Below are 109,892 nucleotides of genomic sequence, written 5' to 3'. Positions count from 1 at the left end.
TTTGTCATAGAAGCTGGTTTTAATTAATACGGGTATTTTAGGAGACATCCTGCAGAATGCACTCTGGGTTTAAGCTTAACAGGCTCTAACTAGTATATCAATAAATGATGATGCTTTTTTAAGGAGCTATTGCTTAGTTGATGCAGCTGTTAACGATTTTCTTTAATCATTTACACGAATTCTACTCGTGCTTTGCTTTTTATGTATATATATGATGATATGATTTTTATTTTTATTTTTTGCACAGCCTCGTCTCATCCACGACGTACGTGTACGCAGCATGCAGGCCTCACTCTGTGAACACTCAACTTACTGCTTTCTACTATTTGCCAAACACAGTCGATACATCGATGCTTCTAGTCGATATTTGCCATTTAAAACAAACAGCCTTGATTAGATCTTCGACAAAGTGTAAATACCAATCGGGCCAACCACAACAGCACAACCCCGAAAAACACATTACACGAGGCAGAATAAGGTTTCCTCCACTTTATTGGCCCATGCAGTTCCGCGTCTTTTTCCTCCGTATCATGCGAATTGTGATTTGTATCTTACCTGAAATGAGACAGTTACAACACTAAACGACATTAAAGGCCTTCCTGGTGCCTGCTTTGTGGGTTTTCTTTTTTAGACGGGAGGGGGGGGGTACCATTCTTGATGTGGCGCTTGGCCAAAGACAGCAGTGATGAATGTGAGTCTGCAGCAACAGATGTCCATACACAATTCTTGGGGGTGAATTTGAGTTTACTCAAGAATTGCGTTTGGACAATCAGTCGCTAAAGACTCTATATATCCTCTGCCAAAATGAAAAGACGAAATTAAGCATTTGATTATGTGAATCACAAACGTGCACGGGTAGTTTATTATATGTAGGCCCCTGGATGCACCTGCTGCCTAAATGCCCTCTGACAGGCTGCAACTGACACCATAAACTGTTTGCCTCTCTCTCTCTTCTCTCTCTCTCTCTTGAAGATAAAGAGTTGCACGACTGTGCATTATTTTTGACACTTTCTCTGCTCAGCACTGCCTCTTGGATTTGCGTTTGAAAATTCAGCTTACACATTTCCAGCACTGGGCTGTTGCAGGAACAAACTAAACCTTAAGATATTTATTTTTTTGTGTGATGACAAACCTGTAGCCTATACTGCAACTTCAATCTCCAAAAAATAATAAAACATAAATAAACTGACAGCTACAAACTGATTCCCATCACCGCATTAAAAAGACAGTCTGTCCTTTCTGGAGATGCTAAGGACGCCACAGTTTGAGACTTCATGTTTAAAAGCCTCCTCTTCCCTACTTTGTTTTACTGCGTCCGTCTTTACACTGGTTGCTAGTTGTAAAGTTAGTGTGTCCATGTCTCTAGGCCCTTAAGATGGCTGAATGGCCATTGCAGTTAGTTCAGTAAAATGTCATCTCTTTGGATCACCACAGAGTCTTTAAGTGTCTCAAAAGGAGCATAAAGGGCAGAAATAAAACTCCTCATCTGGACTTTATTTCATCTTAAAAGTCCAAGATGAGGACGGCAGGAAAACGCCATTTCTGCACCTGTTTAGTGACATCGATTCAGGGTAAGACTCTTCAGTTCTGCCTCAAGATGTACAATGGCTTTCCACGGATGTTAAATAAAAAAATCCCCCTCCTATTAGAACAGAGGCACGTTGAGCGATTGCGTTCTTCCCTCTGGTGTGTTACAGCTGAAGATGAAACCGAAAAAATTAAAAAAAAAGAGAAAAAAAGGAAACCCCTTAGTTCCCGTTGGTGCGTCCTTGGTTCAGTTCCCACGACGCGCGTTCTCTCGGATCTCTCTGCTCCGTCCAAATGCCCCCCAGCGAGCAGCGTCGGATGGTGACAAAAAAAAGAAGAAGCTGCGGAGTAGGAAAGCAGCGAGCTTCGTACACTCCGGACAGACGCTCCTGCCTTCCTTCCATCCTTCTCTCATTGGTCTCTCGGACTGACTGACTGACTGGATGCAGGTCTCTCTGCCTTCCTGCTTTTTCTTTACGCTCCTCCAACAATAAACGCTGCTGCCGCGACGCAAGGCGGAGAGAGGAGTGGAGAAGGTCCTCGCTTGGTACTGAATTTGAATAACACCACGGGGTGATAAATGTCCATTGTACTGCTTAAGTAATGAATCTCCGCTGTCCTCTATGTCACACACACACTCACACACACAGGCACGCACGCACACACACACACGCCAGCAGCTGCGATGAGGGACCAGCAGCCCCTCTTAAAGACACAACAGCCCTATTTTCTACCCAAAAAGAGATTACAATCCCAACACTGTTTACTCTCTGACCGCACTGCATGACGTTTAGTGTTTCTCTTGTGCCCCCTCTCTTGTGTGAGCAAACTAGTGCAACGCTGTAACCAGGCACTTGGACATAAAGCGGTGCCTTCAGCGCCATGTGCAGCCATTCTGCTCCAGAAAGGACAGTTTACTGTAGGCCTCTGTGGAAAAGTGACAGAAAATGAGTGGATTATATGATGCTCATGTGACAGACGATTGATGGGGCGACAGAGGGCATGTTGTCTTATACATGAAGTGCTAATAAACGGCACATTTTGTACAAAAACAAGATGCAACAAAAAGTCATGTGCATTTTGCGTAGGTGAGACATGTGATGGCACATGTTATTGTAGTGTAAAAACTCATGGTGTTCTCCTTTTAGCTATATATTTTTTAAACCTTATGGTTAAATAATTGCCTCCAGACGCACATTAAATTACGCACACTGTGACAAATGAGATCATGGCTAGATTTATGAACCAAACTACAAAGACTCATTTTGATCATTTTATGCTTATTTGCCTCTAAGATTATGTTTTAGACTCATGGAACGGGCTTATCACCAGAGCTGGTCTGCTGATATGTAAAACGGCTGTGTCATATGTGGTGACTGGAAGCCTGCGGGTCCCCCTTTCACTGGATTCTGTATCCATCCTTATGTTGTACATATCAGCACTTTTGAATGCTGCGTTTGCGCAGCAGCTTTTTGATGCTTACAAACGCCATCCTCTCTCTCTCTCTCTCTCTCTCTTTATCTCTACCTCTCTTTCCCTCTCTCTCTCTCTAATAAATCATCCTGACTGATCCCGCCCCGGGCGCAGGGGGTCCTCCTCTTTAAAGCTCAATCCGTTTTTTCCCTTTTCATCCCTCTGAAGAAGCCGAGTTAACCTTTGCTGAGCCACACAGCCAGAGCCCCTCTCAGCTCCAGCCCGCCTCTCATTCATTCAACCAGTCACTCATTCATTGCTCTTTTTTTTGAGTGGTGAAAAGCAAACCCCTCCATCTCCACTCCTCTCTCACTTTCACTCTCTCTCTCTCTCTCTCTCTCTCTCTCTCTCTCTCTGCCTTTTCATGCCTTGACTCTTCCAGAGGCGGGAAGAAGTCAAGAGGGTCCACTTTCTTTCTCACCCAGACCTAGCCCTCACTTATGTGCTCACACAGGCGTATGGATCAGAAGAGGTTCAATGCTTCAAAGTTTGTGACATTTCACTGGGAATTCACATGTTTTTATTGATCTGTAGAACTGTGGAACTATTGCAGGTCTACAAAAAAAATCTGGATAAATTCTTTTTGTGATATGAAATAGCAACACAAAATGAAACAGCACCGACCATCATCAGTTGTTGAATCAAGGCCTTTCAGCTCAACAGCTTTCATCTTGGCTGTTAGTCTTGGTGGCGTATAGTAGGGGTGTGTGTGTGTACACACAGAAACAGTAGGGGACTGCTACACTGCATGCAGGGGCCACTGTGCTTCCCTCCATTCACAAATCAATGTTTAACCCGCTGACTAAAAGGCCTGGCAGGGGAGACTGAGCCCCAGTCGCTAAGGTGGGCTATGAAACCATCCCGTTGAGAGATGTTAAAAAAGGAGAGAGAGACAGAGAGGACAAAGGGAACAGGGGAATCCTTAAAATAAACCTCCTCTGGTGAAGGCATCTCTTCCCTGCTGCTATAGGGCACAGCTAGAGTGGAGAGAGGCAGAGCTGTGGCAGGGAATGTCAGGGAAATTTATAGTGGGAAGGCCGTTTAGGCGAGCCAGGATGTAGAGTCAAGTGGACAAAGAGGTAAATTGGGGGGAGAGTTTGTGAAAAGGCTCAGTGGGCAAACACAAATTCTCCCTCCATATATCTACCTGCTGATGCATTGTATTGCCATATAGAGGATCCTTGTGAAGGAGCAGCCTGCACTAATTTCAGTCAGCAGCAAGAATTTGTTCATCTTTACCAGATGCTAAAATGTAAAAGAAAGGCAGGAGATGTGATAACACAACCAGAGACATGGGAACCAATTACTGTACAATTCTTATGGCTGACACACAAGAGAGGCAGTTATAATTGTAAATCTGTGTCCCAAAATCTCACATGAACATGATGTTTCTTTCTTTTTAATTTGCTCCCTGCATCTGTTTGTCAAGCTTCTGCATTGCTTACAGGGGTGAGCTGATTAATACATGTGAGTGTGTGTGGAGAGTTCTCCTTGCTGTGAGTAAAGTTGACTCATCAGGTGTGACACTGATAAAAGGTTGCATCGTGAAATAAATCCTGAAGAATCACCAAGCAGTGTGATGGCTAAGATTAAAAGATTAAAAAGAAAATGCTCATATAAATGCAGAACTGTGTGTGTCCTGGTACTCTCCACTCAGATGAATACACACCCCTACTCCTCTTCTGCCACCATCACACACACACACACACTCCTTCCCCCCAAGCATGCCACAGCCTAAACATCCCCCAGAATTCTTTGACAGTGGCTGCGCTGTTGCTTGGCAACAAGGAGACGGACAGCGTCATCCAGGGAGTAACAGGGAAGATGGGAAGCAGAGAGGTCTACACTAATCTCACCATTAGTTTGTACAGATCAGGGGGAAACAATAGTGCTCACAGTAATCCTCTAATTTGTTATTATCATTTTTGCATAAAAAAGCAAAATATTTATAGAGGGTCTTTTTCAGTTTTTTAAAGTTATGCAAGATTCATTTGATTTTTTTTTACATTAAATCTAAAAAGTGTATATGTGTGTGCGTGTGTGTATACACATACCATGAACATTTAAATGTTTTGTATTCATCAGATGCAATCACACCTGTGTCACTCACTGACCTCCTAATCTCATTACTTTCAGCCCTGCATTCAGCATCCAGTCAGAGCATCATTGCCTGATTGTGCTGACTGGTGTGTAAAGACTACACTTGATGTACACGGGTCATTTTTTTTTTAACTCAAGCAATTCTCTTTAAGTGCTTGAGTCAAACAGCAATATTGGCCACCTGGGGAAGAAAAAAACACCCAGTCCACTGACACTGGCAGTCAATTTATCTATACTGCTGCCAGCTCCACTGCATCCCCTCTTCACACTGTCAGTTGTGAGCAGGAACATTTGGAATAAGTCAAAATATCAGTTTTATACAACCTTATACCTTATTATATTGTGTGTTTTGTGTTTTGGTACAAAAAATTACAGCAGTAGCCTACTTATTACAAACAATTGTAATAAGAGAAAACATGCCAAAAAGAAAAAAAAATCTAATTGTATTTGTTTCACAGCAGGTGGGGATCAGTGTTACAGTATTAGCGAACGTGTATTTTGCACTCAATATCAAGTAATAATTTAATTCAACATTTTTTACATTTGTTATTAAACTTGGGGATTAATTTAAAGGCATGTTGATCACTTGAAACTATACAATTTCAGTCCACACAAGGTGCTGCAGGTGGTTCAGGTATCCTCTGAATCAACAGTTTACAGCTAAAGAAATAACCCAAACAGGTGTTTAGTGCCAAAAAGTGAAATTAAGTAGAAAAATAACTCATAACAATGTTGTGAAGGACTGATGGTTAGAGACTTATTAAAATTCAAAAACAAACTTTTATTTCACATTAGTGTAAAGTGAAAAAAAGGTTGATTGTGATAATATTATACTCCTGAGATCATGCAGGATGACGTGGGATGTTGAGAGCACACAAAGCGATCCCGCCCCTGTGTAGCTGCTGAGTAAGAGGGTACATGTGCCACGACTCAGACCCTGAGTGACAGGTATTGACCTGCCCAGCCAAACGACATCTCTGTGGGAACGCTATTGATTATCACCACAGCAATAAAGGTCCCAGAAGCTTGTGAGAATGTCACGACTCTCTGCTGCCCAACAGTCCCGCTCCCAATGCACAAACAAAGACACGAACAATTTGACTCTGTCACATCCTAACCTACAGCCACTTACTCTCTGACGCTAACCAAAGTGTTCTGACTGAGCCAAGAAGAGATGAAAGAAAATCTGAAGGCTGCCTGACTGACAAGGATGTCTATTTGTGTGTAAAGTTATGGACGACCCTACAATGCTTTCAGACCATCTAAAATTTCAAACTAACCACAGAGTTGCACGGCTAAAGATAAATCAGAATATATGTGGAAATATGTTTATTATATAGGAAATCTCTTTCAGTCCCTCTCTTGCAATCTGGCCAAAACAATGAAGCTTTTCCTTTTTGTCTTCCTCTCTCTTTCCATGTCCCTCTGTCCCTCGTTCACACACCCCTACACACAAACGCCATCTCCACCCTTGACCTCGCAGTGAAAAGTTAGTGCAACCGAGGTTGAACTCTCCCAGCTCAGCTGCAGCCCCGGACGCTGGGAAAGTGCCCCTGACATATGTGTGAATGTGAGCGTGTGTGAGTGTGGCAACACTTGGGGTGTCATGAATAGGAGAGATTTTGACCCTCAAACCCCGGTGACCTGTCCACACAACACATCCCCTTTAACCTCAAGTCCACCATTGTCAGCCTTGACTGCCTTCGTTTATTCACACAGCCCGCCAAAATTCATTATATACCACTTTGCTTATTATTTTCCACCCATATTTATGCGTCTTTTTGTTTCCTCTTTCTCCAGCGCTCTTTCCATCATTTCTATTGTCTTCACTTATTCCCATCACTCCCCTTTTTCACAACCTTGGCCTCCATGAATTTTCACTTGAGCATCACCACTAGCATATTTGTATCATTTCAATTTATATTTAAGACTTAGCTCATAATGTACCACACAACATTTTTTAAACAGTGCCTTAAGATCCACTATATTATTCGCCATTTTCCTGTAGAAGCAGTGACTAGAACATACCGGTACTTTTTATATTCAGTATATGTTGTAAATGTGCACAGTGAATACAGAGAGTATGAACTGCTGATGAGGGATGACTTGATATTGTTTTTCAAACACTTCCTAAAAACAACACTTATGCTTCACTATTAATAACATGATCATGTTATATATATATATATATATATAAATATGTCAGAGAAACCAAAACAATATTTTTGTTTTGCTATTTTTTTTAATTTAATGCAAATATTCATATATGTTTACTGACTTGTCATGTGTTTTTTGAATTCAAGTGACTTAAAGTTGAACATCTACTGTCCAATATTTACCACTGAAGATGAACTGATGGTTCTCAGCAGACTAATGGCCCTTCTGTTGGATCAAACCCTCCCCCTGCTGGCGAGTCTCTGAAACTGCAGCCAGAATAAATACACAAAAAACCACATTTGGATACAATGTTAACCGTTAAAAGCACAAAGTGTGGCATAAATAGTTGGTCAGTTGCACATGTTGGTTGTATTTTATTATAGGAAATGTTTGATATTGAACATCGTGGCTTCCCTACTTTATTTACCACTAGGGAAGTAGTTTGTCATCATTGCCCGTAGAGATTTGTGAACAATTACAATCAGGCCAAATCACGCCTCCATTTTTGGATGAAACTCTTCTGATGGCGGAAGTTGTAATCTAACCCCCTCTCTCTGTCTCTCCTACTCTTGGCCTGGCTTTGCATTTCTTGTACATGAAGTAGGGGGGTGGTGAAAATTTTGGGAAAGCCCTTTTTTCCTGGATTGCTGACGCGTACAGCGGCTACGTGCTGCTCAGAGGCACCGTGGATGATTTCTTTTACAGCCTCCACCATGATCTTTCACTTTTTAGTCTTAGGGGCCTTAGTTTTCCAGGCTGAGTGTTACTTTTCGGAGGAAAAGTATCCAGAAGAGTCGAAGATGCAGCCTCCGACCGTGGTGATCGCTATCATAGCCAGAAACGCAGCTCACTCGCTGCCGTACTACCTCGGATCCCTGGAGAGACTCAACTACCCCAAAGATCGCATCTCGGTGTGGTGGGTTTCCTCCTGCATGCTCTGCCAGCCTGTTTGTACAGAGCCCTCTCTTTTTTTTTATCCGACTAGCAGCCGTTCAAAAGGTCAATGGCATTTAAATTAGTTTGTGAAAGCAGCAGCAGCAGCAGCAGCGTCCTCCCCCTCCCCTGTTCCCCCTGCGCCTTTCAGCCCAGGCTGCTTTTCACTCCGCGGCATTCATTTCCTACTGTGGACTGCTTAGCATGTTGTCCTGTGTGGAGTTAGAGGTCGATTTAAGTGACTCATAGCTGTCTCTGAAACACTGAAACCTGAAGAGAAATTCAGATCTATCTGTACTTTGGTTATTTGTCAAAAACTGTAATGTTATCCTAAGATTAACTTGATTATTCCCATAGGGAAATTAGGTTGTTGGATGAGACATATAATAAAAATATCTTCAAAAAAAAAGAGATATTAAAGAAGACACCGCCTGAACAGAAAAGGCTTCTCCACCTTTAATGACAAACCATCAGCACCCCAGGCAGTGATCAGGCTCATGCATACTTAGTAAATTGTAGTAAGGTTTTTGAATTAAGCACAGACTTTGGATGTGTCACCTGCAGATGTAGTGCATTATAACAGACAACACATGAACGTCCTGTAGTTACTTTAAATGTACACCGTCTCAGGCTTTGACCACTCTGCCTTATCCAAAATACACTTTAAGCGGTGCTTCATGTAAACTTAATTGGAGTACATTGTGCAGTAACTGCTGGCTGTTCTGCCCTGTGTCTCTCTCCAGAGGTGTTGGATTAGTGGAACTGAGGCTCAATCACACAAATAAGAATATAATTATTGTGACTATTTCAGAGCCTGGATTCAAATAATAATGTCAGCTCTTCAGACAAATCTGATGTGAAGACACTTCACTCTCTTTCTCTGTGCTCCTCAGGGCAGCCACAGATCACAACTCAGACAACACCACAGCCATTCTGAAAGAGTGGCTTACTGTCATGCAGAAATTTTACCACTATGTGGAGTGGAGACCGATGGAACAACCCACGTAAGTCCAAACACATGAATACAGTTGTGTTCTCAGTATATTTAAACATCAATGTCTTGATCCTGCAGATCATTTAAACAGAGCTGGACACTTCAGAGTTGTTATATCAAGGCAGAGACAGAAGAAATATTTCTCCCTCACCTCATCTACTGTCATACTTGTAACTGGTAGTTCATGGTACAGCCTAAACAAAGAATAAGGGAGGGCTGATGCAGCTTGCCTCTGCTTGTCCTTACATGTCACTCAATGGGAAGTCTGACTGAGCCCTGCTCATCTCTTTAGGTCCTATGCAGGGGAGCTGGGCCCTAAACACTGGCCCAATGGCAGATATGAGTATGTGATGAAGCTGAAGCAGGCAGCCCTCAACTTTGCCAGACGACGCTGGGCTGACTATATTCTGGTACGGTTTGAACTAATCCCTCTTGTGACGATAGCATAAGATTCACATCTGTGCCTTTATAAAATGAAATCTGTTCCTACTTTACTGCAGGGAAAAAACTGGCACAGAAGAAGAGAAACTCTTGTCATTTTTTTTCTGTTTTTTTTGTGTATCTGTTTTAGTATGCTGACACAGACAACATCCTCACCAACCCCAACACCCTCAACCTGCTGATAGCAGAGAACAAGTCAGTCATTGCTCCCATGTTAGACTCTGTGGGCGCGTACTCCAACTTCTGGTGTGGTATCACTCCACAGGTGAGCAGCACTTTGTTGGAACAGAAATTACTAGTATCCTGAGAATGAAGGCTTCTTCAAAGTGTTTGTGTCGTCACCTTTTTTAGGGATATTACCGTCGAACAGCAGAGTACTTCCCCACCCGCCACCGTCAAAGACTGGGCTGCTTTCCGGTGCCAATGGTCCACAGCACCGTACTTCTGGATCTTAGGAAGGAGGACATGAAGAAACTGGCTTTCTACCCTCCTCATGATGACTACTCATGGCCTTATGATGACATCATTGTCTTCGCCTTCTCCTGCCGGGCTGCCCGTATGTTAGCAGCACTCGATTTATAGGTAATCACTGCTACATTCTTGTATTCACTGCTTGATCTCTGTTACCCCTCAGAGATACAGATGTATGTGTCTAACAAGGTGCGCTACGGCTGCCTGAATGTCCCAGGCAAACCTCACCACACCATCGAAGACGACCTCCTCAACTTTGTCCACGTCCACCTGGAGTCCATGAGTAAGAACACACACTGATAAACACACAGTGATATCTTCCTGATAAGTCCTTTTATGAACTTATAACTCCCCTTCTTGTTGAAGTTGATGGCCCCTCCATGCATCCTTCTCGTTACGTCCACATGTTCCCAAAACAGAGAGACCTCATGGGATTTGATGAAGTAGGTGTCATGCCTGTTTAGTGGGCTGTTGCAAAAACTGGAAATTGCAACTTTTTCTGCATCATCCAGACTACATTTAAAGCATTACGGTACACCCAGCTCAGTTAAATACGTTTTTGTCCTTCTGTTTTCAGATATATCTGATCAATCTGCGGCGCCGTTCTGACCGCAGAGACAGGATGTTGTTGTCTCTGAATGAGCTGGAGGTTGACGTCAAGGTGGTAGATGCTATAGATGGAAAGTGAGTACCCTTCTGGCACCACACCAAAACTGCAGAGTAGATGTGAATCCACAGACCCAAACCAAGGGTGAGAGAGATTTCTACAGGTTAACCTGATTTCTAACAAGCTTTATTTGTTGCTTTACTGCAGCGCTTTGAACAGCAGCGACATTAAGATCCTGGGTGTCGACCTGCTTCCCAACTACTATGACCCGTTCTCTGGACGCACACTCACCAAAGGAGAAGTGGGCTGCTTCCTCAGCCACTATTACATCTGGAAGGAGGTGAGAGGACACCTATACACACTTGCAAATGTAGCATGAACCGTGTTGATAAGATTATGTGTATTTAGTGTGTATTCATGCTCTCTGCCTCTTCCTCAGATTGTGGACTTGCAGATGGATAAAGCGCTGATCTTTGAAGATGATGTTCGTTTCCAGGCCAACTTCAAACGACGAGCGCTCAGGCTGATGGAGCAGGTGGAGGAGGTGGAGCTGGACTGGGACATCATGTGAGACAAATGTTTTATTCTCATGCATCATGTTTTAGTTTAAATCAGACAGGAGAGATTTGTTTGTGTGTTGAGGAATGGAGATGATGTCAGCTTGTAAATGTTTATTTCTGTGTGTGTCAGTCAAATGTGTATCTGTGTGTCTTATTAGTTTTGCACGAAGGAAAGTTTCTTATTATGCCGTTAAAGACACATGCAGAACATGTGCTGAACATGTCTTTCTTTCCTTTTCACCTTGTTCTTTCCTCACACCGCAGATACTTTGGCAGGAAGCAGGTGAATCCAGCAAAGGAAGAGGCAGTGGATAGCGTTCGGAATTTGGTTGTGGTAGACTACTCGTACTGGACTCTGTCCTACGCCATCTCTCAGCAGGGAGCCCAAAAACTGCTCAACGCTGAACCTCTTTCCAAGATGCTGCCGGTTGATGAATTTCTGCCCATCATGTATGACAAACATCCCAAGTACGTATCACAAGGCAGAAACACACACACACGTGCTGATGAATGTTTTGTTGAAATTACATAGCTGCTTCTTATAGGCCATAGTCACATTTAGTGACTTCTATAATAAACATTCAACCCTGTAACTCTGTAATCTACTGCGAGACATAAAGCTAAAACAGACCTCTTAATTATAAAAACATTCCTTCCTATAGCTGCCTGAACTTGTATAGAGGCTTTATATTTAGCTTTGTTTTGTGAGTAATTTGTAGATGAAAGAACTTTAGTAAAGATGTGGTTTAACTTCAGAAAAGAAGTCTCTTCAAAGTGTAGTGGTAGTGAGGCTGAATTAGAATAAAACATGTTCAAGATTTCTGTGTCTGTCTTTGGATTACCACCTCTTTAAGACACTGTGATGCTTGAACTGTCAGAGGGGCTCAGTTGTGCACTTGTGGTAAACCTAAAGTAAGAATTCCTTTAGACATTTTTAGCCATGTTTGTTGCCTGGTTAAGTGGATGTCAGTGTTTTTTGGTCAAGCGGAGCCAAAGCAAATGAAAATCAGACTCATCTGGATCCCAGGCCATTAGATAATGCTCCCTGAAATGAGGATACATTTGTCTTTTGATTCAGTACTTTGAAGTCAGACTTTGAATTTATTCTTTCTTTTATGATCAAACTACAAAACTATCTTCACATCAACTGGAGCCAGAGCTTCAGTAGTATAGTCCTTAGCATAAAACCGTTATCTTTGCGGTGCAGTGCAGCGCGCTCGCGTGGCTGTCATGTTTTGGTCTTGTTTCTTTTGTCATTTTGGCTCGCTCAGCAAACAAACCAAAGTGGTCAAACAAGCCAAAAATGTCTATCTTGATTCTCCTTTCTTTTCTTCCAGTCACACCTCCTCTATCATTTGACCTCTTTAGCTCAGGCAAGATGGCTGCACGTGTAATTTGTGGTCTCTTGTGTTGTATAAACACTGTGATGCTCAAAGCTGAGGCTGATTTTTTTTTTAAAAAAAGCTACACCTTCTTTTTTTAAGACCCTGACACCACTTTTGGCCCTATTATCCCCAACATTAGCCCAACAAACTGATCTCATCGTCAGGCACTAAGAAATGAAATGCACCTTGTGCTGAAGGATCTGCAGACCAGAAGGCTTGGCAGTGTCTGTGTGCTCCATCATGTGTGGAAAACTGGCTTATAGCCAGCCCACTTTCTCTATTCGCTCTCTCTCTCTCTCTCTCTGTGTCTCTCTCTCACCTCTGTGATTCTAATTTGATATGCTTGACTACCCTGCTAAGAATGCACAACGACTGCACCCCATGCATTGGTCCTTCTGTCGCCCTTCATGCTAAGAGTAACTGAAATGTCTTTGAAATCAGACTTTGTCTCCACCTTTTTTCAAATCACTCCAGACTAAATCACAAAATGTTGCTGATATTATTGATTAACACGTCAAGTAGTACTTTACATATTGTAGTTTGGATGATCTGTTATCATTGTGACATACTACATGTTGAACCCATTATAATCTCTTTCTCTGTTCTCCCTCTGCAGTGAGGAGTACAAGTCCCATTTCCCCAACAGAAACCTACAAGCCTACAGTACGCGCCCCCTCCTGGTCGAGCCCTGTCACTACGCCGGTGAGCCCCAATGGGTGAGCGACACAGAGACGTCAACTTTGTGGGACGATGACTCGGTGAGGACCGATTGGAGGGGTTCCCATAAGACCCTGAAAGGGGCGGCGCAGGCGCCTGAGATGCTGTCAGCTGCTTACAGAGATGAACTTTAGTGCCGCGCAGACTGAGCTGTGCGGAACCTGCAGGTCAAAAGGCCACAAGGTCAGAGAGACAGATGCTGAGAGGAGAAAGTGTTCTCAGACTCTATGTCGACATGCCTGGGACATGCTCAGTGTCTTTTTTTTACTGAACTTTGATGTTTCAAAGCATGTTTTTTTTTAAAATAGGAAAGCTGAATTTTGGAGGAAGCAGCACAAGACAGTTTTGATTCAGGCTTTTTATACAGGTGGCTTAGAATTTCAAATGCGTGAACTTGCACAAGAGATATTTTTTGTGAGAACAATCCAACCTTTAGAATGTTTTACTGTTGCTCAGACATTTTAGTTCATTTGCTTGATACACAGGTTGTGTGGCTGATGTCAGTTTACTTTTTGTTTAGGTCAGTTACAATTGTATTCCTTTGACCGTGTGTGTGTGTGTCATCTCAGAACTTTTTAAGATGAGGTGTTTTTTTTAAGAATTATTTGTTGATCATAGATGGAGGATCCAATAGCTGCACTGTTCATAACTCCTGGAAAGTCTGAATAGGATTCTGAGTATTTCAGACTATATATATTAGCTATTTTTTCAGTTTTCCCCATGTTGATATCTTTATGTCTATTTTGTCAGAATGTCTTTTCAGATATACATCTGTATGAAACACAAAGCTAGACTGATCAGTATAAATGTCTTACATTGACAGTAGTATGGATCGGTTTCAGTGTTACTCAGTTACATTCCATAAATAATTTGTTAGTGACTCACAACACTTTGAATGTTTGCATTTGAGCAATTTAAGCTTCTTCAAAAATATTTTACATAAAGTCATTAATGGGTTAACGTGGACTGCTTTCTGCTTGGCAGTGTTTGAAGTGGCCACTTTCTGCTCATTTACGGGTTCAGATTTGTTTACATGCTGCAGCAGTTCATTGCTGCAGAACCTCTTTTCACCCTGGCACCTACGTTTTCTTCTTCTTCTAAGTCTGCTTGGATTGGACAGCTGCCCACACATTTACCCACACTAATTATGTCAGTTAGTAGTTACCCCTTTTGATGTCCATTGTCAGTTTAATTCCATTTTTAAAAACAACACCAATGTTATCCTTCCTTTTTTATTATGCATTAATGATTGTTTGTTTATGTATTTTTATTTTTTTCTTCTTCTCTGCATAAGTCTTAATTTATTTGTTAATTCGGTTAACAGACGAGTCACGACATAACATGCATTCAATGTGCAATGGCTTTTCTGCTTTACCTGTGTGTCTTTGAGCGATGCATTTTTATTCATGTTATAGGAATGTTTGAACAACAGGATAGCACACATTTGTTTAAAATGTAATAAAAGATTGTCTAAATGTGTTTATGGACCGTCTGTGGACAGAAGTATAGATGCACATATTCCTCCTAGATTTTGTACTGACAGAAATTCGCCACAAGAGGGCGCCATTTTCAATAGATTGACCATGTGGATCATATGAAAAGAGCTTCTTGTATTATATTAATATTTCATGTTTTGCTACTTCTGTATCACAAGTCAAGATCAAACCAGATGAAACCACCACAGAAGAAAATATAGGATCAATTGCTTTGTAGCTGATCAAATGTTGTATTGTTTTGTGTGTTGCAGTTGCTTTAGTCTTGTTTCATCTATCATTGTTCTTCTGTACTTACAGGACTTGCACTGTGTTTAGATGTGGCTTTGGTCTTTTTTGTGAAATTTTCTGATCATAGTTCAGTTTCAGGTTGGTGCAGATAAATACACTAAAATTAAGGTGAGACAAACGCCAGCTTATTACAGCCTGTGTTCTCATACTCATGCTGAAGCCACATGTGTCAGTGCTGTGTTTAAGGAGGTGTGAGGAGACAAGTTCAAAGGTTATTTAAGAGAAACAGGCAGCAGCTCCTGTATTCAGCTCCTGTCCTGCTCTGGGCTGTATGAACTAGTAGGAACCTCCTTTCACAGGAGGGAACCTCAACTCAGCACCTCATTGGATTCTGGGTAGGAGGAGGTCAACCAGGACCACAAACCTACTATCTGCTGCTGTACATGGCTCAGGACTGAAGAGACACATTGAGGAGGAGTTACTTAAAGTAGTAGATGCTGAATTTTCACCTCTCTCTCTCTCTCTCTCTCTGTCTCTCTCTCACACACACACACACACACACACACACACACACACACACACACAACATTCTGTGTTCATCTGGTGTTCTACTTCTGCTTGGTTTGATTTCTGGGCTTCCAAGAGTTTCAACAGCAGCTGCTACCCTGACATCCCCCAACACACCCTTAACCTCATTATTATTTTATTTATGTATTTGCTGACTATCATTTAAGTAACCATTTTCATTACTACTATTATGCCCATACTTGTGTGAGGGGAGGCCCAACCAGCCAAATATGCCATAATCCTTGTTGGCTGCAGCTGCTTCGGTGCAACAGAGTTTGGATTTTTGTAGTTTAATCAATCAAAAAATATTTTCATTAAACATCTGTTGCAAATATAATAGTTGTGGATTGATTACATTCATAATGTTCTATATGCCTTACAGTTCTGGCAAAGGTCTATTTGTAGCCGCAGAGAGGGAGGGGTGAAAGCAGGAACTACAACTGCAGCTCGCTCTGACAGCTGAGCTGTAGTTTCTGGGCCACACGAGCATCGCCGTCTCACTTTGGGATTATTCGGCCATATTTCTCCCTCATTTCTCGGACTTTTCGTTTTGCAAGAGGACTTTTTAGGCCTTGCATCGAGTGTGTGCTGCGGGACGGTCTGCAACAAGCGGATTTGAGCGTAAGTGTACACGTGGAGCCAGCCGCTGCCATGCATGCATCAAAGTTGCTGTGTGCAGCTTGCAGGTTTGGTAATGTTGCTGTGAGAGATCACACGTGACTATCATTGACTGTATGTGTCCATGGAGAGCTCTTTGTATTGTTCCGCTTGTGTTGAAGTGTGCTTCATGTGCAGTGTGTGTAAATGCACTTTAAAGTAAACATGCAGAATCAAGCAGTGAGTGGCAAGTGGTCGTGTTGTTCAAGTTTATAAACGCTTTAGAAGTTTGTCTTCTGTTGTTAGAACTTATGTAAGTCGGACATGTCACATGAACTTCATGTTTGTTTTTGTTGTTCTCTGTGATTGTGTGAATGAGTAACCGAGGCTCACCCGGTCATGGTCTGCAGTCTGCAAACAAAAACAGCTATTAATGATTTATTTATTTTAACTTTGACCAACAACAGAAATACTGAATGTCCTGCTTGATCACTTTTCTGTGTTAATAATCTGATATTTCTCTGATATTCAGTTCAGTTAGTTCAGTTTTTGCAGCTTGTCATTGTTCTTCAGGGTTCAGATTGCAGTCAGCTCTGTAATCCTTTTTACTTGGTGCAGGCATTAGGTAAACCTCTATCAGGTTTGGCCCTCAGGACGACAGCATTCAGCACCATTTGGTGTATTGGTGTGCAAACAGGAATACGTTTTCTGCAGTCACTGTAACATACAGGATTCAATGTGTACCAGTATTAAATCAGATTATTCTGAAGCCTTGCATATGATCCACACATTGCTTCTGCTGCATCACTCTGCCTCTTTGTGTCCTCTTGGTGTCCTCAGGGACCATGGCCTTCCTTGGGAGTGCAGTTCGGCGAGTTGTGTCGACAGTCCGTCCTCCTTTGACTCCTTTGTGCCGGACAAGTGCTCGGTCCTACAGCTCAGAGCCCACCAAAGAGAAGAGTGTTCCCTATGAGAAGACGCTCAAACAGGACGATGGAGTGTCCTCTGGACCCACTAAACCTTTACCCAGGTAAGCTTAATGGATGAACGGATGGGTTTGTGTTTTTCGTCCTAATAACAGTTTGAAAGTCATTTCCTCAGCTCACCTGTGGATAACTGTCAACTGCCACAGGTCAGCCGACGTGGTGGTGATTGGAGGAGGCAGCCTGGGCTGTCAGACCATCTACCACCTGGCTAAAATGGGGATGACCAATGTCGTTCTGCTGGAGAGAGACAGACTGACTGCTGGCACCACCTGGCACACTGCAGGTAACAAACTGTGAGAGTATGGGCTGGTGGATGAAGCATATTTTAACCATGTGGTTAAATCTGTGTTAATTTGTACACAGTATCTCTGACAAGTGTTGTCTTATATCAGCACGTAGGTTCCTGATTATAGAGCTCAAAAGGAAGCTCTCATTTTCCTGTCAATGCAGTCAGACAATCAAGCAGATTTATTTTTACTATATTCCCCTAAAATGCATTTAGCCAAGCGCTGGGAGTTGGCGTCTTGGGCCTCCATCTTGACCTCTGGGTTGGAGATCAGTGTGGCTAATGCAGTTTTGAATCTTGCATGCAGCAGTACCTCTTACGCCATGTCTGTGTTTACCAGGCCTGCTGTGGCAGCTTCGTCCCAGTGACGTTGAGGTGGAGCTCCTGGCCCACACCAGGAATGTGATCAGCAAAGACCTGGAGGAGGAGACTGGTCTCCACACTGGCTGGATCCAGAATGGAGGACTCTTCATTGCTTCCAACAAGCAGAGACTGGATGAGTACAAGCGCCTGATGTCGGTAAGGACGTTGAGAAAAAGTTAGATGCTGAGTTAAATTAGAAAATGATGAAATAACATTTACCTACACTGTTGTAGTGGCAAAAAAATGACTAGTACAAATACGTCAGGTTCAATGGGGAGCTACGGTAATTTATTATTATATTATTATAGTTTTGTATTCCTAAATTCAACAGAAAACTGCCACAAAGCCTAAAGCTGCATTTAAGCAAATATTATTTAAATATGTAATTAAATGGCATAAGATGCTGTAGCCTCAAATGGTTTCCGTAGCAACAGGTGTCATTGAGTCCACTACAAAGTGGGTGGCAGCAAGAGGAAGGAGGCTTATTTTATTAAGTATACGAGAAGACTTCAGATGCCGTGACAGCAGCGAATAATTGTAACATTAACATAAGGAAATCTTTGATCACAAGTACAGAACAAAACCTGATAAGAACAAAAATATGCACACAGATGTTCAGCTCGTAGAGAACCAGGTCTCACTGTACTGCTGCTACTCCTCATGACTAGCACATAGGAGAATAGACTTTTTGTTTAATTTATTCTGTTTGCTCGAGATTCAGAATTCACTTCAAACCTCTACTTACTAATTTACATTGTGGAACTGAGAAAAACAGCAACAATATGCAAACAGATGTGAATAAAAATATATTTGTGTGGCCTGTGTTCTGTGTTCAATGATGAAAAGTCATGTCTCTTTTTTTTCCAGCTGGGTAAAGTTTATGGTATTGAGTCCCACGTGCTGTCACCTGCTGAGACTAAGGACCTGTATCCTCTGATGAACGTCGATGATCTGTATGGAACTCTGTATGTTCCGAAAGATGGCACCATGGACCCCGCAGGCACCTGCACCACACTGACCAGAGCAGCCTCTGCCAGGGGAGCCACGGTAATCCACTTCCAGTTAAGCCACATACATTGGTTCTCACATGAAGGTGGGATGTTCAGAAATGACAGCCTATTTTTTCCTGGGTATTTTCACTGTTTTCTGGTGTAACTTTCTCCAGTGATCTGCTTTTCTGATTGGCTTGTGCACAGCTGAATATTAACTGTATTATTGTATCTGCCCTGTATTTTGTTATGAAGTGCTTTCATGAAACAATGTAAGGACCCAGACTACTGCCTTTTTAGTCTTACTACTTTACTATTTTTTGGCTGGCTCACCATAGTAACTGACTACATAGCTGCTACAGGATAAGCAATGAGATCAAAAAATACAGTCCTAAAAATAGAGTCAAAGCAAAGTGCAAGCATTTGTTTGATAGTAAGAGATAATTGGAGAAATTTGTCAACATATAATTTGATTGCTGTGTCTTTGTAAAGTTAAAAACCAAATGTAACTTATGTTTATCGTGTATATACTGCTAGATGTGCATGTAAATAATTCCATGTGGTCTTCTATGGATCAGGTAATTGAGAACTGCCCTGTGACTGGCATTCAAGTACGAACAGATGACCTCGGTGTGAAGAAGGTGAAGGCCGTGGTGACCCCACATGGGACTATAGAGACACCCTGTGTGGTCAACTGTGCAGGTGAGCTTGAAGGCAGATGCGCTGGCCAACCATCCAGAAACCACATAGTTCTTTAGGAGAAGCATCTCTTTAATTATTTAAATATGCTGTGTAAAAGTAAGACGAGATGAGGTAAGATGAGGTAACTTCTTGTGTTTTTGTCTCACTGCAGGTGTGTGGGCCACCAAACTAGGGGAAATGGCTGGGGTCAATGTTCCTCTCATTGCAATGCATCATGCTTATGTAGTGACTGAGAGAATTGAAGGCATACAGGTAAGATCAACAGCTATATATTGATAGATATATGGAAAAACAGTCAATCTTTTTAGTCAAGAAAAAACGCCAGACTGGTTGGATTCATTTGATTTATATCAGTCATTCATGCACTATAGTAACAGAAATTTGCCTGTGCTACACTGACATGACCAAGAGGGGGCACTGTGACCAAACACATTTTAGCCTCTCATGGTTCAGACTGCTCTGTATGTGTGTGTGAGAGAGGATGACATGTCTGTGTCAGTCTAAATGAGAGATCGATGTGTTTGTATCCATTAGTGCTGATAATACATATTTGGATACCTCTGTAATGTTGTAAAAGATGTCATGTCTGGCTTGTGCACATGCTCCACTGTAACTCTGTCATTGTGAGTCTAGGGTGCACATGCATGACATGCTCATCCTTTGGAGGCTGGTGGCTGTCAGAGCCTCCCTGTTATGTAGTTTAAGAGGGGCTTAACCAGCATTATTGCTACATCATGCTCACAGACACCAGTCCGCGCACATAAACGACACACTTGCACACTCAGATGTCATCGGGAAATCTGTCCACACCAGAGTGTTCAACTTGTCAGGTCAAACATTTCATGCTGACCGTGTGTTTGTGTGCTGTTTTCATCATGAGAGGTTGTATTGGATTTAAAAAAAAAAAGATGAGGTTTGCTGATAGAAACTGGTGTATGTTTTGATTTGACAGAGTGCTTTGTTCAGTATTGATCACATGGCGTAAGCTGCCCGACTGTTCTCAAAACAGACAGGAGAGGAAAGAAGCTGTTTGCCTTTTTGTTATTCGTAGTGAGCCATTTTTAAAATGTCAGCTTGTTCACTGGTATTTTGGTTTTGTACCCGGAAAACCAATTGACTTCAGAGAAAAAGCCCTCATGACAGACAGAATACAGATGAGGCAGCATACTTGAAGTGTGACCATTCATTTACAATGTGTAGTGGGAAACAAGAGGAGGAATACATCTCTGCTGGGTGTTTTTTTAAAGAAAATTTCATGGTATGTCAGCAGCTGCGATGTGATACATAACGAAAAGTTATGCTTCATTAAGGGTTATCATAGTAAGTGACACTGGTGCTGTTAACATTTTTATGGTTGTTGTATATTATACATACTTACTTGTGTATATCACAAAAAGCCCTGAATACCGTGTAATAATATGTATGTGTTCAGCTCATTTATGATCATTTTTAAAATTGTGAGTAGGTTGGGTGTTGGCCAAGTTCATATCCACATTCCTGGGTTGCAGCTATTGCCACTGTGAGCTTGAGAAACCTCAAATCTTGAGTGATGAGCAGTGGGCAGTAACCTGGTGGAAGAAGAATTCCTCATTTGTCAGCTTCTCATGCTGGATTATAGGCAAATTTAAGCCATTACCAGATTAAAAAAAATACTAAATCAGGTTGCTAGAACTGTAAAATATTACTTTATAATGAAATATTTTCCAGATCTAACCGCCAGATTCATTTATTTTTTACATAAACATTGCAGTTGCCAATAGTGTTGACAGTTTAAGGCCAAACACTTAATGAAAAGATGCCACTGCAGATACAAAATATTCTGATGTGTTTGGACTAATTTACATTTAATCACACTTTACAGAACATGCCAAATGTCAGGGACCATGATGCATCGGTGTACCTGCGCCTCCAAGGTGACGCCCTGTCTGTGGGTGGTTATGAACAAAATCCCATCTTCTGGGAAGAGGTAGGCTTGAGCATTATGGACCAACTCTCTGTCTGTCAGTTGCTCTTACTGTACATTCTTCACTGTCTCATATTTGACAAAGCATCGAATGCATCAGCTCGGTAGCTAAATAAACCCTAACCCTGTTTTGACAGTAACCCAGACGGATTCAGTCACCTCTTGTTTTCACCTGTTCTACAAAAAACCGATAACATGTTTGTTTTTTTAATGGACTCAGGATTATTAACTTGGCATGAAGACGTGAGGCAGGAAGGCAGCTAGCCTTGGTCTGTCCAGTATGAATAGTAGAAATAGTTTTCCCATTCCCTGCAGAAGCATCATCTCTAAGATTCAGATGGATGAGCATCATCTATATTTACAAGGAGATAAACCTATTTCAGTTTAACGAGCCCTTTTTTTAGTACTGGCCACTGCAGAAAACCTTGAAGTTTGTGCTTTTCTCCTGGTGAAAATAATAACTTCAAATGAAAAGTTTTGTTTTTCTGACAGAGGCAGCAAAGACCAATTATTCAAACAATAATTTGGCACCTGTATAAAGTTACACAGACAGTGTTTCAATGCAAACACTGACTCTTTAAAGAGCTGCTTGACTTTGAAAATTGATCTTTTTAAAAGCCTTTGAACTGACAGGTGTTCTTGGTCTTAATGGATATGCGTTTTTCCTCAAGGACATGTTGTTAAATGTTGTTAAGCAAGCTGGCAGGTGGTGGCATTTCTCTCTTCCTCTCTTTTCTGATACAACTTTTCACTCTTCATCCTCACTTCCTGCTTGATTTATTCCTTTAAATGTACCTTCTTACAATGCAGTTTAATCCGAGACCAATACCATTCACATGTAAGTGAAAGGCATCAGACAGTTTTTATTGGAGGGCATTGATGATATCTTCCTGTCTGTCAAGCCTGACTTCATGACTTTCTGTCCCTCCATCTGGTTGCCTGACTGCAGACTCCTCAGTGCTTTTACATTTTAGAGGATTCCTTTGTGCAGAAGCAGCCTCTTTTGTTCTGTTTTTGCAGCCGAGTGTTGCTTTGATGTCTTGAGGCGGATGGTGAAAGAAAGAGAAGATACAGAAAGGAGAATTAGCTGGGAGACGGAGAGAATTGAAGATGCAGAGTGAGTGAAGATGAGTGGGATTGATGGCTTGGGAGGGACTGGGAGGGGAGAAGTGCGGTGTGTAGGACAAAGCGAGCTGCTCCTCAGATACACTTGCTGAGTGTCAGTGGCTGGGTAATAAGGCAGAACTCTTTCTTCTTATGTAAGCGGCTACCGTCGGCTTGAAGTCTTAATAAGAAAAGATAGAGATACTTCTTGTGGTAATTGTAAATCAACGGGAACTAAAGACTAATTTTAAATTTTTAGAAAGTAAGTTGGTGCTCTTATGTTGAATGTGCCTGCTATGAATCATAAAACAAACAACACAGAAAACTGCTGCTTTTTTATGAAGTGGTATTTATTCATTTCAAGTAGAGGAATGACAGGATTGCTGCCAGAATGTAGAGAGAAATACGTGACTGATAAAACTGCTACACAGAGAGACAGAGCGCACACTAGTGTGCTGGTCTTTTCAATTTTGAGTGCCCTGAGTCAGCCAGAGTAGTGTAGGAGGGGAGAATGTTAAGGCAAGGCGGTCTGCGCTGCTGGCCATGAACTGTTGGAGCTAAAGAGGGAGTTGCAGAAGTCCAGATGGGAGCAAATTAAAGCTTGGACAAAGAACTGAGAAGGAGCCGTCTGATTTGACAGATGTTTCCGTAGTGAGATAGACTCAACAGATAGCTACAGGATGTGCCATCAGTTGCTCTCAGAGTTGCCTGTCTGCAGTCACACATGGTAGACTGAAATCACAGCGTGCCTGTCAACAGTAATGAGGGAGAAAGAGCACAACGATGCTGGGTTTGAGGTGGTGCACCAGCATCAAACATTACTGTAGAGTCAAAGAAATTCCAAAATGCCTCTGTGTTGATTTTAAGTTAAAATATGATGTAAATCTCAAAGGGAAAATACTACATAAGGAGTCTGTTTTTCAGCTGCTAAAGTGCATTTTCCTCACCCTTTTTTTTCTCTGTGGATGAGCTCCTTGTTTTGATCAGTGTGTTCCTCAAACAGAATGCATAATTTACTTGAGAACACGAAATCAGTGTGGAAATGAGTCCTAAATTCTGCATATTATATTATTAAATATGCTTTTAAGAATTGCAGAGCCTTCACATACATTTCAGCTTTTAAAGTGACACTGAGTCCTTTATGTGTTTTATTCCCCAGGTGTCTGATAAGTTTGCCTTCAGCCTGTTTGACCTGGATTGGGATGTATTCATGCAACATATTGAGGGTGCAATGAATAGAGTTCCTGTTCTAGAGCAGACTGGCATCAAGTCCACTGTCTGTGGTCCAGGTACACAAACACACATGCACACAAGCAAACGGCTGATCCAGGTTTATAGAATGCTGCATTAATGCCAAAGGGATACATCCATAGGAGACAAGAAGAAAAAGGAAAAAATACACAAAATAATCTTAAGATGCTGCTGCAGTCATTTTAAAGTTAAACATTCAGCATCTGTGAGTATGCAAAGGACTTACTGATGTAAATCCTTTGATCTGGTGTTTGCACAGCTCTGTTCGGACCCAGTGTTCACTCTAAATTGTTTGTTACACAAAGGAAAAGGAAATATTAGGGAAGCTGCTTTCAAAAATACTAATATAGTATACTAATATAATGGTGATTGGTCAAACCACTTACCGGTACTTATCACGGTCTATCACTTGTAGATGTTATCAGCATAGACTTTCCACACACCTAAAACATTCCCATAGATGCTGGTGGTTCCTAACTAGCAGGTGCATTGTTTAAAGCCCACCAGGTGGAGAATCCAGGTGGGCTCACAAGACAAGGCCTCTATCACAAAGGCAGCAAAAGTGCATGCACTGTAAATACCCCTTGTATGTGGTTTGTAAAGTAGATTTGTGACATGTCTGCAGCTGCGTGTACACACCTAGCCCTTTTTCCTGAACCATAACCACGCCTATATACTGAAAATGATGCTGTGTGTTATGTGGTTTTGCTTCCTGGCAGGTCAATACAAGTCCACACATTTCATAGAAGTATCAATTTTTTGGAGAAAATTCTGTAAACCCTTCCTCTAACATTATGCATTACAGCAGGGAACAAGCAACTTTCATGACACTTGTTAAATTGGACACACTCTGATTTAAAAGTGAAATGTGTCCGTCTGTGAAATATCTCCCATACAGCACACGCTCATGAATACCTAAACGAGCGGGCTGGTGTCATGTTTGTTGAGGAGATGGTTTGATTAGCTCAAGCCTGACTTCCTGTGCAGGCAATATCACTCGGCATGCTGCCTGAGCTGAGCTGCGTGCTTGCAGTATCGAATTGGATTTTTCATCATGGTAGGGTGATGCGGCTGTTCGGAAAGTGAGGAGGATTTGGTGTGATGGGAAACGTACACAGAAAATGCACATGGACCTAAAAAAGACAGAAAGTGTAATGTGATGGGTTACATTTCTTTTGTTGCCAGATTAAGGTCCAAAGTTTCACTCTGTTTCTCTTTTCAGAATCCTTCACGGCAGACCATAAGCCTCTGATGGGTGAAGCCCCAGAGGTCAGAGGTTTCTTCCTGGGTTGTGGCTTCAACAGCGCTGGTATGTTCCGCATCAGTAGATTGTCCACTTCATAAACTTCACCCTAAAACTGTTTTTTTCTGTGAAATGATAAGAAAACTGATGGCCAAACAAACAAAATATATATTGATAGACTTTGACTTAGCCTTTACCAATCTCTGCAGACGCTCTCAAAGCACAAATAAATAATGGAGTGCTTTTCATATTTCAGAGTGCACGAAGGAACACCTACACACACAAATACATGTACAGACAACCCGAGTCACCCCATTACTTGACTCAAAGATGAGTTTACCTCTGACATTACAGAGGGAGGAATAAGATCTGTCTGTAAAACACACAGAGTGGGCTGTAAAGGGTAAAGTAATCACCATGAGCATTAATACACATTTGAGAGGTAAGCTGAAAGCAGAAGACCAAGAGGTCTACAGTAGCCCTGGAGTCTTTCTGAAAACCCCACTCACCTCCTGATGAGTGGGGGTATAGTGTTTTTATCACAATTACCACACATACACACAAACACACTCCTTCCTTCCCATTCTTTTCATCCCTTTCTTCAGAGGTGTAGTTGGATTCTTTGCATACTGATGACTCCTCACTCACTCTTTTATTCCCTGGCCACATATCCACAAAATATTCTGTCATATCACTGTGATGATCACAGTATCCAGTCATTCATTGCCAGGTTAACAGGAGCTTATTGACTGTTGTCCCTGAGCTGCAGAATCTCCTTCATGCTGACTCAGACCTGACACACACACATTGCTTATACATTATACAGTGTGTCTATATGGAGTAAAATTCACAGAAAAAATTACCATTAATCGTTATGTGATATTAGATATTTCTCATGGAAACATCCCATGATGTAAATATTGGACTGATTATTGTCATTTTCCAGCGGTATGCACAGTAGGGACACGCACACATAAAAGGAAAGATTGCTCGGTCAGGTCCACTTTTCCTCATGTCACCTTTTCTCTCACTGTGCCCCTCTGGTCAGGAAGCAGCCCTCTGTCAAGTTTACATTATCAGTCTGACAGCTTACTTGGCTTGAGGCAGGCCAGGAGAAAGGGGATCATTCAGACACCACAGGGTCAAAGGCGATACATTATTAAAAACAAAGAAAAAGCCTTTGTAAACCTTCTGACTTGTTAGTGTTCATTTTGGTTTCCAAGCAATCACTTAGCCTTTTCAATAGTAGAAGTTGTGTTTGTTGCCTAGCAACCTGAGGTTACTTATTCTTAGTGTTAAAGCCATCATGCCAAACACTTAAATTGCAGAACACTTATTTATTTGCTTTTAACTGCAGCACCTTTTGCACAGCTGCATCACCATTTAGCTTTTAATCACAATAATGGGCACATTATAGTATTGTGTAGCTTTGTGCTGAGCGGTGACTTTTCTTGACTTTTCATTATAAGGCACCAAACACTGGCTGTACTTTAGGAAGTATACAATTCTGTCTAAAATCAATAATCTCATCAGTTTCTATCTCCTGTACTTGTTAATGTTGTGCTTGGGTCGTTGGAGGTTTTGGAAGTGAAGATTTTAAGGAAAATACAGTTATAAGACTAGGGATTAGATGAGAATATTTACCACAGTAATGAGGCTACATATCAGCAAATCTGCAGCTAGTTCATAAGGTAAAATACAAGGTGCTCATACTGGTGCACAAACATAAGTGACTGAACCAAATTCCTGGAAAAACACATTTTTTTTATGTTATTCCTTTTGAGTGTAGACGTGTAGAATAGAATGGCTTTTGTCATTGTGTGGCCACATACAACGAAATGAGACATTTTTATGATTATAATAATAATTTATAAATATATGATATACATGTGTAGCCAGGGCAATATTCTATCCTATCCTATCCTATCCTATCTCACAAATGCAAGCTCTTTAACTGGCTAAAACGAATGAGATACATTAGATGTGTCTGTTCAGTTGCTGCATCTTTCAAATGAGCATCGTTAAAGAGAGATATTCTGGTATTTTGACCTACAGAGAATTTATTTTGCGTCACCAAATACCAGGAAGGACTATTCGTCCATCCATTAACCTTTAGAGCTTCAGCTGATATTTACATTTAAAAGTGAACTCCAAAATTCAGTTCTCAAAGTCCACCACCACTTTTTGTACCTACTCTAAAAAGTTTATTAATGGAAACTTTGAAAAAACAATAGTTCTTCCTGCCCTGTTGTAGTATAGAAGGACAAACACATAGGAGATTATCTCCTCCATTTTATTTCCTGTTTTGAATTGCTAGCAGCATCATTGTAAATGTCAGAGAATTAATCTGAGAGCAATGCTGAAGAGATGAGAGGTGGTAACACATAATGGCATAGAAAGGAGCAAATATTTGCACAGCATAAATGAACAACAATGGAGAAAGACGCGTATGGTGAGAGCAGCGGGGGATGAGGAGATGAGCGCAAGCGTGAGCATGAGGGTTTACACGCAGACACGCACTCACACATCAGCGTGGCTATCTCTGGTGACATTTGTCAGTGCCACCTCACCCTGCTGGTTGTCTCCACATTGTCTTGGGAGAACTCCATCATCCTCCTCTCACCCTTTATCTCTCTCCCCCTGCACCCACCCATCCATCCTTCTGTCCGTCCATCCATTCAGTCATTCAAATGTCCACCCAGGCTCGCAGTGACAGCGCCTGCAGATGTGATGAGAGATGGAGGGAAAGGGGACGCTCTGAGAAATGGAGGGATGAAGGAGGAATGCAAGGACACACTGGGCGTGCTGCTGCATTTTGATGTTGCACACGCAACACACATGTACACAGTGTGTGTATGCCAACACAAAACACACACACATGGGGTAATATGCAAATTACCAGCACAAGCAGGGGGTTGCTAAAAGGGCCCAGCTCATTAACCCAGCACTTTTGGGACTGGATGGATTAAAAATATGGAATTTCCTGGGTGTGTGTGTGTGTGTTTCTGCTGGTTTGGACCACACAAGAATGCTTCACGTGTTGGCTGCTGATGATTATGTCAGATTGCTCAGGGGCTGCTGTGAGCAAGGGTCAAATGATGGAACAAAGGTCAGAACAATCCTCTGTAGCTTATGTGACATATAAAGGATGAAAACTGCTCTGCTGCAGCGGTGAACATAAAGTAACCTCTAAAACTGCTGTCAGCTTATGAAATGAGTGTGATAAGCATTTTCTGGATTGTAAAGATTTAAAAGAATGAGAAGCAAAAGATTAAAAAAGGTTCAAACTGTTGTGTCCTGTTGATTTTTACCTTGATGGTGGATGCTTGCTCTTTCTGTTTTAGGCATGATGCTGGGAGGCGGCTGTGGTCGGGAGCTGGCTCATTGGATCATACACGGCCGCCCTGAGAAGGACATGTATGGATATGACATCAGGTACACACATACACATCAAAGGCCTTCAGGGGCCACAGCAGGGACAGAGTTTTAATGAAGTCTGAGTGATGGTGACTTTTAATGAGCGCTAATCTTTTGAATTTCTTTCCCCCTCCGTCACAGGCGCTTTCATAACTCGCTGACAGACAACAAACGCTGGATCAGAGAGAGGAGCCACGAGTCGTATGCTAAAAACTACTCTGTGGTGTTCCCCTTTGATGAGCCGCTGGCTAGCCGAAACATGAGGAAGGACCCTTTCCATCAGGTAGATGAGTGGATCAGTGCAGGCAGTGCGTTTCATGGGGAGTTCAAGGAAATAACCCTCACGCGCTTTTTCTTTTAACTTGGGTTTGTTGACTCATTTGGAAGTTATTTTGAGGGAAATATACAGATCAAAGAAGTGCGATAGGTCAAGATAATGTTGAAAATTGTCACAGTAAACACAAAGCTTAAATACATGACTCAGAGACACATATCCCAAGTTCAAACAGCTCATATTTATTAGAAGCAGGCTTGGTCATTGATCAGAGAAAAGTATAACCTTGGCTTTAGGTAAGCATTGCATGTATTCACTGTGGAAAAACTGTGTGCAGTGTTATGTATCTCTAATAATTTGGACAAACATTCAACTTTTTGCCTGTGCATAGCTGAAGGGGATCTTTCTGGACCCATGGGGCATCATTTCTCCCTTTTTAAGGTCGCTCTGTTGTTTGTGCTGCTGCAAAACCTGTGCTTGTCAGGCTTCTCTTTGTGTGAATGTCCCCAGAAGACACTGAGAAGAATAGAGAAGTGTTTGCAAAGAAAATCATTTGTCAAACACTGACCCCATCTCTCTCTCTCTCTCTCTCTCTCTCTCTCTCTCTCTCTCTCTCTCAGTATTGTTATCTCTCTGTCACCCTCTCTCTTGCCTTCTACTCTCTTTCTCAATCTGCCTCCTCTGGTCAAATCCACAGGCAAATAGCTGATTCAGATTGAGACGGAAGGCAGTTAGCTGTGTAATTTATCCCCGGCAGCTACATTTATTAATGCGATCCCTGCCAACGTGTCTATAAATGATACACTTAGCTTCGGTAGCTTGAGCTCGGATGTCTTTAGGATTGCTTTCTCTCTCAAACTCTTAATGGGTCTGGCCTCCATACTTTATGCATTAATGATCCTCTTTGACATGCTTCCCTGTTCTAGACTTCATTTACCTTTTAACTGTTTTTAACTCCTGCTCATGTAGGATATTTTTTTTCAGAACAGATTACTGTCACACAGATTTCATTAGCAGTGTTGTCAATGTGTTTTGTAGCTCATGTCTGTAGCTTGTTTTATTTAGCTTCCCTGACACCTTTCATACATAATTAACCAGGTTTCCTGAAGGGGCCTTTTGTACTGAATGATGAAACTTGGAGTTGTTACGCAAACCACAGAATCTGTATGCCAGTAAGAATATTGAAGATAATATTGGTTCCACACTAGAGCCAATATTCTGTTTTATACAATGCAGCTTTCAGCAGAAATCCAATATAAGCCAGAGCAAGTTGTTAAATAAAATCAAGAAGTAGAATAATATACAGCCTGTGAATTGAGTACAGCCTGCAGTAGACCTCTAGGTACCAGAAATACAAGTATAGATAGCAGACTGCTGTTTATTATAGCACCTGAATGCATCATGCAGTCTGGTTTCTTTAGCTCAGCCTGTCTTAACCTTTCTTTCTTCCAGTGTAAAACCACAAAATGGTGATATGTAACATGCCTCCGAGGTAATTATGTATTTGATCAGCCAAGGAAGCTGTCCCTCTTCAAGTAATCAGGCTGTCTACTTTTAGGAGGCAATACAGGATTATTTCAGAGCACAAGCAGACCATCTCTGACACTGCTGCTCCCACATTTTCTCCACCTCGGTAGCGCAGATGGTAAATATAGCTTGGTGTGGGAAGTTTTGGCAAGAGACAGCTAGCTGCCTGCTAGGAGGAGAACATACCTACCAACTGTGGGCGACTGTCAGTTTTTACAAGGAGGATAAGGAGCCCTAAAATATCTTCTTTAAATGCTGCTCAAGAATTAAGAATTATACTATTTATGTAGCTGTTTGTGCTCCTAATGGTGTATGATATCCCTTCTCATCAGTTTCTCTGTGGTTAGATGAGGCTTTTAAATATTTGTAGGATTGAAGTTGCACCAGTATTATTATCAAAGGATCATTTTTATTTTCCTTTGGTTCAACTGTCGTCACACATTTACATCACAGACAGCCATGTCCAGGGAGACAAACAAGTACAGTACTTTAAATTCTCTCAGTTTTTTTCCATTGAGGTCAAATCCTTTACCTCTGACATGTGTGTTCATGTTTCCAAAGACTGACAAGTCAACATCTGATTTTATTGTGCTGTGTTTGTGTTTCAGGTGCTGACACAGCAGGGTTGTGTGTTCCAGGAGCGACATGGCTGGGAGAGACCCGGTTGGTTCAACAAAGACGGACCTGCTCCTGTGAGAACACACACTGAATACACCAGAGATTTATGTATTTATTTATAAAGAGACATAAACAATTATAAGATATTTGTTTTCAATAAGCCTTGCGGATTATGTAATTTTTGGCCCAGTCTGACTGCTGATCATGGACAGCACTGAGAAGGCGCTGTCCTTGAGAAACTATTAATTAGCCTGTAATTGTTTGTTTGTTTATGTTATTCCAAAGGTTAAAGACTATGATTATTATGGAGCTTATGACACTATGAAGAATATGAACTACAAATACAACAACCTGCTGGGAAAAGAATACACATTTGACTTCCCTCCTCATCACAATGTGGTAAGATGCCAACATAGGATCTATAATGTTGCTTTGTTATATTGTTCACTCATTTTTACATCCATGTTTCTCTCAGCTTCATTCAGACAAATACGGGCTTAAGTTCCTCCTGCTGTAATACATGTTGCCTTCAGGGATCTGCTCTTATATATACAGTTATGTTTGTGAAAGACAGCATATTGATACTCTTTTAAATGCAGATAAAGAGCGAGTGCCTCTCATGCCGACACGGTGTGGCTGTGTTCAACATGTCCTACTTTGGAAAGTTCTACCTGACTGGACCAGATGCCAAGAAAGCAGCTGATTGGTTGTTCACGGCTGATGTCAACAAGAAGCCAGGTCAGTAAACAAATATATAGACAAATACAGAAATGCAGACAGATGGGAGAGAAGATTGACAGATTGAAGAGGGCAGATATGTGGAAAGACTGAAGAGATGCAAAAGTAATATTCAAAATACCATGATTTTCTAAGTGGGGACACTGCCCCATCGCATGATCAGCAAACCAGCAAGTGTGATTTGTGCAGGGGTAGGTGAATACAGATGTGAAATCACAATGCTTGAATACTTTCTCCACTTTGCAACTTCTTCAGGAGTTGACGGAGATGTCCTTTTAGAAATGTGAGATTAAATTCCTAAGAAATGCCAGAGTAGATATGCCTCTTAGCTTTAAGCCTCTTAGTTACTTAGCTGTGCCGGATTTGAAAAAAAAAATGTGTCTGATGTTGGCGACTCCTAGCAGTCCCATAAATGGACTGAAAGTAACACATGGACCACCTATGTACCCACAGGAAGGATGTTCAGCTGATACTTAACACACAACACAAAGCATGCTTAAATCATGACACAGGGCTCCATCACCCAGCCTTTTTTAGTCTCTGATTTTGAATATACAGTAATTGTAGGGATCATATTTAATGTCCCAGCAGGCTGACTTCTGCTTCAATGACACATTTACATATTGTTCTGTGTATTTAATACCAGTGACAAATGAAACTGTCACTCTTTCAAATGAGAGGTGACGGAGGGACAGCCAAGAATTAGAATGTCACTCCAGCCATCAGCTCAGATTTGGCAAATACATGATGGACGTGTCATGATTTTATGTCTCTCGTAATTAGTCAAAGACTTTATTTAGTAGTAGGGTATCTTGCCAACATCCTGATCTTGCCTAGCTTTGCTTAGGTATGTCCTCCTGACTTGGTTGGTAAATACTCCAAACAAGAGGTTTGCAATCAGAAGACTGATTAATAACAATATTCACACATAAGGGCCAAGAGAGCAACACACACTTTCAGGAAAAGAGTTATGACCAGGATTATTTACAACAAATCCTACACAAGACTGACTCAGATTTAGCTTCATTTTTCTTCTGAGTTTTCTGCCTGTGTGTTTTCATGAGACTGCACTCTCAAAAAGTCGGCCACAGGAATTAATTGTTCGTGTTTGTGTGTGTTTCAGGCTCCACTGTGTATACCTGCATGCTGAATAAAAGAGGAGGGGCGGAGGCTGACCTGACAGTGAGCAGACTGGAGCCTGGTGCTGCCAACCTGCCCCTGGCACCAGAATCCAATGGTGAGAAACATTCTGTGTGTGTGTCTGTGTGTGTGTTCTTTTTCCATTTGTTTGTTGTCTTATGTATCTGTTGTTCGATCATATCTGATGTATATTGTTTTGTTCTGTTGTCTTTATTTTCTCACATTATATTCTGATGTATTTATTGTTATTCTTATAGCTGTTCTTCTGTGTATATCATTTTCAGCTTTGATCATTACTGTCATTGTATTTATGAGTTTCAGTTTCACATTAGTCACATTATCTCTTCTTGTTTTGTTTGTTTGTTTACTTGCATTGACAAGTCAGACACAATATTAAAACCCAACAAAACAAAATGTGTCTTTTGAGATCATATACAGATTAATTGTATGTTGTATGTAGCCACATTAACATATAACCTATTTTGCTAAAATGTTTAAGAATGTGCTTAAACAAACAATGTTCATGATTTCCGTGTGTGAGTCTTGGCTCATCACATTCTGCCTGTTCTCCAGGTGATGCATACTACCTGGCCATTGGTGGTGGTGTAGCAGAACACAACTGGAACCACATTAGAACGGTTCTTCAGGATGTAGGCTTCCGCTGCCAGCTGACAGACCACTCGGAGGACATGGGCATGATCAGCATCCAGGGACCCAAGAGGTGGGCAAAAAAGAAGGCAGGAGAAATGCATGTTTAAGAAGGAATGCAGGCAGTGTTAATGTTTACATTCTGTGTGAAGAGTGTGGGCAAGAAGAGAGGAGAAAGTTAACTGAAGTGTTAGAATTCACACCTGGAAACAAGAGGACTAAAAAACAAACTTGGTATGTGACCAACAGTCCAAATGGCCATACAGTAGGCGTGGGTGCACAGAGATGACAGGGACGTTCAAGGTCAGGTCCTCAGTTTAATGTAGCCATCAGCTGTTTCATGGTGTTATAAAGCCTCCAGAGTAAATTAAAATCTGTTGTTCATCGGAGTGAGTGACAGGTCAGGCCTTGGACCAGGGTGCCATTATGGTGCCTCCCAGGGGAGGCATATAGGTGCTTTTGACAGTGAGGAGACTGCAGGATAGACCCAGATTACTTTGGTGGGATGTTTAATCCCCTGTGACCTGGAAATGCCTTGGATTTCCTATTAGGAGCTGCAATAAGAGGCAAACAAAGATGAGGACACCTGGTGCACCCTGTTTAGACCACTGACCCAAATCTGGTTAAGATAATAAAGAGACTATGAGTTTTAAAATGCACTGCTCTTCAAAAACTGTCACCAACTCTTGTGTTGTCATAGTGTTCATATTACCCTGATTAAAGAACATTGTTTACCAGGGATCTGTAGAGGCAGACTTATCTTGCCTGAGCAGTGGTGTCCAGGGATTAAGCTGTGACAGCAGTCTTTTATGATGTTTTTATGAATGGTTTTATTATAAGCATATAGACCAGGCTTGTTGTTTTTTTATCCTGTATCAAAAAGCTCCTGTTACTGTGTCTGATTTGATGTTTGGATGTGGTTCCATGCTGTGGTTGCTTCTGGGTAAAATCAATGGCTCCATTTTGCTGTGGTTAAATGGCACCTAAGGCTTTGAGGAGGAGAGATGCTCTTACTGCACACTCTTCCTCACCTTACCTAAACTAAAAAATGTCATTTTTAAACTCATCTATCACATCATCCATTGATTTCTTCATCTAAGATGAGAGTTTGTGCACTGTGCAGGTTAGAAGAACCTCACATTTGGACATGGGAGGTAGTACAAACTTGTCACTTTCTTCTTGCCTTCTACAGTTTTCTTTTTGTTCTTTGCTCAAAGAGCAACACAAGCCACCTCTACACCCCTCCACCCCCCATCTCATTCTATCTAGTCTTCCACTCTCACCTCCTCTCCTCCCCACCTTGATGCCCTCTGTCTTTGTTCCTACCTCTCACCACCAGCAGGGTCAGTCCACCCTGCGTGGGCTTTGTCGATTTTTCTTGTCTTTGAGGCTTTTGTCTTTTTCTCAATTTCTAAGTTTCTTTTCTCCCTCGGTCTCTTTAGATCATATCTACAAGTTTCTTTCTCAATCTTCTCTCTACCACTCCTCCCTTTTTTAGCCTCACTGTCCCCGTTTGGTTTTTCTCCCTCTCTTTTCCTTCGTTGCCTACGTCAAACTAGAATCCACTGCGTCACTACAGCAGTCCCGATATGTGCTGATTATAGCTCTCCTTCAGTTTTCCTGAGTGCACTCAGCTTGTGAGGGTTTTTGCATCTGTTGTTTCCTTCTGTGATTGGTGAGAGTGTTGCACAGCACTGTAAAGATGTTTAGCTCCTCCTTCTTGCTAAGCACAAGGAATAGCAGAAATGACTCCTCCTATGTTTTAGGTTTTGTTTCCGTACCAAGCAAATTGATCCATTTTTAAAGCTTGAGCAGAGAGAAGATTACAGCGTTTATGGAAATGCATTTGTCTGTGTTTTCCCTCCCTGAGACTTCTCATTCAAATTCTCTGTAGAGCGGGGGAGTCTTTAAACTTGCAGCTTTTCTCTCACACTGCACGGCGGCATGTTCCAAAGGGACAAACTGGTGCTCAACCATTTGCTTTGTAATTATGAGCCTCATGTATAATTGATGAAATTATGCGATATCTTTTAAGAGAGGCCTGTGTGTATGCATCCTCAGATCCAAAGCTGAAAGCCACAGTTAAATGGCATGTGAGAGAAACAAATTGGTGGTTGCAAGTGACCCACATGCTTAATACGCATGCACACACACACACACACACACAGAACAATTCACTGATTACATATAACCAATTTGCCCTTTTCTTTAGAGTTCAGTGAATTAAAGGGAGGGCAGCATAACACAAATGTACAATGGATGGATACACACCAGTGCACATACAATGATCAGCCACAAAATTAAACCTACTCACAGGTGTAGTGGAAAATATTATCTTGTTAGTATTGCACCCATAAATATAGAAATATAGAGTATTTGGCAGCAAGTGAACACTCAGTTCTTCAGTAAAATAAATCAAAACAAAGACTCATCAGGTACAGACTAGACAGAACAACCTCCTAAAGACTTACCCAGGTCTGTGCTACACTTGCGTGATAACCCTGCAGAGAAGAGGGTTCTTGGTCCACAGGGGTCATTGATGTGTTACATGAAGGCTCAGGCTGGCTTGTGTAGTCTGATCCCACTAAAGAGTTTCTTTAGCCATGATAGAAAGGTGTCAGAACACAGTGCATCACAGCTTGTAGGCAGAGTGCCCATGCTGACCTCTGTCCAACTGCAGAAAACGTCCAGTGTCAGAGCCGAACCACAGAGTAGTAGAAAAAGATGGCTTGCTGCTGATGGATCATGACAGCCGGGTGACAGCGTGTCATTTACCTGAGGAAGTAATGGCAGCAGACATTACTTGTGGATTTTACTTGGACACATAACACACAGCTACACTTGGCTGCAGTTCATGCATCTCCTTTCATGGCATCAGATGGTTTTAATTTTGTTATTGATCTATGTACACGACCCTCCCTGTGTCTCTGCATCTAACTATAACCACAGTGATTGCTGTTTAGAAAAAAAACAGAACACCCACACTGATGCACAAGCATGTACACACAAACCTGAACCCTTCCCCAAATATCCTGAAATCTGGCTTCCTGCCACATTATTGCAAAAATATCTTCTAGAAAAGGCCTCACACACCTGCCCACTCACAAAGATACAAGTAATACAAGTAAGCTAAACTTAGTCCTGTTCATTCTGTTGACTCATCTTTATGTAATATTGATTTGTGTGTGTGTGTGTGTGTGTGTGTGTGTGTGTGTGTGTGTTTACGGGTGAAGGAGATCTATTGCATTTTCTGGTAATTCAGTTGTTTTGAGAAACACACACAAAACTTGGAGATAAATTATGATGCACAAATACACGCACAAAACATAATGACCAACTGCCTGAAGTTCTGATCTCTTTGTGTTATTTCTCTGTATTTGCAGCCGAGAGGTGCTACAGGAGGTTTTGGACACAGACCTGAGTAATGAAGCGTTCCCTTTCTCTACACACAAAGTTGTCAACGCAGTAGGACATCAGGTGACAACACTCGAACGCATACACACACACACACAGACGCACCCGCTCAGTGCATGAACTCATTTCTTCAATAATTGGATGTGGTACATTTGTCGGCTTCAAAATAACCCTGTCAGCACTGGTTAGATAAAAAACCCACTGTTAATTAAAAACTACTCCCATGCAAATCACATGCTGTTGAGTGCAACTGGTTTATTATTTCAAAGGTACACAGTCATCAGAGATCATGTGTCTGTGCGTGGGGGGGACAGATGGCATGTCTCAAGGCGTCCTTATGACTTACTTACATGTCAAGTCTGTCAAAATGTAATGTTTTTCCTTCCACCTTCTTTGTCTTACTTCTCCTGCCCCTGAGGTCTAATAAGTCAAAACTACAAGTCTATAACATGGTTACCTACAAGCACAGGGGAAGTCACATATTTCCACCAAGCTGTATTTTTTTTTATTCTGTTTTCAAACTATAACAGTGTAAGGTTGTCCTCAGCAGTGCTTCTGGCCTTAGATGAAAAAAAGCATGTTGAACCGGCACATGCAGCGACACATATGTCCACACACACACTCTGTCTTAGTTGCTCTTGCATGAATTATGCAATGTGATTGCAGTCAGCATCTTCTCGCAGCTCTGCAGGAGTGTTTGTGTACGTGCGCGGGTGTGTTGCTGGTGCTATGTTCCAGCTGGTTGCTGGCCTTGTCTGGGTGACATTTTAATGGCTGCACTGCTGCGAGAGGAGTGCTCTCCCTGCCCTCTGCTCCCCTCATAGCTCATTAGACTCCCCTCACTCGTTGTGTGTGTGTGTGTTTGATTTCTTCCTGACAAATGTATGAGTGAGAGGCATGCATGTGTTTTCTATGTATCTGATGTGTGTTGTAAATAAGCACAGGCCTGTATGTACTATCCTAGCGCTTCATGGAGTCCATATGGGGCCCAGAGTGATCCCTGGCTGCTGGATGGCCAGATGGCCTGGCTGTCACTGTACCCACTGGGGAAACTGTTGGAGGAAGTTTTCCCTCCTCATTTTTCTCCCCCTACTCGCATAGAATCCTTTTTATTTCCTCCACTCTTATTTGATTCATGTTTTTGGGAATTCTCATTAATCTTGTGTTGATTATTAAAGCCCCTTTCACACAGGGCTGAAAACCTACTAAGACCTACTTGCTTGCTAGCTTTGATATGCTACTTGTAACACAATCCTCCAATGTGACTGGAAAATACTACACAGGCTACAAACTGGACTGTATCCCTTTCTTACTGATTTTGAATATTAATATAAAGATGTCATAAGTTATGGCATAACACACCCATCCATTTTGCTACCAGACGATGCTTTATTAATCTGCATGTAAAACAAGCAAGTAAAACCTTTATTTATATTGCAGTACCTTAAATAGGAAGCAGTTAACTGCAGCTTAAGATTTTCACAGCATTACTGTGCATGCTAAGGCACATTTTTTCAGACGTTATCTACTAAATTGAGGTGCCATATAAAGCTGTGGGAGTCTGTGCTCTTTGGCCCATTCAATGCTGTTATTTAGCATTTACCAAAACCTCCACAGTTGAGGTGGAGAATAAAATATGACTGATCAATATTTAAAAGAACACTGTTCTGGAGAAATATCCCTTTTTTTCCTTTTGATTCACAGCATCTTCTTTCCCTGTTTCTTTAACCCCTCAACCTCAGTAGATTTTATTTCTTTGAGGACGTTTGGACATTCATTTCGAAAAGGAGATTACAGTTTCTGTGTTCCTTGCTTTATGAATCTTATCTTATTCTATCATCTGTTCTGCTGCTTTCAGCCTCTTTTCTTTTGTCTCTTCAGCGTCTGCTGCTGTTAGTATTCAGATGCATTTCAAGTTGAATTTGATCCTTGAAGATGAAGTGTGTATGAGCGAGCTATGCAAGCTTGGCCCTCTACGTGCACCTCTCTCTAAGCTTCCCCTGTGCCTCCTTTCTCTCTCTTCCAGGTGCGAGCCATGCGTCTGTCATTCGTGGGGGAGCTCGGCTGGGAGCTGCACATTCCCAAAGCCTCTTGCCTTCCGGTCTACCAGGCTGTCATGGCTGCTGGTGCAAAGCATGGCATCATCAACTCAGGCTATAGAGCAATCGACTCACTCAGCATAGAGAAAGGTAACATTCAGGGGAAAGCCATAAAAGATCAACTGTGAAATCTAAATCTAGCTTAGATTTACTGTACTTTAGGCAGTAAATACAACAGTAAATGTTGTACAACAGTATGTTTTTACTCTAGTTTCTCCTGCATTATTCCCTACCAGGGTACAGACACTGGCATGCTGACCTACGCCCTGATGACACACCCTTAGAAGCAGGCCTCGCCTTCACCTGCAAACTGAAGAGTTCGATCCCGTTCCAGGGTCGCGATAGGCTAGAGAAGCAAAAGGAGGAGGGACTAAAGAGACGCATCATCTGCTTCACCATCGACGAGTCAGTAGAGCTTCTGTCGTGAGATTTTACAACATCTGTTTTTTTTGGTTGAGCCACTGAGATTGTTATTTTCCACAAATTGATTTTTCTCTTCCGTTTACCAGGAAAGTGCCGATGTTTGGACTGGAGGCCATTTTCCGCAATGGAGTTCCTGTTGGTCACCTACGGCGTTCCGACTATGGCTTTTTCATCGACAAAACTATTGGTTATGGATACATCCGGAACCCTGATGGAGGAGTGGTAAAGGCCTTAAAAACACACATGCACATGACATTACACTTCACTGATGTTCAGCATCTACTGCTATGCTTTGCCTCGCTCACTGTTAAACCCGTTAAACCTAAATTATCATGTTTTACCATAAGAAAATATTATCTAAAAATGAATTTCCTTTGGTGGAATCGGATAAAAGTGTTGATTTAACTGAGGTTTTGATATCAAATTGGAAGTGGATGAAATGATCACATTAGTGGGTTTCAGGACTTACTTACTGACAAATTATATTTGTAAAATTGCAATTTCTCCCAATGCTGCGCGATGTCGATGACCCACTTTAAGGTTCAGGTTACATGCTCGAGTACAACTCATTTTCAGATACTTGGAATGAGAAATATATACTTGAAATTGCATGTTGGGACTTTTATTTATATCCTCAAGCTGTTCCTCGGGTTTTATTGATCAGCACACTTTTTTTTAACCTCCTGATGATAACACACAGGGGGAATATTAGACAGAAAAATGGAAGCAGCAACAGGGACACAAAAAAAGTTATGTTGCAATGGTGTGCTGGAAGGCAAAGACTGTTTTATTTTTTAATTCTTAAAAATAGACAAGTCCCATGTGTGCCTGTTTGTGCGCTTGTTTTACTGATGCTGTAGGAACAATCTATTTTAAGGGAGGGAGGCTGAAGGTACAGGCTGAACATGAAGGTCAGGGCATTGTTGGTGTCTTTCACAACTGCTTGGATGTTGTGGAAGTTTAAAATCTGAAAGTCTGAAATCCCCCATTCATTCCCTTCTCCCCACAAACTATTGTATATGGGGAGTGTAGGGGATTATGGTGCTGCACTGCCGCCGGCTAAATAAGTGCAATGCAACACATAATATATTGCTAATGTAGTGACCATGTCTTGTACTTTTCATGATGCATTGTGAGATAAAGCGAGTTCACTATATGATTCTCACTACATACTCCAGCAGCACTACGACACAAAATGACAACCCACTATATATGACACTATATAGTGAGCTGATTTCACACAGTGCCCATGTCACAGTTGTGCTTTAGTGATTATTGCAACATGCACATTCAAAGTGAGATGAGATTACTTTTCCTGCTGGGTCTTTGCTGTAATATCAAAGGATTGTAGCTGTTTTAAACTGAAGGCAGCTTTGGCCCTGCATCAGTTTTGTTGGATCAATCTTTTGACTGCAGTGCTGATCTCTAACATCTCTAACATGGAAGTGGTACAAACATGTAATGTTGGATGCTTTGACAGTCACAAGATGCATTTCTGGCTACAGCTGGGAATACAGCTGTGTCTGTGTGTGTGTAAGAGAGAGAGAGAGTGTGAGTGAGTGTGATAATGAAAGAGAGACAGAGTGACAGATCAGTGGGAGAGCTGCAGGGAGGGAAAGGGGAAGTCAGTCAGTGAAAATTAGCTTTCTGTGTTACGAGGGAGCTGACAGTGACTCATGAGTGAATTAATTGCTTCCAGTGTTTTATAACTCCAGTGCTGTCCTCCTCTGTCAGATATGAACGCTGTGAAATTGTCCATTCTGGAGAGCTCCGCCAGCTGAGAAGACTACTTTTACCAATGAATCAGTCATCTCATCTTGGCTCTCTGCTTTTAGTCTCTATTGCTTTTTCTTATGTTTCTCTGGTTTTCATGCCTCTCATTTTCACTCACCATCTTCTTCCTTTCGTTATTAGGTGAGTGCCGATTTCATAAAAAGTGGCAAGTTTACCCTGGAAAGGATGGGAGTTGTATACAAGGCCAAGGCCCACCTCAAATCTCCATTTGACCCTGAGAATAAGCGCGTCAAGGGCATCTACGCTTGAGAAGGACCACATGTGTAAAAAAAAAACAAAAAAAAAAAAAAAAAAACTGAAGAAAACACGCTGGTTACAGATCAACATGTTCAAGTTAGAGACCTTTTTTTTCTACCTTAACATCTCCACAAACCCATCAAATGTTGATCAGTTTATTCATTTTATATCTGTCATTGGATGGGACTGAAGTGGATGTGATGAAAATAAAATTAAGCCTGTCATAGATGGTCTAACATCTGCATCAAAGTAAGAGTCTGGTATGTTTTGTTTTAAGGGTGCTTCACTTCTTCAGCTCCGCATTTTTAAACCCACTCAAAGCTCGAGATCAACAGTGAATATTCTCATGTGACAAGTATTACCATAAAAGCAAATTCAAGAGGTGTTATTATCTTAAGAACCAAATTATCTGTGCAGCTGTGTCTAATCACAACATTTCCTTAGTGGATCTTAACAACAACAATATGTTTAATTTTGGTATTTAAAGTCAACAGCCAAACAAACACACCTTTTCCCTCAGGGCTCCTTTTTTTCAATTTATACTTGGCTGACCTTTTCTTCTTCTGATGTTTCACGACCATCTGTCATTCTTGGAGATCAGCACACTAGCATTAGCCAAATTTGCTTCTGCTGCTGCAAACTAGAACCTGAATTATATTTTTCTGCCCTGGTCTGGACCAGGAGGACAGAACTGCAGTCTGTCTTCTTCTTTGTTTTTTTTCTTCTTCTTCTTACATCTAGCTGAGCGTGAGGTGATGGTGTAATGATTTCAAATGTCCTAGTCTACCTTTCAATCTGTAACTGACCAACTTGCAGTATAAAAGTTTTAAATGACTTGACATTGCATGTGTGATATATAGGATTCGCTGGTCCTTGCTATTAATTTTTGTGTGCTGTCCTGTGTCCTCATAGTGCAATATGTTGTTTAATGTTAGAGCTACAGTATTTCTAATTTTATCATTTTAGGGGCTTTAAAGTGTCCTTAAACTATACAGCAGCCCTGCAGGGATATGTGAGTCTTACCACAGTGCTTGTGCTGATAATGATGACTTAATGCTGAGTCTAACTCACTTATATATTGTCTAAATCTGAAGCAGTTTGGCAGCGTTGAGGAAAAGAAAGAAAAAAAACAACACACCACAAGGCTCAGACAAAATGCTGCTGAAGTAAAATGACAGAGGAAGACAAGTTATCAGAGAGCTGCTGTTACAGTTAGCACTGCTTTGTTTCCGGATCTGTCCCTGCTGCTCCTGCTCCTGCACTCTGCTGCGTGCCGTTTATCTTTTTAGGTTTTTACCAGAGACGTTGTTATTCGGTAAGGCCATCTATCCATATAAGCCTCAGTGAAAGTTCTTATTTTGTTGTATTAATCCACATTTTGTCTGCAGAAAAAGCTCACCAGCAAACTTTTTGCCACAGTGAACATTTGCAGAAAGCTTTAAAGAGAATAACCTCAGTCTGTTGAAAATATTGTCTTAGTGGAGCCGCATTATTGTCATATAATACATGAAAAATATACCGGTTAATGGTGCCTTTACCCGTTTACTAGCTAGAAAGTGCCAAACTGTGACAAAAATAACATGTTTGGCAGCCTAAAAACTGACTTCTGTTTCTATGGTAGGTAATTATTATCTGTGTTTACATGACTACTATGATCTACTATCTCTGATTTGACTTTAAAGAATTACATTTCTTATCTTTGTTTACACTGATACACTAAAGGCTAAAAGCAGAGGCCATCTCACACTATGTGAAGAGCAGCCAAAATATTCAAAGAAGGCATTTGTATGCTTTTTACGACTCTTGCTTGCCTCTCAGATGTTGGTGGCTGCATGTTCAGCACAAAATGTTTACTAATGTGGAATGATTCATTGATTCTGCCCAGAAGGCCATTAATCATTGAAATGGTTGTTCCCAGGGGTAGCTTAGGTTAATAACAAGATTTATACAGGAAATGTGAAATACACTGATAAAACACTGCTACTATAATGTTCCCAGAGGTTTTTTTTTCCAATATTTTGTATAATTTTCTTCCCTTTCTAGCAGAAAAGCAGGTAAAGATATTTAATTTCAAGTGCTGAACTTTCAATAAGAATGTGAAAATGGTGTGCTGTGATGTTTAGATTTGGTTCAAGAAAAAAAGTCATGTTCAATTTGAAGAAAAGCCAGTAATTTAATGTGAAGTAAATGTTCATCCAGGCGCTTTTATTCTGTCCAAGTCTTAACAAATGTGTGTGTAATAAATATCTATTTAGCTTCTAACATTTTTGTCATTTATTATTCAACACAACAGGTTGCAAGGAAACACTAACAAACCACTCAATTCATACACCATTTATTAATCACTAAAGATTGTTCAACACCGGTGTCTTGATGATGTCATCAGGCGATGTGAAACGAGGGAAAAATGCTTGCAGCACCGGCACTTTTGTTTCCATCACTGATTTGTTGTTGCACATACTTTCACTCCTTAACTGCCAATCCTATCTGTCAGTGTCGGGAGTAATGGCCACCTTTGAAACATTGCTGATGTATTTGACTGTTGTTAGCCTACTTTATGTGTATTAATAATAACAAAGACAGCAGGTGTTTATAGAAGCATGTAATTACAGCAGGTAGGGGGACGTCGTCAATCCCCAAACATAGAAATAGAGATCAAAATTCAGCCCAACCACAGGAGCAGGGGAGTAGTGACGGGGGGTCAGTCAGTTGGAGGTGCACCTCCCTCACAGGGGTAGCGGGGTTTTTCAAGGATGGAGGTCACCACTGGTAGAGGCTGTTTGTCCCACATGCCCTGCAGAAACAGAAATATATGTCTGATGTGGCTTTAAAATCTTCAAGTACTGTGTGCTGTCCTTGATGTTTGAACAGTATGTTTTATTGAAGTAATTATGTAGTTGTCACTGAACAGTCTATCACTGAAGGTGTGTGTCTTTGTGTGTGTGTGTGTGTTTTAGGATTAGGACGGAGCTTTGAAACAGAGTTTTCTTGGCTGCGAGAATGGGACGCACTGTGTACACTACATTTTGCAGGATGTGCTGCAAAACTAAAACTGCAAAATGACGGCAAACAGTGTGACAGGAGCTGTGCTGCATTTCCTAAAGAGCAGCTTAGTGCAGCCATCCAAGACCCTGACTGCTACTAGTGTAAAAATTTAGTCTGGAGTCCTACCAGAGTACAAACATAGTGCTGATTCAAGTCAACATTATTGAACCCAGTAATCACTGAAAGGGACAGTCCAGCCCGAAATAAGAAGTAAATAAATAAAAATCATGTCCTGTGGACTCAGTGCTGTTTGTTTAGATGTGAGCTGCAGTTTGAAAGATGGTCAGTCTAAACAGATAACAGAAGTGAGCTTGTTGCATTGTGTAATTTTATATTCTACAAATGATTTATGCCATTTACTTCTGATGCATTTTTTTGTGCTCTTGGTGTTGATACTGTATGAGTGCTATTGAGCTGCTGTGGTGTTTTGTTGTTGTGTGCAAAGCTTTGTACCTCTGTGTTAGATGGCTGCCTGCTGTGGGGCTGTTTCCCTTGTTTATTTCGGCTTTGTCTTTGTTGAGCCTCGCATGTCGCCTCTTATCATTTTTGTCAATACAACTCAAATGTTTGGCAGCTGCTGCATTGCTCAGCATCCCAGCAAGTTTTGTGGTGCCAAACATCTCTTACTGACTGTAAACCTAACTAGGCAGAATTATTTCACTCCTTATGGGTTCCTCAAAAAGTATAGTGGAGTGCATGGTGGGTTATGGAGGAGCCCAGCCTCTGTGGTTGATATTAAACAAATAACAAAAATGTCTTTTCAGGATTACACTTTTTCTTTTTTTCACAGGATTGATTTAGATAATAAAATTAATGACAGTGACATTTTGTTTGTTTTTTTGTTAGTTATGGATATTAATCCTATTTGTAATTGTGATGATGGGTGTAAATGTATGTCCAGCCTAATACAATGTTTCTGGGAAACAGGAGGAAATTTCTGGCAGAAAACCTTGATCAAGGCCTCTACAGTGTTTGTCATTGATTTATTCACTGATTATTCACATCCACATCCTATGTGTGTGTCCCTTTGCATAAATGCATAAATCTGTGTTTATGTTAGAAGTTAACAAGTTGTCTGTTCAGCCACTCCAAACTCTCCCGTCAGACTTATGTGATTATTTGAACTGGCCTAATTGGTTGCTTGCTTGTTAAATCTATTGTGTTGTGTTGTGTTGTGTTGTGTTGTGTTGTGTTGTGTTGTGTTGTGTTGTGTTGTGTTGTGTGGTGTATGTCTGTGTGGGATTAGGGACTCACAGGAAAGAGGTGTGCAGTCGACTGATTGCAGTGCATGGAAATGGGAGCTGTGTTGTAAAGAGAGTCCAGCACTTCTCCACTGAATGTATCCCACTGTAGCTGAGAGTACTGCTCTGTCACACTGACCTCACCGCACACACACTGCTCATTTCCGTGGAACCTGGAGGGAGGAGAGAGATTGAAAGAAAGTCAATAAAAGGAGGAGGCAGAGCAGGATTGAGAAAGGAGGGGGCGATTGTTAAAAGGACAAAGCTTTTTGAGATTAAAAGGTGTAATCAACACTGTGGTATCCAGGAGCAAAGGATGGAATGAGGACAGCTGGAATGCTGAAAACAGACACCATTTAGTCACACACGGGGGAGAAGAATAAAGGATGAGGGGAACATGCTGATGATTTCAAAGAGGCTGAGGTGGCGACCTGTTAATGAAGGTGAAGTATTTCTGCAGGTATGCTGGGTCGACGTGGGTCTTGCAGAGCTCCAGATGCGTACGAGGGTAGTAGTGGATGTAGTTGACACACATTTCGTCATTGATGCCAAAGCCTCCCTGAGGAGACATTTGTTGGAAGATGGAGGCAGGAAAAAGGCAAATATACAGAGGGCAGATGTAGGTGTTAGAGGAACAAGAATGAAAGATGGAGGGAGATCAGAGAAGGTACTCAAGGTTATCCTGTTGTGACGGGTGACATTTTTCTGATATGAATATGTACATTCAGTGTGTGCTGCTCACCACTGTAGGCTGGCTCCTATCCTCTGTGTTGTAAGTGCATTTTGTGATGAGGACGTCACCCTGCAGGGTTCAAGTGCAGCGGTTAACAAAGAGCACAGACATAATTCAAGGTTACTGACAGGAGAAAAAATAATTAAGTAAGAGAGCCAGTTGCCTGTTTGCCATTAAAAGAGGAATTCTTTGTGTCATTGACTTTATACTTACAGGTAAAACATTGACTATTTTCCTTAGGACTCGGATAGTCTATAAAAAGGAGTACAAAATCACAATAAAGACGAAATCAAGTTAATTTTTGGTATTCTTGCACATCAGGACCATCATTTGTGAAATGATTAATACTTCCACACAATTATTTGTCTATGATATTAATTATAGATGTGATTGGATTCTTTGAGTATAGTACATTTATTTGAATTACAGTGGTGATTGCTTGATTATTTTTTTCTTTCCTTTGTACAGTTATTAGCAGTGTGTGTGTGTGTGTGTGTGTGTGTGTGTGTGTTAAAAGGTCTATTAGCTTTGCTGAGAACAGTTTGATAAAGTCCTCATAATGAGGCTGCAGGGTTTAAAAGGACACCACTCGGGTACATCAACAGCAGCTGGAGATTTTATCAGACAGTCTAGCAGATGTCCTTCTCTTGTGTGTGTGTTTGTGTGTGTGTGTCTGTTTGTATACCTGCCTCAGGATATATAGCAGACGCCACCTGCTGTCCCTCTACATTGTTTTCAGTGTTAGTTATCAGTTTAGATGCTGAGTTTATCTTTGTACTTGTGCCATAGGATGTATAGATTAGTTTACCGTAATCTTATAAAAATGCATATCACAGAAGACCTTCCAATATCTGGAAATTGCTCAACTTTTATACTTTGTGCCATCTTAGGTCTTAATGTGTATACCCAGTACAGCATTCACCTTTACAAAGACTTATAAATGGAAGGTTATTTTTGTTTCGTTCAGAAAAGGCAGCCAGTCTGCACCACCAGTTTCATTTCTCAGATATTTGTTGAGAATTGTCTTTTTTTTCCCTGTGGCCCACAGCTCAGTTTGATGTGAAGCAGAGACTCACTTTTTCCCCAATCTAATATAAGACACACTGTTCAAGGGTGACATCCCTTTGGGTAAAGCGAGCTGTGCTCTCTGTCTCTCTCACCTGGTAGTGTGTGCTGAAGTGCTGGTCTTCCTGTACCACCTCCAGCTCTTTGCCACCTCTGACCAAAACTGTCCTGACCCCGCGGCCCGCCAGGTGGGTGTGCAGCTGGGACGCAAATATATAGATCCCACCTGGAGGCAGAGCCTAGACAAATAGGTAGACACAATCTTTGGGTCATGCTCCTACCCAGGCTTTTCCACTCTTGTGACAAAAAAATTATTTTTTTTATGTTTACAGTTCAGTCATAAAAAATGCAGTGTTTGTGTACATACAGTCTGGGTACACTTGGATGTGCAGTATCCACTGAGGTAGAAAGTGTGTTGTTTGGGAGGGATAGCCATTATAGGAGTATAAACAAGGCCCAGCTCCATGATTCCTGCATCGTACCGCCTCAGACTGGATGTGTAATGGAGTCGTATGCCTGATGAATCACGTCGACCTGTGAACAAAAAATAACATACAGCAAGTTTACTGCTTATTTGTAGATCAATTCTGGTTAAATCAATAACCCGAATAATTCTGCTCTAAAGCAATGAATAATATATATAAAAAAGAATGATCAAATTATTTCAGGTGCTATTTGTAGGAGAGAAGGTTATGATAAGAAACATTTCACAGGTGCAATGAGTGTGTAATGTGTGCGCTCCATCTGGTCCTGGTCAGCACACATGCTGCTGTGTTCTGAAGGCGAGACAGTACAACAATTGAGCCTTCAAGGAAAGCTAAAATACTGTAGTCTTTCTATCTCTGTAACATGTTAAGACCTGATTTTCAAAGTGGTGCCCTCTTTTGCCCCGACATTTCCCATCTCTCTTTTGCTATATTTTCCATATTATTAGATTCTCTTAAATATAATATAAAAGACATAAAAAACATCAAAAAGACTTGAGATCAACCCCAAGAGACAGAGCAGAGAAATGGTGAACTTATGTTGGACATATGTGTATTGTGGGGTCAGATCAGGATAAGGAAGCCTGTAGTGACTTGTACAGGCAAGATCAAAAAGGTATACTTAGAAAATTTTAAATGAATCGCTCTGTTGAAGATAAGCCTGGGGCTCCAGGGAAAGAGATAGAGAATCCTGCTGCTTCTGTGTGTAAGAAAAAGAGAGAGAAATGTGTCTGTATGTGTGTATGCTCGAGTGTGTGCGTCTACTGTATGCACCAGATATAAGGAGGGGGTTGTGGTAATGGACTTCCAGACGCAGAAACCTTGAAGAACCTGGTCCACCCATTGGCAGACCTGCATCAGGAGGATAGTAGAAAGCCTGCAAGCACACACACACACAAAGAGTGATGATTTTGAAGTTATAGCATAGACTTTTCATTAATCATATCTGAGTAGCTGAATAAATCTTCACCACTTGCAGTCAGCTGTTTATATATTTGGCATTCATTAGTGACAGACAGGAAAATACATTACAGAGTGAGGAAGATTTCTGCTGCTATACTAAAACGTTTAGTGCAACTTTAGATAACTGGGCACTATTTCTCCAACTTTCTGGGTCTAAATGCTAAAATAAATGTGGTTTGCGTTCATTAGATAGTGTCATAAATATAAAACTAAAGGCAGCACTATCAGCCAGATGATAGATTACCTTCAACTCTATTTGGTTATTAACATTTTATCTGATGTACTAAAAATAAAGGGATGCCCCGGCACACACACATACACTCCAATTCTCCCACACATTTTAATTTGCAACTGCAGCTAATTGTTGAAAGACTTTATTAAATATGCTACAGAAAAGTGAAAATTAAATCACTTCTTGCAAACCTCCAAATGTTTTTGGTGTCTTATGTTTATTGATTATTTCTAAGGCTGTATTCATACATGCATCAACCCTCTGGGATAATAAGAAAAATCTTTTTCAGTCTCTGCTGGCTTTGTGATCATCGGACCTCCACTCTATCCATGAATGTTTGATTTAATCTTGATTTTTTTTTTTTTACTTCAGAGAGATCCACCAAGCCACTTCTGCTGACACACACTGTTTGTTATGGAAGAAAGAATTGCTTTATTGAATCCTACTTTCATGTTGTAATGGTAAAATCCTCCGAGACTTTCCCCCCCTCTCACACTCTCTCTTTGCATTCTGACAGTGTCATCCATGATTGTTTCTGTCCCCTTCCAAACTTCCTTCTATTTCCCCTCTTTCTCTCTCGTTTTGTGTTTTTGCCACAGAACAAGGCCACGTTTCTCTCTCTTCGCGGTGCCGAGGAGAATGAAACAACACTATTAGGAGGTGATGAAAGAGGCCTGAATATTTCCCACCTAATCTTGTCTTCACAGCTCACAGCTCACAGAAGGCATCCTGCTTGTTTTTGTTTGGCTGGCAGATAATCCAATCGGAGAGGGGGCTAGGCCGGCTGTGATACAGTGGGGAGCAGAGCAGAGAAATATGGTGACAGCCTCACCGTTCCCTGTCCTTTTTGCTTTACGTGGTTAGCTGGCTGCTTACTTGCTTGCTCAGCCAGCTAGATTTTAGCTCCAGTACCTAAGTGAGTTGAATTAATGCTGACAAATGGCTCACTAACTTGTTGGTTGATTAACAGGTAAAACAATGAGCTAAAAGAGGCCTAATTGCTTCATAAAGTTGATAGAAACCTCTCAGTCAAGTGCTGATTTTCTTCCACAGAGGTAGCTGTACTGTCTGGTTCGCTTCGCCTATAATACATCTTCCTGTACATACATGTAATTTCCCATTTAGCTTTTTTTGTGAGTGTGCGTATTTGTGTTTTGATGTATGCAAATTTGTGAATATTTATATGTGAGCGTGCATCCCACATACAGACTGTCTCCCAGCTCCTAATAGACTTGTGCTGCGTGTGGGATCATCTTTACAACATTTTATGCTTGCAGTTCTAGGCTTGGATATTACTTGAGTAGGTGTTTTTGTTGATCCGCCTATAATAGGTACAAGGACTGGACCAAAATCATACTTTGTTACAACACTCTCTTTCAATTAGGCACTTGCTATATAAATTGCTCAGGAGTATGAATATTCTGTTTAATAGGATATGTTTGGATGCTCAAAAATGTTTTCATAGTCACTTTGTACCTTAAATTATTTGGAAGCTCGGATTGTACTCATTTAGATAGAAGTAAGAGGATGTGTGTTTCCAATCATACCTCGGCCCCCATGGCCCATGCAGCCAGCACGTGGCGGCAGAAGTTGAGTTTCCCCGGTTTCATCTTGTCATCACAGGAGCCGCTGTATTGAGGTACATCAGGGATATCCGGGGAACACTCAAACACTTCAATATGATGCACAATGGCCTCGTTACCTGGTGTTATCACTGATTCATACTGATGGAAACAGACAGAGAGCAAAAAAAATGTTTTACAGCTGCAAGAAAATATGTAACCTAAAAGTCCTAATAGATCCTGCTCTGATTTTCTTTTTTGTACAGGAGTCTTGGTTTGATTTGGTCTAGCTGGTAAACAAACACAGAGACACCCACACCGCAGAGTGTAGATCTGTTTCCATTTTTAGAGGCCTTTATACCATAACAATGTGGTTCTTTGGCATGTTTTCAGGCAGCTTGTGGATGAAGCACCAGTAGGTGGTTTCTTGATTTGGTATGATGACATTTGGCGCCACAACATCCAGCGTCTGCACATCCGGAGGCAGGGTGGGTGACGGCGTGTCTGGACGCAGCATCAGCACTCTCTGCACACCTGTGTGGATCTGAGACAGGTTCAGCTGCTCCAGTGAGGCAAGCGGTTGATCTAAGAATCCGTAGATGATGTGCACAGTTCCCTCCTGATGAGTCAGAGCGAAAAAGTGTTTAATGATCTATTACTAGCCAAGATGTGCAGTTCAAATTAGAAGTCTCTCATAATTATTATTCGGTTGAAATACCTTCTGGGAGTAATGCAGGGAACTTTTCATTATGTTGTCATAGTGATGAGCATTGGTTTTGTGTTTGCAACTTAGAGCTCTAATGTGGTACCATGGAAACTATAATTATTATGAGAAATGCTTCAGTGGAAATGATGCTGATGGTCCCAACTTTCAGAACATTTTATGTCCACACCTGAAACAATGAGCTGTCGTTGATGATCAGTCTTATTGCCTTTTTAAAATAAACTGCAATAAAAAGAAATGCAAATAGGCACACTCCCACACACACAAGGGCAGTCTCACATTGACACAGCGTGGATGTTGTGTTACATGTGCTAACTCAGATGCTGTCTTACAGTTCAGGGCTGACAGACATAGTCTGCTCTTTAAGTGTGCTTTATATTAGCTGATACCATGCATGAGGATATCTGTATAGGATAGCAGTTGGTTACTGTTGCAACAATTTGTATTCATAGTCACACTATTTGTTCACACCTCTATGAGGTAGTCTCTGGGATCACAGGTACTGAATGGTCTTTTGAAGAGCAGGTAAAATCCTCCATCCTTCTGTTTGGCATCAATCAGCTCATAGTCTTGTTGGCTGTCCAGTGATACGTGACCCTCGCTGTCGCTCCATGCATCCTGAAAGAAAAAAAAATACATTTCTGAGGAGTGTTGACATCCAATTTCTGTTTTAAAGAAGCATGAAATTTAGCATACTGTTCAGAATGTGTCCATATACCCATGAATGGCAGGAATTTTAAACAACAGGTGTAAAAAGGATAGAATATTGAGACATAGAGCAAATCTTTGTCTTGATATTACTCCTAAAAAGAAATTGCTAAAGTGAAATAAATTGTTGCTGGCTGAAAATAAATGTAAATGTAAACAACTGATTGAAAGAAATCAGTGGAACTGCGACAGAGTTGTGTACAAGATACTCTACTTCACAGCCAGAAGGATTTGCAGCCGCTCAGTCTCTGCTTCTGTGATGTTTCTCACATTCATACCTGTCCAGAATAACACCTAAGATCTCTCTCTTTATTTCCGTCTCCCTCTCTGTCCCTCTTATATAACCGTTCAGCACAGACTCGAACATTTTGAAGCCAACGATTTAGATCCATCTAAAAAGGGACACACACTGTATGTGATGTGTGTGTTCCATGACATGTCATGGTTATTTAGAAATAAGTTCTGAGACAGTTTATGTAAGTTTTAATCTGATTTTATTTCTGTCTATATGTTCAAAGAAGAAGAAGACAACACTGGCCTCTAATGTGAACAAAAGTGTTCTTTTGTTTCAGTCACCTTAACAAATTGAATATTGTCACATTTATCTGTTAAAGTCAGGCTATGTGTGGCTAATAGCACCCTAACAATCACTTCAATCAGAGACAAAGACAGAGAGGCTGTGACCTTTCTGTGGGTAATTTTGCCCTCCGGAGGGAATGAAGGTGGAACATCTGGAGATTTGGATAAGCACGATTGATTAATTAGGAAAACGCTTTACAAAGTTGTGCACGCTACATCATGTTGCCGATGCTGGAGTTTCATAATGCTATCCAAATTATTTTAAGTGTCAAGATGGACAATAGTGCAACTGTGGATTTTTTCCCCTGCATTCATGTAGCCTTTAGAAAACTGTCCCAAGTTGGCTGTACACAGATCATATTGTGGTCAAAGTAAAACTTCAATTTATTTTGCAGTGTAACATACTGCACTATATGTTTTTATTTAATATTTTAAAGGAACTATTTAACATTGTGCATACAGCCTGTAACTGTGACATACTGTTTGCGTATGCGTTTGACTCAGGATCATGCTGTATTTAAGATGCGTTATGCTTGTGTGATAGTAACTTCAATGAATAAGAAGCCGGTTCTCTTCTTCAGTTTATTTGATATTAGATCTGTTAGATGCAGTCTCTGTTCTCATGTTTAAAAGAATAGTGATTTCCAGGACACACAAACACAATGGATGGGATTGGATGTAAAATAGCTTTTTTCAGAAAACAATTTCAGGATGGATTTGTTGAACAGGGTTGTTTTTGTTAAAGTGAAAACTAGGTATTTTACACAGCTTAATCAACACAGCTTTCAACTTTGATATGCTAATATTCACTAATGGTTCCCAGATGAGCTTCAGCTATTAGTGCAGTTTGAGTGATTTCTAATTAGAATTCTTTGTGACTGTGTTTGTGACGCAAACTGTCCGTCAGCTACTCATGCAGAAACAGCAATCCCACACCCAAATGACCACAGACAGATGAGAAAGTCTGGGTAAAAAAAGGTGAAATCTTCAGTCCTATAATCCCTGTGCATTTGTTAATTTGTCAAGTGATACTCTCTGTTTATATTTGAAACACATATCCCAGGCTTACTCACCCCAAAGTAGCTCCTGGTTCCAGAGTCCCACAGCACCACCAGGTCAGCATTGGTCAGCTCACCGCGGTCTGACATTCCCAGAACCACACCGTGTCTGAGCTCTGCCACCTTCAGCTCCATGTAAACCTCTTGGTTAGCATAGCTGATGTTCCAGGCCAGCTGTAGCTCCCCACGTGGATCAAGTGGCACACGGAAGGGCATGGGAAGAGGTGGAAGAAGGCTGGAGGGGCTTGGTTTGAGGTTAGACACTTCAACCACATTGTTTGGCGCCTGGTACGAAGCCACCAAGATGACCATCAGAGCAGCCAGGGCGGTGAAATACATGATGGTGATGTCCTGAAGGCGAAGGTTTTTATTGAAGATCCTCATAGCTCCAGTGACAGGTCACTTTCTCTGCAATGTCAGAAAGTTTCTGGGGTTTTTTTCCACCTTTGTTTTTCTTTCTTCTGTGTTGTTTCCTAAAGTTGATTTTGAGTTCAATCCTAAAAGTTGTGGGGAAACTTTTCACTCCAGTGCTGCTGTAATGATGGTGGAGTTCTGTGTAAGTTCACTCTCTGATTTGTTTGTCTTCTTTGCTCTCCAGCCACAGTAGATTCCCATAAAGCAGCCAGGTGGGGGTTGTTCATTCTTTTCTTCCCATGTTTTCTGTCCACTCAGGCTCTATTTTCTGAAAAGTTTGACTTTCTTTTGACTATCACCACAATTCCAGTCTTTAGGTTTCTCTGTCTTCAATCCCTTGTGGGTATTGTCTCTTTCCTCTGAGCAAATGCTCTGTCTCTCTCTGTCTCATCCACCTCTCTGGTTTTTAAGAGACTCCTCCCTTGTGAGTTGTCTGTTTTTTATCCTGCCTAATGGTATTACATTTGTTGAGGAAAATTGGATTGTATTCTTTAAACCCTGGGGCCAACCATGATTCTGCACATCTGCTGGAACCTAATTGATCCAAATTCAACCATGGACATTATCAATGACAATCAACTTCTGCTAACTAAACTTTATTGCCCCCTCCATCTCTGTCTTTTACTGGTTTGGTGAGCATTTATTCACCATTTGTACAAAAGTATTCTTCACACTATACCTGCCTTTTTTTGCTATTTGATTCAAAGAGGATTGGGGGGCCAGGAGGTGCTTGTGTAGCTGTAAACAAGCCATTAATGCATTTGGCTTTTCTTTAAGCCATTGCCTGAAGCTGCTGAAGACCTAATCAAAGTGTCAATTATGGGTTTCAAAAGCAGAAGACATGGTTTAAAAGGTTAGTAAAGTCCCTGTGGAAATGGGTGATTGTCGATGTGTTTGGATCAGGTGAAAATGGGCAGCATAGACAGATGTGGACCCAACCTTCTATATACTATTAAATATTTGTCAAAGAAGTGTTGGACTGTGAATGAGGAATATATATAATTTCACAAATAAGATCTTCTAATTTTACATGTGTTGTACATATTTAATATTATACATGATGTCACTGAATTTTTCTTCCGGAAGAGCATCATGAAGGGAAATGTTTGGATCACAACAGGCAGCAGAACAGAAAGGCTGGTATTGTGTTTGGGTAATGTAATAAAAACTGTTACTCCCCAGGGCAAAAACAGAGATCCTTCTAATGTCTCTGGCCTTCATGAGAGGCTCACTGAACATCTGTCCGTCTCTCTCTATCTGCGCAGTAATTGTTTCTTCTTTATCTTTTACACCATCACACTTGAGCTTCTTTGCCAGTCTGTTTCTGCTCTGTCACACTGCTCACCATTGCTACCTTCTCATATCTCTTACATGCACGCTTATCTTTCTGCTGCCACTACTGATGTATCAGCAAACACAAAGAAGATGAGACACCATAAAGTCAGCTGTGATCTGAGGGGAGACGGGGTGGGGGATGAGTGAGGAAGAGTAAATCTTGTTAAAATTATGTGAGTTTATTCAAAAAGCCTGCAGTTATCATGTGACATTATCTTGAGATATCACATATCCTGAGCTACACATGACGACCAGTGTGTACAGCGTGTGGTGAAAGTATTTATTGACAAGTTATATTTTGGTGTTGTTGTGCAGCTTTCATTAAACGTTTTAGTCAATTCCCAAACAATTTATTAAGAAAAAATAAAATGAGGTTATCAGAGGAGCCCTCTGACTCACGTGCCTACTTGCATGTGCATACACACACTCACACACTCCTGGATTACAGAAAAAAAATCACCTCCACACAACCAATCTCACCATCTCATTCTCTGCTAATATAAATATTTTATCATTGCAGACTCCCAAAGTGCTCTAATCTCCACTTCTTTGAGTTTAAATAATGAATGCAATAAAAACTCACACTGCTACCCTTAACATTGCCTCGAACTGCCCGTTATCTGATGTGAATGGGAGAGCTGAGCAGTTGTACAGGCGGATTGGATAAGTAGACGTGTTGAAGGAGAAAAAAAAGAGAGCCAGTGAGCATAAAAGGAGTGAAAAGGTTCGGATTCAGGGGGCTGACATGAGGGGAGGATTCTGGCACATGGATCATGTGTTCACAGGAGATAGGAACCCAGTCTTTTGTATTTTAGTCCAGCAGTGTCTGAAGGAAAGGACATGGGACAGAGGGAGGCACAGGGAGAGAAAAATGATCCTCTCAGGGACAGTTGTGTCCGTTGTGCTAATGGAGTTTAATGAACGTTTTGTTCCAGACAGAGGGCTAGTTTGTTTTTCCACCTTGGCTGAACCTTGGGCAGAGGACAGGTGTAATTTTTTAATTATCTTTATAGATCTAGATGTGGCATAAGCATGAGGCTATAGCTTGGATGATTAACTGTAGTGACTGTAAGTGGAAAGCTTAATGAATCTGCTTCTGGTTTCAGTGGTAATATGAGGGCAGGGTGGCTTTCAGTGCAGGCTGCACTTATGGACTTATGTTTCCAGACTTGTGATAGGATGACTTGACACAACTCATTTCATATGCAGTTGTGTATGCCTCTATATAGGTCTATGATTTAAGACACATATTTTTATGAAACATTCCTTGCATGCTTACAGACCTCTTCTTGGAAGTAAAGGGGGGTTCAGCACCCTGTCCCTCTTTAATCATTTCCCTCCTTTCTCTCTGGTAACCATAGCCAATCTGAGCCAGTGACTAAAGCGCCATCTCTCAGGCTGTACACTCCAGGCTGCATTTACTCGCTGGGTCTGCAGGCGTTCAGAAGCCACCACTGGATTTAAAGCACATTTCACTCGTCTCCGCTTATAGCTCCGGCTCTGCAAGAATCAGCAATTACACGGAAATTTCAACAAATTAAAGAGTCACCTATATTCTGATGGACTGAATAGCTGCCTGCACTTTGTAGCCCTCCGCGTCTGACTGCAGTTCGCTTATCGACAACCAGCGAAACGCAGGGAATAAAAGGGCGACAGAGGAAGGAGAGGAAAACAAACTGCTCCAGGACCTGGAGCTGCCGTACAGCAAGCATCTGACCTCGACCTTTTCTGGACGGTGGGAAGCTGGTTGTTGAAATGGAGATAGCGAGATTTTTTATCATCCCGTCTCCTCCTCCGACACACATGCTGCCGAGGCTGCAGCTGATGATGATGTTTGCGTAGGAGTATTTTTTTTCGCGGAGAGCGTCGGGTCTGTATACTGTTCAAACAACTCCAGAGAAGCAGTGGATGGAACTGTGTGCTGCTGCTGCCCGCCTGCTTTAAGACTGACATATTTCCATCATTATTGTAACTATATTGGAGACATTCTTTTGATTTTTGTCTTTTCGAAATGGAACTGGACTGAAATGTTTTGAGTAGTGTGTGTGGAAAAGTAGTCTTTAGACAAAGAATATTTGTGCGAACATTTTTGCAAAGTGTGCAACTGATTTTTGTGTGTGTGTGTGTGTTTTTTTTTTTAAATTAACAACAAGCGAGGATCAGGCACTGTGGGGTTTATTTTGTTATAACCCATCTCCACTTTGATAGCAGGCGCTTCTACTTATAATTTGCCAGCACTGAAGGCGTTTCTTTTTTGGTTTTTGGTGTCATTCTTTAGTGACTGAAGTCGACATAAACCAACAATCAGCTGAGGTCGAGACCTGAGCTCCAAGGAGCCATCACTGCCCTAAATGTGACCCGGCGGATTCCTCTTATCTCTGAAGGTAAAACCTGACCCTCATTGTATTATTCAATTAAATAGATAGATAGATAGATAGATAGATAGATAGACGCATCTCTAATTTCAGCACCATGGACAGAGCCACACAATCTGCTTCCTAAAACTACCCACACCATGAAAAGATGATGACACCCAGCATTCAGTACTACACACATGCATAGATGTGTGTGTGTGTGTGCATAAGCTTTCATAAAAACCCCAACCATGTGCAGTAGGTGACTTAAAATATACAGAACAGAAAGAGAGATTCAGTGCTTTACATGCAACACTTGCTGGCTGGCCCGGCTTGCCACATGCTGACAAAACAGCATGGCTTGTGAGCCACAGCTACTGTCACCAACTGTTAGCTATGGTCACATCCAAACTGTTTGCTGCAGATATTTTTAGGCAGGGTGGAAATGCATCTCAAGCAGCATTAAAGCCATGCAAAGCAAAAGAGAAAAAAAATAAAAACATGACTCTGAACGCCCTTAAAATGACAACATATTTTAGGGAACTGAGCACAGGATGAATGCAACCCACTGCCTGCTGGGTGGAAACAGTGTGGTGGATGAAGTGCTGAAATATGAAGCCAGGAGTGAATCTCAGAGGTGCTGCTTGCAGTGTTTAGATCTGATAAAGGACATGTTTGCTGTTATGGTGACTGGGCTTGTTTTTAAAGGAATGTTTCAAGTGTGTAGCTGTTTAGTTAAATTTAGAGCGGTATCTTGGTGTATATAGAGGATAGATATATCTTGCTGCATACCTACCTGTTTGAGTAAAAACCCTCATTGTGCTGTTTGACCATCCAGATTTGATTATTGCATCAGGCTATATTGTATCCGTAAACAGCCCTAAGAGGAATATATTATCCATTCAGCAGAGATAATTTGATGTTATTGATTATTATATCATATCATGTGTCTCTTTACTTGTGGTGATTCGTGTCAATTTTCCACCACTTCCTTATGCATTTAAGTGTGCAATGAGGACTGAAGGCTGCACATATTGGTATCATTTTAGTGATCTGCTCTTTGTGTTAGACAATGATTCTTACAGTGAGTAGAGAACAGGAGGAAAATAAACATACATAGTGTGGATTTAGTGGGCCTACAACAATGAAAGACAAGGCGGGGCTTGAGTTCCCATGGCGACTTTCTCAATGACCCTCAGACCAACCTTGGCCCCCTGGGAGATCGGTCATACTACTGCACACACTCATACACACACAGACACACATATACACACACAAGGCCCCCTCAGAGCATGACTAGAGAGACTGTGTGTTTCTTGTCTGCCTGCTGCTGCTCTGCAAGCCTCTTAGTCTTTACAGCAGGAGGGAGAAGAAGAAGAGGAGGAGAGAGGAGGGAGCTGAAGGACAAGCAGATGAGTAGGATGGAAAAGCAAATTTCAAAGACAGATGGGTAATGAAAAAAGATGTAGAAAGGTGGAGAGGGAAGAATAAAACAAAAACGAAGAAGAGCAGGAGGAGGAGGAGGGACGAGTGAATGCAATTACCAAGGCAGCATATCCACTTCTTTTTTGTAGACATTTAAAGTGTACTCACATATCAGCTTAATTACCTTTAAAATGCACTACTGGGAGGACGAGTCATTATGGATCTGCATTGGTTGAGATAAAGAGGACGTGAGTGCAGTGGATGGATTGAAACTGGGGGAGGGGAATATGGCTGCTCACTGATCATGTTAAACAGTCACCACCCATTCCTCTCCTCCCTTCCTCCACCCGTCTCTTCTACCACCACCAGCCCCTCCTGGCTCGCCTCAGCTACACCATGACATGCTTACACATCATGCCTACGCACGTATGTGGTCCCATGCAAACCCCAGTGTGACCAGCGCAAGCATCCAGGCACGAACACACCATGGCTAGCCATTGGTCAGCTGGCCTCATCTCAGTGAGTGACTGTAAAAAGCTCATTCCAAAGAGTGGAGGAGAGGTGAGCGAGCAGAGCAGGAAGAGTGTGGAGAAACAGAAGCTGGCCTGTGTGTGTCATTAGCTTGTGGATGTTTATAGACATATGAAGTAAATTGCACCAATATTTGAATTAGGTAATTTAAAAAAGAGAAGGCCTGATTTGTGCAATCAAAGTAAAATCATTTTTCCTTAAGACAGGATTCATTATGAGAGTTAGATACAACATTTTTCTTAACAACTTAATTGCAGAGATCTGGAGACGAGATGGCATCACTTCATGATTAGGGAATTGATGTGAGTGCTGGAATGGTAAAACAACAACAACAACATATCAGTGTCAGAGAGGCATGCTACACACAGCAGCACATGGAGCTAGTTTCAACAGTTAAAAAAAAGAGGCTGTGAAATCATAAAACTGGATGATTGGTATACTGTGTCTGCAATATTTTAATCTGAACTTAGATGAGAAAAAGTAACATAAAAGAATACTCATGTACAAAACTAAATGGTCACAGCTGGAGTGTACAAACACATTCACATCCTTTATGCTTGCACCACCCGAGTCCCATGTCTATGTCAATCAATAGATGCAGTATTGGACAGGAAATAGACAGCATTGTTTTATATTTATTTTCTGTGTTAGTGAGGCACCTTGTTCTGCAGTGAAATCAATAATATACCAAACTGTATGGTAGGCATAAGAGCGTCTTTGTGGTGTACTGGTGTCTCTTGAGAGTTGACTTCGTGCTGGGTTGTTACCCAGTTGCTGTAGAACAAATGACATCTTGTTTACTTGCTACTGTATGCAGTTACCTTGTTTGCTTAGAAAAAGTTGGCCCAGTTTGGGCCAAATGCCTCCATCATCCATTATATCTTCATCAATATTTATTTTTGGTCTGTTATAGGAAATTATTTTAGATATTGGCCAATATATGTCTGTGCCTGATTTTTTACTGTTATCTGTCTCAAAAATCCTTCATCAGTTATACTCCAGTTTTAACCTCTGACAAAGTTAATGTGGCTATTTCCGTGTTTTTATTACAACATTGAATTTTTCCTTAAGCGTTTGTACAACCCCATGTATGACCTACAGCATGCTGTGAAGATTGACACATAAAGACAGATGACATATTGCTCAGACTAAGTATGTAATTTGCATTACATCTATAATCTACTGTATTCATTTCCAGGAAGCCTAAAGGCATTCTCATTACAAACTTCATGGTCCAAAGCCTTCATGCTCATCACTGGAGCATGTAAGCTTTAGCCATATAATGTTAAATCTAAGCCTAAAACATTGCCAATGTCAGCATGATCTTTTTGGAAAGTGATGAAGTAAAAAGAACTGAAGAACAAGCTAGCTCAGCAAGGTCATGACTTACTCCGCAAGAGTCAAGTGCCACAGAAGTACATGTTAGAAGTTTCTCATTCAGATTTTCTGCTGTGTTATATCTGATTACTCATGTGATTGTGCACTGTGCTTCATTTTTACAGATTAGTAAATGGAAAGTTAAATTGGCGAAGTTGGTTTAAGCACAATCGGGACATTTAGGCATGAACCCCCCACTCAAAAAAGCAGAAAAGCAGTGGTAAAAATGTCAGTCTCTAATAGCCTTGTCGCTATAGTAACTGAAGACCTGATTGTACTCTTACACACATTGCCTATTGAGCGCTGACCATTAGCACTAACAACCAAGCAATCAACCAGCCTTGATCTTTTAACACATTTCCCTTACCAGCTATGCATTTACATCCATCATGTCATCCACTCAAAGGTGTCCTTGGCTGCCTTTTCTCCTACTGTTCTGTTCTCCACTCAGGACCCTCCACTCTTCTGTCCTTCTCTGTCTTCTTATGTCACCCCCTCCCCCTTTAGCAGTCTTTTTACACTCACCCATACAAAAAAATATATTATGTTTTATAAAGATAGTATCATTGAATGGGGTTTTGAAATGCAAGAGACCCCTCACTGAGCCAGTGAAGTGGCATTTTCCTGAAGCTGTTTCTTTTTTTGCACCTTGCCTGATCCGGTTTAGTATTTTTATTTGAGTCACAGTGTAGCACAGGTACGAATAAGGTGTGTCACTGCCATTCCGGTGACAATGAATATGCCATCTACCATACAAAAACCTGCAGGGACCCAGTCAACAAAACTCTGTACATTAACTGGTCCTACATCTGGCTTCACTCAAAATAAGGGTAAAGACAGTGGAGAAAAGAAGAGAGTTGTAAGAATGTCCCCTACAAATCTCTCACATCTGTTCTGTAGGTGTTCAGTAAGAGTGCCTAATGACTTTCTAAGAATATAAGTGAGTCACTTGAACATTATGTGTGTATCTGGTGTCATATCCTGCAGTGCATTATGCCATTTGCCACAGCTGTGTGATGATTGCTTCTGTGCTTCAGATACGTAGTAACTGCAGAGCCTCCTGAGACTATTTTGAGTTGTGTAACTTCTTGTAAATACCATGTTTGCTTGACAGACTCTGAATATGCAAAGTGTCACACAGCAGGATCCATCCATCTCCATGTCAGCGGCTTTGTATTTGCCTGTGAGTGGAACTGCTGTTCAAAGTGAGGTTTAAAATAGAGTCCTGCCCACACTCCTGAAGGCAGCGGCCATCAGCTGAGCAGACAGAGAGGAGAGGAGAAAAAAGTAAATGGAAGGAGAGGCTAAATGGATAGAAGAAGGGCACAGAGAATGAGAGAGAGCAAGTGGGAGAAAGATAAAAACAAATGAATGACATGACTGACAATGTGCCCAGAATATGGATGGGGATATGAAAAGGTGATGGAGAGCAGCACAGGTCTCTCCTCTCCTTCTCTGCTCTCCTCTCCTGTCGGTCAGAGCAGCAGCAGCAGCAGGGGTTATGTAGTGGTGAGTGCTGAGATAACCATGTTACAATGTAGTATAATATGACTTGACCTTCGCTTCACCATCTCTTGTTTCGGTACATTTACTGTGTCTTCTGTGGACATGTGTGTCCCACAGACAATTAATATAACAATGTAAGGAATACATTTAGATGAAATATCAGATGAAATATCCATTATCCCGTATGAGGTCATTATGATCAGGTTACTTGTCCTTGACTTAAAGCAAAATGCACAGTGCTCCACCTGCAAATACAACACACCTATTTACCTTTCCTCCTCTCACACACATTGTATTTTTTTTACTTTTTTAAAAATGTGTGTGAGAAAATATTGTGTGTTTTGACTTACAAGTGCATTAAAATGCCACAAAAACCATACTTGCGCCACCCAGACAGTCTTGGCTCTAGCAGAGGTGGGTGTATTTTTTTCTGTTCACCACAAACTTTTAAAAGTGTGAAACATTTTCCCATCCTGGGGGCGACCATGCATGAAAAACCACAGGGCCTCCGCACACAAGCTGATGTGAAGTCCTTAAGATATTTGCTTTTCTGACTGCTCAGTAGTGGCTGAGTTTGAAGGAGTCCACTGTTGTTTGTTTAGCTCTACACTCCTGTGGTTGTGTGTGTGGCTTGTGTCTATGAAGCCTAGAAAATGGTGGAAAAAAAATAGTTATATTGTTGTGTACATTTTTAAAGACGGTGGTTACAGTTTTAAGAAGACTAAATAGTTATGCACCCTCCTGAAGTTGACATCCAGTCAGCTGTGTGAAAATCTGACACTATCCACCATCCAGCCAACTTTGTTTGGGGGATTTGTTGGTCTCTATACTACCAGCCAAAACATTTCTATTAGTTATTTTTGTGAGGATCTGTTAAGTTGCCAGTTTCAGTCACAAAACTAACCAGCAGACAATCAGCAACTAAAATTCTGTAATGACCTGTGCATCATGCTGTTGCTTGGGAAAATAGGGCAAAGTAAGAGAAAAGTCTAAAATTAGAATCCTCAGTATCAAGTGTCAAGGAGCAAATGTAATTTACTGGTGTCTTATCTAATTAGGGAAGGAGGAAAAGAATTACATTTATTTCGGGGAAGTGTATTACTCCGAACAGACTGTGTAGCCAGAGGGAAGATGTATGTGTCTGTGTGCACAAGCAGTGTATGTCCTTATTTCTGATTAAACTTTTGAGTGTTTTCCACTAAAACCTATTTTAGGTGCTGTATCATTTGGTGTGTTTGTGTCGCTGTCGCCCTCAGTGTTACAGCAAACTGTCTCCTCTCTGTCAGTGACAGATTTGACTGACACTGAACTTATACGAACCAGAATTTAACCTGCGACAGACAGCAGCTGCTGTCATTGAATATCCTGAGTGCACACCTGTGTGCACAGACCAGTACAAACAGAAAGTATGTTCCCAAAAAAATGAATTTCTTTCTTGGTCTCATTACTGGTGTTATTCATCAGTATCTCTTTGCACAAACAAACAGCAGTTGTTGGTAAAGACCCCTGAGACTGAAGCACAAACAATACTAATGAGCCTTTATCCTTTTCAAGTAAACTCGTCATAAGTCAAAGTAAGCATGACTTGTATGTGCACATGCTTCAATTAAATCTGTTTGTAGTTGCAGCTTTGCCCAAACTTTGATCCCTTTTCGACATGTGTATCCAGAACAAACTTCCTGGCACATGATTAAAAAACTTGTCCTTTGTATTGCCATGATAAGAGTTAAAGTGACTCAGTTTTCTAACATCTGCTTTTCACTCCATCATCTATGAAGAGCTGTAATATCTCCGAGCCAACCTCAGCTCCTGCTGGTGCAAAGATTATAGCCTGTCATGCACAGACTAGTGGTATTATTTGCACAGCGGAGGGTACAGCATGGTATGGCAAATGGGAGGGGCAGGAAGCGGAGTGACTGACAAAATGTGATTACATGCCATTATTTTTGTGATGATTTGAAAGTTGAAAGCTTGATTTCTTTAACTTTTTCACAGGCATAGAACAATAAATGTCAGACTGACAGATGGAAAGATGTCACACTTATATGCTTAGATTTTATCTACTGTAGACAATGCGGACAAAAAGAGATTTTTGCCTTCTCTGACTGAATATGCTTGCTTCTTTAACACTGCCATGATGAGAGCTTTTACCTGAGAAGCTTATAAAGGTATAGCCACATTAAATGAGCTTCTTTAGGAGCTACACTGCAGCACATTTCTGCAGCATCTGTTAGTAATTCCTGGCTTTGGTGAATACAGGTGACAGTTAGAGTAGATCCTGTATTGATTGTGCATGCTCAAGTACATCAGTTGTAAATGAGATCTGCAGCTAAAACAAAAGGAATGGAAGGAGGAGCTAGGAGAGTATTTGTGCCTCTAAAAAAGAAAGCAGTAATAAAAATACGACTTGTGCAATGAGTTTGTGGAATTAAAACCATTTGTATATAGCAGTTTACAGAACCCAGAGAAATTTGTGTGGTTCATAAATGGAGGAATTTTACTGTAAGACTGTAGAAGGCAGGCGAAACCTTGAGCAGACCCTGAACACGGGTGATGCATGCGTACGTGTATGATTGACGAAAGATATGGAGAGAGCAGGCATTCAGAGTATTAATTATAGAACAGCTTAGAGTGTATACAGTGCACTGTTACTCCTTATGAAGACAAGCAAAGCACCGAACCATGTCAATAATAAAATCATTTTATATATCTATATATATATAAATACATATATATCAGGTGCTTGCTGGCACAACACATTAGATTTAGGAATGGGAAACTGTAAGCTATACACATAGGCAGGATTGGTGCAGGAATATTTTCATGTTTTTTTTATATGATAATAGTCCAGCATAGCATGTGAGGCAGGATGAGCCCAGTGTTGATGATATTGTGCTGGTAAAGAAGGCACTTCTTGTTTTCTGTGTGAATAGATATACATCCTGATTGAAAAATACTTTAAAGTAGTACCAAAGAAAATATGTCAATGTTATGACTGAGACTGAACGTGATACATCTGCCTGCAGTATGAACTGGATGAAGAACTAAGCAAGGTCACTGAGATGGATGAGAGACATTTAGCGGGCTGCATAATTAAATGAAGAGACCCCCAGGTCACCGTTAAGTTTTTTCAAATGTCCTCGTGGCCCTATATTCATACCAGCCGAAAGCCATTTTTATGATATATCACTCACAGAGGGGCACTAATTACAGAAGTGTTGCCCAGGCAATGCCAGGACATGGGGATGAAATGATGGATTAAAACCATTTCATTTATACCAGAGAGTTCCTCTTTTGTTCTTCATTCAAAACCCCAAATTCTCTCCTCCTCCTCGTCTTCCTCCTCCTCTTTCTTGCTGGTGGCTGTTGGGATTTCCCCAGTTCAAGGTCAGAGTAAGGAATGAGCTAAACTGGTCAGTGCCTTTCAGGGAGTGGATGAGTAGGAGAGCTTTACCTGAGGCTGGGTGGGTGTGTTGTCATTAGTCTTGGGGGTGTGCGCTGACACACAATGAAACAGTGGCATAATGAATAACAAAGTAGTGGCACAGTGTGGTTCAGTCTGTGTAATGTTCCTGAAATTTGTTTGGAAAAATACAGTATCAATGAGAAGTTATACATACTGTTAATGAAACCCCCCCCCAAAAAAAAAACAGTTTGAAGAGCTGGAAAAAAACATCAACATAAACGTGCAAATGAAATTGCAATACTTTCCTGTAGATGTTTATCCAAGATGAAAAATTTTGTGTCCAATGGCCAATTTCCTTATTTGTGAGAGAGCATGACTCTGCCCTTTGACCTGAGAGTGCCTTTCTTGTCATCTATATGTAAATGTTGAACTGCTCCTTTAATGCTTCTCTGCTGTGTGTGAAATAGCTACGGTACTCTCTTTAACCTTTTAGGGAAGGGAAAACATGGATCAGAGTGACTGATTGTTTTTATATAGAGCATCAGTTTGTGGCAATAACTGGTGATAACTGTTACATAATAATAAAATTAGTCATTAAGTTCTTCTGCTACGACCCTGTAGGTGGAAGTTATGTAATTGAAATCAGTGTTAATTATTTTGGCAGACTAGTTGAGCACTCACTGATTGCACAGTTTACACAAAGACTCCTTGAGGACCAACCGCTGCAATTAAGTACATTTTAATGAGCGCATCAGTTCCTTGCTGTAGCACTCCTTACATTCTCAAACTGAAGTTTTGTTAGCAGGTGAGATTGTCTGTGAGACTGAAAAAAAGGTTTTTGCAAGAAACTTTTATGTCATCACTAAAAAAAATACATATTTCTTGGAACCATGTGCCTGTGTGCACTGTGCCATTTGTGTGAAATCACTCTGTGACAAGCTACGATTGTAACAGAGCTCTTCCTATTGTTCCCAGGACATGTTATTGTCTCTTGTGTATGACTCGAATCCACCACCTACGGTGTACTTCTCCCCCATTGAACTGAAAGCCTGTCAACAGCCATTATTCCGAGCAAGACCTCTGCTGTGATCCCTGCCATGTTTCATCGAAGCGTGGCAATTTATTTCAAAGCCCACTGTCTGAGCATGTTAGCTACTACTAAAATTATTGCATGTGAGTGTTTGTGTGTGTTTGTGTGTGTGTGTGTGTGCGTCTGCTGCTATTCTTCATTTGCCGCTAACTCCTGTCATTCCTGGGGAGGAATACCAACGAAAGGAGCTGAGTCGACAAGTTTGCCTTTCACTGGTACTATTTCATAATGGAGTCTGTATTACGTGTTTGCATGTGTGTGTGTGTGTGTGTGTGTGTGTGTGTGTGTGTGTGTGTGTGTGTGTGTGCGTGTGTGTGGCTAAATAATTAACACTGTTTGTCGCCTTGCTGCAACACATCTCTCACACACTGATCTGATTAATGGAGCCCCAGGAGATACTCACTGCCTGCCTAGCCTGCACAATGACTAATGCTACATGTACTATGTGTGTGTGTGTACTGTAGGATTGTGTGGGTGTTTGTACACAATAGTAATCACTTTTCTATGGAAGTATGTCAACAAATAGGTTTTGAGAGCGCAAATCAGAAACTTTGAGCATTCATCAGTCTGCAAGTCAAGATTTGAGAGCAGATGGTGGGAGAGAGGGTGGATTTGTAAGAACAGAGTCAGATTTGTGTGCGTGATCATGCATATGTTTTTTTCTCTTAAAATCTGCTCTCTTCAGTGCCTTAAATCACATGAAGTGTTTTCAATTAAGCCTAGCAGCCTTTTGCAATATTTGATGGTTAGGTTAACATGTTATCTGCATATTTTATGTCCTTTTACAACATGGATTGTACTGTAGATTGTAATTCAGCCAAATTTTGTTGATCCAGCTAATCCTGCTCTTACTGGCCCCAGTTTATTCATGATGTGTGTCGGATTAGTACCATAACTGTTTTTGAAAAGACGTAACTAAATAATTTGTTTGATGTTTTCACCAGTGGCCTTTTGTGTTCACACTGGGCAGATTTGGTTCATCTTATCTCCTGTATCTTTTGGTTGAGTGAACTCTATATGCAAACCAGAATCAAAGTAATAACACCTTAACCTGCCTCAAATTTTGACTATATATCAGATGTAGAAAATAAATCTAGAAAAGAAATACATTCTGCTCTTTGCCTCCATCTGGTGGTAAAAATAAAACTTATTTTGAAAGTTGATTTTAGGGTCAAACCGAACAGTTGATGCGCTGCTCTCAGTTTAAATTTATGCTCTGGGAATTCTCAGTCAGCATAAGCAGCATGGATCATTACAAGCTGCAGAATCTGTGTTGCTTGCTCTGTATTTACATACACTTAGATCAGCTGTTACACCCAATTCTGTCCTCCTTCATTCTCAGTTCTCATTTAGTTTGGTTTAGGTTTGGTTTTCATGCAGATACATCCCTAATCAGAGCAGACAGAGTAAAGCACAAAAAGGATAACAACAAAAATTCTACTTGTCATTATCTTATTTGTTATTTTCCTGACACCCAAAATGTCCCCAAATCAGCACATTTCCCTCAGCTGGAAGCCTTTAAGACCAAAACGCTCAGTTCTTGTTGTTCCTTCATATTGATCTGCTTTGTGTGGCCTGCAGATTGGATTAGAGTCCAGCTGTACTGCAGCCTGAGTGAAGAGCAGCTGTGCTGTCCATAGACAGGTCAAGATAGCTACTGTAGGATCTATTCTAACTCTATAGAAGTGTCTCTGGAGAGACATATCTAATGAAAGGTAATGTGGTTTAGACAAGTTAGCCACTAAAGAATTCAGCATGGATTAGAGTCATTTCAGGGTGAGAAGGTCACTGCTGTCACATGATGCTCTCATATTCACATATCTGTTTTTTAACTAAGTAGATGTGATTCACACTGAGCATTGTTTACATCAGGTCATATAGGCTACATAGTGGAGAAAAACTGAAATAATTATAACCATTTTTAGCATTTTTCTTTCAGGGCACATCCATGTCACAGACTTAGATCTTAACAACACAGGCCTATACTGCAGAGAGCTTGCTGCTGATAATGGCTTGCACTATTGAGTCATAGCTTAGCAACAAGCCTGCTGGCCTATTTTTGGTTTCAGGCAATTATACACAATGCTGTGTGTTGGTGTGGTCCATGACACTTCCAGATTGTGGATGCAATGAAGGGAAAAGGGTCTACCCACATATCTTTGGTGCCCGCAGAGTTTATTCCAAGAAGGTTACTTAACCTAAGAGACAAAATAATTGTGTCTATTTTCTTACCACTGTGTGGTGACAACTGTCCAAAGATATGAGATACCGTATATTTTCACAGTAATATGATGTGTCACGAAAGAGGGTAAAAGGGTACCACAAACGGAACTTTTTGCTTTACAACCAGACTGCTTGCATGCTGCCACATTCTTTATATTGTCATAATATTGGTACCTTTAATTAATAGACCAGTGGTGACAAGACTCAGCTGTTGTGTTGACAGTGAGATCAGCATGTTTTTTCTTAATAGTTTTTCACTCTAATTCTGGCTTAACAGTTTTTATGTAGGAGATCATGTGAGAATGAGTTTAGTTAACATAATGCTCTAAGCACCTAAAACACATCCGCCATGTGCACCACTGTGTACATGTAAGGCCTGGCAAGATGTTTATATTACTTTCTTATTCCCATGACAATCATGTTGAATTGTAGGGTGAATTGCTTGCTCTCTGTCTCTACATACATGTTTATTTAAATGGAGGCAAGGAGAAAAAAAAGCATTGAAACCCAGTTCTTTTGGGATGCAATGTATGGCTTAGCATTGCAGAACAGCACAAATGACAGGAAACAATCCCATGAAAACAACACTGTAATTTGGCACAGCTCGATTAATGCAATCTCAAAACACAGGGTCAGGTCAGCCTCTCCATTTGTCTTTGCTCTGACCTCTGATTTGAGGTCAGGTCTCACAGGTCACCTATGACTTTACACTCAAATGTTTCCTGCTGACTGAGGCAATAAAGGTTGCTTGTTTCCTCTGCCTTACAGTGCAATGAAAATGATCGTTTTCACTGAGTGTGGGATTTTTTAATTGTCTCATCATTCATCTAATGCATCTTCACATCTGTCCTAATTTTTCATGTATCGTCCTTCTTGCTGATTTCCCCTTGTCTCTCTCACATTTCTACTTTTATATATGTTCCAGCCTGAGATTCTGTCTTTATTATGAGCAGCACTTGTGGGTAGATTGTATTACATGTCTCCTAGCTGCTGGATAATTCAATAAGCAGCACTGAGATGACACACAGCTATAATCTACTTAATGAAGCCACAGTACTGATGAATTGTGTGCCCTTTTTCTCCCTCTATCTCTCACTCCCTACATTCTCCGCCTTTGCATCCCTCCTCTTGCTCTTTGCAGGGTGTTGATGGAGAGCCATTCGAATGACAGCCGGGACAGTGGTCATCACTGGTGGAATTCTAGCTACAGTGATATTACTCCTTATCATCGCAGTACTGTGTTACTGTAGGCTGCAGGTAAGGTCACAGCTGCGCTCAGGCTCTGCTTTATTCATTGTTCTTCTTTTGTCGTGGGTGAGGGGAGCCCTTGAATATTGCACTTTGTTGATAGCAGCATTTTGTTGATCCATAAACCTGCGCTCATGCCTCTCAATTATAAACGATGAAAAGGCTATTCAAAGAGGAGAGCTGCATCTGCCAAGGCTGCACATTATGTTTTGTGTTTTTTATTCTGCTTCAAAGTAAAAGGATACAGTCATTCTATTTGGAAAATGGATGCCAGACAATGATAGAGGATTTTGTATGATGAAAACTGAATGATCAAATTCTGCAGGATTGATCAGCTCCTACAACACATTTCTTTAATCTTTAACATGCTCACCAGCTTGATAATTAGCACTAAACAAAAAGCACGACTGAGGCAGATGGTATTTTAAGTTATTAGCTTTGCAGGCATTTGGCTAGAAATCAAACTACTGCATCAAACTGGACTCCAGGATGGAGACAAATTGCACATCCAGTGAACCTGCTTGCATCATGGAGTGACCAGTCATTTTGGTGTCAATAGTGAATAAATGTCTGGCTGTCAGACTATTGCAAAAAACATTTGACATAAGAGTGAAAAGTTTCTGAACAATGCCTGTCAGATTTATTGCCCTATATAGAACCTATTGAGCAAAATTGATGTTTACTGTATCATTAGGCTGAATACATTGAAGGAACTATAGTGTGTGGATAACACTATAGTGGGTGAGGCAGATAAATTTAATCTATAAATGCAGTGCAGATCCAGGTACATCTCTAGATAAAAGCTCCATACAGTACACTGCACTATGTTTACCAAGCAAGCGTCTACAAACAAGGAAGGGCGAAATATATCCTATATATTTCCACTTAGAGCAGATGACAGGATCAAATGTAATCCCCAAATTATGTCTTATTATTAGCTGGCAGGAAGCCATGAATGAAGTTGAAAGCTCTATTTTCATGGCCATAAATAGCAGCCATCTATTCTCTGCTGAAAGGTGGAGTCTGTATACAAACTGCAAAGGTTTAGAAGCATACAAAATAAAGACACACTGCAGCTTCAGTAAGTAGACACATGAACATTTGGGTATGGTCATTTTGGGAAAAACTGAGAAACTGTGAACTGATATAATTTCTCCCTAACTCCTTCCTTTCCTCTTCTTCCATCTTTGCTCTCCATCGTTTTTCTTCCTCATCAGTACTATTGCTGTAAGAAAGAAGAGTCAGAGTCGGAGGAGGAGGAGCCAGACTTTGCCGTCACGTCCCGCCTCCCACCAGTTCACTCCAATCACAACATTGTGGCGGCAACGGCCGCCGCCTCCTCCATCCCAAATGGCCCTGCACTTTTCTCCACCCCTCCACTGGCCAGAAAACTGACACGGTCACAGACCTTCTGTCCGTCCTGCACTCACTCTGAGCTGCCTTTCTACCTCCAGCCCCCTCAGCCGCAGCTTCACCACCAACCAGATGGGTTGAGGAACGGAGGTGAGCGGATCAGCTATCGCAGCGTTCAGCAGCAGGATCTGGACCTGCCAGTGCCTGTAAACATTTCAAACTACCGTAAACCAAACCTTGCCCGGTCCGTCACCATGAGGGACATGTTCACACGCAGCTGTAGCATCAGCACTGATGTTTAGCTGGGTGAAGTGAACAGGGACAGTTCTGACTGGACTGCGTTTTTGTCGTCTTGACTAGTTTAGTCTAGTCTTATTCCCCAGTCACCCGTTGCCGAATGGGGACTCAGATGGCTCTCAGGACAGTTTTTTTCAAAGGAATACTATGCTCAGGTCCATGACCTTACATTTGGGCCAAAATAAAGTATTTAAAATGTTAAAAATGATCAACAACAGAAACCTGTTTTGATTTGAACAGTTCTTTTATAACAAAAACAATGGTAATGGTCAACTATTTCATAAAACCCAACATCCTCTGGTCTCCTTTACCCATGGCAAGAAAGATAGGCAGACTCCTGCATGTCAAAATAATATTACCAGGAGGGGCTTTCTCTCTTCCATAGCTGCTACAAACAAAATATGATTAGGAGAAGTCCAGCATTTCCCTCTCCTATGACGGGATGATCTGTCTGTTCCTCCATCCACAGATTATGGAGATTATGAAATATCGCTCGCAGCCAGTGGAGAGGAAGAGGAAGCAGGGGTGTGTCATGTTTTAGCTGCAACCCACAGTCATTTTAGTATATACTTAACTTTTGCCATAATATTTTACGACATTAAGGGCTCACAGAAGATGTAAAACCCCGCTTGTATTCCACATATTCCTATCACAGAGTTTGATGGGAGGCTGGATTCTCTGAGCATCTGCTGACAACACACAGTGTACATACAGTATACAGGCAGGTTGGACAAGGTGCCAAAGGGGGCTGGGTTCTCATGTTTGTGTGCATATACAGTATGTGAGTGTACTGGCATGCATGTGCGTGTGTGTGTGTGTGTGTGTCAATTGTTATACCAGAATTTTTATTCAATATGATAAAACAGTCTGTCATCCCTGTGTACAGTGAACCCAGGCGTGGGTTGCAATAACAATTAAAAGGGTGAAGGGATTGTATTATTTTCCATGTGCAACTTCACCCTGAAATTCATGTTAATGCAAAGAATGACCCAAATAGATTATATAACGAATATTAAATGTTTATTTTACTGGTAGCTAGGTGGCAGTCAGAGAAGTTTTTATTGTAATCTCCATCATAGCTTTTCACTGAAGTTTCAGTTTGTGGGCTCTTCACTGCTTTCCTTGTGTTGTCTCTGATTTGTTGATATATGGAATCTTGGGCTAAAGGCACATCTATAAATATTTAACAGGCCATAACGTACGTTGCAGTCTCTTTCCTTCTTTCGATTCGTTGGACTGAGGATTATGCGCTCTTGCTCTGAGGTACTCAGTGACTTCCTTCTTGGGATTGTTTTTATTTTCTGCGCTTGGCTGGCCTGCCGAGCCAGAGGGCAGATATTCTGACTGGTGGAGCAGCAGCTGAATTTTATGGACAGAGGACACACATTTAATGAGTAAAATTATTTACTGCTTGGTTTTCAGAAGAGGAAATGCTGATGGTTGTGTGACGCTGATTGGATTGCTCTTTGTTGGACCTCCCCCACACACCCCATCTCTCTCGCTCCCTGTTCCAAATGGATGGTAAATGTTGTTTTACCGTCCTCTCCTTTTCTTTGTGTCTTGTGTTGATTCAGTCAGCGATAATGCACAGGGTTTTTTTTTTTCGTTTTTACAGTTCTTCCTCCGGTGACATGTGCTTTTCTGCAAGTACACAAGGCCACAATACACACACACATCTGTAAATCTAACTGCAAGGGTACTCGTTGATATAATGCATTCCTTAAGCTCAACTATCACAACCGGATTTCTAACTAGCCCAAAATCAAGTCTTAATCATCAAAGAAAGAGGTAAATGTCCACACTCCTGGGGTCTAAAAGTCAAAGTGGTCCTCACTGAGATCGCCATATAAGCATACACGTAATGCACACACACACACACAGAAGTTCTCAATGTTCTTACTTTTGAAACTGAAACCATGTGACAGTTGCACAGGAAATTTAGTGCCATAAGAGTTATAATACATCAAGCATTATTATTACTATTATTTCAAGTGTATAAATGCAGTGTTGCTTTCAAGTATTTGAATTACTTGCTTTATTTTATGATCCAGCTGGTTTTTCAGACTCGGTCCAGTACAGCAGAAATGTTTCTGTCCTTGTTTATGATATATAACTTAACAGACACATTGTTGCTAATAAAATGGTGTGAAAATCCTTCTGATCTGTTTTGTTGTTGCTGCTGAACCTAATGTGGAGTAAAATTTTTTTCCCTTTTAGCTCAAATTCATAATAAAATGTTTTTTGAATGACAGGACTCAGGGTCATTTTGTTGAATTCAGACATCAGAGGGTGCTTGTGTAAAATGACGTAAGTGAAGGCTCATTGATGGACATAAATGTTGCCAGATGTAGATGCAAAGGATTCAACAGAAACCATGATACTTCATCCCAGGTTCATTATTTAGTCAACAGCTAAACACAGAGTTAATATCAGTTAGCAGAAAAGCTTTGTATGGAGTATCTTCTTGTTACAGCATGAAAAAGTGTGCTGCTGAAATTAAGTGTATCATAGAAAGACAGTGACCATATAGTATAGAGGAGATCCATGAACATATCCACATGACTAAGGTGTCGGCTCGCTGGGCCCTGATACTCCTTTGGTTTGATAAAAAGTGGCTTGGGCATATCACAGGACACTACCAATTTTTGAGATGGATCCAGAGAGAGTTCTTTATTGCTTTGTAGCAGTGGAAGGACTTTGGTGCCCCGTATCCAGCCAGAGGTGAAAGAACAAGTGAAACTGTAAAAAATATTTCAAGAAAGCAGAATCCACGAGGTGACAGCTTCTGTTTCTGTTTCCTTTTTCTACATGATTCAGCACCCTCAGCTACTCCCTTTTTTTTTGAGGGAGGTGATGGCGTCATCACCGCTTTGGACCCCTTTCTGGAGGGTCAAGATACTGACTTAATACATTCAGTATGAGTATAGGTTGAAAACTGCCATCTAATCCAATTTTGGAGTTTTTGTGTTGTGCATATGTTGGTTATTTGTTGCTAATGAAGTTAGCCAACATCTGTTCATCATGTAAAGTCACAAAGGGAAATTACAATATTACACAGACGCTACTGTAAGCTGTGGCCTTCTAAAGCCTGCAGGTGTACATATGATGAGGGAAAACCAGTGAATCTTTACAAAAAGGACCAGCATCAGGTGAAATGAATCAAATACAATATTATCTTGAGTAAACTGCCAAGAGTCTGCCAAGACCATAACAATAGCAATAATGTCTGCACGCAGATCCAGTCGGCCCTGAGGCGACGAGGTGGGACTAATCATGACAACAAATATGTTTGAATGGGAAGGCAAGCATACAAGAAGTGCTGTAAGTGTGACAATAAACCAAGCTGACAGTTAGAGGCGAGAAGATGATAGTTACAATGAAAAGCCATCCATACAAGAAGGCTAAGAGCTGAAAACGGGAAGCTTTACTCCAGCAATAAACCGAATGAGTCAGAGCAAGGAGAGTAATCATACTTTACAAAAACAACTGAAAACTATTTCAGAGGAGATAGAGGTAGTTATTAGGAGGATGAATCAGCTAATGAATGTGAAACAGCACATAGGACACGACACAGACAGATGGAGGCGTAGAAGAGCTGATACACGACCCGGGGCTCCCTGGATGAGACATGAATAGCCATTTCGTGATGGAATTAATAACAACAGCACTGCTTCAGACATGAGAACCTTTTCACACTGTGATGGATTCCTTTTGATGTGTATATATTCAAACTCCCTACTTATTCCAACATGGATTGCAAGTGCTGTAACAGGGAATTACTGTCACACCAGCATTCCACCCACAAGACAAACTGGCAGGAAAATGTATTTATTTATTCTCTTTACAGTCACCATAATTTACATGTAATGATACGAGCAACACTTGAGGCAAAAGTGGAACATAAATTGCAGGACAGCTGGATAATAAAGGGCTTCTTCTGCCGTGATGGTGGCTTTTAAACCCTGCCTGGCAGATTTGGTGCAGTCCAGTACCCAAGGAAAACCGCTACAAAAAAAAAATCAGCACAGATTAACGTCTCATTGCAGTTTCGGGTCAGCCAAGCTCTGTGAAATCAACAGTAGACACTGAAAAACACCTGTTGATGTGGGTATAATAGTATCTTTCCATCATGGCTGACATTTTCTGGCTCTGCAAGATTCTGCCTCTAAACTAAAGCAGCCTAATGATGCATCAGCTGCTTTCTATTAAAGCATAGGAGGCTAAATATAAACACAAATCTATCCAACATGACAGATGTCTCTAAGACTCTCAGCCAAATGCCCATAATGTGTGTATCTCTGATGTAAACTTATACATTCCCTGACTGTTTGCAGCATAAGTATTTGGTGCATTCCCACATTTATTAGCATACATGTCCACACTGTATTTGCGTGAATAACTGCTTGCACAAGCAATGTGAATTATTTAGAGGCATAATCGCCTCCAGTGTAAGCAGCCCTCGTAGCGTGGCCTTTAGAGGTGTATCGATGTTTTATGACATGCTTTGCATCATCCCCACTCGTATATGCCTCATCCCAGCACTGGGCTCCTTCACTCAGACCGTCCACTATATTATTTGTGCTCTCTCTCTTTCTCTCTCTCTCTCTTTCCTTTCTGTACCTATTTTATGGCCCCTGCCATAATTCCCCAGCAGTGGAATTTAGATGCAGCACAGAGGAGCAGCTGGTATTCTATGAATTTTGAACATGATAGATAGAAGGCTTTCCAACCAACATTACAAACCATGCTTCCTACTTCTCCTCTCCTTCTTTCGTCCCATTGCCTCCTCTCCCTGATCTGTTCCTTAATTGACTTATACTTTTCTCTTTCCGAGCTCTTTTTTTCTAAGATTTTGTCAATTTTACCAGTGTGGCTGGTGATAATTGCATCAATATCGAAAGACAGACAATAGCATTTCTCCCAAGAAGAAGTCATTTTGAAATGGTGGGGAAAATGCAGTTATTTACCTGTTTATTATCTGTCATTATTATTATTATTATTATTATTATTATTAGATGACAACTTCTCTTTCAGATGGTTTTCTCATAGTAAACATTACATGTGTACTGCATGTCACATGTGTACTGTTTGTAGCTACCAGCACCTTCATCCAAGTGTGGCACTGAGTGCTTTATTGTCCCAGTACCCTGTGATATTTTCTCACCATTTTCAAAAAGAAGCTCTTTCCTCAGACTATATATATATGTGTGTGTGTGCTTGTATTCTTAAAATACAAACACACACATATACACGCTCACTCTCACATACCTACTGCTGTGTCATAGATGCAGAAAGCCCCTATGGATCTTTATTCTCTCTCTCTCACACACACAACTGTGTTGAGGAGCCATTACCATCTAGTATGTGTAATATTGCAGTTTCTGAAAGGAGGTAAGGCCATGCATCCTGTCTGAATTTTTCATTCCCAACTCTCAGTTCTGTATAACAACTGATAAATAAACAATGAATCCTCAGGACGTAACTCAGAATGGACTCAGTTTTATGTCCTCCACACCCTAATGTCAGCCCTACTGGATACACATTTTGTCTGAGTTTCTCTGTCTGCCTCTGTGTTTCTCTCTGTGAGGCCTGTCTCATGTGTTTTACGAGCTAATTTTTTGTGTCCTTTTTTTCTTTTGTACTTACCCAGTGAACCATACTGTAAAGGCTCTGGGGAAAGGGGGGTTGTATTTGTGTGTGTGTTGTTTCTGTGGATTGAACGTGACCTTTTAGTGTGTTAATCCTCTGCTGGTTTAGATTTAGTGTGCTGGTGGCTCTGAATCAATCTGAGAGGCAGCTTGGCTGGTGAATCGTCCTGAGTACACTCAGTTTAGATTAGCTCATGAATATATGTCACAGGATTTCTCCTTGATTATGCAATATTCTTCTCAGTCAAAAGTGTGTGGGTTGTTTCAGACAGTGAGCGAGAGGCTGCAAGTACTGTGTGGGGGAATCAAATGAAAGAGGGCTGAGTGTAGTTAAGCAGCACTTTGTCGCCCTCTGGTGGAGAGTTTGTTTAACACGTTTTAGTTAAACATAAGGTGAAAAAACAGTAACTAAAAAATAATTAAGAATAAAATATTTAGCTTTTTGACATTTAAAAATAGTTTGGGTCATTTATATAAAAAAACAACAACAACATCTGGACCATCTGGACCCAGAAATGGACACACATGCTATTTAGGGTACGTAATAGAGTTTTCAAGTGGTTTCCCGTTACCCTGGTTACCAAACCTCGAGGATGTTGAAGACCCGCCTCCCGACTTCAACATCCAATCAGATTGTCCAATGGGTGTGTTTGCCATCAGCCGCGAACTGCAAACTTCCTATACTTCCTGTGCTTAGCTGCTGTCGTGTTTTTAGTATTAACTCAAAACAAAAAACGTTCCATTAACATTTAGGCCAATATGACCACCGAGCAGTCTGCTGAAGAGCATGATACTGCAGATAAGATTCCAGCGTCAACGCCGGAGGGAAACAAATCGAAGAGAGAAGTACTGAAACGGTAACTTTACCGTTAGCTTAGCAAGTTGTTAGCTAATTTATCCTGGCTGATGCTAACGAAGGATATCTGCTAATATAGAATAACATAAACGCCATTTTTAAAGAGCTACATTGACGATGCGTGCTGGGTCAGCGTTCATTTCGGTCGTTGGGTCCTTCCAGCTAAGGGAATAGTTAATGCTCGCGTATGTTGCTATATTTAGAGGAACATATTTGATCAATATGGAAATCTTAAGGATAACCCCAGGCATCATAGAATACTATATGGATGTGTGAAGTCGCATAAGTCAGTGTATTTTCTGAAACACATCTTACGTATTTTTTCTGAGAGAGGTATTTTAAAACAAATTCACTTATAAAACCTAATTGCCATGGTGTAGAAACATTACAACACTTGATTCTATTACTATTTTCTCATGTTTTGTGTCCAGAATTCACCGTAATTTTCCTCCATTCTTTCATCAGAACTCCATTCTCAAAGTTTAGGAAAGTACACTCCAACTTTAAGTCACCTGTAAGTTGTCTGTAACACATCCACAATCACATATGACTAGCCACACTTGTACTGCATTATCGTGGTCATTGTTTTTGCCCCTTACAGCTTCAAGGAACCGACAGGGCTAAAGTTAGCCCTGCAGAGGAGGTGGCAGAGCTGGAGAGACAGAGAGAGCGGCTGGATGCAGAGATAGCACAGCTGGAAGCTGAGTGAGTGCAGCTGTGTTAGTGTTGTAGTTCTGTCTTTGAGGTTGGGGTTACAGTTGGCATGTTTCAGAAAGGACAGGGGCGATGATTCCTACAAATGAATCCTGTAATATGCCCATTGATAGCTGCTTTTCTGCATGCACAACTGTTTTGTTAGAATTAAGATTTAGCTTTTTAAAAATCTTTCTGGATGAAAACGTGCACAGTTCTGCTTCTGTTTGAGAACAGCTCTCTGTGTGTGTGTCTGTTACTACAGAGGATACAGAGTGGATGAGCTGGAGCAACATATTGATATGTTGCATGAATACAATGACATCAAAGACATTGGGCAGCTCCTCCTAGGTCGCATTGGTAAGTAAAATACAGATATTACATTTCACCAGTTTTTATTAGTATTTAAAATTGCACAGTAGAAGCATAACCTGAATTAATAAGGCCAAAATAAAGTCTATTTTTGTGGCCAGATTGCTTTAATGCCTCCCCTCACTTTCACCTCACTTTTATAACATGTGAAATCCATTTGCTTGAAATGAATTTGAACAATTTCCTTTTTAAACTCTGCACGTTGAGCACAAATATAGCTAGACAATAGCTGATCAAAACTGTCATCATAAGATGTCTGCCTCTGTGACTCATCTCAACATCTCTTTGCTCATTCATCACACATTCATATCATATAATCCTTACCCAACAACGTTAGACATACAACGTTTCTTTTGTGAGAGGTTATTCTACAGTAGACCAATAGAGGGCAGATGTATCCCTGTTTTCCTTTGACTGCTGAATCATTAACCAAGTTCTTCATTTAACATAACACAAGTTTAGATCCCACAACGCAGAATATATTTGAATCTAGGTTGCATTTGGCTAGACTTACTGCTTAGACTTGTTTTTTTTTTTTTTGAATCAGCCACAGAAAGTAATGTTTTTTTGAATGGTCATGTGTTGGCTGATAGTGATCAACTTCATCTGGTGCTAGTTTGGCAACACGCATTATTGTCAGATTAGTGTGTTGTAGCTACACAGGCTTGAAGACACAGTGACCTTTCATGCTGTAAGTCACATTATGCATGACACATTACTTTTTACCTATATCCATGTGGTTTTTTTTATGTCCTATTGTGGTTTAATGGCAGAAAATTACACGTCTTCAACGCTCTAAAGTCTCTCAAGTTCCTACTATCACAGTAGTCTGTGTAAATGGCCAATCTCTTGTGTTAGATCTGTGCTGTGAGTTAAAAGCTTGCCATCTCTTTAAATCCCTCAGACTACAGTGGAGAGTCGCGATGATAATGACCTCTTAGTGAACGGAGGTGGCATTTCCCCTCTGACACAATGGCAGTCTTTCACATCACTTACACACTGACACACAATTACAATCTCTGTCTATGTTTATAGATATATGCACTGACATGTGCAGATACATTGAAACACAAACACATACTATACACTTTGCGCTAGCCCTCCTGCTTTCTCTCACACTCGCCAACACACAGACACTTTCACAAAGAGTCTACACTTAGACACTGAGCTGCTGTTGTGTACTGTATGCTTTTATTCTGAGAGGGAGGAGGTGGGTGGGTGGGCTGTAGAGAGAGGGAGAGGAGATGCCCTGTAGTACCCTCTAAGGACAGCTGTTCTTTGTGTTTTATCATGACTGTCTGTTGGGCAGAATTAAATCTCTATTATTATTTTCTCTATTTTATAGACAATTCTGTTTTTGATTCACATTTTCAGTCATTATGACACAAAATTGTCTACAATTACCATTGTTATCTGTGGCTTTTTAGAAAGTCTTAAATTCTTAAATTAAATATTGGTAACAGGCAATTGATAAGTGCATTTATGCACTGGTTATATGATGTACATTCATAGATTCCTGCTTATTAGTACTTTTTTGTCTGTTCAGTTATAGACTACAAATTATTTAGCTGGTCACAATAAAAAAAACACTTTCAAAAGAGGTCAAGGTTTGGCTAGTGGTAATTGAGGTGCAGCTAGAAGTGAAATTAAATATATATGTATAAACAGATTTTTTTTTATTTATTAGAATTAACGTCTGTGTAAATGGTCAGTGCTGTAAGCCTCATGTTCAAGGAGTGCAGGTTTTTTTGCTGCTGTCATCTTGGTCTGTTCAGTGTTCTGTGGATTGTTTGAAAAGAAGGCTAGAGGGAGTTGACCCTGTAATCTGTGTATGTCTTGCAGCTGCTCACAGGGGGACCACCACACGAGCTCTCTATCCACAGTTTGGTCTGGAACTGGATGACTGACAAAAAGAATAATAATAACGCAGTGGAGAGAACAGTCTCTCAGACAAAGGGGATGTAAATGGGAGTAAAATTAAAAGACCATAGGATTATTTTTTTGGCTGGGTGATCTATGTGTCTGCTTTTCTTGGTAATTGTGTTTTTTTACCTGTTTACAGAGATCAATTCGATTATTGGCATTAATGGAATGAAATGGGGTTCCAGCATTCAGGCATGATATTTACTTCTAAGCTTCTAAAAAGTTTGTAAAATGTTTTTTTTTTTTTTTTTTGCTGGCTACTGCTGTTGTGCAAGAATGTAAATACTGTTGAGCCATTGACTTGGATAAACTTTAATGTTTGAGTTGATTGCAGTAGAGCTTGTTTACATGCAGTTATTCCATTAATCTTAATAAAATATAACAGCTCCTAGTATAAAGTTTTGTATTTGTACTATACACTGATGGTAACATGTAATACATATGGCACTTTGAAGGTAACAGACAAATTAGTGTTGCTGTTTATTTTAACAGTCTCCACTTTTGACAACAGGCTTATCTTTTGAATTCAACCCAAAATATCCTGTCCTATCCTAGCTGGTACTGTCGTAACATCCCTATGTTAATCCAACCCACTTAAAAAAAAAAAAAAAAAAGATATTTGGCAAGTATCGCACTGACTCGCTGCTTCCCGTATGTCTCCACAGGGTCGTGTTAAAGTTAAAAGATGGGGTTGGGTACTTCCTTTATTTAAATAAAGCACACATTCTGTTTGCCAGAACACTGTATGTACTGAACAGAAACACAGACTTACTAACGGGCGTGCCCTACTCTGAGGACCACTGATAATGTGTCCTCTCTAACTGATACCGGAGTCTCTGTTCACTCGTGTGTGTGTGTGTAGATAGTCATCAATTCCTTGGCATAAAATGTGTATGAAGAAAATGTGTATGTGCAGTTTTATCTCCCATTTTCAGGTCAAAGTTTATTCTGTTCTCTTATCCTCATTATTGCACCATCTTACATTGTCATACTGTACCAGGTATCACTAAGTGGTGACCACAGTGTGTACAGGATCACAGTGTAATGACTGATAATGTCAACTTTGTCTCTTATTGTGTCTTTATTAATTAGGGCTCTCTAAGACCGCTGGGAAAAGTAACCTGACCTACAGCGGTTCCTTATAGTAGATCTTTTGTAATCTTCTGTGGTTATGCAATGTGTTTCATGTCACATTGCCGTGTGAAATGTCAGCCTCCTTCTGCTGTTCAGTTATTATCACAGGCTACAAGATATTTGAATATGTAATCAATATTTCAGGAAATTATCCTCTGTGTAGCATTGCCTTTGCAATGTTTGTTTTCACTCAGCCAGCCAGCAGGCTGCTAAATCATGTAGTCAGCGTTTGTAGCAGCCTTTAAATCCAGACTGAAGGCTAATGGATCCAGGTTTATACTAGATCTCGTCCCATTTGTGGCTGAGCGCAGCAGTGTATGTAATTAATGAATGGACGTGGTAAGGCGGACTCAACGATCAGAGGCAGGGCTCATTTTACGCCATAAGGCTCCGCATCATGGCCTTGTCACTGCTGGGTGGAACCCGCTGTGAGTGCTGGCCTCGCTGTCTGTCAGCAGAGCAAGGCAGGGCCGCACCGCATTTCCTCTTCTCCGGGGCCGCAAACCCCGCCCCTGCCGGATGCGATGTATGAATCATTGCTGCTCTCGATTGGCTGTGGCACCCATCCGTCAGCACTTATTCCTGATTCACTGATTTGACGCTGACGGCAGTGGGCGGGCGCAACTAAGAAAATTATAAGGTCATTTGAATTACGCCTGCTACTGAGCTTATCGGCTACAATGAGCCCAGGAATTATATAAATGATTGTGACAATGACCGGATGATGATCGCGGGGTCAAAGTCGACGCGCACTTCCAGGCGATTTTGGAGGAGCAGCAGCAGGTCATTGTGCTATTAACAACGGGAGGGGATCCCAGTGCGTGTCTGTGTGCGTTTCTGTGAGCCTCTATCAAGCCAAGCGAGCGGCGGTGAAGAGCGGAGGGGGCGACCAGGCTAGCCTATAAGCCGATCAAGGTGGAATCGCACACAACGAGTTTCACGTTTGGGATTTCTGCGCACCTACATGCTCTGACGGTGTGAACGAGGTGCAAGGTATGTAAGCAAAAAAAAAATCCCAGGCCACACATTCCGGGCTGTCTGAGCGCCCCCGCGATGTTCCAACTTCGCGGATGGGTCCGGTTAATATACGCTAGAGAAGAAAGGGAGCGAGCCCGGCAACGACTTTGTTGTTCTCTGTGCGCAATAATAGCCGAATGACCGGACTCATTTGGTATCTACAGACTGTAATTTCAAACAGCCGTCGGTCCATGAAAGGTAAATTATGCGAATGTAGACGGGCATGCCCTGATCATCCTAAAACAGGCTGCTGTCACACTGTCCATCCGCTTCCTTTAAGCTGATGCGCGCAATACGCTGCGCATCCTGCCTCTCTGTTACCATGATAACCTACATCAGGTTAGCACGATAAATATGGTCCAGCCGGGTTTCAATTAAAGGCCCTGTCCATAGCGCACATGGCATTGGTCGGTGAGGTGTAGTCTTACCAACAGCGGTGGGCTGAGCTTGCCTCTAACATTGCCATAGCGTTTACCGCATTATGATGCTACGCGCCTTTTAAATTTCCGGGTTTAGCAGCAGCAGCAGGAGCAGCAGCGAATGATGAAGCTATTTTTCTTCCCGTGAGGCGACCGCTGCCCATTTTCTCTGATAAGTGACATCCTATCACAACAAATAGAGTCACTTAATCGCTAGGTAATGTTTTAGCAGCAGGGTTATGGAACAATGCCAGTATTAGCGCCACATGCATGCGGGCAGAGCTAGAAACATCCACTCAGCAGAAATGGCAAAATGCATTTCTTAGTAATGAATAGATAATCAGTAGACATGTAAAGCTATCGTTTACTCATGAGGGTCAGATTTCTAGCTATCAGATGGCACCAATGTCAACACATGCTGTGCTTTGTTGCTCTCTGCTGTTGGTATAGAGAATTTTCTGGAAAATGAAGGTTTCTGCTAAGATCTCAATTTTTTCAGCTGCAGGAGGGCAAATAAAATGCATTGATCATTCAGCCATGTCAACAAAAACCCCTTTTTAGTCTGCGTGATAGTTAGGAAATGTGGCTCGTTCAACTCTTTGTTATGATTAACTTTTTTTTTTTACAGCAAGTCTCTTAGAGCTGAGTCAGTAAATTGAAATGTGCATGTGTTGTTTGAAAGATATCCTGCCAGATAAGTGGTTGGCTTGAATACCACTGTGAGGATGCTCACTCAAACCACATTTAACCTTCACCTACTGAACCAATGTTTGATATGACATACTGTATTTGTGGTTGTAGTCACAGTCTGCTGCCTCTTATCTGTGTTTACTTATGTGTGTGCGTTCTTTTAGGATGATGCGTCTAGCATGTTGTACAGCCCTGCTGTTTGTGTTGAGGCTGCTGGTGGGCCTGCCTTGGTACCAAGTGCTTCCTGCCATCCTGATCTTGTACCTGGGAAGCGGAGGATGGAGCTTTCTGCATGTTTTTGCCAAAACAGTTGGCAGAGACTTACAGTAAGTAATCGATAATGTAGAAAATTCCTTCTCAGCCACAAAAATATAGTCAGAACATTTGACATAATTTGTGTAAATATGGACATATGTACATATAGTAAGTCAATCAACATGTCTACTTGTAAAAATAACACAATGTGACAAAAGGTGGGCCGTCATCTTTTCTAACCTGGTGCACCCATCAGGATAATCCTGCCATACATGTTTTTAAACAGGTATCCTAAAGTATTTACAACAAAGGGGGGGAGGGGGGGAGGGGGGGAGGAAGTGCTTTATGTGTTTTACCTAAAGCCAATATTTACAGATGGTGGTCGCCATGGTTATTGGTTTGTAGTTAACTTCCTTTTCCTCTCAACAGCTTCAGTAAGAGTAAAACAGGAAATGGTAAAACAAGCTTCTATGATCTCTTCAGGACCAATGTGCTGTCTAAAATGCAGTGATTAGCATCTTACCTTGACACCTTTATGTACATGTCATAAGTACTGCATGTAAACATCTCGTTTAGGCATCTGTTTAAAATATAGAGCTAACTATACAGTCAGTTTCACATTAGGTTTTAGGTAACGTGGTCTTTTCTTCTGAAGCATTAAGGGTAAAATTTCACTCTCTGAGCTCCTGACAATGCATACCTTCTCCTCTGTGACTCACAAGTTGTCACTGTGTAATGTGGTTTGACAAGGCTTGGGTATTTACACAGTAAGAGTTGCTATGGCACACGTCGTTAGTTTGGTACACTAATGATGTAAACTAACCTCCAGTCCTATGCAGCTTTATTCTGTACCTGTGAATTGAAAGCAGCTGAGCAACAATATATGAACAGCTATCTGCACCCACATGAAACTAATCCACTGTGTAATGTTAAGCATGTCATCCCCGTAATGTAACCATAGCAACTTGGTTTATTGGTTTTGATGATGGTTCTGTAATTATTCGTTACTCATGAGAACGCCCACTCTTCTGAACCTTTGTGCTCTACATGTGAAGTATTGAGAGCCATTTTTGCAGACTTTGCCCCCTTGTCATGACACACCCAGCTGTCTGCTGTATTAAACCTAGTGTTATGGGAAAGCTCAGATAATAGATGACCTCAGCTGGCCGCTTATAGATATTGATAAGCTTGAAAATGTTTTAAAAAAAAAGTTTTTCCAGATTGCAATACAAATGATTACTTTCCTTACATTTAATTGCAGTGTGCAGACAAATGATCAAAGAGTGAAAACCTGTCGGTGATAAGTGCTATAATTTTCATGCAGCATCACAAAAAACATTTAATACTTCTATTTTTATACTTCCACCGTTAACACCATTTCAAATGTTGAGACAATTTTACCATATTGACATAAGAAGTACTTGTAAGCAGCTGCACACACTAAAAAAGATTTATTGTTACAGCTGCATTGAATGCTTAATCAAAGTAATAAATTACGGTGGATTTGTTCATGTTTTTGGACTCATTTAAGGAAGTTCTAACTGTATTTCTCTTTCTTCTTGTCCTAATGCAGTGCAGCATATGTGTTATTGCGAGTCAAGTTGAATGTCAAACGTCACCTTAGAGAGAAGAACACTATTCCCAAGATCTTTGCTGAAACGGTGCAACGCCAAGGGAACAAAACAGCGCTCATTTTCGAGGGCACTGGAGAGAGATGGACCTTCCATCAGCTAGATGAATACTCCAACAAAGTGGCTAACTTTCTGCTGGAACGGGGCTTCAGGGTATGTCTGCAACCCAAAATATTAAAAAAAAATAAAAGAAAGGAAAAAGGCCAGATTTCTCCTAATTGTCCAAATTTGTTGTTTGTCCCAAGGAGGGTGATGTGGTGGCCCTTTTCATGGAAAACAGATCTCAGTACGTGGGCCTCTGGTTGGGCATGGCTAAGATAGGAGTGGAGGCTGCTCTAATCAATTTCAATCTGAGACTGGAGGCCTTGGTCCACTGCGTCACCATCTCCAATGCCAAGGCTGTGATTTTTGGTTCAGAGCTCACTGACGGTAAGAGAACAAAGAAAAAAATCACCAACATCTGTACAGCACTGAAATATGCTGATGGATGTTGTTCTGCCTCTTCTGTAATAGGAGAGGGGGGCAGAAAGAAAGACAGCAACAAAGTTCATAAAAGACAAATGGGTTTGGAAGGATGTGTCTCTACAATATCAGTCAGCAGATCTTTAAATGGCTGATAAATGGAAAGAAGGGAAGGAGTTCTGAAGAGACAAGTGCATAAATGTCCTGCAGTGTTCAAGGTCTGAGCTCTTCGGAGATCAGCACTGACTGACTGAAGTGATAGAGTAGATAAGATAGACAGGTAGAGTACAATAGTTATCTAAAACCTGATTATACAATCAGCAATCAGTTCAAAAACTTTTTTGCACCTCATTTAATCTCATTTACTTGAAATACATACAGCATGCAAAAAAGTAAACATCTGTACATTTTATACCAGCCTGGATGTTGTAGTGTATAAATATATAACAATTAACAAAGTAGTAGAATAAATGAACAGTTCTGTTCAATTGTTTATGAAATCCTCATATGTTGCTTTGATCTCAACAGCTATAAAGAGTCAGTTTGGTAGCTGGTCATCCAAGGATTGATGGAACAAGTCTCTGTGTTGGGTCCTGGAACTGTCATGTGCTTTTATGCCTTTAAGTAATTGGAAATGCAGCCTCTATGCTTTACAGTGTGCCAAACTCAAGCCAGTTGCATTAGTAGTGAGCCAGCATAACACAAGGCTTTTAAATTAAGATACACTGTCTTTTTTCAGAGGAAAATATGATTGCTGTTTCCCCTCCTCTGTCTGCTTTACTTACTGTTACAGAGCAGTACGTTCCAGTGTCCTTCTTGCAGTGTAAAATTAACCTCATGTACTTCTTTTTCTTTTATAGCGGTGTCTGAGATACACAGTTCAACTGGAAAGGCAGTGCAGATGTTTTGCTCTGGAGACTGGGACCCCAAGCGAGTCCCACAAGGAACCGAGTGCCTAGAGCCTCTGCTGGCTGCCGCCCCTTCTCACCTGCCCCGCCACCCTCCCCGCTGCTTCACAGGTAAACACACCATGCAGTCACAATTCTCACGACTGACTCAAAAGTCATGAAAGTTATGAAGATAGAATAGCATCAGCTGCCTATATGGGACATGATTCAGAATGGCGCCTAAAAGTGATCAATGGGATTTCAGCTGCTTTGTTTGTTCATTGTGAAAGAGAAAGGCAAAGATGGCATTTCAGAAAGCATAATTATTCTTCTCAGTGTAGCTGCACAGACCCATTTACAGGCTCAGCAGTGACTCGCAATCAGTGAAATCATATTGTCATATCATGTTGAAAATTCAAAATACTTACGTTTCTATACTAAACTTTACGTCTGTAAAACAGATTCCAGGCTAGAAGTAAATATTAAAAGAGACAGAAACCTTGTTATTAATTCATAAAATTCATCATTTCTTTATGAGGTTTAAAATTTGCTCAATACATGATGTTATGATTTTAAAGCGAGAATCATTACTAACCAGCATTCCCCAGTATTGGAGTTACTGCTGAGTCATCACCAGGGATACATGCCTCTTTGAGGCAATATACCTAAACAAGTTATTTAATAATTAAATTGGTGTCATCTGTGAAAACCTAAATCCAGTTCAAGGAAATATAAAAACTCCTACCTGCCCTTTCTCTGTAAACTGTGTGTGCGCCAATTAAACCTGTCACCTTTGGTCTAGTCAGACAGTGTGTGTACGTGTGAGTGTGTGTGTAAATGAGGGCCGCTGCCCTGAAGTTGCTTAGTCAGCTTTGTGCATATGGCTTCCACATATGTTATTCATCGTCGACAGTTGAGCCCAACTATTTAGAGCTTATTACAGATAAAATGGAAGTTATCTGTTATCTGAAGCAGGGAAGTCAAATTAAAACACCAGCTATCGTAATCGCAGTGTGCTGTGACTAGACAAAATCATCCTGCAATCACAGCGATAACCTAGCATGTAATTAAGAATTCAAAGCCTGACATTTACTGTTCTGCTTAGCTAATCACAAGAGAGCATTTTATGATTGTGCTAACACCTGCAGTCGCACACTTCTTACTGTCCTGTTTGTTTCAGACCGCCTGTTCTACATCTACACATCAGGAACCACTGGAATGCCTAAAGCTGCCATTGTTGTGCACAGCAGGTAGGAAGGAGGCATGTGAATAACAGTCAGACACTGCAGCTGCTCTGTTTAGCTGTCATGTGTGCCACAAGTGTTGTCAGGATAGTCAGTGTTTGCTGATGTTTTTTTTTCCTCATCTTGATTTATAGGTACTACCGCATGGCAGCTTTGGTGTATTATGGCTTCAGGATGACGTCAGATGATGTATTGTATGATTGCCTTCCACTCTACCACTCTGCAGGTATGTGCGTAGTAAAACCTGTGGTAATTGTGCTGTGTTTCTGTTGGTTGGTTAGATTTATTGTCACACAGAACAAAAGGAAGAGGCATACAGCATCAGTAAAAAGCAAATAAGAGCGAAACACTTGTGCAGGTCAGACTTTTAGCTGCAGCCGTTCCAGCGTGCAGCATACACCTGGCTAGGGGGAGCTCAGATGATTAGTGTTGGGTCAGATCGAGGTCAGCTCCCACCATAATTAAAGCCCCAGAATTCCAGTGTGGTTCCTGTGTTAAAGGTAGGGTATGAGATTTTGAAAACTCAGTGAGTCAGCCAGATTTTGAAAGTAAACACACGCCCAGTTCTCTCGGAGCTCACCCCGAAGCCACGCCTCCCAACCAGTCTGTGACTTCGGCCATCATGCACGTACCCCTCTGATGCGCGCAGAGCAGGAAGAGAGCAGCCAACCAGCCAACTATACGCGCAGGGGCGCCTTGTAGAATTGGCTGATGTTTTTAGCGTTTTATAGCTTCCTTAGATGATTAATATTCTTCGTTTTAAAGCAAAACTGCCGAACTAATCGGTTGCTATCAGATTGTAAAGAGAAGTTACACTAATTTAACAAAAAGTCCATCAGAATGTAACCTCCTACCTTACCTTTAAGTCTAATACAGGACGAAACTAATTTTCTCTAAAATTGCCAGTGTACATTTCCTCCTACACATTTATTTTTATCAGTCTTTCTGGTCAAAGTGTGTGTGTACCAAATGCATCTCATGTGATTAATAATTTTATTTTGATTGCTTTAAATTGTGTGTGCATATGCTAGTGTGCAGCTGATCACGCTGTCTCTTCGTTCTTTGTCCACAGGAAACATTGTGGGAGTGGGCCAGTGCATAATTCATGGCATGACTGTAGTCATCAGAAAGAAGTTTTCTGCCTCTCGTTTCTGGGACGACTGTGTCAAATACAACTGCACTGTAAGCATAATGTGGATTGCAAGTAGCACAGTCTCAGATATCTCCTGTTTTCATGAAAATAATTTCAGGATTTAATTTAATCCCAGCAGCAGTTTTTTTATTGTAAGCTTTGTGTAAAATCAGTAAATAGATGTGCTGTCATGCTCCAGATTGTGCAGTACATCGGTGAGATCTGCCGGTATCTGCTGAACCAGCCGGTGCGGGACACGGAGCAGCAGCATAGGGTGCGCATGGCGCTGGGGAATGGTCTGCGTCAGTCCATATGGGAGGAGTTCATGAACCGCTTCAACATCCCACAGATTGCAGAGTTCTATGGAGCCACAGAGTGCAACTGCAGCCTGGGCAACTTTGATAACAAGGTGGGAACACATCCCACAAACAAGATTTTTGTTGTTAGTCTGACCATTTTAATTGGCCTCGTTGTAGTGAAAGGCCCTTTTCTGCAATCCTTAAGACTACTTAATCATTCACATGATGCCTAAAAACCCTCTCTTTTTAAACAACTGTTGTTTTTTTTGTGGCTTAACATAAATTGAACACAACACACAGATCTGTCTTTCATTCTCCTACCCACACTGGTAGCTTTGTTGACTTTTTGTCTGTCTGTGCTCTAGATTGGATCGTGCGGGTTCAACAGTCGAATTCTACCCTTCTTCTACCCCATCAGATTGGTAAGGGTTGATGAGGAGACCATGGAGCTTATTAGGGGACCCGATGGTGTCTGTATTCCTTGTAAACCTGGTGGGTGTTACTGTATACACACATGAAACATCAATTTTACATTTACGGTAGAGGTTTTATATTCTCCCACTCTCTGTCTCTTTCCCCATCTAGGTGAGCCTGGCCAACTTGTCGGCAGGATTATTCAGAATGACCCTCTTCGTAGGTTTGATGGCTACGTCAGCCAATCGGCAACCAGCAAGAAGATTGCTCATAGCGTTTTTAAGAAGGGAGACAGCGCCTATCTTTCTGGTTGGAATAACTCACACAGACTTTATATTTATGTTGAATTATTTGCTGAAATCTGATTATTATTTTCTTGACCCTTCTCATCAGGTGATGTGTTGATCATGGATAAGTATGGCAGCATGTTCTTTAAGGACCGAACAGGAGACACTTTCCGCTGGAAAGGAGAGAATGTCTCAACAACCGAGGTGGAAGGAACTCTAAGCAGGCTGCTAGACATGAAAGATGTAGTGGTTTATGGAGTGGAAGTGCCAGGTAACCTCTCTTCTTTGTATGTTTAAACATGGAGGTTCTGTGCAGCTTCATTGCTTAAACATAAGCCTCTTCTGGACCTCAGTGGTCCCCTGATCTAACTCTGTGACCCACCTATTCTGTGAGCACAGGAGCAGAGGGAAAGGCTGGTATGGCAGCCATCGCGGATCCGTCTCACTCCACCAACCTGGAGAAGTTGGTAAAGGACATGGAGAAGGCTCTTCCTCCATACGCCAGACCTGTCTTCCTCCGCTTCTTACCTGAAGTCAACAAAACAGGTAGAAAGTTTTCACTGCAGCTAAAAATTACAGGAATTACAATATAAGACATGCACACCTTTATGTTCTCACTGTTGAGGGCATAAATGTCAAGTAAGGTGCATAAAATGTCCTCACTGTGTTGGTCCACATTGAAGAAAATATTCATAAGACTGAAGCAAGGCAACTGGACTTTTTGCTGCTTCAACCTTCTGAATGAAAATGACCTGGATATCTGTGAATCTTTATCAACATTGAAGAAAATAGTTAAAACAATAAAGGAAAATGCAGATGAAGGAATAAAGTTAAGGTTATAATGCCTAAATCTCTCTGTGTCTGTCCTTCTCAGGAACATTCAAGTTTCAGAAGACGGAGTTGCGCCGGGATAGCTTTGACCCCAGTGCAGTGTCAGACAGACTGTACTTCTTGGATTCCAGCAGAGGGCGCTATGTGCTCCTGGATGAGGAGGTTTACCGCTCCATACTGTCAGGGAAACACAAATTGTGATGATCACGCTGACCAATCCATTTACTCTCTCACACACACACACACATAGTCACACAGACACAAATTAATGCTAAAAAAGAAGACGATACTGTGCGCTCAGATAGCAGAAAGATTTTGTCCCCATTTATTTAAACTAACATGAACTTTTAGAGCCCAACACAATGTATTCTCAAAACCACTTTACTCTTTAAAATCTCTAAAAACAGACTGATGCGCGTCACACTCATAAACACATGTACTCCAACTATCTATCCTGGAACCTCCCCAGCAACTCCTCTCGCTACCTCAGCAACACACAGAGAGGCATAAATCCAGTAACCAGGTCTATTTGGTAACTTGAAACCACATTCAATGGCCACTAAGCCCTCAGCAGAACCCTCACCGGTCTACCCTGATTCATCACACCACATGTTTTTGCTGGCAGAAGGAGTACAGGCTGCCTAGCATCCAGGATGCAAGAACTTGACACATACAAACTTGACGGATGCTAACGAGGATCATAAGTGGAATAGCAGCAGGACCAATGTGGACCTAAACTGTCTCACTGTTCTTTGTTAGTGTGATTGTTTTGTAAAGCCTCTACTGTGGACTTAACCTGCGCAATGACACCTAGATCCATCTGTGTGACAACAACATCTGTCCTGTGTTGGAATTAACGGACACTTTTTTTTGTTTTTGAAAAAAGGAACAAAGCCTTTAAAAATTAGACCAGAGGTTGAAGCTGAAATATTTTAAAGTGCAATAGGGCTCCAGTGTTTGCAGTGCAATAATCAGCGGCACTATGTAAGAGCTGATTTAAATCAAAAAACACCTTGTGTTTAAATGTCTGCTTCATACCAAATATATTTAAGTTGTAGTGTTTACATATTTATAAAAAATATGGACATTTTAATAACTTATGTTGCTTCTTTCTGTTGTCGTGTTTTTTCTGCTGTGTGTATCCAAATCCATGCTTTAGTAGTTCATTAGAGTCCCCCAAAGTGAAGCTGCAAAATGCATTTTAGATCAGCTGCTGGAGCACAGAGTTCTGTGATCTCCCCAGTTCAACCCTGGGCTAATTTCCATAAGCAGGACTTGTTCACATACTGAGCTGTTGTGGCAATATTGTGCAGGTTTTGTCCTAAAAAACAGTAGACTTTGCCGATCCTAGAGACTGTATTTTCTTCTAAAACATATGAAGAAGACTGAAGATAGAAAAGCACCAAATCCCCTCCTCAGTGACAATAATCTGGTGCTGAAGAGAGATGATTCGTAAGATTTGGGAGAGCTGAACGATCCAAAGATTCAAAGGCGGTAGAAGGAACTTTGGAACTGCTGGAGGTGATGCATCAAAATAGAGCAGTAGAAGAAGAGAAAGTACGCTTTGTCATTAATGTTTTTGTCTGTTGCTCACAGTGGCTGTCATCAGAGGTTGTGTAGCAGCATGAATGAGCATCATCAACCACAAGCAGAGCACTGTGCCTTACTGTGAGTTCACCTCCCAGATTCACAGGCCCTGGCTCACGCAACGCATCTCATAGATTTCCCTGTGTTGGATTTCTATGAACTCATTTGTGTGTCTCAAAAGTTTCCCTGTCATAGTAGCCTCACAAAGCAGGTTTTATTCTGAAAATCCTCTGCAACTGAGTGATGGGCTTCTTTATCCAGCCAGGTGCATGAGGAGTGAGTCCACATTTTGTAAGGCTGTCTGAATCTCCTGTGCTCTTTATTTAGCCATAGCTCTGTTTTGTCCTCTAGCTACTTGCAATGTGTCTGTTACTTGGGTTTTCCCTTTAGGTATATACCCAAGTCTCCATTTGCTCAGCACTTTTTACTTTAAGCCTTGATCATATTTCTGCCAACCATTCACTGGTCTCTTCTCTTTTTGGTGGCCCTCCATCCTTTCGAGCAGGCGTCTCAGTTTGATCCCCTGCTGTTCCTGTTCGGTACTAAGCCTCGTTCTCATTCCCAGTTCAGAGTTTGTGTTTCACTTTTGAGATATTTCAGGAGGCTCTGAGGTTCTAATCACTCAAAACTATATTTCAGTGATGATGTGTGGTGTGTCTGCTATGACCCTGTGGCTGTTTTTCTTACAATGCAACTGACCCCACACTCAGTCGCCTACAGTACAGTAAGGCTGCTGTGGCGGTCATTGTAAGACTTGCTGTAGTGTAGACGACTTATTATTCATGAGCTTTGCTGTGGCTGCTTTGTTTTCTTAAAGGGACAGTTCAACTTAAAATGTTTATCTTTGCCTGGTGGTCTGTAGTGTTGTTTATACATCTAGAATGTTGTGGTGAGGTGCTAAGTTCTATAAATCTCAGCTGTAGACGCTCTTCTCTCAGACATGAGGAACCTAGTTTTTAAAACCATCTAGTTTCTTTACATTAGAGAGAAGGCAGACATTTCTACACTGAAGATTTTTGGTAAAGATTTTTTATTTTGCTGTAAACTGTCCCTTTAACATCTCACACTGACTGACACTTTGACAGGCTGAAGCCTGCTGACTGTCAAAGTTCTCATCTATCGTGTTTCCCCCGTTTTGGGGACAAAAGACCAACAAAGCTTATTTTCTCTGTATTTATTCTTTAATGATGAGTGTGAAATGTTCTCATGAATGCATGGAAAAAGACAAGGAGTGACCAATGATGATGTTTGTAAAGTGTAATTTGTGTAAGGGAACACAATTCGGCTGTTAGGATGCTTCTGACTGAGGGGTTTGCATTTGTCAACCCCGATCACCAGGGGGCGTGTGACTAAACAGTCCCACAGCAGTGCACTCTGAAGAAGATGTTTTGTTTTTTTTTTTACGAGTTTATTTAATTATTATTTTTGAAGAACTGTTAATATAGTGTGATTGTTTCACGGCTCTTTGTGTTTGCATCCACTTTTTATTTTGAGTGAATTCATAGCTTTGTCATAAAAAGGGGACTCATGTAGGATTTGAAGACAATCGAATGGCTGTTTTTACTAAAAAAAAGAGGCACGAAGAACCCGTCGGGAACCTGCGTTTTTGTCAGATGAATGGTTGTATATGTCCCCTCGGAGCAAGTTAATAAATATTGCCAGCAAAGATAAACATATTAGACGTTTTAATCTTAACATTTTATCATCCGGTCTTTAAAAGACAATTGAAAAAACTTAATGGTTACAACAACATGGATGCTTTAATTGGAAAGTTTGGATTTTATTTCCGTTCTTTGGCATGTCATTATTGCTGTAATTGGTTTAAATTGATAAATGTTGTCCAAATTATTTGATGATGTGTACAACACTACTGAACAGATGAATCTGATTTAACACAAAACGTTCACTAAACCATTCAGCTTTATGATGATTACACCACCCTGGCTGAGGAAGGCTTTTACTGGGCGCTCAGTCCAACATCTTTTTGCCCTTTTCTGTTTGACCATTTTTCCTGACCGTGGATCACACATGTCCCCCTGTGTGTGTGTGTGTGTGTGCGTGGAATTATCTTTTTTTTTTTTTAATTGTCTCCAGCTCTCCGCCTGTGCCGATTTGTGTAGAGGGAGGTGTGTGAGGTGTGCTGTGTGTGCAAGACACACACACTGATGTCCTCTTGTCCACTGAAGGCTAGTTGTGTACATTGTGCATTTCAAGAAAATGAGATAAAAAGCAGCGCTGCAAATGGAAAATCATTATTAATAAAATATTTAAATTGTTCACTTGGACTTTGTGATTTAGTAACTAATGGAGAGATTATGTAGCTACATATATAGTTCACTCCTTGCGTTTTGTCATTGTGCCAAATATTGTGTTAAACAGTTATGTATATCAGGAATGATACTGAAAACCACCATGTTTTCTCACATGTCTTCTTTCAAACAATGCAGAAGCTGAGGCTTCTCATCATACAGTGTGGGGACACAGTCTTGTGAAATCATTGCAAGGACAACACATGAATCTCAGCTGATGCCAGTGAACCACAAGCACGATGTATTAATGCACCGTGAGAAGTCTGAGTTGTTTTAGAGCCAACACTTGGCTTCTGTTCTCTCAGGTTCTTAGTTATGATTGGCTGAAAAGCAGGTGGGTGGATCAGCAGGGGAAAACAAGCAAACATTGCTGCAGGCTTTGCCACTTTGTACCTGTGCTGGCTGCCTGCAGTTCTCTTTTAGGCTCTGACACCCTGTCTCAACCCCTCTTCACCTCACAGCTCGGTTATTATGCGGATCACAATGGTCGGCGTTGCCATGGCAATAATGTGTGTGATGGCAGCGCACGCCGATGTGAAGCCACAGAAAGACTTCAACCTGCAAAAGGTAACGGATACACTGTCAGTTTATGTTATAAATCCGGAGTGTTGTGCTCTTGTTCCTTGCTGCTGAAAAGTTGATATCTGTGTTTACTTGTGTCTTCATCATTTAAGTCTGTGCCCCCTAACAAACCGATTGATGATTGATGAATGTGTTTATTTTACCAGATCCCTCAGTCGCAAGAGGTGGAAAGCAATCGGCCTATCACATATTTGCTGTAGTTCATGTGACAGACCACTATGGGAGATTGTAAAATATCTGTCAGAAAGTTGTTTTGTGCATGGAAATCATTATTCAGTCTGAATGTCAGTCTCTATTTTAAAAGAGCTATGTATAGGTGTGGAGAGGAAATGTGGTCAGCAGCAGGTAAAAACAGGTATATATGACCAACTCCATTTCTCAGGTGGACATGTTTATTTTCAGTGAAACCCACATCTGGATTCCTTTAAATACTCAACATGTGACTGAAAATAGTCCTAAAACCTCTATTTACACATGCATACATAGTCTGTGTTTGGCTGATGGTCAGACACTAAGGCTGTTTTTGTGTGTGTTTAGTTTGCAGGGAAGTGGTACCGTCTTGGCCTCGCCTACGACTCTCCAAGTTTTGTGCCCTACAGAGACAAACTCAAGGCTTCCATGGGTATCATCACAGCACTGCCAAATGGCAACGTCAACCTCACAATGTGGGATGCCACGTGAGTCTGTGTGTGTGTGTGTTTGCAGGGGTGCCACGTGTGATCACAGTGACAATACATGGGCTAACACAGTGAGGAAAAGATGCAGGGGAAAGAGATCACACACACATTATGTTTTCTCTGTGTGCTTTAGACCTATAGGTTGTCTGATGAAAGTGTACCAGTATGAGAGGACCAGTGTCCCAGGACAGTTCACCTACTTCAGCCCACGTAAGTGTTTTTATATATATATATATTATGGTGTATGTTTATTGGCACTCAGATTCAGGAGCAGCAACATAGGCAAACAACCTCAGTAAGGATAGAAGGCCACAGTGTTCAAACAAAAGCAAGTGGCAAGGTGTAGTGTAAAAACACATATATACTACTTTCTGCTTGTTACTTTTCTGTAGAATATAACCATATGTTCAGATTGCATTTATATTTTTTGTGGCATTTTATATTATGATTTTGTCTCTTTATCAATATTTTTATTAAAATTAATATTATTTATGGTCATTATTGATCATTTCTTTCCAGGTCAGAAGTCAGTGTAAAATTTAAAAGTAGTTAGCTTAGCATTCGCTGGTCAAACTGCAGCACCATCTACAAGCCAGATGACTGTTAGCATTGTCAACATAGTAGCAAGCTGAAGCTTGTTACAGGCGGGTTTACCAGTGGCGACCATCCAATTTACAACATGCATGATAGATGTGAAATCTCCACACATGTGTTTTCTTTCAGGCCATAACATGATGAAGGACGTCACAGTGGTGGACACCAACTACACTGACTATGCTTTGGTTCTCAAGCATAAGGTGTTTAACAGAGAGTACACACAGGTGGCACTTTATGGTGAGACAGTCAATCATAAATCAATTCATTATAAAGCATGCATGTCATTACTGTGTTTTTTTTTCAGGTCGCTCTCTGAGAGTCAGGAATGATGTGATTCAGAGGTTTAAAGCCTTTGCTGTGTCCCGTGGTTTCCCCCGAGACTCTATCTTGACTCCACCACCAGCAGGTGAAGAACATGCATTTACACCACCTAATACACATGCACACACAGTTAATGTAGTGATCTTAAATCAACCATATGTCTTGTCTTTATGTTTTCTGGTCAACAGAAAATTGCCCATCATCTGGGTCAGGGCGCTAATGTGAGTATTTTTAAAATCTAATGGTTGTTTGCATAACTTTTACTCAAGAAATCCTCCTAATATTTGCTGTTTCTCTCTTCAGGAATCCAGAAATTATGCTGATGTATTTCAATGAGCTGCTCCTGCTGGGAGCATCTTCTATGAAGTAATACAAAGAGGATAAAGATCAAACGTATACGGATTATTGGTGATGGAATTCATGCATCAGCCTAATTTATGTAGCATTTGACATTAATGTCATAGTCAAGTCTATCTTGACATAGTTAAATAAACATTTATCAACCTTCACACTTTGAGTCTTTCTCTATCTGACTTGAGGACCAGTCCACACCGCTTACAGTCCCTTAAAGTGCAGTTGTGTCAAGATTTTGGCATCTCTCAGGAGATAAAAGCACACACAGAAGGTTCTTCTTATTGTTTTCATTTCATCTGAACATACCAATATTTTCACAAACAACTATCTAATGAAAAAACTGAAGACCAATCAATCTGTCTGTGTTTGAGTGAGATTAGTGTAACAATGGTTACAAAGTGTTTTGTCTATTGCAGTTTGTGTATCTGCAGTCTACTGCCACCTGCTGGTATGCAGACACAGATGGTCATGGTTCTTAATGTTCTCTTTGTGGTGTGTTCAAGTGCAGCTTTGACCTTTGTATGTCTATGTACATGGTGCTTTTGGTTGTATGTGTGCTTATGTGTCTGTCTATGTACCTATTTTTGTGTAAATCAGTCCCAAACATTACCACCAGGGGGCAGATTTCCTCCACCACATTCACTGTGCACATGTTTGTGCTGACATGAGAAGACATGCCCCCTAATATACAATAAATGCTGGAGATATCTGTTTTCCCTAAAACATGCTCAAAATAGCTCTGCATAGAATGCATTTGTGGCAGTGCAGCTTTTCCCCCCACTAGTTATCAGCGGTTAAATACTAACGTGTATTGATTGGTTGCTTGTTTTTAGCTCCAAATTCTGAAGTCCAGTAATTCATTTCAGACTATTTAGACCAACAAACATACAATCAAATGTACACACACACACACACACACACAGAGATAATCAGAACTCTGTTTATTTATTGTTTGTCTGTTTGCTGTGGTGCTGTAGGAGTAAACTAACAAAGCCCACACTGAGTGTCAGTTTGACACAGAAAGGACTGTTAGTAGGAGGCAGGGCCTCCATCTTTTCAGAGACAGACAGGCTATCAGACTAACAGGATGCAGAGAGTGCTGGGTCTTGTGTCGCTGCTGGCCCTGGCCAGGTCGGCCTGGACTCTCCAGGTGGTCTCTGTACAGCCAGAGACTCTGATCCAGACACAGGCAGACTTTGATTTGGACAAGGTGAGTGAATGTGATATAGATTTTATCACTTAGATTTTATGTAGCCATGTGAAATGGCCATAGACCACATGTGTTTTTCTTGCAGTTCACGGGGAAGTGGTATGAGGTGGCGGTGGTTTCTAACTGCCCTCACTACATGCAGCGCAAGAGGAGGAACCCTATGATCCCTGTCATCGTGTTTAAACACATGACTTCTAAGCACAACCTCACAATGACAACCACAACTCTCAGGTCAGACTCAGAGGCCTCCTGTTGGGCACAGTTTGTACACTTTGTTTAACTTTTTGTGTTTCTGTGTGTGATTTCATGCAGGAATGAATTGTGCAAGGAAACAACCACCGTTTTAAGCCTGACTAACATTCCAGGACGATTCTTTCATCATGTGGCATGTATGTTCTTTCGGCATTCTTCCCTTTACATTTTATCATGTCTTATGAAAATTGCACCAATAATACGGTCACCTATAATCCTTTCTGCAGGGATTGGAGCAGATGTTGATTCCTTTGTGGTTCACACCAACTATGATGAGTATGCTATGATGAATGTGGTCAGCACAGAGCAGCCATCAGGAAATAAAACCACTACAGTCAAGCTTTACAGTGAGTTGCACGTCAGCGTCACATTTGTAGATCACATTAGCTATTTGTCAGAGTGTAAGCACTGACTCTCTGCAGGTCGAACTGTGGATGTGCGTCCTGCTCTGCTGGACGACTTTAAATCACTAGCCCAACAGGATGGAGTGAGCACTGATGTCATCATGAATCAGTACAAAGGTATGGAAGACTACTGATGACTGGAAACATTCATTCTCTGCATGAAAAACACAAACCTTTACCGCCTATCCAGGTGAGTGTCCTCAAGGTGAACAAGTGGCAGAATCCATTGCTCGGCCTCAGGTACGTGCTTTATTCTAATGTGCAAAAAGATCACAGATTTTTTTCATTAATGGCTTCTCACAGTCAGATTTTTCACAGTCAAAAAGAAGTGTGGACACAGATCGGATTCCTGCACAACATGAGTAGGTGTTCTGATCAGGTGAGAGGACACCTGACACAGTACTAATTCAGCTTTTCTTCTTCTTTATTTGTAAAATATTCTCCACTCTTTGTACCCACAGGTGAAATATGGCAGCCCACGGGAACATGTTTTTAGCACATAAATTCCTCAACGGATAAAACACTGTGTAATTAGCACTGACTTCCTGTGCATAGAGTATGTCAATAAAAGTTCAATGGGTGTGCCTTGAGTCACTGTTTGTATGACTGCCTTTGAATTTTCAGAGGAAAATAAAACACACAATATTTATAAATTTAGGTCAGTCAATTCATAGCTTTATCTTACTTTATCCTATTTTATTTGATTCTGTTCTATTTTTGTACTGCATGCTTTTTATTATATGATATTCATTTTTTGTTTTATGTATGCACCAAACCACTCTGTGCGACCTACTCACTTACATGGCATGATTCTGACATATGATTCTGATAAACAGGATTGGATGTAGCTATTGTAACATATAAAATAACTCTGGGAACAGGGCAGGGATCTATGTAGCTATATAACATACAAAACCAGGATAAAACAGAATGTTTTTGGTACTCATCGGTCTCTGGAGTCATGAAATGTATTGATTTGTTGATTTTACTGCAACACTGAAGTCCAATGTTTAAGTGGTCAGCTGCCAGGCGAGTCAAAATACAAAAGGAAGATACAGAGAAATAGAACTTTGCTCCTTAACTTGTTTGTTTTTTGCACGACTGTGGGAGTGAGGACACACAGTGACACAGCACACACAAGCCCACCACGGTTCAATGCCCTGTCCCCCTTTCAAGAGTCAGGAGGAGGTTGTGTCACACTGTCAGAGACGTGTGAACAGACGGGCTGACAGGATGCAGAAAGCAGTAGTTCTGGTTTCTCTGCTGGTCCTGGGGTGGACCCAGACCCTCCATGGAGTCCCTGTACTTACAGAACCTCTTTACACCACACAGGAGAACTTTGATGTGACCCGAGTAAGTGCCTGAGTTCAAAATGATTTTCTTAAATACTTCACTGTTGCTGTTTTTTCACTGTTAAAAATCGCTGTTTTCAGGCTGAGCCACGCATGCGACATGTAACACTAGCACTGCATGATTTTAAATAACAATAATTTATGTGTTAGTGTGACCTACAAATCAACAATGATATCTTCTGAGTTGTGTTTATTAATTAATTTTAATAATTATTATAACTGCAGATAATTAAATTAATAATTTTTTATTTCTTTGACAGATGTTGGGAACATGGCATGATATTGCTATAGCAACCACCTGTACCCACATTCAGAACCACAGGGGAGATGCAGCCATTGGAAAACTGGTACTGCAGCGGGGCACCACTCAAGACAAACTCAAGATGACACGAACTATGCTCAGGTTTTACACACAACACACAAAAAAAGCAAAAAACATTTTCAGCCATCACATTAAAATATGAAAATTATATTGCTTCTAAGATTAAGGTGCATGTTCGCCATTAAGGTGGAGGAAGTTTTGTAGTTGCATGTTGGATTTTAAGCTCTGCTCCTGTTTCCTGTCTCTTATTAGACTGTCAAATACAGACAAAAGCAACACATGGTTTGCTCCACTGTTTTACTTTTTGTATGATATGTCTGCAGGCGGGGAACTTGTAAGGAAATCTCTGGGGATTATGAGCTGACCACCACACCAGGACGATTTTTCTACCATATTGCAAGTATGGTCTCCATCTCTGTAATCCTTTCCCCATGAATTTCTGCAGATATTATAACTCTTATTGTGCTCTCCTTCCTGCAGAGTGGGGGGCAGATGTGGATGCCTATGTGGTCCACACAAACTACAATGAGTATGCTATATTGATAATGAGCAAACAGAAGTCATCAGGCCAGAAGAGCATCTCAGTTAAGCTTTACAGTGAGTAGACAATACCTGCAGGTGCACCTACACATTTTAAAATTGTCCTCATTGTTGTTTCTCAGCACATTTTCAAACAACAAATTGCAATTAAGTGTTAATGTCATGAGCAGGGAGCACTTTTTACAGCTCCTTTGTTTGAATGACTCCTCAGGTCGAACTAGGACTGTAAGAGCTACAGTGCTGGATGACTTCAAAACACTGGTCAGACAACAGGGAATGGGTGACGACACTATCATCGTTAAAAAGGACAAAGGTGCAGCATGCATGTCTATACACCTGACACCTGAATGTGATACATTCAGATTTAAAAAGAGCAAAGGAAATACATTTTAATGAATCTTGCATGGCTGCAAAACATTGTAAATGTATGTAAAGTTAGGTTTTATGAAGGGATGACCACACCTTTTCCTATGATTTCTGGGTAGGTGACTGTGTTCCTGGAGAGCAGGTGGAAGAACCAACAACTCAGCTTGAGCCTCGGGTACAGTATTCTATCCATGCATGATTTAATTTGTTGTTTCAATTTAGTTTAGATTTACTAGCAATACTAGTAATGGTCAGAAGGATCTTTTCACTAAATTGCTTCAAGGCCGTTGAGTAACAGTAACCATTTCTGTCATTAACACCTACTGAGTACAAAATATACATACTGACCCAAAATGTTTTATATACAGGTTCAGAACTATAAACCATAATGCACCCTGAAAAAAATAACCTAAATGTGTCAAATTATCTGCTACTTGATGCTTGTTTGTTGTTACAATGCAGCGGGTGAGGAGAAATGTGGTGCCCTCTTTAGCTTCTGCAGATATGGAGGGCTCTGGTGATGACACACCTCTGTTCAACGGAACCGGTATAACAGTAGAATACCCCATTATACTGCACTGCTTAAAACATTCTTTCATAAATCATTATCATGAGGTGATAACTTCTTCGTGCTCAGTGTCTCTCTTGCTCTCTGCAGAGGCTTGTAAGGCAGCACCAGACACAGGACCATGTTTTGGGATGCACCAGCGTTACTTCTACAACTCTTCTTCAATGAGCTGTCAACTCTTCCAGTATGGAGGTTGTATGGGTAATCAGAACAACTTTGAAAATGAGAGAGAGTGCCTACAGAGATGTCGCACAGAGGGTGAGGATGGAAATATGTAATATAATAGTCATGCAAGATTCATTTTTTTGGGAGATCAGATTTGATTACTTTTCCAGTCACTGTTAGTACAATGCTTCTTGTTATGATTCAAGTATCTCTTCTCTCTCTAGCTGTGTGCCGCCTGCCTATGGCAGCCCAACCCTGCACAGGACAGCCAGTCATCTGGGCCTTTGACTCCACGGTTGGCCTGTGTGTTCCCTACAAACAGGGCTTCTGCCAAGCCAATGGCAACAAGTTCTACAGCAAGGCAGAGTGCGATGAGTACTGTGGAGTGGAGAAAGACGGTGAGATGTAAAAACAGCCCAAATCCCTATAAAGAAATCAATTAACAACTCAACTCATTGCATGAGGCAGAGGAATTTGAAGATCAACTCAACTAGTGGAATCTGTTGAGGTTTCAGAACAGATGACATAATGCAAATGGGAATTGAATGTTATTGTGGTCATGACATTTATGTTTTTTTACTTTTTTTCTCCTTCTCTTCAACAGATGAAGACCTCCTGAAGTCCAACTGAGAGAGATGAAGATTTATTTTCTCAGCTCATTCATTCAACATAAACAAACATTGTAGCTGGTGAATTTTGTCTCAGCAGTAATATGAAAGTACAACAAATCCCAAATAAAACAAGTCAACAGAATTTATTTTTGTTTGAAAGTTATTTACTAAAATTATAAACAGTAAAACACAAATCACAAAAAAACACAAAACACAAAAATCACTAAAAATAATCCTTGCAAGGTGCAGCAGATATTTCACTGGATTATTGTTACAGAAGATCTTCTCTATCTCTTCAGTGAGTTTCATGACAATCTGCTTCAGCGTTGGGGAGAAATGTAAAGTTAAATCGGCGCAAAAAGTCCCATAGACTCCCATTGTGAAATTGCATTTTTTTTTTTTAAAAATCACTAAACAGTGTTTGTGGCTTTACTTCTTGCTGGCCTGAACCCCTAGTTTCCACCTTTACATGGCCGTAACATAGATAAAAATGTATTCTAGAAATGTGTAATAGCACTGTAAGCACTTTCCTCTGGGATTATTAAAGTGTTCTTCTGATTCTGAAGACTGTTTAGTGACAATTTTCTACCGTTTGGAGTCAGACCACAATGTTTACCTTCGGTTGGTCATTGAGGACTTTCACCAGGAGGGGGCGACAATGCTCCAGATTACAAATTAACCGCTATTCCATACAGTGTCAGAGACACTTTGTCATATTTTTACCCAGCAAATGATGAGTCATACACTGCTGCACAACCACCACTATATCTACAGCCCTGGACCCCCCCCCCCCTTCTCTCTCTCTCTCCTGGAAGGAGCCAGGCTTCCTGCTCTCAGTTCCCAGAGTTCCCGGCTGCTGGCAGTAGAATGCTGGGAATATCCGGAGAGGAAGGGGAAGTGACATCACAGCGCTGACCTTCCGTAACAGGCCAGATCACCTGGTACTACCTGAGTGAGAGCTACCAAACAAGCACAAACACAAACACATATATATAGTAACCAAGTGCATTTATTTTTAAACAGCACACACATTCACCAGAAGTGCACATCATGACACTCTTCTCCTGATTCAGAGTCAGGGGAAGTGTGAGCCAGAGGTTCTTATTAAGACAGAGGAAGTGATAACTATGCATAAATCTTTCCAGCAGTCAGTGTGAGCTAACTGCAGGTTTGATGGGAAAATCCCTTTGATCAGCTGAAGCATCTTCTGCTTAAGAAAACAAGTGAAGAGAATGCTGATGTCTCTTCATGACAAATTCTGAGAGGAGCGAGGGTATGTGGAGATCTCAAATGTTTTCTGGTCAGCAAGCTGCTGCTGCGACTACCCTTTTTATTGAATTCATAAGACATTACACTAACGTTTCCCAGGAAGTTAAGCACAACTACCTGCACAAACCTACATGTTGCTATTTTCTCTCCTGCTTCAAGTTCATCTCTTAACTACACAGCCGACCAACTGGCAGCCAAGAGCATTTAAAGACCCTCCTCTAAACCCCAGCTGTGTTCTGAGTGTTTTCATTGAGTCTGAGATGTAACAGATGGCTGCCCAAGAGGCAGTATTGAATCCTGGTTTGAGATCAAGATCACAAACAAATAGGAGTAATCTCAGATTAAAGTACCATCAGAGTATCAAATCAGGCAGTCTTTTTATTGCTTCTTTATAAAACCAATGTGCTGATGCTGTGAATACAAAAAAGTATGGTCTGCTTGTTTTGGTTGTCAGTAAAATTCAGCAGTACAACACATACCTGTTCTTCACATTTTGTTAGAATTTGAGTTTCTAACTTTCTAACGCGATAGACTGGCCCAAGCATAATCGTTTCTGTCTTCAACTCAACATGGACCAAATGACCCTTGACCAACTGACCTGAACAGCACACAACCCTCCTCTCTGTCTCTGCACAGTGTGACACTCTGGTCCATTCTGCCTTCACTGACCTCTCTTTGACACACACATGCACACACACAGGGTATATATGACCACTCCACGCACCCCCAGACAGACAGACACAATAGGAGACCCAGCGCATTCCTTTCCCCAGGTGGCATGAAAAAAATGCAGCCAGATCAATGTCATAAAGGACTCCAAACCACTGACAGATGATTATTAATTCCTGGAAGGTGTGAGTTCCTCTTTATATTTTTGCACTATTGCACAACAGCGTGGCCGCTGTGTTAGTGCTGACTGTTATGTGAGCTTCTTTCTGTTGTGTAAGCTGGACATGTGGCCTGACTTTAAGTATGACATGATGATTGTACTGTATTCATCATCAGACACACATTACAGTGGATCATTTTACATTTATAATAAACAACACAACAAATGATGACGTTGTTGTCAAAGAAGCAACAAAACATGAGAGCATTAAGCAGTTTGGGAACAGAACATTGTAAAGATTTAAATATGACATTTTATTTTGAGCCCTGGAGTCCTTCCAGTCCCCACACCCCACCCCTAACTCACCCCCCACCAGCTCCCAGATTCAGATGGAGCTCACTCATGCCCCCCGACTCTCCACTCCATCGTTCTCTTACCCCCAGGCCTCCACTCCAATTCCACCACAGCCGTGTGTGTGTGTGGAGGGCTGGAGGGCTGCTGGTGGGAGGACAATGGGCAGTAAGGGGGCTAGTTGAATAGGACCATTGAGCTTGCTCAGCCAAACAGAAAATCTTCTACCATCTCACTTCAAAACCCACAGTTTCACTCTGTACAAGCAGGCCTTTATTCTCCATAATTACTCCCTGATACACATGTATACACACATGAGCACACACACACACACAACATATATATTACATACTGTACCTATACTCGTACGTTTGATGTGTCGGCTCAGCAACTAACTGAACCTGAGTTCACTTGTAGAAAAATAACAAAGAGAATTCCTGCCAACCGCTGCAAAACCGGGCTGTGGGAAAAACTTCATCACCCACCATGCACTGGGCTTGTTACCTTCTCATTACTGCTTAAAGGTTTCAGGCAGGTAAGTATTCACTCCCCTGTCCATGTATGGCCCGGTTTTGCTCTGGTAATTCTGGTAAATGCCTGCCACAAATCCCTCAGCCCGATATGAAGCTGCTTCTCGCCACTCTTCTCACTGACTGGCAATACTGAGATCATTTAGTTAAAAAGTATAAATCTGATCTAAGCTTTTCTTATCTTCAGAAATGAGGGTTTCAACGGAATACACCATATGTTGAAAGGTAAAATATCTTACTCAGTGATGCATAAACATCTTAATCTTAATGTTAATAGTTAACTTTACTGTTGTTATCTGAAGCAGAAATATAGATGCTATGCTCCATTGAGCTCTCTGTCCAGCTGAATGGCTTGTCGGTTGGGGTACACACACACACAGTCACCCCAGAAAGAAACAGCTCCACCTCCGCATAAAGAGAGATTAATTTACAAAGCCATCTGAGCCTCTTTTCCAATGCTGTAGTACACAAAAGTCACTGCAGCAGCTGTGGTACAATATGTGTTAACAACCTAATTCACTGTAAGCCCTTTAACAAGAGCTATTATCGTAAACAGCCTGAGAGAGAGTGAGAGCAGTGTGATAGAGTGCAGTATCACCATCACCGTTTTTGTCACTCTTACACTGGTCCATTTAAACTCCACCAAGCTCGTTAGCCTAGATCCAGCCAGCCTGCTCATTGTGCACCCAGCACACTGAATCATTGTGTGGGAGGATAATCCATACAGGGTAATTGGTACACTCTATCATGCAACACATAGGCTACTAGACTATCTATCTATCTATACAATGCAATGAAAAACTACACAAACAACAACAGAGCTATTTCTCATAGGAAGTGATTCTGTCCGATTACTGGCAGGCTAATAATAACCAAAAGGTTCTCTGCCAGGTCAGTCACTTTTTGTGGTCTTCAGTTGCATTGTGCGATTCTGAATCTGACCAAAATCAAGTGCAAGTTAAATTATTAGACCTATGTAAATGTAAACACAAACATCGTTTTAACCTGTGATGTAGCTTGATTTTAACAAAACTGTGTGATTTTGCCCTTTCAGATACAACTGTCCAGGTGGAACAAAACGATGCAGGCAACAGGAGAGGTGATGCTGGATGTGTGTCTGTAAAACAGACAGAGGAAGGCTAAGTTGGGGGTTTGTGTTATGGTGGTGGTGGTGGTGGGGAGTTGAAGCTCCACATGGGCACCCCACCCCATATTAACCCCCCCCCCCCCCCCCCCCCCAATCCCCCCTTTCCTCCTCCTGCAAACAGGCAGATGTCAAATGGGACGTGCCTCCTTGATGGGGCACAGGGTCACCCTGCACAGGGGCAAATAACAGAACAGGAGGGACGGAATGAAAAACAGAAAAAAAGAAATGCCTTCCTGCCCCCCCCCCACCACACCCCACCCCCTCTCTTCAAAAAAAAAAGAAGTGTACACATGCTATCAGAGAATAAGCTGCTGACACAAACATGCCAACACAGAGCAGGAGGTAGGCTGGAGTTAAGATGCAGACACAATCCTAATACATGTGCAGAAAATATATATATTATTTGACATTTCTAATCATCAAATGACTGACATAAAATTTCAATAAACTTCATTGTACTGCAATGCATAGTTTAAGCTATAAATCTAAAATATTTGAATGAATGAAACACCTGTCAGCTACACTGTAATGTATGTTAGTCACCAAACAAATGTTCGCAAATAGGAAGATCACTGAATCATCAACTGAAACAACAGCCTCCAAAATGACCAAGAAGTTTTAGTATTAAGTTAAATAAGGTCTAATACAACAGTGTCATAACTTAAAAAGCTGTTTGTACCTCATTGCCCTGTTAAAAAAACAGTGTGTGTGCATGTGAAGCTTATCTACGAAGAGAGATGCAGCTAAGGACAGGTGTCTGTGTGTGGAGGTATGGGCCATGGTCCTAAACAAAGCAGCGGAATGGACACACACACACACACACACACACACACACACACAGGCTGTTCTCTGTGTGTAGAGCCCTGAATGGTTGCGCCTGCAGGGCAGGAGTAAGGTTACTTTACATACTGCACTTACAGCTCCCTTTACCA

At 41.2% G+C, this 109,892-nt stretch overlaps 9 protein-coding genes across 13 annotated transcripts; 8 read left to right on the top strand and 1 right to left on the bottom strand.

Moving 5' to 3' along the window:
- The first annotated feature begins 7,790 nt into the window (after window positions 1-7,790).
- Window positions 7,791-14,928, top strand: cercam (cerebral endothelial cell adhesion molecule). The gene is made up of 12 exons (XM_028417235.1): window positions 7,791-8,173; window positions 9,084-9,194; window positions 9,477-9,594; window positions 9,756-9,890; window positions 9,977-10,181; window positions 10,260-10,379; window positions 10,463-10,539; window positions 10,674-10,780; window positions 10,911-11,043; window positions 11,143-11,270; window positions 11,528-11,731; window positions 13,265-14,928. Exons 1-12 carry the CDS (start codon window positions 7,947-7,949, stop codon window positions 13,497-13,499), a joined length of 1,800 nt encoding a protein of 599 aa, XP_028273036.1. The 5' UTR covers window positions 7,791-7,946; the 3' UTR covers window positions 13,500-14,928.
- A 494-nt stretch (window positions 14,929-15,422) lies between these two features.
- sardh (sarcosine dehydrogenase) lies at window positions 15,423-43,452 on the top strand. Of its 2 annotated transcripts, XM_028417205.1 has the most exons (23): window positions 15,423-15,576; window positions 16,039-16,277; window positions 17,094-17,283; window positions 17,386-17,522; window positions 17,866-18,044; window positions 18,756-18,935; window positions 19,456-19,579; window positions 19,731-19,831; window positions 21,441-21,545; window positions 23,806-23,935; window positions 25,120-25,206; window positions 28,485-28,575; window positions 28,699-28,840; window positions 30,967-31,050; window positions 31,262-31,375; window positions 31,576-31,714; window positions 32,838-32,951; window positions 33,428-33,575; window positions 36,886-36,979; window positions 38,943-39,105; window positions 39,252-39,420; window positions 39,525-39,660; window positions 41,353-43,452. In XM_028417205.1, exons 3-23 carry the CDS (start codon window positions 17,099-17,101, stop codon window positions 41,479-41,481), a joined length of 2,751 nt encoding a protein of 916 aa, XP_028273006.1. In that variant the 5' UTR covers window positions 15,423-15,576; window positions 16,039-16,277; window positions 17,094-17,098; the 3' UTR covers window positions 41,482-43,452. The 2 variants fall into 2 exon arrangements, with proteins under 2 accessions (XP_028273006.1, XP_028273009.1); XM_028417208.1 differs by lacking the exons at window positions 15,423-15,576; window positions 16,039-16,277 and adding an exon at window positions 16,724-16,878.
- Window positions 43,453-43,970: 518 nt separating this feature from the next.
- Window positions 43,971-54,631, bottom strand: dbh (dopamine beta-hydroxylase (dopamine beta-monooxygenase)). The gene is made up of 12 exons (XM_028417311.1): window positions 53,880-54,631; window positions 51,991-52,137; window positions 51,157-51,414; window positions 50,781-50,957; window positions 48,813-48,915; window positions 47,921-48,087; window positions 47,649-47,792; window positions 46,702-46,740; window positions 46,498-46,557; window positions 46,187-46,314; window positions 45,769-45,928; window positions 43,971-44,263 (listed from the first exon to the last, which is right to left on the bottom strand). The coding sequence occupies exons 1-12, from the start codon at window positions 54,246-54,248 to the stop codon at window positions 44,171-44,173; spliced, it is 1,845 nt and encodes a 614-aa protein (XP_028273112.1). The 5' UTR covers window positions 54,249-54,631; the 3' UTR covers window positions 43,971-44,170.
- Window positions 54,632-57,702: 3,071 nt separating this feature from the next.
- Window positions 57,703-72,428, top strand: LOC114443355 (protein FAM163B-like). Its single transcript, XM_028417298.1, has 3 exons — window positions 57,703-57,997; window positions 70,667-70,782; window positions 71,991-72,428. The coding sequence occupies exons 2-3, from the start codon at window positions 70,690-70,692 to the stop codon at window positions 72,426-72,428; spliced, it is 531 nt and encodes a 176-aa protein (XP_028273099.1). The 5' UTR covers window positions 57,703-57,997; window positions 70,667-70,689.
- A 6,316-nt stretch (window positions 72,429-78,744) lies between these two features.
- Window positions 78,745-82,164, top strand: swi5 (SWI5 homologous recombination repair protein). 2 transcript variants are annotated; one of them, XM_028417306.1, is made up of 5 exons: window positions 78,745-78,917; window positions 79,393-79,441; window positions 79,529-79,632; window positions 79,886-79,980; window positions 81,835-82,164. In XM_028417306.1, the coding sequence occupies exons 1-5, from the start codon at window positions 78,859-78,861 to the stop codon at window positions 81,897-81,899; spliced, it is 372 nt and encodes a 123-aa protein (XP_028273107.1). In that variant the 5' UTR covers window positions 78,745-78,858; the 3' UTR covers window positions 81,900-82,164. The 2 variants fall into 2 exon arrangements, with proteins under 2 accessions (XP_028273107.1, XP_028273106.1); XM_028417305.1 differs by having other exon boundaries at window positions 78,745-78,928.
- Window positions 82,165-83,660: 1,496 nt separating this feature from the next.
- slc27a4 (solute carrier family 27 member 4) lies at window positions 83,661-93,710 on the top strand. Of its 2 annotated transcripts, none has more exons than XM_028417233.1 (14): window positions 83,661-84,042; window positions 85,340-85,501; window positions 87,004-87,214; window positions 87,307-87,490; window positions 88,384-88,542; window positions 89,591-89,660; window positions 89,789-89,880; window positions 90,727-90,836; window positions 90,986-91,195; window positions 91,451-91,577; window positions 91,671-91,808; window positions 91,893-92,057; window positions 92,186-92,332; window positions 92,661-93,710. In XM_028417233.1, exons 2-14 carry the CDS (start codon window positions 85,341-85,343, stop codon window positions 92,816-92,818), a joined length of 1,932 nt encoding a protein of 643 aa, XP_028273034.1. In that variant the 5' UTR covers window positions 83,661-84,042; window position 85,340; the 3' UTR covers window positions 92,819-93,710. The 2 variants fall into 2 exon arrangements, with proteins under 2 accessions (XP_028273034.1, XP_028273035.1); XM_028417234.1 differs by lacking the exon at window positions 83,661-84,042 and adding an exon at window positions 84,582-84,702.
- A 3,184-nt stretch (window positions 93,711-96,894) lies between these two features.
- On the top strand, window positions 96,895-99,199 carry ptgdsa (prostaglandin D2 synthase a). Its single transcript, XM_028417296.1, has 7 exons — window positions 96,895-97,080; window positions 97,633-97,772; window positions 97,906-97,982; window positions 98,496-98,606; window positions 98,674-98,775; window positions 98,879-98,911; window positions 98,994-99,199. The coding sequence occupies exons 1-6, from the start codon at window positions 96,985-96,987 to the stop codon at window positions 98,908-98,910; spliced, it is 558 nt and encodes a 185-aa protein (XP_028273097.1). The 5' UTR covers window positions 96,895-96,984; the 3' UTR covers window position 98,911; window positions 98,994-99,199.
- Window positions 99,200-99,940: 741 nt separating this feature from the next.
- LOC114443348 (protein AMBP-like) lies at window positions 99,941-101,500 on the top strand. Of its 2 annotated transcripts, none has more exons than XM_028417289.1 (8): window positions 99,941-100,254; window positions 100,340-100,485; window positions 100,567-100,643; window positions 100,734-100,853; window positions 100,929-101,027; window positions 101,101-101,150; window positions 101,229-101,289; window positions 101,372-101,500. In XM_028417289.1, exons 1-7 carry the CDS (start codon window positions 100,132-100,134, stop codon window positions 101,274-101,276), a joined length of 663 nt encoding a protein of 220 aa, XP_028273090.1. In that variant the 5' UTR covers window positions 99,941-100,131; the 3' UTR covers window positions 101,277-101,289; window positions 101,372-101,500. The 2 variants fall into 2 exon arrangements, with proteins under 2 accessions (XP_028273090.1, XP_028273091.1); XM_028417290.1 differs by having other exon boundaries at window positions 101,229-101,272; window positions 101,372-101,400.
- A 550-nt stretch (window positions 101,501-102,050) lies between these two features.
- Window positions 102,051-104,976, top strand: ambp (alpha-1-microglobulin/bikunin precursor). The gene is made up of 10 exons (XM_028417261.1): window positions 102,051-102,263; window positions 102,523-102,665; window positions 102,908-102,984; window positions 103,065-103,181; window positions 103,336-103,437; window positions 103,610-103,665; window positions 103,953-104,037; window positions 104,149-104,316; window positions 104,448-104,621; window positions 104,828-104,976. Exons 1-10 carry the CDS (start codon window positions 102,066-102,068, stop codon window positions 104,851-104,853), a joined length of 1,146 nt encoding a protein of 381 aa, XP_028273062.1. The 5' UTR covers window positions 102,051-102,065; the 3' UTR covers window positions 104,854-104,976.
- The last annotated feature ends 4,916 nt before the right edge of the window (window positions 104,977-109,892 follow it).

Source organism: Parambassis ranga, chromosome 12, assembly GCF_900634625.1.
Source record: "Parambassis ranga chromosome 12, fParRan2.1, whole genome shotgun sequence".
Taxonomy (NCBI): Eukaryota; Metazoa; Chordata; class Actinopteri; family Ambassidae; genus Parambassis; species Parambassis ranga.
Note: the sequence above shows the minus strand (reverse complement) of the source record. Positions and strands in the feature narration are given on the sequence as shown.

Bases quoted from the DNA above. Each gene is read 5' to 3' on its own strand.
- cercam (XM_028417235.1), top strand. From the start codon at position 7,947: ATGATTTCTTTTACAGCCTCCACCATGATCTTTCACTTTTTAGTCTTA. The intron at 9,195-9,476 runs GTAAGTCCAAAC...TCATCTCTTTAG, and splicing joins AGACCGATGGAACAACCCAC to GTCCTATGCAGGGGAGCTGG. The intron at 11,044-11,142 runs GTGAGAGGACAC...CCTCTTCCTCAG, and splicing joins ACTATTACATCTGGAAGGAG to ATTGTGGACTTGCAGATGGA.
- sardh (XM_028417205.1), top strand. From the start codon at position 17,099: ATGGCCTTCCTTGGGAGTGCAGTTCGGCGAGTTGTGTCGACAGTCCGT. The intron at 17,284-17,385 runs GTAAGCTTAATG...CAACTGCCACAG, and splicing joins CCCACTAAACCTTTACCCAG to GTCAGCCGACGTGGTGGTGA. The intron at 39,661-41,352 runs GTAAAGGCCTTA...TTTCGTTATTAG, and splicing joins GGAACCCTGATGGAGGAGTG to GTGAGTGCCGATTTCATAAA.
- dbh (XM_028417311.1), bottom strand. From the start codon at position 54,248: ATGAGGATCTTCAATAAAAACCTTCGCCTTCAGGACATCACCATCATG. The intron at 46,741-47,648 runs GTGAGAGAGACA...TCCTTTTTATAG, and splicing joins ACTTCAGCACACACTACCAG to ACTATCCGAGTCCTAAGGAA. The intron at 45,929-46,186 runs GTCGCCACCTCA...TCCTCCCTCCAG, and splicing joins TACTTCACCTTCATTAACAG to GTTCCACGGAAATGAGCAGT.
- LOC114443355 (XM_028417298.1), top strand. From the start codon at position 70,690: ATGACAGCCGGGACAGTGGTCATCACTGGTGGAATTCTAGCTACAGTG. The intron at 70,783-71,990 runs GTAAGGTCACAG...CTTCCTCATCAG, and splicing joins TGTGTTACTGTAGGCTGCAG to TACTATTGCTGTAAGAAAGA.
- swi5 (XM_028417305.1), top strand. From the start codon at position 78,831: ATGACCACCGAGCAGTCTGCTGAAGAGCATGATACTGCAGATAAGATT. The intron at 78,929-79,392 runs GTAACTTTACCG...TTCTTTCATCAG, and splicing joins AAGAGAGAAGTACTGAAACG to AACTCCATTCTCAAAGTTTA. The intron at 79,981-81,834 runs GTAAGTAAAATA...TATGTCTTGCAG, and splicing joins GCTCCTCCTAGGTCGCATTG to CTGCTCACAGGGGGACCACC.
- slc27a4 (XM_028417233.1), top strand. From the start codon at position 85,341: ATGATGCGTCTAGCATGTTGTACAGCCCTGCTGTTTGTGTTGAGGCTG. The intron at 87,215-87,306 runs GTATGTCTGCAA...GTTTGTCCCAAG, and splicing joins TGCTGGAACGGGGCTTCAGG to GAGGGTGATGTGGTGGCCCT. The intron at 89,881-90,726 runs GTATGTGCGTAG...CTTTGTCCACAG, and splicing joins TCCACTCTACCACTCTGCAG to GAAACATTGTGGGAGTGGGC.
- ptgdsa (XM_028417296.1), top strand. From the start codon at position 96,985: ATGCGGATCACAATGGTCGGCGTTGCCATGGCAATAATGTGTGTGATG. The intron at 97,081-97,632 runs GTAACGGATACA...GTGTGTGTTTAG, and splicing joins AAGACTTCAACCTGCAAAAG to TTTGCAGGGAAGTGGTACCG. The intron at 98,776-98,878 runs GTGAAGAACATG...TCTGGTCAACAG, and splicing joins CTTGACTCCACCACCAGCAG to AAAATTGCCCATCATCTGGG.
- LOC114443348 (XM_028417289.1), top strand. From the start codon at position 100,132: ATGCAGAGAGTGCTGGGTCTTGTGTCGCTGCTGGCCCTGGCCAGGTCG. The intron at 100,644-100,733 runs GTATGTTCTTTC...TCCTTTCTGCAG, and splicing joins ATTCTTTCATCATGTGGCAT to GGATTGGAGCAGATGTTGAT. The intron at 101,028-101,100 runs GTATGGAAGACT...CCGCCTATCCAG, and splicing joins CATCATGAATCAGTACAAAG to GTGAGTGTCCTCAAGGTGAA.
- ambp (XM_028417261.1), top strand. From the start codon at position 102,066: ATGCCCTGTCCCCCTTTCAAGAGTCAGGAGGAGGTTGTGTCACACTGT. The intron at 103,666-103,952 runs GTACAGTATTCT...GTTACAATGCAG, and splicing joins CAACTCAGCTTGAGCCTCGG to CGGGTGAGGAGAAATGTGGT. The intron at 104,317-104,447 runs GTGAGGATGGAA...TTCTCTCTCTAG, and splicing joins ACAGAGATGTCGCACAGAGG to CTGTGTGCCGCCTGCCTATG.